The 144,179-nt window shown below is 39.5% G+C and overlaps 3 protein-coding genes, 1 long non-coding RNA gene and 4 other non-coding genes across 10 annotated transcripts; 1 reads left to right on the plus strand and 7 right to left on the minus strand.

Moving 5' to 3' along the window:
- Positions 1 to 12,585: 12,585 nt before the first annotated feature.
- On the minus strand, positions 12,586 to 89,635 carry myo1g (myosin IG). The gene is made up of 22 exons (XM_072674680.1): positions 89,464 to 89,635; positions 84,867 to 85,080; positions 82,949 to 83,037; positions 81,696 to 81,861; positions 79,396 to 79,449; positions 79,081 to 79,179; positions 78,339 to 78,455; positions 76,658 to 76,864; positions 75,314 to 75,459; positions 75,027 to 75,141; positions 74,074 to 74,244; positions 72,440 to 72,510; positions 62,037 to 62,111; positions 61,041 to 61,173; positions 56,190 to 56,356; positions 54,415 to 54,622; positions 50,910 to 51,133; positions 50,624 to 50,768; positions 46,008 to 46,112; positions 45,522 to 45,635; positions 37,441 to 37,598; positions 12,586 to 14,479 (listed from the first exon to the last, which is right to left on the minus strand). The coding sequence occupies exons 1-22, from the start codon at positions 89,556 to 89,558 to the stop codon at positions 14,317 to 14,319; spliced, it is 3,036 nt and encodes a 1,011-aa protein (XP_072530781.1). The 5' UTR covers positions 89,559 to 89,635; the 3' UTR covers positions 12,586 to 14,316.
- A 6,879-nt stretch (positions 89,636 to 96,514) lies between these two features.
- On the minus strand, positions 96,515 to 102,169 carry rbm43 (RNA binding motif protein 43). Its single transcript, XM_072675610.1, has 4 exons — positions 102,095 to 102,169; positions 100,165 to 100,355; positions 99,803 to 99,888; positions 96,515 to 98,318 (listed from the first exon to the last, which is right to left on the minus strand). The coding sequence occupies exons 2-4, from the start codon at positions 100,337 to 100,339 to the stop codon at positions 96,984 to 96,986; spliced, it is 1,596 nt and encodes a 531-aa protein (XP_072531711.1). The 5' UTR covers positions 100,340 to 100,355; positions 102,095 to 102,169; the 3' UTR covers positions 96,515 to 96,983.
- A 901-nt stretch (positions 102,170 to 103,070) lies between these two features.
- Positions 103,071 to 110,411, minus strand: LOC140551856 (uncharacterized). Its single transcript, XR_011979289.1, has 7 exons — positions 110,148 to 110,411; positions 109,481 to 109,523; positions 108,336 to 108,378; positions 106,463 to 106,548; positions 106,003 to 106,045; positions 103,363 to 103,487; positions 103,071 to 103,191 (listed from the first exon to the last, which is right to left on the minus strand). It is a non-coding gene; the product is annotated as an uncharacterized lncRNA (long non-coding RNA).
- LOC140552641 (small nucleolar RNA SNORA9) lies at positions 104,980 to 105,111 on the minus strand. Its single transcript, XR_011979558.1, has one exon. It is a non-coding gene; the product is annotated as a small nucleolar RNA SNORA9 (small nucleolar RNA).
- Positions 106,297 to 106,429, minus strand: LOC140552640 (small nucleolar RNA SNORA9). Its single transcript, XR_011979557.1, has one exon. It is a non-coding gene; the product is annotated as a small nucleolar RNA SNORA9 (small nucleolar RNA).
- LOC140552643 (small nucleolar RNA SNORA9) lies at positions 107,787 to 107,918 on the minus strand. The gene has a single exon (XR_011979560.1). It is a non-coding gene; the product is annotated as a small nucleolar RNA SNORA9 (small nucleolar RNA).
- Positions 108,806 to 108,937, minus strand: LOC140552642 (small nucleolar RNA SNORA9). The gene has a single exon (XR_011979559.1). It is a non-coding gene; the product is annotated as a small nucleolar RNA SNORA9 (small nucleolar RNA).
- A 951-nt stretch (positions 110,412 to 111,362) lies between the features above and the next one.
- LOC140551859 (class I histocompatibility antigen, F10 alpha chain-like) lies at positions 111,363 to 121,839 on the plus strand. Of its 3 annotated transcripts, XM_072675616.1 has the most exons (7): positions 111,363 to 112,418; positions 113,673 to 113,815; positions 116,328 to 116,582; positions 116,700 to 116,975; positions 118,271 to 118,546; positions 118,863 to 118,964; positions 119,574 to 121,839. In XM_072675616.1, the coding sequence occupies exons 2-7, from the start codon at positions 113,740 to 113,742 to the stop codon at positions 119,585 to 119,587; spliced, it is 999 nt and encodes a 332-aa protein (XP_072531717.1). In that variant the 5' UTR covers positions 111,363 to 112,418; positions 113,673 to 113,739; the 3' UTR covers positions 119,588 to 121,839. The 3 variants fall into 3 exon arrangements, with proteins under 3 accessions (XP_072531717.1, XP_072531718.1, XP_072531719.1); XM_072675617.1 differs by lacking the exon at positions 111,363 to 112,418 and having other exon boundaries at positions 113,014 to 113,815; XM_072675618.1 differs by lacking the exon at positions 111,363 to 112,418 and having other exon boundaries at positions 113,738 to 113,815; positions 116,434 to 116,582.
- Positions 121,840 to 144,179: the final 22,340 nt, after the last annotated feature.

Genomic DNA, 144,179 nt, shown 5'->3' on the forward strand with positions numbered 1-144,179 from the left:
CAGGCACGTTTACAACATACACACACTATATCCTCAGACAGCCTGGCATTTGATTAAAGCAGAAGACACTGTAAATAATGTCCTTAATGTACAGTAGCAAAACACCATGCTACACCAATACGAGTCCTTGGGCAGGCCTCCTAAATCTACATTCTCCTACCAGCATAACATGATTCAAATGCAAGTGGCTCTGAATAAGAGCCTCAGCCAAATGCCATAAGTGTAAATGAACACACCAACACTTCAGCGTTGTCACTCTTCCTCTTCTTGTGTGAGACAGAAAACCGCAGAGCACCGAAACCAGAAACACCAACCCGTCTCCATCTAAGTAGCACTGTACAGTTGTGAAAATAGCAGCAGGTGTATCATTATCACAGAGAAATAGGTCTATTACTGTTCTTCTCAGAATGTGTTTATGAATTCTTCAAAGTCTGGAGTAAGAATTGCCAATTTGTAATACACTTGTGCATGATCATTTATTTCATGCCTAATTGCATAATTAGTTACTTAACGAATCACATTCAGTTAATCTTCTGTTTGAAGTAGTGTATAGTTAAATATTTATAATTGTATGAGTGGATGAATGACTGAATGGTACATTTGAGTGACTGCTTGTACAATATTGTGTGGGCTGTTTTTCATTGAGCTACATTAGTACTGGACTGCTGTACTCCTCTCAAGTCCATCATTACCTCTGCACTGCTGACTTCATTTGAAGAAGTGATCTTTGTGATGAAGAACAGATATTACATTGTGGAAGAGTGGTAGATATTGAGTGCATTTAGGTAAACGGACGACTGATTTTGAGTTATTATTATCATTATATATTCCTGGTTGATGAAGATCATTACTAATGATTAGTAATCATAATGTAGTAATCTAGTAATCAGAACACATACACACGTTTCTGTCAGCCACCTACATATGACATGAGAAACTACAAACTACAAACACAAATACAAGCCCAAAACACCAGTGAACTACTCAAGTCTTCTGTTTTTTAAATATAATGCTGATAATGGTAAAACAAGGAGTATCTTTAGATACTCTTCAGAAAATATTTTGCTGCAAAACTCCCTGCATATATTCCTGAACCATGAACAGATTTTAGACATTGTTGCTGTTGTGGAAAATATGTCTAAATGTCTAAATGTCTTCAATGTCTTCAACTTTCAATGGTAAGTCAATGTAAAACATATATAATATAAATGCAATATAAAAGCATTTTAAATCAATTTGGAGCCTTTCTATAGGTTAATTCATCCTGAAATCCTGATGCAATGTGAAGAACAACTGCTAGATTTAAATTAGGCCCAAAATTATTATTTGAGTTTTTGTGACAGTGGTGATCTTTTTTTGGCCATTATTTTATATATATATATATATATATATATATATATATATATATATATATATATATATATATATATATCAGGTGGCATATTAATAGGAATTTGGTATAATAGCTTTTTATGTGGGAGATTTTAAAACATTCAAATTCTTTAGACATCTGGTTCCAATCACCACCACAGTGAACTATCTTGACAAGCTTCTCTGGAATGGAGCATTTCATGCCAAACCACTCTAAATGACTCAATGACTAACATTTTTAATTTTTTAATATATAGAAAAGCTGAAAAGTGGTATAATTTCACTCTAAAATTGGCATTTCAAAGCATTTAGGCTATGTGGAGATGCAGAAGGGGTTAGATTGCTTCTGAAAATGGACATTGTCCATCTGGTCAGATCAATAAGCAGAGGAGAACAGGAGATGGACATAAGGTTTTGAAACAGAACACAGTGACCAAGGTCAAAACCTCTGGCCATTGGTTTTGAATGGGTGAGGAGGTGAAGAGGAGGTGTGTGATAAAGAAGAGATTAAAGGGTTAAAAAGGAAAGTGCAGATGGTGGGGCAGTGCTCCTTAAATCAGTCCTGTCCTCCCTCCTCCATTCTCCGATGGACACAAATCACAGCCTGTGCCCCAGTGTCAGTGTCAGCCTCTGCGCTCTAATCTAAGAAGGGAGACTAGGGCATGATTGGGACTGCAGTGATTGGGACTGGAAACCCTAAACTCTTTATTGGCTTTATTGGCTATAGTCACATATATATATATATAAGATCAACTTTCTGAACAACAAACCATAGGATTAAGCAGTTAGCTTTCATCAGCATTTTACACACAACTCTGACACCTGTTTACCTCCCACTTCTTTATAATGCAGTTTAGACAGATCCTGCAACAAGATACAATTATTATTTTGAACTTATATCAAATGACTAGTTAAAAAACAATACAATATAAAAAATGAATTTTATCAAAATATGTCAGTGTGGATTGTTAAATCTACAAAACTATCTGACATCTAAATTTTTGAAGTACTTTAATTACTGAACCCAAATACACAGTCTAATCTTAACACTAAAGGTTAACATTAGATGCTAGTGGGTGGAATGGCATATCTTGAAAACAATAACTTGGTTACCTGTTGTTTGTATTAACAATAGGAAGTAAACAAGCAAATGATACTGTGTTTTTTTTATAATTAAAGGAAATAATAAAATAATTAAATTAAAGGTTATGATGATTTATGAGGTTATGATTGAATTGCACTAGGCCACACAAGATACTTACTGCAGTCCTGTGCAAAGGTTTTAATCAAATGAAAGATTTTGTTGATTTTGTAAGTGTAAATAAAGGAAACCAATCCTCCATAGGAAACAAACTTAAATGTGGCGTCTGTATATTTTAGGCCCAATTTCTAGATTATTTATGAATTTAACACACTGGGAAAAACTAAAATATAACATTTAATGTGCATAATTTTTATAGCTCACACAGCTTATTTGCATAATGTTAAATTGTACAAATAAACAGTAGTTGTACTTTGAACTTTTTATAAGCGTGTTTTCTTTACAATCAACAGCACACACATTGACCAGGCTGCATGCCTGTAAGTAATGGAAGCTTAAACCTCCACTAATTAGCTTGGAGATAACTGCATGTCAAAATCGCTAAACACTGTACTTTCACTCACTGGCCACTTTATTAAAAACACCTTGTGCTTTCAGTCACTGGCCTTTTTATTAGGACTCCCTGACTTTGTATTTCCACTCACTGGTCACTTTATTAGAAATACCTGCTATATACTTCCACTGACTGGCCACTTTAATAGAAACCTCTACTTTGTACTTCTACTTACTGGCTACATTATTAGAAACACCAATCTTGCACTTCCACTTACTGGCTACTTTATTAGAAACACCTACTGTGTACTTCCACTTACTGGCCACTTTATTAGAAACACCTACTGTGTACTTCCACTTACTGGCCACTTTAATAGAAACCTCAACTTTGTGCTTCCACTCTCTGGCTACTTTATTAGCAACACCTACATTTCTGCTACCATTCACTGGCCTTTTTATTTGAAAGACCCACCTTTTACGTCCACTCACTGGCCTCTTTATTAGGATGCCTTGACTTTTTATTTTGCCTTTAGAAACACCTACCCTATAGCTCCAGTACATAGATGCACAGTTACAGACTGTAGCCGATCTGTGGCCGCATGTTTGACCCGCAAAGGGCTAGAAGATGACTTTCATAAGATTCGCATCAAAAGATGAGCTACAGTCTCTAACTGTACACCAGCAAAGTAGGACTACAAGGGAGGGGGTTCTGTGTGTAGATGTAGATGTAGCACAGATAACAGTGTATGGTGGAACTCCCCACAATAAGAACAGATGGAGTTTACATTGTCATGCTTGACAGTCATTTATCCGGCAGCACTGGGGTCAGGGCCTGGTGGAGCTCAGGAGACAGCAGAGGAGTTGCATAAAACAACTTACATCAGGCTGCCTCAGCTATAGCTGGGTTATGTCATGATGCACAAGACATGATGGCGGTTGATTTGTGTGCTATGTGCAGCAGCGTGAATGTGTTTAGCTTAGTCACCTTCTAACTGGGTGGTCACTGTCCTAATGCCTGATGAGAACACAGCAAGCCAAGCACAAAGGCTCTACTGTTTGTTACAATGCAGATTTTCCTACGTTGTAAAAATAGTTAGTCAATTCAACCTAAAATATTCATCTTATGTGGCGACAATCAGTTTTACTGATTGAACGAATCAATGCCAGATAAATTATGGGTGCTGCCTTCCTAAAAACAAGGCCAAATTTCATTGATTTTACTTCTTGAATCATTCAAAGTTACCAAAATCTTTGCGTATCAATAAAATATATATTAAATCAATATCTAAAAATCAATGTTAGAAACTAAATTTTATTCTGCCAGAAATGTATATTCAACCAATCTACAATAACCAGCATTTAGCATTGCTGCCATGCAAAAATCTCATATTGTCACATGTGCAGAGGCTGGACGTAAGTGTAAGAGATGTTTATGGAAAAACAAACCCAACACAGAACCCAACACTAAAGAATCCAAATTAAACATAGGTAGAAAGACAGAACTAACAACAGGCACAAATCCAAAAAGTTAAAGTAACCATGAGCAGGGAAACCAAAGACATACAGACAAAGAAAGTGGGCAGGGCTACAAAATGAGGCACAGGTAGGAAGACTGAGAGGAGCTAGACCGGAGACAAGGCCTGATTCTCAGTCTGTGTTCTTGTCTGTACTTGTGGTCCTGTGGACTGTTCTATTTCAAAGTTCACGTCTAGTCAACTACAGCCCGAATGTGTTCTTGTTTCGCTCATGTTATCAGGGATGCATCAGGACGTGACTTGTGTGGACCTGGCACAGCCAAATATCTCGGAATGCATTACGCACCATGCTGCTGTTCCAACTGCAAATTTATTGTACAACCTCTTCTCCATCCTCGGGAGTCTGTGTTCGAGAGTCAAACTTGTCAAGTTAGTATTACCAAGTACAACAGTCCAAACTGGTGTACTTTGTATTGAGAATCCCCCAAGGACAAAACACAGAGCCATGTGCTGCAACCTCCATAAGCCCTTAAAATTACAGTTTGTCAGATGAAACTGGTCCCACCCACTGGACATTTGAGGCCTGCATCTCATGAAGTCATGAAGTCCTTAGTGTGTAATAAGCTTTTCTGCATTAAAGGGATAAAGAAAACACAATTAAATACCTATATTATAGCTGTCAAATAAAATCTTATTGCATTAGAGTTAATAAGGTTTCCTCATCCTTCTATAATCTGACTATACAGTGCTGTGAAAGATTACTTGCCCTTCTATTTTTGCAAAATTGACACAATTAAATGTTTCAGCTCATTCAACTAATTATACTATATGGTCAAGTAAACAACACAAATAGACATGAAATTCAGCTTTAACCCTTTAAACAGCCATGGGCCCATCAGTAGGCTGAAAGTGTTATTATAAACTTCTATTTCCAAACCTATTGCCCCACTAGTTTGTACAGAACTTGAACAGTGGTTACCAAGTAAAATACCCTAGTGTGTAATAAGCCTTTCTGCATTAAGGGCTTAATTAAAATTAACAATAATATAATAAATAATAAATAAAATTTGAAAAATATTATTTAATTCCCAGAAATCATTATTTGTTCACTATTTCTGATCAAGTGTCCAGTTAGTAGAACTATGAACAACGTGTTGCTAAAAACTATGTATGTGTGTCTGTGTGAGTACAGGCTGAATCAGCAAATCATGAAATATGTAAAAAAATTCTTCTCTAAGTTCTCTTTAAATCCATGTGTTTGTAAGCTGCTGAGTATTTCTTATTTCTTCACCACTTCCTGATTACCCAACAGCATCCATTCTGCCTGCATGTTGAGTCAAAGCAGCCACACTCAGTGCAATCTCACTCACATTGCAATAATCTGCTACATGTGACTTGTGGAGCTACACTGCTCTGAGCTACATAGCTCAGACACTATGACACATTCAGCACACTGGCTGTCCAACAAGGATTTGAGGGCTTGACGCAGAGCAGTGCACTGAAACAGGCGTTTCTTAGCCTGTATCTGGCCAAATATCATTTCATTTTAATTCTTATTGCATCACAGGTGACTAATCATACAGTGGAGTATCTGAGCAGTGCACTTGTTGTTGTTTTCTTGTTCTCTGTGCTTCAGGACATTATAATTAAACTGAAACAATAACTACAAATGCAGAATGGACTTGAATTTTTAAATAAAATGCTTATTGCAGTGTGTTAATACACCTAACATTCCCATGCGCTCTGTTTAATACAACCAATATTTAAGAATTAAATTGCAGGAACAGCTCAAGTAAATTCCCTGTTTTGTAATGTCACAAACAGCAATAAATTGAAATTATTCCAGAGTAAAAGAGAGGTTTAAAATAATAATTTAAGTAAATTTCATTAAAATAGCATCACATTTACTAATCTGTGTCTTTAGGCTGTGATACAATGAAGGGGGTGAATTTTATCATTATTAAGGCTTATTTTTTTTAGCATCTACAGTGAATAATCTTATATATTTTTCAATATCTACAAATATTTATGTATCTACTCTGAATTATTTAGTATCTACTATGAATGATTCAGTATCTACTATGTATTATTCTGTAGCTATTATGATTTATCCATTATCCACCATAAATTATTCAGTATCCACTCTGAAATATTCAATATCTACTATGAATTTATTTTATATAATAACCACTATGTTTTTTTGTTTTTTGGATTTTTTTTTGTATCCATCCCCTGACGAATACTCTTCTCAGAGTAGAGTGGCCTTTCCCTTCCCTTTTGTAGCCAGGAATGTTGATTATCTAGTGACTGGGCCTTACAGACAGGTGTCTTTAATACAGTCAGTTGAGACACATTCACTGCACTCCGGTGATCTGCATATTACTAACTCTAAGACTACTAGGACCAATTGTCTGGACCCCTTTTAAAATAGGCCATCCACAAGGGGGTAAATATTTAAGCATTAAGTTTTTACATCATATACTTTTTATTGATGTTACTTTGTAGAAATCTGTTTCCACTTTGATATTAAAGGGTTTTTTTTATTTCTAGCAAAAAATACAAATTCTGTTGACCATATTTCATTTTATAAAAGCAATGAAAGTGGAAACCTCCAAAGGAGTGGATAGTTTTAGGCATTATATGTACTATTACTTTTTCAGTATCCACTATGATGTATTGTTCAGTAACTAGTTATTCAGAACCGCTATATATTATTTGGTTTGCATTATAAATTATTTAGTATCTTATATAAGTTATTCAGTACCTATAATGAATTATTAAGTAACTACTATGAATTATTTTGTATTGACTATAAAACCAATGTGCTCTGCATGTCTGTAATTATAAGGAACAGAAATGAGGCCCCCATATGGGCCGTTTTTTAAGCATTTGGGGGGATAAAGGTTTAGTAAACTGATGTGGTCAATGAGGATCATAAAGAGTGCAGACTGAATGTTTTGCTGCACTTTGTGGCATAAAGTGTACATTTTTAGATAAAATAATGCATGACACACAGAAGAAGGGATCACTAGAAAAGGAGAATTCTAATTATTTCAGCACACTGATAGTGATCATTGCAGCTGTGTCTGGTGGTGTGGGGAGGGAAGTGGGGGCACTGTGAGTTCACTAAGAAAACAAGGAGCCTGTTATACAGCGGACTGTGTGATTGGACGTGTTGTCACAGAAAAGCTCATTCGATTGGTGGAGAGACCCCAGAAATCAATGGCTGATTGTTGAGACTTTGACAGAAAAGCATTATTGATTGGAGGAGCTGAAACTGGCCAAGTTCAGACAGCAGATGTGAGATATGAGGCTATCTGGATTTAAACAAGTTTCACTTAACTTTTACACAGATACAGTGAAGAAAAAAGTATTTAGTCAGTCACCAATTGTGCAAGTTTTCCCACTTAAAAAAATAAGAGGGCTGTAATTGACATCATAGGTAGACCTCAACTATGAGAGACAAAATGAGAAGAAATGAAAATCACATTGTCTGATTTTTAAATAATTTATTTGCAAATAATGGTGGAAACTAAGTATTTGGTCACCTATAAACAAGCAAGATTTCTGGCTGTCACAGACCTGTAACTTCTTCTTTAAGAGGCTGTCCTCCACTCATTACCTGTATTAATGGCACCTGTTTGAACTTGTTAACAGTATAAAAGACACCTGCCCACAACCTCAAACAGTCACACTCCAAACTCCACTATGGTGAAGACCAAAGAGCTGTCGAAGAACACCAGAAACAAAATTGTAGACCTGCATCAGGCTGGGAAGACTGAATCTGCAATAGGCAAGCAGCTTGGTGTGAAGAAATCTACTGTGGGAGCAATAATCAGAAAATGGGAGACCTACAAGACCACTGATAATCTCCCTCGATCAGGGGCTCCACGCAAGATCTCAGCAAGATCTGACCCCCCGTGGGGTCAAAATGATCACAAGAACGCTGAGCAAAAATCCCAGAACCACATGGGGGGACCTAGTGAATGACCTGCAGAAAGCTGGGACCAACGTTACAAAGGCTACCGTCAGTAACACAATACGCCGCCAGGGACTCAGATCTTGCAGTGCCAGACGTGTTCCCCTGCTTAAGCCAGTACATATCCGGGTGCGTCTGAAGTTTGCTAGAGAGCATTTCAAATCAAATTTTATTTGTCACATACATAGTCATACACAGTATAACATTTGGATGTTCCGGAAGAGTATTAGGAGAATGTCTTATGGTCAGATGAAACCAAAGTAGAACTGTTTGGTACAAACACAACTCGTTGTGTTTGGAGGAGAGTAAATGCTGAGTTGCATCCAAAGAACATCATACCAACTGTGAAGCATGGGGGTGGCAACATCATGCTTTGGGGCTGTTTCTCTGCAAAGGGACTAGGACGACTGGTCCGTGTACATGAAAGAATGAATGGGGCCATGTATTGTGAGATTTTGAGTGCAAACCTCCTTCCATCAGCAAGGGCATTAAAGATGAAACGTGGCTGGGTCTTTCAGCATGACAATGATCCCAAGCACACTGCCAGGGCAACAAAGGAGTGGCTTCTTAAGAAGCATTTCAAGGTCCTGGAGTGGCCTAGCAAGTCTCCAGATCTCAACCCCATAGAAAACCTTTGGAGGGAGTTAAAAGTCTGTGTTGCCTGCCGACAGCCCCAAAACATCACTGCTCTAGAGGAGATCTGCATGGAGGAATGGGCCAACATACCAGCAACGGTGTGTGCCTACCTTGTGAAGACTTACAGAAAATGTTTGACCTCTGTCATTGCCAACAAAGGATATATAACAAAGTATTGAGATGAACTTTTGTTATGTGATTTTTTGATTTTTTTTTTTCTCATTTTCTCATAGTTAAGGATGTTATGATGTCAGTTACAGGCCTCTCTCATCTTTTTAAGTGAGAGAACTTGCACAATTGGTGACTGACTAAATACTTGTTTCCCCCACTGTAGATATGGTTCTGGACCACATTTTAACTCAACTAACTCTAGTTAAAAGATCAGAAACTGTACTGTAATGAAAGTATATATACTGTATCCCAATCTAACTCAATAAAAGAGTAGAAACTGTACTATAGTGAAAGTATGGATACTGTACCACAATCTAACTCAATTAAAACAGCAGAAACTGTGCTATAGTGAAAGTATGGGCACTGTATCACAATCTAACTCAATTAAAAGAGCAGAAACTGTACTATAGTTAAAGTATGGGGACTGTACCACAATCTTACTCAATTAAAAGATCAGACATTATACTACAGTGAACGTATGGGTACTGTACAACAATCTAACTCAATTAAAACAGCAGAAACTGTGCTATAGTGAAAGTGTGGGTACTGTACAACAATCTAACTCAATTAAAACAGCAGAAACTGTGCTATAGTGAAAGTATGGGTACTGTACAACAATCTAACTCAGTTAAAACAGCAGAAACTGTGCTATAGTGAAAGTGTGGGTACTGTAAACACAATTTAACTCTATTGAAAGAGGAGAACCCATATTATAGTGAAAGTGTGGGTACTGTACCACAATCTAACTCAATTAAAAGAGCTGAAACTGTACTATGTGCCATGTATCAAAGTCTAACTCAATAACAGAGCAGATCACAATACTACAGTGAAAGTATTGGTACCCAGGATTTTACTACTGAGTAGATGAGAGTATAACATACTTTAGCAAAACTCCTATGTTAAGCTATTCTTATTAAATAGCTACACATAGTACACATCTCACAACTTGCCCTGATATACCAACACATATTACCTTTTAAATGTGCATGTCCTGTACAGGACTTTCATTATGTCCATATTGAAATGAGAGGCAATAAAATGAAAACAGGACCACATCCACATTCTGTCACACCTGTGTTCTGATGAGTTATCGTATATAAAGACACCCTGTGTCAGGGTGCCAGTGCAAGGTCTTAGTGGACCTCAGTAAGGCAGCTGTGATTGGAGGGGCTGATTCAGGGATGAGTGTCTCTCAGAAGACTTCAGATTAAGAGGTACAGCCACACTCACACAGACTAATTAGTACATTTGAAGACTAGTGGACATGTCTCATCATCCACTTTATTAAAAATCTCTTTCATGTAGCTCTTTCTTGCTGGTGTTAAAAGCTGCAGCCCAACTGTTGCACAGCTGGTGTTTGTCATCCTCTAGTCATTCACCACGTAGCTGTTCTTGGCTTGATATTTTTGGGTGGAAAAAACTGGTAGTGATACAAATAGGTGGAAAAACCCCAGCAACACATTATTATTATTATTATTATTAGTAGTAGTAGTAGTAGTAGTAGTAGTATTTGTATGTTGCTATTTAATTCTTTCTTTAGAATTGTGGAATTTAATATTTGTGTTGTTTAAATGCACAAATGATTGTATAGTTTATTTAGTAGAAGTACATAAACAGACAATAATATATAAATATACAGTATATATTAATAAATATAAATGTGGATGTGGCTTGGGATTGGGCTGTACAAACATGTTATCAGGGCTAACAGTACTAGTAAAGGGACAGTAATGAGTTTTGCGTATCGTATGAGTAATGAGTGTCTTTACTGCTACACTCCAAACAAGCTCCACACGTGCAGGCCTGAAGCCTCTGACCAGGTCACTTTCAAATGTGATTCATAATTTGGTTAGTTTTTGCAGGGAAACTCAATTTGTTGGTGCGCTGAGGGAGGGTGTTGTTGCCCTGAGGATTTTATTTCTGCACTTGTCTGCTCTAGACTCATGACTAATGAGATTGAAGGGGAAACGAACTTGGCCAGAGAGCGATAGCCTCCACAGCCTGAAGGAAAGGTCATGTGAGCCACAGAGTGAAGATAATAATGCAGTGCTTCTGTCTCCATATTCCCTGATGACCCTGCAGATAAAATCTAAAAGCTTCTGAAAGGAAGTAGTGTGAAAAAGGCAGGAGGAAATGGAAGCAACGAAAGATAAGAGGCCGGGTCATGGGAGAAGAGGGTTACACTAGAGCACACACTTCGAATACACAGCTAATGTAGAAAAAAACATGTACTGTAAACAAATAAACAGTTTGGTCAAACATCTGTTTTCCCTATTTCCCATCTTATCTCAATGTAGTAATGATCAACCAACACAGGTTTGGTGTCTGACGTTTGCTTATTTGGTTTTACACTGAAGCAATGAAGCTTATTTAGATAATAAGTAATGGAAGCTTATACCCCAGCAGTTAGCATCACAAATTGAATGGAGCTTTTCCTTCATCTATAAACATGAACACAGTATATAGAACAGTAGGTTTACGGTGGCACACACATTGTCTGTGTAGGTGTTGGAACAGATCTTGCATCAGGAAAGCAGTCAAGAGTGAAGACAGTTTGTCAGACTTCCACCAGCACTAACATACACACACATGTATTTATGTATATACATATATATGGCTAAGATGACACCACCGTAGCATGGGCTATATTAGGTGAAAGAAGGTGTTCGTTATATAGGTTAACTGCTCCATAGTGGCGTGTTGATTGCTCTGTACTGCTTGTTGGAGTCGCATTCCTTTCTGGCATTAATGGCCTGTGGGGCACCACTGTTATGCCATTGAGATGCACTCCCCTGAAGTGCTACGTGCTACCAGCCTTTGCATAGTACCAGTACCATATCATATCAATCATTCCCTTTTAGACATCAGTCATATGGTATCCTTTGCCCATGCTGATCACTTATACATGCAGCAAACCCTGTCACATGGCATCTGTGGTGTCCCGCGCCAAATTCATTCCAGACTAGGAGTGATCATAATGTTCAGATATGACTGTAGCAACTGGGCGGGTACCAAGGGTGGTAGCATTTCGGAAACCTTAGCTTCTTGAGATATTCTAGTTTCCATAATAAAAAGTGAACCAAGAATGGACTTCTTGATCATCGAGTGCCTCCCAACGGCATAACAGTGGTGGCATAACTCGGGTCACTGATGCCAGACTGGAACGACAACTCCAGCGAGTGCTACAGAGCAATCAACACTGCACTGTGGATCAGTTAATCTATATATTGAACACCTGCCATATATAATCATCTATGTAATAAGACCAACCATTCTTGTACTGAAAACACACACACACACACACACACACACACACACACACACTCAGACAAGGTTTAGTGAATAGTACCATACAGTAATTTCATTAGGTTTTTAATACTGGATAATCATTCATGTATAGTATTTTAAAGTGAACACTGTTCATTCTTTTGGCTAAAATATAAATATAAAACACTCATAGAAACCAAAAAGCAATTACTGCAGCAGTCCCACAGTAACTTCTTTATCGAGCTAATAGTGCAGGAAGTACACTGAAGTATGTTTGATAAAGAGGACAAAGGCCACCATAAGAAAATACTCTTGGTTATATCTCCACAAGCAAAATGTACATATAAGATAAAAATAGCAAAGAAATTTAAGCATGAGAAATATTAATATATATTCTTGCTTGATGTTTGATGTAGAAAGTGCAATAAGGTGAAATGATAAAATATGCAATACTTCTAATATTGTAAATAATGTAAATATGTACACTCCTGAAATAATTATAGGGATGAAAGATGTCCAACGCATGAAAGCATTTACCCATTAAACCCACCATGACTAAACATTTAAGAAAAATGATTAGTATATAAAAGTACATTCTGGGTATATGTTTCAAGGCAGGTTCACCCATCACCATCACTTATAATGACCAAAGATCATTGATCTATGCATGCCACAAATGCATTCTTTTAAAGCAAAAAATGCCCATTTGAACATAGTTTGTTAAAATATCAAAAAATACAAAAGAAGATCCATGCTTCCTTTATTGTTGGATGCACAATGAGTTTTTGTTCTGAATAAGTATGTGAGCTCAGAGCCCAGTTCTGATCACTAAGCATGTATTCTTCGTAACTTGATGAATATAATCAATGTTTTTTAGTTCATCTGTCAGTGGTGCTAATGTTATGGCTAAATGGTTTATGACTGGGGACAGTGCTGCAACAAAATCCCTTAAGGTAACCTTCAGCCATGCTACAGTAGATAGCGGCACAGGCTACCATGTAAACCTTCAGAACTGGTGTACAAGGTGAAGTTTACCATGGACCAGACAAAATGCCCAACAACTGGACAGGTCAAAATAGGTGGCCTCAGTCTGGATCAAACTGAATCATGGTTTGATTCGTTTTCAGTGTGAAAACACTTTATTGAATGGACCAATTATAGGAAGTTTGGGTAGGCTATCCATCCGGTCACTCTTTAAACAGTAGCGGAAGAAAAAGAAAGGTGGGCTAATGAATTCCAACTCCCCTTTCACATGCACAAGCCTCATGCAGCAGTATGAGTGTAACAGATTACGCCTGTGTTGCCCTGTGGTTTCTGTATATACATACCTAGTACTCTTAAATTTTGCTTCACAGCAAACAACAGAACATCACATCATATTAAAAACTGAAGATTGACAAATATAGCCCACATAGGTGATGATGACAGGACATAGGTCTATCATGTAAAGTTCTTTAGTGCACTCGCTAAATTGCAATGTGAAACTAAACCCAGCAAACGTATATAACTTGAAAACGGCCTTGGTCAGTTAACAATGTTAAAACAACTGAAGGAGCAATCATTCAGCTGCTTTGTGTCTAAAAATATGGATTCCACAACAAAACAGTGTCTTTTTCTATTAAACAGATTTAATTTCTAAACTAATCAATGCATTTTAATAAAAGCTGAGTTGTGTCCCACAGTTTCTGCTTAGGATGCAGGAGAGTTTCTAGCGTTCTGTAAAGCTTCTTCAACTTAGCAGGTAAGAAACAATGCATTTGTGGGCAGAGCACAGATAGATTGCACGTCATGATCTTCATCACGCTGGCTGTGTTGAGTTGTTTTTACTGAGATGGAAGCAGTAAGGTGAATCCTCCACGACTCTTCTTGAAGTCTGCTGTGTTCTGGCCAGGTTTTGTTTCCGTGGTGATGGTTTTAGGTTTACCGCTCATGTGAACAAGCAGGCTTGTGGAGCAAACCTTGACCGGCAAAGCTGTTTTCCTCACTCTGCAAAATAAACACATATACACTCACATCATTAACACATGCAAACAAGACTACAGTAAGGTTACAGTAAAACCACGGAATATCACTGAACTTCCAAGCTCAAACAGCAGGAAAAGGGGAAGGTATTCCCTTACAATAAACACTGTACTGAATGTATTGAATTAAAATACAGTACAGTGTACAGTATATCCACTTAAATAAAAAACATATAATGTATACACTAATTGACAAGAGTGAGTAAACTGAACAAACTACAGAGGTCCTTGTAGTTACTGAGTAATGCACCTTAGTGTGTAATAGGCCTTGGAGTATTAAGGTACATGTGGAGTGTTAAATACATGTATATTAAAAGTATCAATTTTTCCAGGGGAGGGTGTTTTAACTGTGTGTTAGAAAACAGCAGAATGCTGCTTAATATTATTACATACACACAGTTCTACTGAATGTAAGCAGTAAGGATTTGTATGTTATGTGTATTGTCTTAGAAGGAGCTGAAGACTGTCAAGCTAAACAAGACATTTACCACAATGCCAGGGAAGTACACATTCCACAACAAGCAAGACCAAGACCAAGTGTGAAAATGACTATAGCTATGTTGTTTGCTAAAGCACACATAATTACAAAAACTGTTCAGAAATGATTTAGCTGTGCCTTATTCCTGTTTTACTATTTCCTGTTTAAGGGTAATGCACCAGTTTACTAAACTAATGTGCGCTAAGGGATCTGTGCTTTTGTTATTAGTGGGTTTGGACCTAAAAATAGGTGGTATGTGGTGTTCTGTTGGGCAGGATTGTGTTTGTCAGCCTGATTGGTTGGTCAACATTCACTATTTAACATTTTTCAACTGTTCTAAAGTCCCTCTAACCTAAGATACATCATCAGAATGCATCTTAGGTAAGAACAGAAAAATATCACTCTAGAGCTTATAAAAGCTCTATCAAAGGTTCTACCAGGAGATGCAGCATCAATTACCTTCAATTACACGCTTTTTGCTGCTTTTAGCTTTTTGCTGCTTCCTCTCCACCTCCACCGCCCCTTTACCTCTAAGTTTGGTTCTTTATGGTACCAAAAAGTGTCTTACCATTGTTAAAGAACCCTTTTTCAGCACTATATAGATCCCTTTTTTCCTTGTGTTCAATAGTATTAGCAAAACCTGCAGTAGCAGCATTTTTAGTAAATACTGCCTTATATACAAAGACTTGTACCTACTAATTAGAAACATATTGTACAATAATTATACTTTTAATGGTTCATATTAAAAGTGTAAAATCATATTCTCTGGTTGAATTTAGAGTTAGGCTTATTGCTTAGTTAGAGGAGCAATATTTGATGACAATAGCCATTATTGTCCAGTAGCTAGTAGCCAGTAAAGGTAAGAGTGTATGTATATTATTATACAAGTGGTTCACATACTGTAAAGTTGGGCTGGAAACGTCCTATTTGAAGGAGGCAAAAATAATATGACATGTAGGTCAGAAAAGGCGATCTGGGACATTAAGTGTCATCCTCTGTCCCCATTCCCTAAAAGCACTAATCTATCTCCTCTTCAGCAGATACTGGGGGAATACACCACATCCCTTCACTCAGGCTGGATGGGTGAGAATGGGCAGACATTTAGGAAAAGGTCATTCTTCCAGATACTGTAACATACAGCGTAAGATTACTTCCTCTTCCTTCCTCTCATTCAATTGAATTAAATGGAATCTAATTTAATCGAGCATGTTTTACCGGCATGGCCATTAGTGCAATGACTGATCAAGAATGATGGTGATTATGGAAAAACGTACAAATAAAATGACACTTTAAAGCAGCATTATGTAAAAATGTGCATTTCTTGGAATTTGTGCTTTGAGCGACCACTCAAGAAAATGCTTTTCACATGCATTTTACAGGCGAAGAGATACAGAATCATCACTGAAAATGAAAGTTGCACGTGGACCTATGCAGTAAAGTAATATCACAGGATTTTGCATGAATATGAATAGGAGGTTCTGCAGCAATACACTATTATCATGAGCATTATCTTGTCCGCTCGACCAGAGTTACATGCTGCAGTGTCTGTTGTGCTAAGCCCAGAATAGCAATGATAGTGGAACTACCCTCCCTATAACATGTCAGTGGAGCATAAACACGATTTTGAAGCTGCTATTTTATGGTAAAAATACAACATCATGCTACTTTAACTCCTTAACACTCCAACACTTATTACATAACTACATACTATAACTACAGGGACTTCTATGCAAGCTGGTGGTGCTATTCTTTGATAATAGAAGTTTGTAATAACACTTTTGGCCCGCCGGTGGCCCACAGGTTTTTTAAAGGGTTAACACTCCAAGGCTTATTACACACTAAGACATATTAGTAGTTACAGGGACTATATTATTATTATATTATTATCCCTTGGTTAAGAAAAGAGTGTAAAAAAACATACGGCCTGTCAGCAGGCCACTGGGCATTTACGGAGTTAAAGCATTATAATGGTCATGTGATACTAGTCGTTTTGACATATGCAATATAGATTCAGTACAGCCTCTCCTTCAGAAAGAGGATGCCGGTGCCTGTCCAGTCTCTTGTCTTCACAAGACTTTACTGAAGCTCTCTCTTGGTTAGTCTTCCTATGTGAGCCATCAGGCATGTCACTGCTGAACTAAGTTCCTTGTACTAGCTTCCTGTAGCTGCTCACAACAGATTTAACCAGATCTGACTGACAGCAGTGGTCTAAACCTGATCCAAGTACATCTGCGCTTGACCTGCCATCCTTTAAGGCACATAAAAAACAGGCATCTAGACTCTTTCTTGCATACAGTTTTTTGCTATTAGCACTGACTCTTGTTTATGACAGTTTGTTAGCATAAGAATATATATAGCCTATTCACAACAAAGCAGTCTCTCTGGACAAGAACATCTGCTAAATGCCTTGGATATAAATGTAAGAAGTCACTTGTTGCACAGATGGAAGTTGGAATGATGATGTCAGTAAAGTGAGAAACACTAGAAGATAGAATATGAAAATAGATACAAGAGCAATTTGGAGCAATTTCAAATCCCTCTCTGCCTTTTACTCTCTCTCTTTCTCACCTCTTCTTTCTCTTTTTTTTTTACATCTATTACAATTCCAAAATAACAGAAAGGAAAAGCCCCCAAAGCTGCTTAATAATATATCCTTTGATAAGTATCACTTTTAAATGCTTTTTGTAGTCAGATAAAATCCTTCAATTCGTGTTTGAGGCATTTTCAACTCATTTTTCTATGAGATTCTTGGGTTGGGTTTATTTTCCTCCTGTAAAAGTTTTGTTTGTTTGTTTTTTTGCATGGCGTAACAAAATGAAAAAAGTTAAACCAAAATTTGTCCTCATGGATCACTAGACCAGTGTTCCTTAACCCTGGTGCTGGAGGTACCCTGCCCTGCAGAATAAATAGTAACACAACTCTCCCAATTTCCCACTTGGACAGTGCTTGTAACATCAATTAACTGCTCTTTATCAGAAGCTATGTGTTTTGTTTTGAGAAATGAGAAGAAACTAAATAATATTTGATGTATTTATCATCTCTTTATTACCCTCATTAGCCATGATATCAATTGGAACAAAGAAACCATGGCATGCTGTACATTTAAATGTACACACTGAGCTGAGCAAGGGCAATTTGTCTGATGTCCTGGGACCTCTTATTGACCCCATCTACCTGCTGGATTCATCACTAGTGTTCCTTGACCTCAACATTTACAAGTGCAACTCTGCACATGTGTCAGTTAGTGACAGTACAGTACGTGACAATGCAAACTTGCCCATTGTTTTGTTAAATTTATTACATTAGCTTATATATTTTAGTGCAAACACTTCAGTTTTAATTTTTGTTAAAGATATAGATGTGATATTTGCTTCCGGACTTTGCTTTACTTTTTGTTTAATAGAATCCATTCTTCACTGACAGCAACACAAGCTCTGAGTATGATCGATCCTTCCAAATGCTTAACAGTTGGAAAGGTGTTCTTGTTTACAATATGCATCAGGCTTTTTAGAGGTCACTTTGAAAACTTTTTGAGTTTTCTTTTAGAAACTTTTCCTTGAAGGTCATATTAGTAAATGCGTCACTGCACAGTAAAACATTGCACCACCCCCTAGAGTCTGTTAAATCTTTTGCATTTAAATAGGAGTCCTAAGAGGAGTTCTTTCTGAGCGTTTACCTGACCTCCATCGTTCCTGTTAATTTGTTCCTGGCTTAATTACTTTATGAACACTTAATTACTTTATTAACACAAAATGATTTGCTGTCTTCTAATGACCTTCTTCTGCTTTGTGGGCATCTGTTATTTTAATGTGAAGTTTTAGAGTCTTTATAAAGCTTTGAAATTTGCATCAACAGGTATTTTACTAAAGATGACTGTGGACAAGCCCTGAATGAATGTTTTTGTATGGTCTTCCTATCCTTTTTTGCCATCTTGAAAAATTGGACTAATCAAAATTAATGTACTGCTCTTGCTTAAAAAGTTGAATGAAGAATGTATATTCCTTAACTTTATGCCTTCTGTGGATCAGTTCATCTTCTACTCACTTAGCTATTTACAGTAACAAAACAATTGACCAGAGATGCCCAAACTTTTGCATGCCACTGTCAAGCACTCTGAATTGCCGTTGTGTATGAAACTGCCTTGTTTCTCTCTGCCTCTCTCTCTCTCTCTCTCACCCACCCTATCTGAAATTCTCTCTCTGTCTCTCTTGCTCTAACCCCCCAGAGACTTGATCAGCCCGCCCTTATAAATCCCTCTGACAGGTGGGCTTGCAGAATGCCATGCCAACCCAAAAGCCAAGCTGTGGAGTCACACTACCCCCAACCCCCCCAATCGCCCTTCTCAGCTACCCTACCCAGCTGCTTCTACTGCAGTGCCTAGGGCCACGCCCTGCACCCACAAACCCACTGACCTCCTTCCCAACACTTCTATTTACAACAGACATGAAGAGCCCCTGAACGATTCGCCTACTCTGCCTGAAGCAGGTCAGATTCACTCTGAGCTTCAAACCGGATCTCCTCTGGGGGAGTCTTCTCTTTAGTCTAAAGCCAAGATGTGCAAAGGGTTCGGGGTTAGTATCGCAGATGCTGATCTGAAGCCTAGCTAATTTTAGTTCATGTCAGAGCTTGCGGCAGAGATGCTGTGCTGAAGTCGGTTGCTTGTCATGGAGGCCCATGTGCTACAAGTGGTCCAGATTTTCTCAATGCGGCCCATCTGCAGGTCTTCTGACCCACTTTTCTTCAGTTGCAGGGGATGCTGGGTTATGCTGCTCTCCAGCCAATGAGGGGCCACTAAAGACATGCAGCATCGTTCTGCTGCAGAAGTCATATGGAGGTGGGACGCAGTGACCTAGAGCCATATTTCAGCAACACTTCAGATTTACTTCGCACATTTATCTCCCTACCGAATCCGCCAAGACATGTGGGGTGTCTAGAATTTGCTTCTTTAGTTCTGCAGTGAAGTTACAAGGCTAATGTAGATAATTAAATGGATGCATATGCTCCACCAGTTAGCTCGGTGATAACTGCATGGCTAAATCATTGCATGAGCAATGCAATGCATGCAAAGAGCATCATATTATTCGTGAACATTCAGGCATCAGAAGCTAAATGTTTTGTTTTGAGAAATGAGAAGGAACTAAATAAATATTTGATGTATTTATTATCTCTTTATTACCCTCATTAGCCATGAGATCCATTGGAACAGAAAAACCATGGCATGCTGTAAATTGAAATGTAAACTGTAATTTCACACTGAGCTGAGCACGAGCAACTTGTCTGATGTCCTGGGGCCTCTTATCGACCCCATCGACCTACTGGATCCATCACTACTCAGTGTTCCTTGACCTCAAAATTTACAAGTGCAACTCTGCACATGTGTCAGTTAGACATTATTTAGCAACTTTGTTTTGTTAGATTTATTACATTAGCTTCACATTGTAGCGCAAAACCAAAGAAGAGCACTACAGGCATCAATTATGTCTTGACTGATCAACTACATTTGTGGTAAGTGGAGTAACGCTTTTGCCTTTTCCTGCTACGTCTGTGTTTTTCCTCTGTCTGCTTGTCTCATTCGTCATGTGCACATGGCTCTGATTTTTTGGTATTCTTGTCTACTCCCTTGTCTCCGCTTTAACCTGTGTCTCCTTTGTAGCCCTGCCCTCACGTTATCTTCCCTAGGTGTACCTTGTCAGTCACTGTGCATAAATAATCCCTTTGTTACAGTGTTCCTTGTCTGGTATTGTGCATTGTCCATGTCAGTTCATGGCCTGGCATGGTCTAGCCTAGCCTAGCCTAGTCTGTTTCTTTGGTTTCCTCTTTATTTTGTCATTTCTAATTAAAGGATATTACTTGCATTTACATCTGTCTCCACCTCCAAGCTCCTCGCCTGTGACAATAATAAAGTTAATATGACACCAAATTAATGTGTGTAAATTGGCTACCATGTTCTTTTTGTTGTATAAAAATGGCACAAGGCTTTTGTTCTTGTTGGATGCGCCATGTTTTTTCAAGACTGCAGTCTGAATATGTAAGCACGTAAAGCATCTTTTTTTCATACATGAGTAATATGAGTTATGTTCCTATTCATGCCATTTCTTACTGAAAATATGGGTTTCTGATGTTAACATGTTGGGCTTTGTTACATTACCTTTTTTAGATATCAAGTAAATACAGCAACATCAGTGTGAAATTATGCAAAAATGAAAGGCACTCCAGCAAAATGAGCTTAAGATGCACGACTGCCTATGCATTCTTATCTCCCACTCTTTCATTTCACCCATTCCTCCGTGTCACCCTGGTTTGCTGTGGATAGCTGTAATCAGATGTGAGCATGTGCCTCTGGTGTGTATTGGTGTGAATTAGGGGCCATTTTCTGGGCGTCTAAGTCTGGCCAAATATCACTGCACCTCCAGCGTGATCATGCCATGCTCTGTTAGGCTTATAGGTGGCTCCACAAATGCAGCTGCCATGGCTCTGTCTGTCAGCATGAAAATACGCTCAGAGAGCCGCAGACGCCTCCCACCCCCAGGGCCCCTGCTGTCACTAAGTGTGTGTGCTGTTTACTGAAGCACCATCGCTGTGGCCCCTCGTGGGCGTCTGAGTGCATGTTTTTATTCTCCTCCTGACGGCTCGCTGGCTGGGTCACCTGTACAGTTAGGAAGTCTCTAACTCAGACTCCTCTTAAGGATTTGGTCGCCCTAATGGTTTACCCAAGAATAATAGCATGCCATGATTGAATACAGATGGATCATGTAAAGTAACACTGGTCAGGCACTCACTCACAAAAGTGAGTGAAACATAAACCACACAGATTTAAAGCTCACTTAGGTCTTGTAATGCACTCTTATTTAAAATTGTAAAGGTGCTCCAATGATTCTTTGAGTGATTTCATGGAAGAACCACTTTTGATTTCTTAAAGAACCATGTTTGTCAGAGTTTATTGTATCAGGTGAAGGTCTTTCACATATTACACATTACAAACATGGTTCTTAATGAAACCAAAAGTGGTTCTTCAATGGCCTTACTCCAATAACCCCTTGAAGCACCTTCATTGTCAAGAGTGTGGACTGTGTTGGGAAAATATGTGGTGAAAACTACTAGTAGGAGAAAGTAGGACAACAGATGGGAAAACAAGTGGGAAGCTGTTTTTATTAGAAAACATTATGAAAACATGCCAAAGTGGTGTGAGGCAGTTATTAGGTCCAGAGGAGGATCTACAGAATATTATAACTTAAGACTAATATTACTTAAATTAGTCTTGGTGTTTTTTTTTTACCCATTTGATTTCTTGGTGGGCCTCAGTGATCAATTCTTTATCAGAAACCATTTGTACAGATGGAAAATGTACTTGCTAATGCACAGTTGTGTCCTCTAGGCCATTTTTAATAGCCATTTTCTGACCACACTCTATAAACGTTAACATATGACAGCATAAACAACCTTCAGGCAGAGCAGCGCAGCAACCCCATGACTTTCCATCTCTAGCTTTTAGTGGAAGTGTTGTTTTCACAAATTGGAGAACAGAGACAAGAAAATTTCACAAATTGGAGAAAAGAAGACATGCGAACAGAACTGAACCAAAGAAAAGCAAAGAAAAGAAACAAAGAAGAGAGGCAGAATATGAGAAAAGAAGAAGAGATGAGAAAATAACAGAATAAGAAAAGTAGGATAGGAAAGCTGCTCCAATTCAAAACTACACTTGACATAAAGTTGGTCTTTGGGCAATGCCAGAAAAGAACCACCAACTTTGAGAAATGTGTGAGGGTGAAGAACCTTTTAAAGGTTGAAAAACCTTCATGATGTAAAGGTTTCTCACACTTCAGCATCTCTATTGGAAACGTGTTTCCATGGAATTAAAAGTGGTACTCCTATGGCATCAATCAAGGAACTCTTTGGCCCCGTTTACACCTGGTTACTGCATGTGACTAGTATCTGGACTGTGTCCTGAACAGTTTTTAGCCACATGTATTTACACTCAGTAGTCAAATGTGTCTCCAGTTAGTCAGACCAAAATCTGATTGCCTTTCCACGTGGTATAACGTGCTATAACGTGGCTCAAATGTGTCTTATTCCACCTCCTGAAGTGATGGTATTTATTTCTGGTTTAAATGAGTTTTGGGTGTGATTACACTTGCATTTTGATGATGTAAACGGGGTCTATACCACTTTGTGGTTCATTTGTTGGCTACCTAACACAGTCTGCATTCTGCCACTCGGGTAAGAATTTACTAAATATTTGCGAAAAATAGAAGAGAGAAAAAAAGAGCCCAGAATGAAGCTTCCAAGGCTGACACCACAATGACTGTCTGTCTTTATTAATAAAACGAAGCTGTGTGACTCGTTTAGACGTACTGAGACACGTCACTATACGCATTAACCCACCAACCTACCCTTCGCATGCACATACACGCAATGACACACACGCAATATACTCATAATAAATGGACACTTACTGAGCGAATACCTGCTGAGCTGAATGCCTGTACGTTCTCACACGCAATACCCCTTACATTTATGCTCATATGTAAGACGTTCTGCCAGCCTCTGCACATGGCAAACTACATGTCTTAGTCATTCATGAGTGCACTCAGTACTTAGCAGGGCTCTAATTCAGACCCATTACTCATTCTCATTGAGTGTTACTCATTGGCGGAAAGCCTGTCAGCGTGAAAGGCCAACTGACCTCAGCTACATTGCTGGCAGTCGGTCATTCATTTGGTTCACCTGGGCTGCAGCGACAAGTCGACATAATCTAGAAATGTTTTTTCTGCTACATGTACAAGTAGAGATTAAAAATAAATCATATTTTTTTATGACTAAATTGCACCTTAACTTGGAAATGTGATACCTAAAATTGGGAAAGTAACTTGTTGTAACAACTTGATGTTGTTGCTGATGTTGATGATGGTTATTTATTCAGTTAACCCTGTAGAGCCGGTACAGGGTTGTGAAGTACACTGAAACACTGTTACTTCTCCAGTGCAGTGATAGAAATAGATAAAAAAGAGCACTGCAAGGACAATAGACAACGAGTATCAGCAATAAATACAACACCACAAATACAAATATGTACATGGCAGAGGTGGAATTTTAAGGTGCACACTATGCTAGTACATAAACTGTAAGGGATAAGGCTGCACTTTGAACCTCATGGTTCAGTACAAATTCAGTACAACAGGTGAAAATGCAAGCCAAAAAAAACCCCAAAACACATCCAGCTAACACAGGTTTCTTTTCATTGATTCTGAACTGACAGTCGTGTAGTTACAGTTTGTTCCCCCTAGAGCTGCATAGTTCTCGCTGAAGTAGCTGCTGTAGCCTTTAGTGAATTAAACAGTAAAATTAATTATTCATTAATTAGAATAAAAAGTTCAGAATACTGAAAATATCGTTTTCTGTTGATAAAGAGTAAAAAAGAAAAGACTGAGTGCAGCAAGATTTTACAAGGAATAAGCCAACAAAATGCTCCAAAAAGTTAAGAAGGTTTTTGCCTTCCTCTGTAAAGTTGCCATTTTCGACATAAAAGGCTTTGTTTTTTTAAAAGTGAGCATTTGAATGTTTTCAGCTCCATGCTGAACAAAACCTTGTTTTTTGAAGGTCATGTGTATTCAACTCTTTCAGAAGCAGCTGAAATTGGAAGATTTTATTTGGGCCTTCAAAATGTTGCAACTGACGTAACAAAGCAGCTTGGCTCACTGGCTTCAAGGATACATTCTTAGGTAGATATTTGGATGTCATTGTAGACTCTGAATTAAATTTTTCAGGGCATTTAAGGAAACTGGCACAGGCATGTTGTCTTAAACTGAAAAGTACAGCTAAAGCTTTCCTTTCAGGACATAGAGAGAATTATTCATGCTTTGGTACCGTCATGCCTTGATTATTGTAATGCCTTATTTAAGTGCTTTTCTGATTGGTGGATTGCTGCAGTAATGGTTAGGCTTTTGGTCACCTTTCTTACCAAGGCCCTTCACCCCCAATCACTAGGTCTGGTGGGGTGGCCAGTTCTAGGAAGAGTCCTGGTTGGTTCAAACTTATTCGATTTAAGAATTTAGGGAGGCCACTGTCCTCTTGGGAATTTTCTGCAGATATTTGTATCGTCACACAATCTTGTCTCTAAGCTCAATAGGCAGTATTGCTCCTCATGGCTTCGCTTTTGCTCTTATATGCATTGTCAGCTGTCAGACCTTATGACAGCATATAGACAGGTGTGTATCTTTCCAAATCATGTCCAATCAACTGATTTTACCACAGGTGGACTCCAGTAAAACTGAAAAAAACAATAAAGATGACCATTGTCAGATCTGTGAATGATGGCTATGATGAATGATGAGGCAAAGAGAGAGGAATTGAAAAAAGCCAAACACAAAAATGCGCTGCAACTGAACTGATCTTCACTAAACGCTCGCCTTTTCTCTTCTTTAACGTGATCATCTTTCCACCTTCGCTTTCATGTCTCCTCTCTATATAGCTATCATCCCTCTCTCCAAAGTCCTTCATGCCCTAATGAAAGAATAATTGGGCCTCAAGAGATGACCTGTGAGAAAGAAAGAGATAGAGAGAGAGAACGGAAATAATCCTGCGACCTTCATCTGAGAAAGCAAAGGCAGAGTGAAAAAAGAGAGAGTGTAAGAATGATGGAGAAGAAGAGAAAATGGAGAGATAATGAAATTGTGAGGGAAAGAGAGAGAGAAATTAGCAAGGCACAGCAGGAGAGGTGGGGTAAGAGTGACGCTGTTCTGAGAAACAGATGTCACGCTGTGCAGTGCAAGTGAATAAGCCAGAGAGTGGAGGAGGAACAGAAAAAGGGGTGTAGAGAAAGACAGCAAACAGAAAAAAGAGAAATACTCTTTACTCAGTACTTAGTTGAACCACCTTTGGCAGCAATTACTGCCTCCAGTCGTCTTGGGCATGATGCCACAATGTTTGCACACCTAGATTTGATTAATTTGGTTCAAGTCAGGCTCTGGCTGGGCCACTTAAGGACATTCATAGTGCTGTCCCTAAGCCACTTGCGTTGTTTTGGCTCTGTGCTTAGGGTCATTGTCTTGTTGAAAGGTGAACCTTCAGCACAGTCTGTGTTCCTGAGTCCTCTGAATCAGGTTATCATTAGGAATATACCTGTACTTTGCTCCATTCAGATTGCCCTCAATGCTAACCAGTTTCCCTGTCCCAGTCACATCCCCACAGCATGCTGCCACCACCATGCTTCACTGTAAGGATGGTATTGGGCAGGTGATGAGCAGTGCCTGGTTTCCTTCCAGATATGATGCTTAGAACTGAGGCCAAAAAGTTCAGCCTTGCTTTCATCAGACCACAGAATTTTGTTTCTCACAGTCTGAGAGTCCTTTAGATGCCTTCTGCAGTGATGGTTGACCTTCTGGAAGTTTCTTCCATCTACACAAAGGATCTTTGGTGCTCAGCCAGAGCCACCATTGGGTTCTTGATCACCTCTCCTACAAAGGCTCTTCTCCGCTGATTACTTAGTTTCGGGTGGGCCGGTTATAGGAAGAGTCCTGGTTGTTCCTAACCTCCTCTTGTCCTCTGGGGAACTTTGTCCTCTTGGGAACTTTCAGTGCTGCAGAATGTTTCTTGTAGCCTTCTCCAGATCTGTGCCTTTACACAGTTCAGTTTCTGAGCTGTACAGGCGGTCTTTTTCCTCCCCATGGCTTGCTTTTGGCTCTGATATGCATTTTCAACTGTGAGACCCTATATAAACAGGTATGTGTCTTTCCAAATAATGTAAATAAAACCAGAGGCAAAGAGACAAGATATATATACATACATGGGTGAATGAAAGAGAGTAAAAACAGAAAGAAAGAGTGTGAGAAAGATTGAGAGAAAAACAGACCAAAAAGAAATAGAGAGAAATAGAGGGAGAGATAGTGAAGGGAAAAAATAGGGTATGAGAGAAAGATGTGCCACATTGAGTTATTCAGAACTCAGTACTGTACTTTTACAATTGTGTTCAGTAAAGCTTTCACTGACGTAGCAAAACTGATGATTAAAAATTGCTTATGAAATGGTTACAAACCCTCCCAAATAGCACATCTCTGATCTACCTCATATGTTACTGCAGTAAAACAGTTAAACAGCATTCTTACTGTACACCACAACACGCTCCTTTGGTGTGGCAGTGTTGGAAAGGTCAATACACATCACAGCATTCATATGACTCCAGAAGGACCCATTAAAAACTGTAGAAGTTTAATGTTAACCACACTCACGTACACACATATATGCACTCATACACACCTCACCCTTGGCCCAATCATCTCCCCTGCAATCCTAATTAGCACTTCCTTAGCTGCCTGGCAACTACTGTCAGGGCAACAGCAACATCTGCGGCCCACTCAGGGGACGGGGAAAAGGGCTATTTCAAACTGAGCACATGTGTTTGAGGGGAAGAAGAGATGAACTGCAAGGCCAGAATGACTGTTGACTTTATTTTGTCATATTCTAAATCAAATCATTAAAACACTTCTGCTGATGTGTATCAGCGAGGAAAGGAATTACCTTGTTCCTCAGCTCCATTTTAGCCATTAATTTGCAGTTAACTGTCATTCTGTTGCACTACATCAGCTCCTGGACTGATTAACTGCTGCTTACACCTCCCATGTTGGAGCTTTAGTGTTTTATTTTACACCAAAGGGATAAAAAAGAGGCTCTAACACACTTTTTTAACACACACACACATACTCTCTTTTTTTTTTGTTGGTAAAAACAACTGATTTAATTGTTTTAATGCTAATATATATATATGTTCTGTTGCATCTGTAACTCCGTCTCTATTTACAATTATGTAGAAGCAGGCGGAAACCTTCCCAATAGTCCCTGTTGCAATAAAGGAAGCACAAAAGCCTCTGATCGACTGCTTTCTACCCTGCCTGTGCCTCAGTTAGCCCCGCCTCCGCATGCTTGTTATGAATCCCGCAATATGCACATGCTGAGAGAGTAGATGTACACTTTTAAACTGTTTAGTCCTACTTTCTTCCCTGGCTACTTCAACTTCATCTTGTCTCCATCACACAAACATCCTTATTTGTGCCCTTTTTCACGTAATTTGAATCTGTTCTCTAGATTGTGTCATAGTGTCATGATGAATGGACCAATAGAAATGACTAAGAAAATATTTCTACATTGACTTCCACTAAACGTTAAGAAAGGTTTTCCTTTAGACTGATAACATAAGTACCTAATTCGTGCCTAATATTCAGTAGGTCCCCCTTGTGCCACCATAACACATTAGACCATTTGAGGCATGGACTCCACAAGACTTCTTGTGCGTCCTTAAGGTGTCCTGTGGTATCTGGCACCAAGATGTTAGCAGCAGATCCTTTAAGTCTTGTAGGTTGTGAGCTGGGGCCTCCATGGATCGCATTAATGAGCCTTAGGTGCCCATGACCCTGTCAGCAGTTCACCAGTTGTCCTATTATCCACTGCATACCTGAAAAAACCCACAAGATCAACCTACTGTTTTGGAGATGTTCTGACCCATCAGAATGTCAAAGTGGCTCAGATTCTTATGCTTGACCATTTTTCCTGCTTTTAACACACCACCTTCAGGAACTGACTGTTCACATGCTGTCTAAGTTATCCCACCCCTTCACAGACGCCACAGGAGATGAAGATAATCACTGTTTTTGGCTAATCAGTGTACATAACAAGACATTAAATACACTATATATCCTAATAGCACAAACACTGAAGTGCCAGTTTAGAAGAAACATCTACCTTGTACCTGCCATATACTCCAATGACCAGAAACATTACGTCGCCTGCAAATACAGCTCACACTACAAGACCTCAGAAGGTGGTATCTGTGGTGTCTGGCACAGATATTACAGTAGATCTTGCAGTCTTAAACGTTTAAGCATAGTTCCTCCTGGGATACCACTCCTTACCACTGCTGACCTGGAGCCCCCCCTCAAGCCTAGCTGTTTGAGAGATGCTTGTACCTAATCATCTATGCCACAACAATCTTGTCCTAGTCAAACTGTCTCAGCTCTTCATGGTATACATTTCTCCTGCATCTAACATGTGAAATATTACAACCCACAGTTCAGTTACCATCCAACAAACACCCCAGAACTTCACATGTGGCACTGCTGTGAGATAATCAACATTATTCAGTGCTCATAATGTTTTGGCTCATTGGTGCAGGTGCACTTTGTAGGCTTACGGTTTATTGGTACCCCTCTATGCCATTCATTTATAGAAAGTGACCACCAAAGAGAATTTGCATGATGATACTGGTAGATATTACTTAGCCCTGCCCACTGGTGCATGATGACATCATCAAAAATTCAGAAGATATTTTAAAGGTGGCAAAATCATTACATTTGGATGGACCACAAAAATGCAAATTGTGATATAAGGCAGATGTGATGAATCATGCTTTATATGAGCAATGACACAAACTCATGAGGTAAAAAAAAAACTCAGCTTTGCTCTTAGGCTAGTATTAAAGGTGAAGGTTAAGTATGAGACCTGCTTTTCAATTAGCACTGGAGGGAACATTGTACTGTTTTTACTCACAGTGAGGGATGAAAAATGAGCACCATGAGCTGTCAGTAGGAGGTTATGCAACAGAACCTTCTTTCTTGAAGAGGCACCACGTACACACACTGAGCTCCAAGGGATGATGTCACACATGGCAACAAAAGAGCTGATTATTCTGATCATCATGGCTGCACATGACACCAGCACAAACAACCCCAACATACACACATACACACATCCACAGAATTGACATCAGTGTGGTCTGTATCACATGTGGTCGAATTTTATTAACTTATTGACCTTTCTCCTGGTAAAAAGGACAAAAAGTAATCATGACATCATTAATATACTTCTTTAGGGACAGATACAGACAGTGGTCTGAAAAACACATTCATAAGTAATAGTGGAAGTAGTGGAGAGGCCTAGTAATAATATAGTATTCAGTTAAAAATGACAGGTTACAATATCGAAGATAGAGCCACAGAGCACTTCATTAGGAACACCTGTACACCTACGCTTTCATGCAAGTAAATAAAAACTAATCAGCCAATCGTGTGGCAGCAATGTAGCTTCAGGTAATGTTTCCATCAACCATCAGAATGGATTTGGCGCCAGACGGGCAGGTTTGAGTATTTCAATAACTGCTGATTTTTTGAGATTCTTGGCACAACAGTATCCAGTAAGAAGCTGTTTTGCAGACAGAAACACCTTGTTTGACAGAGGTCAAAATCATAAAATCTCTATAAGAGAGAACTAGACGAAGCCAGAGCGTCTATTACGCCCTCTGGGGGCTGACGGCAGTACAACCCACAATAAATGTGATGTGTGGACAGTTAGTGGCATATTGATTTTATTGTGGGGTAATCTTGTTTTCTTGCTGTGTGCACTACTGCTATAGGGCCATGCAGAGGGCTTGCCACTAAGAAATATGGTCAGTGTTCGGCAGTCACACGGTCTTGCCTGCCTTGCCTGGTCTTTACTGGGCATGCGCTGGCGTAAATTTTTCTCTACTGCGCAAGTGTAAACAAGATGGAAGCTTCCATTAAAAAAAAAAAAATGCAATGGGAGTGAACGGGGATGTACTGTCCAGTTCATGGTCAAAATAGAATGGTCAGAATGGTTGGAGCTGACAGAAAGGTACAGTAGCACATGTCTAACCCTGAGGCAGATGGACTACAACAGCAGGTCAGCCAAGAACAGAAAGCTGAGGCTGCAGTGTGCTCACCATAACTGCACATCTGATCAATGGAAAAACGTAACCTGATCTGCTGAGGCATACTGAGGAATATGGCCAGAATTTGGCTCCAATAGCTTGAATCCATGGGCCCAACCTGCCTTGTGTCAGCAGGTCAGGCTGGTTGAGGTGGTTTAATGGTGTGGGGGAAGTTGTTCTTGGCATATTGTGGGCCCCTTAATTCCATCACTCAAACACCACGGCATATTTGAGTATTGTTGCTGACCATGTGCATCCCTTCATGGCCACAATTTACCCTTCTATATTCTAAAGGCTACTTCCAGCATAATAATGCACCTTGCCACAAACCAATAGTCATCTCATTCTGGTTTCATGACCATGACAGTAGGTCAGTGTTGTTCAGTGGCCCTCCAAGTCACCAGATCTGAATTAAGTAACATACCATTCATTGTGGAATGAATGTATTGCCTCTCTATCCTAATAAAATGCTGTGTGATTATATAGTTATACATAGAAATCTTAAGTCATTTATTGACATCCAAATAAACTGCACTGTTAATACACTGTGTTCAGTGGGTAAAGACCTTTACAAGGGATACAAGTTAGAATATGTCTGCCTGCAGGCTTGGCTGAGCTCAGGCTTTACATAGATGCTGAAGTTTGTTGTTGGCTAAAGCAGGGTGTTGAGAATGTCTCTGTAACATTGGCTATGTAAGCGCATCTGTGTGTGGTGAGCATGCTCTGTTTTGACATTTCCATGTGAGTGCTGATGTACCCCATGTTTCACCCCAACCCCCTGCTGCTCTGCCTGTCTGTCCACTCTTTCTGTCTTCCTCTCCTCTAATGACCCCCCACCAGCCCTGCATTCTCACTCCTCTTATTCTCATCCCTCCTTCTGGTGCTGATACTCTCCCCTGCCACAGAAAACAGTCTCTTATAGCTTTACCTTGCTGGTGTACAGTTACAGACTGTAGCTCATCTGTTGATGCACAGTTTGTGTTAGCCATCTTCTAGCCCTTCATCAGTGGTCGTTTTCTGACCACAGAGCCAATCTTGGCATTTTGGGTGGTGGATCAATACTCAGGTAACTCCCAACAACAGCGATGTGCCTGATGATACGCTTGTACCAGCGCCACACACACAAACTAACATGAACACTACCATGTAAAATTCACTGCTGTGCTGAGAATGACCCACCACCCCAATTCTGGACAACAGATGTCCTGTGGTCAGAAACTGAATAGTGATAGGGTAGAGGGGAGCCAATAAACTGTGCAGCAACAGATGGACTACAGTCTATAATTGTACACCAATATAGTGGAGCTCATCAAGTGGCAAATGAGTGGAAGCACATGGTAGGTGTTTCTAATAAAGTGTCCATGGAGTGGAAGCACAAGGTAGGTGTTTCTAATAAAGTGGCCAGTGAGTGGAAGCACAAGGTAGGTATTTCTAATAAAGTGGCCAGTGAGTGGAAGCACAAGGCAGGTGTTTCTAATAAAGTGGCCAGTGAGAAAAAGTGTGAAGTAGGTGTTTCTAAGAAAATGGCCAATGAGTGGAAGTGTGAGGAATGTGTAATGGTTACAGCATTGTAAAGCCAGTGAGTGAAAGCACAAGAGGAGGTTTTCTATGGGTTTTCTAAGGATGGGTGAACACATAAAGAAGAAAAGGTTGGTGATGTCACACAAATCTAGTGGTTACTCATCTCTTTCAGGTCCTATAGATACATATACAAATGCCCACACATGAATACTACACATTTGTAAGAATCAAAGCTGCTGAAAAAGAACTGGCACCACATTCAGTGTGGATGAGAAATGAATAGTGAGTGGGGTATGGCTGCGTCACAAACCTGCTAATAGGCACACACTCTCACAGGCTTTCACACTAACAACAGCATGCTGACAAGTTCCTTTTTCTCAGAAGAGTTTCTGAGGTTATGACAGATCAGACAAGGACGACAATCTCTCTGATGAATAAACCAGACTCTCATTCACCTTCTTAGAATTAATTCAAAAAACATATACAGAACAGTAGCGTGTCAGCATGAGTGTGTTACTTAAGTGCTTTAGTACTCTGAATAGAAGAGAAGAGAAGAGAGGAGAGGACAGGAGTGGAGAGAAGAGGAAAGGAAAAGATAGGAGAAGAGGTTATTTTTGGAGGCTCTGATATTTAGGCCAACCTAAAAAGAGAGTCAAGATTAGAGCCCGGAAAAGAGGAGGCATCAGTGACCGCTGGTACACACTGACCTTCAGCTGCTGTTTTCCTCACAATTCCATAAACTCCATCTTTCTGCTCTTTCAGCAGTACAGTGTGTTTCAAGATGTCATAACCATCAGAAGATCTTTTGTTAAAATTGAAAGAACGTTGCTTTTGTTTTACCTTTGTCAAACAGTTGAAATACTACTGTCATAACCGACTACTGCTAACTGTGATATAATAATGATATTCTCACTGTCCTGTCAAACCCTGGAAGGCAATTGCTTATCATTTTTATGTTTTATACAAGCTAAAAAAACTGTTTCCTTTCCATTGTTTAAACAAATGGGCAAAACAGAATGGATCTAGACTTACTTTACATAAAATGAAGTCTTGGCAATTTTAAACCAATCAATCATTTAAACAAGAACAATTTAAATAGCTCAATACAACTAATATAACAAGTGATTTCTCCAAATTCAACACAACATGGCACTTTTAATGACACTTTATAGCCAAGACACTAGCTTCTGACAGTGTTCCTGAAGAATCGCAGCCCATTCCTCATGAATAGTGGCCTACAGATCAATAATATTCTTGGATTTGCTGCTGCAACTGCCTTCTTCAAATTCCACCAAAGAACTCCAAAACCTTCCAGACCTTCTTCTGAAAGCAAGCCTTGGAGGACTTTGAGGTATGCTTGGGGAACCTGCAGCGTGTGGAGGGCAAGATGGATTCTGTCAAGTATCAGGAATCAGGAAACCCTAGGGGAAAACGTTATGCCTTCTGTGAGGAAGCTGAAGCCTGGGCGTCGTTGGACCTTTCATCAGGACAATGCAGTCTGACACTGCAATCATCATGAAAATTGGCATTCTGTGTTGAATTTGGAGAAAACACTTAATAGTACACCTATTAGTTGTGTTGAGGTATTTCAATTATTTAATTTATTGCAAACAGCTGAAAGTGTATGACCACACAACTCTACAAACAAAGATGCTTCAAATAGCCCCTAGCGATACCATAGAACAACCACATTTAGGTTCCATTAAGAACTATGTCTGTAATAGAGATGTGTGAATATGAAGAACTTTTAAATTGGTAAGGAACTTTTACATCAACTGAAAGATCTTTAGACCCCTAAAGGCTGTTCCACACTCTTACAAACATGGTTCTCCATCAGGAGCAAATTAAATCACAAGGTAAACACCCAAATCTAATACAATAATCAATACAATGATAACTAGATATGCCTTTAAAAGGTCTATTCTTTAAACTGGCTCCATCAGGCTGAGGCGATGCTTAAACACAATTTAAAGTCACAGGACAGCTGGAGTTCAGGGCTGTTCAGTGGGGGGTGAAGGAGCCGCCTTAAAATCCTCCCTACAATCCTTCAGTCCAGAGCTCCAAAAACGCACAGAAACTCCACACTACACCCCCATCAGCAAACACGCCCAGCTGTCTCAGCAGATGGCCAGAGCAAGGCCTAAACACTCCCTGAAACACACACACGTGCACACACACCAATGCACACACATGCATCAATCAATACGCGGGTGTAGCTCAGGTGAGAGGGCACAGTCTACGAGAAAGGTTGAAGAGACTAAAATACGAAATGAAAATAAGGAGTGAAAAAGCAGGACTGCTGAGATCACAGTGCAAATACAGCGACATGCAAACGTTTGGGCACCCCTAAGCGAATAAACAATGATCTGATTTCCAAAAGGAATAAAGTTAAAGATGACATATTTCTTTAGTAATTTAGGGAAGATTACATTTTAATTTCCTTCATTTACAGTTTTAATATAATTAAGAAGGTAAAGGACCCGTAGCAAACATTCAGACATCTTGGAGACAACTTTTGTAGCCAGATGCGATGATGTCTTTCCTGGGCAATCTTGCATGTACTGCTCGTTTGTGGTCTTTCCACAGATTTTCAGCAAATGTTTATGTCGTGGGATTGTGAGAACCAGAGCAAAACTTTCAGCTTGGCCTCTAGAGGTAGTCCACTGTGGGGTTTTTGCGTGTGTTTTTGATCATTAGACTTTTTATGCGTTTTTGGGGCCGATACTGGGCCCTTCTGTGCAATTGATCGATTGCCAATACTGATTGAGGGACTGACTGGATGCCACATTAACACTTCCAGATGGACTTGGTAAAAAAAAATCACGGCGCAAGGCTTCAGTAATGTTCCTGCATCGTCTCCCTAAATTAAATGTACTTTACTTTTTAGAATCAGCCCATTTAGAATCAGACCAAGGAGCCTCGCACAGAGCTGCTATAATCCTTAGCTCATGAATATCTGACAGGCTCTCAGGATTGGCTAATTAGAGAAATCTCAACTAATATTTTGGCTGAAAATCAATTAATACAAATACATAGCAGATGGATTTTATCGTCACTACTGCTGTGAAAGCCATCTTCTTATCAGCTTTAGCTTTTTTACAGGCAGTGTGATGAGTGTGATGTTTTTTTTTTTATTATTTCAATTTGTTGGTATTTTATAATTTTTTTCACAAATCCACAAGGCCTGTTTTCAAAATGCATCAGTTTTGTTTCGATTAAAAACGGTCAATGCTGAATTTTATGACACAGGAAAGGTTTCTGATTTTTTATACCTTACTTTTTATACATTCTCCTGCTTTATGGGTTTAAATTATTATCATTTCTGAGCGGTAGGCAGAAGAGCCATGGGCTGCTAATTTAATTTTGTTTAAATCTTTAAAATGTGCATCACCTAGCCTTTAATAATCACTCAAAACCCAAACTTTTGCATGGTGCTCTTTTCCTTTTTTCACTCTAAAATGTTCCAAAACAAACATCCATTAACCTTGCTTAAAATGTTCAAAAGAATGCTTCATCTTAGCCTTGTAGCTCCTTAGCATCCACTCTGAGACTGAGGACTCCTGCATGACCACGCGTGTGTATTGTCATTTGACCTCCGGCCATCCGCCCACCCTCCCAGCACACACACGCGCGCAGGCTCGTGCACACGCACACTTTCACAGTCCCTTCCTGACGTCTCCTTTTGCTGATGCAGTACAGGGGTCTCGACCCCAGCCATTCACTCGCAGATGGCGGCACAATAGATCCGAGGAGGACGAAGAGGAACAGTGATTACACACACACACACACACACACACAACCACACTGCAGCTGCCGTCTGTCCTAGGAACTAATATCCTGTCACTGGGGTTTAACTGTGAGAGAATATTTAAAGCCTTGAAATACCATTACATGCATGAAATACATGGACATGGTCCATCTTACCTCAAACAGGCGCTGAATTTTGGTCATTAATATGCATTAGCTCATAAACATATCGATTTTGCCTGGATGTTACTGAGGTCACGTTTAACAAAGACTAACTATTCAAATATTAAAAGACTATGGGGTGGCCAAGTTTCATGAATCTAGCTCAACATAATGCATTTCTGGTGTGACCTTTGTCATTTAAGGGTTTAGGTGCAAAAAAAAATGTTTTAGTGAAGATGGATGCTCTAATGTTTTAGGTACACTGATCTTCAGCCCCATGTTTATCAAAGTGTCTCTTTTGGTATGAAGTAACTACAGCTACTTCTGTACAAACGGCTGGCCATAGGCTGTTATGGTGGTGAGTTATTGAAAGCCCAACAAAAAAAAAAAACATTCAAAAAAGTCAAATCATTTGTAATAATAACAAACATCCCCAAACCAGACTAGCAGTATGTGTGCAGAGATCTGGATTGTAAAAAACACACACAAGAACACATACGCACACAGACATTAAATATTACAAACACAGAATGTCAAATACACTCTATCCCTCTTTAAACTGAGATACTTTTGAATAAGGTCAAATGCAAATGTCTGCCTCCTAAAAGTCTGGCATTTCCCATCTTCTGAGGACAAACCAAGTCTGCTCGACTGGAGATTAAAGTCTAAATCAGACTTAACCTGCAGCTTTATCCCAATCTGTAACAAACTAATCATCCTAATACACACCTAATGCCCTTTCCCACCGGCTCATGGAGCTAAAGCTTATTTATCTGAGACTAATTAATTAAACTTAATTCTAGGCTGAGCTTCAGATATGCTTGTTTAAAACAAAATAAAATAGGTGATGTTCTATTATCTGCACTCTTAATGTTTTATTAATTGTCAGTATGGAAGTAAAAATGTCTGGGAAGAAGTAATAGTATGATAGTAGTAGTAGTCTTACAACAAATATGACAAATGACTGTATTATATATAAATATATGTATGTGTGTGTGTGATTATTGACGGCCTCAAACAGTCTTTATGAATCTTTTATATTACGCCAATCACATTTCAGATCCAAATCTGTCCTTCAGTATCCAACATTGTTAATATATACAGTATGTTTGAATACACTTTTTCAATTAGTTTGAATGATGGACCATCCGATTGGCTGTAAAGTTTGTACTGCTGCATCGAATGTAATTCATACACTCATAGATTTCTATTATATATAGTAATAAAGCTTCATTGCTTCCTTGAGTGTGTAACAGGTTAACAGCACTAAATAAATACAGCCAGCAAAGGTGTTTTATCAACTCACCGCGTGAAGTGGTCGCACAGCGTCCCCACCAGCTCCCCCACACGATCCTGATTTGGCCCCAGCTGACCCCTCTGTAGGTATACCAGCACATCATCCTGAGACGCAGTGTGTAGCGCCACCATCTGATCTGTTCCACTTGTTACACTCAAACTGATTACCTAAGGCAGGAAAGATACAGTTAAATCATTACAGGTTCAATAGTTTGTAGGCATTTGTTGGAACAATGCTAAAAGGATTTGATTACGTTCAGCTCAACAAGAGCATTAAGGATATCAGGTAGTGATGCAGGATTAGTAGTTTCACTCTTCTTGCCTACACTTGGCACTGGGCATGGTGACCTTATGCTTATGTGCAGCTCCAGGGTCTCTCATTCTAATGATCAGTGCTTTTCTATGAAGATTATACAACTAAACAGTTGGACAACAATGGATGCACCTTTATGCAGCCTAATTCATTTGTTGGTTACGTTTTACATACATATAGTGTGTTTCCAATATATTACATTCATAATTCAGATCCTACAGAACTGATCTAAAGTTTGGAACTGTTTTTAGCAGTATTATAAGAGGCTGCATTATCAGACTGGGTTTATAGGACATCTTAGCATAGAGATTATTCTGAAACATTGAGAGGGCATCACAGCGAAAGCTGTCTACACCAGTTTAAATGATCTCAACACTAAGATGCTTTTATGAAACTGGACCCACATCTGCAGATGATTCTAAAATGATGTGGAAGCTGTGGAACATTAAGAAGGTGTCAGACGACCAGTGCCAATGTCTCATGATAAACATGACTGTGAGTATGTTATACCAAAATGGAAGGGTCATACAGATCTCTGCTCTTCATCTAATGCATCAGTTTCTCCTTGTCCATTTTTGGCTTTCAAGCGTGTTTATTTGAAAGTCAGGTGGCTGGTGAGTCAAGCTTACTGTGTTTTTTAATTAAGATGGAACATCAGACGTTCAGTCATTCACAAACCTCTGCTTCTGCTGGAGGTGGGTGTAGAGAGCTTAGCTGTTTGCGGTGATTTTGGTTATTGTTCCATTGCATGGTTTGCTGTAATTAGTTGTTACTCTTTTAACAACTAGTGGCTGTTGCCAGTTTACGCACTCATTAAAAATGAAGGCTGCTCCAAATAGTTATTTGAGTGAGACCCTAGAAGAACCGCTTTGCTAGTTTGGACCATGGCATCAGCATAAAATAAAATGGGAGGAGACAGTAAGGAAGGGGGGGGGGGCTCAGAGAACTTTGGTGGGGAGGGGCTCAGAGAACTTTGGGTTGGAGGTTGGGTGGCTTCTGCTTTGTGGTAGAAGGCCAGACTATCTTCTGACAAGTGGAGCTAGGTGTTTTGAGCGATATGGCAGAGTTAAAGGTAGATGACAGGGTGGTAGTGGGTTGCGAAGACATTGTGGTGAACATGTAAAGAAGGTACAGATGTCATTTATAGGACTCTATTGGTATGAGGGGTTTCAGGCATTTCATAATTCCACTTTTGGTTCCATAAACAACCATGTTATTAATGGAGAAGCGTGAGTGTGAAGAAGGTGGCTTGATGTAAGGATTCTTTACCAATTTAAAGGTTCTTCACACTCAGACATGGCTATTAGTAATAGATAATATAGATGCTTGAGTGTGAAGAACTTTTAAATTGGTAAAGAATCCTTACATCAAGCCACCTTCTTTACACTCACACTTCTCCATTACTAACATGGTTCTTTTGGGACCCAGCAGTCTTCTATGGCATCTCTCAAATAATCATTTGAAGCACTTTAATTTTTAGGAGGGTGGGCAAAAAGGTAGATACAGAGATTTCAGCTCATTATCAGAAGATACTGTCACTCAGAGAACATAGAACGAGAATCTTTAGCCAATCCTGTTGCTCAGTTGGAACTAATTGTGATATAATTATCATTTAATAGCTTCTTGTTGTCACCAAAACACTTGAAATATTTAATAAAACTCTCATGATGCTTTGGGACAGTGGCGAGGTAAAGGGCATTGGTACAAGTTTGAGATTATGAAATATGCTCTAAGAAGATTTTGCTTGTGTGTGTGTGTAGGGGGGGGGGTGGGTGTAGAGCATGTGGGTGTAAGTGTGACTACGAATAGTATTAAAACCTGGGACACGTCAGTGCTGTCTGTGTGTACAGCATGAGTTCAGTTAGTTTTAAACCTCTCTACTGTGTGACGGACTGGACACACATACACACATTCGACCCCACTCTTGTGTGTCAAAGCTGCTGTGCTAATTTACACATGGCAAGAACATAAGGTACAGCGCAGGTACATTTTCGGTCTCCAAGGTACAGTGTAAATGTAAAGGTTCAACATGGTCCAGAAGGTCAAACTGTACGTATTTCCCAATGGAACAGTGCAAATCATGGCCTTTACAAAGTTCTGAATTCTGAATAATGAGATAAAATGTGTGTGGGATGGCTGATATAACCAAGCCAAGCAAAATATTAGCTTTTACTGTTCTCAGTTACTTAGCTGCAGTTTTTAGGGAACACATTTTTTTCACTGGAGATCATCATAAGGGCACACACACACACATACTGTAGACATCCCTATGGTTTAATCACTCTCTGTTCCCTAGCTTGGTCAGCATTACCACCATCACACATTGACGTTAGGTTACTTTTATGCAAAAACTACAAATTGACATCTTTACAAGAGAAGGGAAAAAACACTTTGAATGGTCAAAACACAAAAATCTGCAATATGGAGAGGTTTTGCCTGACAGTGATATTATGTACACATGCATTCACATTTTGCAGCACACATTTGCACACACAATCACTTAAACAGTTACCTGCACCCATTCACAAAAGGAGCCTCTGCAAAGACATACATGCAAGGTCTGACCATGTTATTTTCAGAGCTACAAAATACTGACAACACTAGTTGTATAACACTAGTACTTCACTCTATATGAACTATAGTCTGTGGACAGGGGCAAAATCGCCAACGAATACAGCAGTATACATTTTTGTATAAACTTTTATGCTTTTAAAAATAAATACTCTGATAAATAAACATTAAATAAATATAACATAATTTGAAAACTTGTCTAAATGTCAAAGTTACAGTAGTAATGGTCCAAATTTACTTAAAGCTAATTCTTGTTACATTAACATCCATTCATATTTTTTTTTTTTTTTTTACTGTAAAATGACCATTTTGGAGGCAGTCCTTTCTTGCCCCAACACGAATAAGATATGCATGTGAGTTGTTTTCAGCCTTGGACATACCAGGTTATGTAATGGCATCAGGCCATCATCGCAAACAGTCTGATTAAAGTGTGTCACGTTATCCTACCGGCCCCGAGCTGACACATCAAGTTCCCTCAACAATAAGCCTGTGTGCTAATCACTGCAGCAGTGCGTCAGGCCATGTTGCAAGCAGATTAATTCAGAACTGACCTGGCCATGCTGGATTAAAAAAAAATACAAACAAAACAAAACAACCAGTACTCCTGTCTATGACGGAGGAAGCCCAGCCGGCGTGGTCCACTTTCTCTCCGACAGACAGACGCATCGACTCAGACAGCATCACATGCCGCATTGCTTAACCTCTTTACTGCGTCCTGGGGTAAAGTAATGTAGTTCACAATAAGGGTGTAAGAATATAACGATATATCGACGCATCGCAATGTCAAGAGAGTCAAGAGTCAAGAGGCTTTATTGTCATTTCAACTATATACAGAGTAGACAGTGAGGACCATAGTGCAACACAACACAGTGCACACAGACGACAAGTGCATACAGACAACACAATGCAGACAGTGAAAACGAGACACACAGTGCAGACTAGAAAGTGTAAATAAATAAGACAGAGACTGAGACAGTAAGGAAAGTAGGGCTGTGCAATACAATGTGCATACTATGTTAAAAACAGAAGAGTGCAGCACAGGTTAGTGCAATACTCTTGCAGATATTTTTTTAAAATAAATAATAGTGTGCTGTGTCAATCCTGAATCCTTGGTTGCAGACATTGGTTCATGTGTGTTGTGTTCAACTTAGAGTTTAGATTCTCTGCCCGAGCCCGAGCCCAACCCGATGCCCAATTCGAACTTGGGGCGGGATCGGAGGCCTATGTTTTTTAATACTATTTATTAGCAAGATCACACTGTGATCATAATAAAGGTTGCACCCGTCCACTTGTCCACATTACATGTGACCTGCTGTGCACTGTTCATTATCATCATTCTGAACAGATTTCAGTCATTCAAACAACTCCGAATTGTAGTTAAAAAGGTCAGCTTTAACGGTCTACTTACTAAAAAATATAGGGTTTAAACCGGGCTCGGACATGTTTATGGGGCAGGCCGGGTCGTCCTCGAACAGAACGTGCAAGGGCTTGGATTTTTTGGCCTGATCTGAGCTCTAGTTGCTTACCGTATCATAATATATCACAATATACTGAATCATAAGCACTATTTCGCGATACGTATCATATCACTAGGTTCTTGTCAATGAACAGCCCTAGTTCACATTGCATTGTTCATTGTTGTTCATGCTATCTAGAAATGAGTCTGTACATTGTATCTAATACCGACTGACCCTTTAAGTCTTACTATTCAGTTAATAATTCTAAAAATATTAATGCATGGTTATAAGAGTGAAGAATTGAGCCTCTTAGGGTTTGCTTCTGCCAATAATTTACTGTGCATTAATCAGACTCTCATTTAAAGTGGGAATTCCACTGATTTAAAGTTCATCAACTGGATTTCTTTACAGTAGTGAGGATAGGAAGCAGGGGTAACACAAATATAATTTTATTTACTATGCAAAACCACCAGTGAACCTACACATGTCTTCTGAGTTGTGCATGTAACATTATTGGTGGTAAACAGTGGGAAAAGTTTCATTGGGTGCCATACTTTCAATGTACCTATCCATAATGAATGGTCCTTAAAGAATAGATCATTCTTTTTAGAGAATTATTATAAAGCAATGGCTCAGGTATCAGGCAGTGTATTCACAACCTTTTGGTGTAATAATGTAATGTAAGTGGCAAAGACTCTTCAAATGTCTGGCTCTATTTGGCCTCACTGTGAAGAAATCTGACCTAGTAAGATTTTCTAGTGTGTTTCACACCAAACTAACCATTTAATTACACATAATTATGCAAAAAAACCTTTTCAATTAATAAATTAAAATCAAATATACTTAACGTAACTCATACCCTAACTGTAGTCAATTAGCCTACAGCCTGTAGTCGATTTGTGCTGCGCAATGTTCAGAAAATAGGTATGTGTGTAGTTAGCATGATGTTAATTTGTGGACTTTAAGCTTTCATTACTTCCTTTTTTGTTATTGCTGTTACAGGACATGTCATTCAACAGTGTACAATTCCCCAACGTGACTTTTAATTAAAAAATAATATAGGTCCTCCTCCTGTAAAGTCCCCATTTAGGAGATACAAGGTTTTTGCTCCACAGCAATGACTTACATACTTACAAATTTAAGACCCAATGTTCTGACACTGTATAAAAACAAATGTTGTGTGTGTGTGTGTATGTGTGTGTGTATGTGAGGGGCTCAGACTGTCGCTGCTGCAGTGTGACCAAATCCCTCCTGCACAATGTAGCACCATTCCGCTCACGGGGCTGACAGAATGTAGGTCAGACACCTCACACACACACAACCCCGGTGGTACGGTTCACACAGACATAGGCGGATGGACATGCGGCACGTCCAAGCAGACTGACCCTATTAAACGATGCAGAAACGCTATGATGTTGTCTCGCTGTGCCACAATGTTTGTATTTGTCTGTGTCTGCGTGTGTGAGAGAGAGAGACAGAGGGAGTGTGTGTGTGTGTGTGTGTGTGATCAGGTGGGGTCAGGGTGATTGTAAATCTGCTCTTACCCAGCGAATGTGACCTACAGCTAAAACCGAAGGACGAGTTGTAGCGCAGTGAGGGATAATCACACTGTGGCTCTCTGTACAGAGTCCATCTCTATACATTTGCATATACATGTAATGTGTCCAAATGTTTGTAGACACCTTCTCATTCAGTGTTTCTACTGAAATCAAGGGTATTAATAGAGGGAGTGTCTCACTTTGCTGCTGTAACAGCCTCTTCTCTTCTGGGAAAGCTTAACACTAGACATTAGAGCATTGCTGTGAGGAGGATTTTATTGTATTCAGCCATGAGAGCAACAGTAAGGATAGGTACCTAAGGTTAGGTACTGTCGTTGCATGATTAGATCTGGCACTCCAAGTCATCTGGATGTGGCTCCATCACAGTTTGACAACACTAGGCTTTATACGCCTCTAACCCACTTGGCATTGGGCATGGTCACCTCCGGCTCATGTGCGACTGCCTTACTGTGTAGTAATCTATCAGTATCAAAGATCAGCTTTCAGACATAGAGGTTACATTTAGGGTACAATATGGTGTAGGTAACTGAGGTTAGTATGACTGTGTTAAGAGTTAGTAGGGTTAGTTTAGGGTCAATATGGTTGTGGTTATGGTGTGATCTCAGCCCGGGATGTGGATGACATGATTGGAGGACCATGCAAAGCTCAGAGACACAGACACTCACATGCAATGCAAGTCAACCCAAGCATGTTTTATGTAGACATAAGGGCACCAATCAAACCAAACCACTACTTCTCTAACCCTGAGTCTCGACTGGCTTTCACTGCATAGCGGGGGGGGGGGGGGGGTGCTGCCATCCTCTCTACAGGTTTACACTACTTAGCCAGGAGGCTAGTGTCTTCTCTCTTGTCCTCTCAAGAGATGTGCTTTTAAAATGCTGGGAGAGCCTTCGTAACAAGATGCAGCTGTCCATAATTACGAAACAGGATCACAGAAGGAAGGGAAGAGGTTAAGAGATAGTATGATTAGTGGTAGTAGGGTTAAGATTAGGGTTAGGTTTAGGTTAACAAAGTTAGTGGTAGTAGGTTTAAGATTAGGGTTAGTTTTAGGTTAACAAGGTTAGTGGTAGTAGGTTTAAGATTAGGGTTAGGTTTAGGTTAACATGGTTAGTGGTAGTAGGGTTAAGATTAGGGTAGGTTTAGGTTAGTATGGTCATGGTTAAGATTATCAGAATCAGAATCAGAATCTCTTTATTTCACCAAGTATGTTACACATACAAGGAATTTGTCTTGGTGAGAGCAACACGTATGACAAGTAACAAAAACACAGAACACAGATTATTCACAGTATTAAACTAAAGGAAAATTAAACTAAACAATAAATAGGGTAGGGGATAAATTAAAAAAGTAAAAAGTACTAAAGGTAATAAAGAGCTGAAGAAGCTGAGAAGCTTATGTTGGTTATGGCTAGGGAGAGGATGGTTAAGATTAGGGTCAGGTTTGGGTTAGTATGATTATGGTTAGAGCTAGTAGGGTTAAGATAGAGTTAAGTTTAAGGTTATTATAAAAAGGGTTAGGTTTAGAATTAAGTATTATGTAGGGTCATTATGGTTATAGGTAAAATCAGGATTGTATTTAATGTTAGTATAGTTAATAGTTATAGTTAAGCTTATGTTTAGATCAATATAGCTGTGGTTAGAGTTAGTAAGGTTAATGTTATATTTAGGTTTACAGAATTAAGATCAGGGTTAGGGTTATGGTTAGTATAGTTATGGTTAAGATTATGTTGGTTATGGCTAGGGTGAGGAGGGTTAAGATTAAGGTTAGGTTTACATTAGTATAAATATGTTAGAGCTAGTAGGGTTTAGTTTAGTTTAAAGTTAGTATGGATAGGGTCAAGGTTAAGATTAATGTTTATGGTTAGTATGGTTATTATGTTTAGTTTAATATAGTTTGGTTAGGGTAAAGGATTGGTATGGGTGTGGTTAGGATTATCATTAGGGTTAAGTTTGGGGTAGGGTAGTTATGGTTAGGGTGAGTAGGGTTATGATTACGGTTAAGTTGAGGAAAGTGTGGTTATGGTTAGGGTTAGTAGGGTGAAGATGGGTTAAGGGTTAGTATAGGTATGGTTAGAGTTACAGTTTATGGTAAGGTTTAGATGAAATTGCATCATTACTTGTCTACAATAATACATAAATCAATGGAAGTCCTCTGTAATATAGTAAAACAAGAATGTGTGCAGAGTACTCACAGTTTCTATGGGCATCCGTTTCTGCACTTTGAAGTGTTTCTTGGGCTCTAGCCTGTAGATGTGTTTATCTGTGATGAGCAGAGCTCTGTCCTTTGTATTATTGAACCAGTTCAGCTACAGAGACACAGAGAAACATTATTTGGTTTGAAAATTTAAAATGTAATTATTTTGTAATTAAAAACGAAGCCTCCAGTTTTACAGACAGAGAGGAAGACTAGTCCTAGACTACTTTTTCCAGCAAGTGGAGAATCTACATTCAGAATCCAGCATAGTCCAAGACTAGCCTAAATCCCTGCGCTGGAAATCAGCAACTAACGTTCTTTTTGTTATTTTAGGATATCATATGTAGTAACATCTACAAAGCTTATGAATTTTTTTGAATTGAGAAAGTGTGCATATGAAGAGAGAGAAAGCAAATGAGAGTAAAAGGAGAGAGTGAAAGGAAAGAGAAAAGACAGGGGAAAAAGGGCAAGAGAGAGGTCCTACCATCCTGACGAATCCAGAGAACAGGACCTGACTGTACTGGTCTTTATTCTTCAGCTCTTTAGTGATTCTCACAAAATTGGAGCTGGTTAAGGGACAGTCTCTGGCCTGCAAACATAAATCAGAAATCAGCACCAGGCGGGTTTGTCCATGGGTTCCAGGCATGATACAACAGGTTACCGGTTCAAGCGGATGGTCCTATCCCTCTGGGACTCCACATATAGAACCAAGTAATTTATAGTTGTCTGCATTCTGTTACATTTTACAGATAATAAACCAAGGGTTCAAATGATGAATGGATGTCTTTGCTCCAGCGACGTTGTAGCATGTCTGTGTCTGAGCTCTTACCCTGACCTTCTAAATGTATTGCACAAGTTAAATTGACAATAAAGGCACATTACTATTGCAGATGAACCCATGAGAAAGTAAACATCAAAGCAGTACTAGATGAAGACAAGGATGATGTGGGCGAGTGTGCATAAGGACCAGCCCCTGTCAAAGCAGACAGATGCAGGCAGGCATGACGTTGATGTAGTGCAGGAAGTTTTGTGGGTGCAGGCAGGCCTGACACTTTGTTGAAGGGGGTGGGTGTGGAAAATTCAGTCCGTTCATATCCAATACACTTTAAAAGCATGGATTTTACACTCTGGACAGGAATGTTTGTTTGTTTTGGTGTAAGAAACAATGCTAAACATTCTATAGAAAAGACATTCAATAACTATTAACTCTGATTTATAATAAAATATCTCTTCTACTTCTCTACACACTAATGTGGTGTAGATTAAAAGCTTACAATATGCATTTCAACACAAATTCTCCTTTAGTGAAACTACGACTGAGAAATAATTCAACATAACGTAAGAAGGGGTGATTCAAAGCATAAACACCATGAGGGAGGATTAAAGAGTGCGGCTTTGCTGCAGTATGAATATGCACGCTATATGAATATGCATCTGGCACACTAAGGGCACCTGACTGCTTCAAAGCGGCCCTGATTCATCTGTCATAAACAACGTAACCTGAGGCGACGTTTGAGCAGGCATGCTAAAACAGTGTACATGCACTGTAAAAGCCGACACTAAAAAAAGACAGTGTGCTGAATTTATTTGATCAAAATATGTTCTCAATACGTATGTTATGCAGTGTTCTTGTTTTGGGAATAGTGTAGCAACATTTGCAATATTTTGGTAATACTTACTAAAATTACATGTATATATGTTTTTATTATTATTATTTGCTTTTTAGGAGTAATTAAGTAATATGTTTGTTTTTCACTTTTCTTTGGCAATAATTACATTTATTCCAACTGTATTTACTTACTTTTAGAAATTATTGGATAGTGTATTTTTAATATATACTGGGGATATATTTGTAATCATTATTATTATTATTTTATATCTATATAATGAAACTGATACTAATGTTTTAGTCAATTGTTTTTGTTAATAATTGCATGATTGATTTTATTCTTTTCTTTTTAGTCTTTTTTATTCACTTATGTCGGGTAACGAGTTATATTTATTTACTTTTGGCATATAATTGTGTGATATATTCCAGTTGAATTCACTTATTTCTAGTAATAATTGAGTAATGTATTGTGTTTTTATTTTCTTATTACAAAACAATACTAATAAAACTTATTTTTTATTTTATTTCAGTTTTATTAGTTTTATTTTCTAATAATTGTGTAGTATTTTTGTAGTTTTATTAACTTACTGCAATTGTTGTAATTTATTTACTTACATTTGTCAATTATTATATAATTTCCATTATAACATTAATGATGCTTTTTTATTGCATCACCAGTGCAAAATGTGGTAACATAGTTACAATATAATGCAGCTCTAAACCCAACGATTGGCAAAAGTATGTGCGCTGAAAGACGAAGATAACAGTGTGGACAGTGTTAACAGTATTGATGTAATATATTTAATTCCTGTGGAAATGCTGTAAACATCAGGTTATTCAGTTCATCAATTCAATGCTTTAGTATTTCAGTATGAAGCAGAGCTGCATGGCATTGAGCTCAAAAAAAGAAGAGCTAAATGTATCTGGGTATTTGTATTTGCTAGCAGAAGGGGAATGTGGCCACTGTTTAGAACGCTAAACACAACCACATCTGAAACTATGGCTAAAGGTGTGAAGTGCATTCTCAAGGACACTTTCAAAAGCCTTCTGTTCACACTCCTGCAGAGAGAATTAGAGAGGGGAAGCTTTAGACTGAAATTTAATAAGACCCTGCTTTGGCTGCCTTGATCACTGCCAGCAGCGTCAGTGGCATAAGATGAAACAAAACAATCCAGCAGTTAAAAAGAATGATAAGACAAAAGCAGGTGCTAAACCACAGGCCCAGAGAAGTTTAAGTTTCTCTCATGAATCCCCCTGTAAATACTAAAGCAGTCAAAAGACCATCTGAATGAAAGTATGTTTTTCACCTAAATATTTAGAATTTTTCAACTAAAAGTGTTGCTTGTGTTATAACTTAAGTGAGCAGGCTGCATGTTCATTGTGGTCATGGTTAAATGGATCAGAATGTGGAACTGGAGCTTTCTGCAAGCTGCCTTGTTTCTACTACTGTATAACAGACTTTATGTGCTGTCTTTATTGTTGGATGCACTGCAGTGAACATCACACACATTCTGAACAAAAATGTATCACTGATTTTTTTCTTAATGGTATTTCCTGCCAAATGGACAACAGCAAATTCACTTAGATGGGTAGTAGAATGAGGCATGTGTAGTTTGCCCCACAGATGAAGGTTCCGTAATCACCCTTATATGAGCAGGAGCTAAACGTGTCCTTGCTTGAGCCCTCAGCATGCAAGAATATACAAGAGATTTTATAGAAAGAAGCTACAGAAGCTAATATAGAGCTTAAGACAGTGGACCAGGCACAGATCACTGAGGAGCTGTATGGCTCCGACTGCTGCTCCTAAAAGCTTAAAAAGAGTCAGCTGGCCTAAACAAGCCCTTTTATACACTCAGCTACACACTGTTATTGGATCAATCCCAGTAATGAGTCGGGGACAAGATCTATTAGCCCACTGACCCAGTCACCGTAAGTCACGGGGATAACAACACTGGTCATTTTCCGGACAAAGTAGGTTTAAGAGCACTGAAATTCTATTAGATGGGTAACGCTAACTATGTTTGTCCTAAAAAAAAGGGCTGTGTTGATTCAAATGCATGTAATAAATTCCAAATGATTAAAACACATTACAACACCACAGTTACTGCCAAAAGTAATATTCTGAAGGACAAAACCATGTAGATGCTTTTGAAATAGTGTCCTTAATGCATTTTACACCTTAAGAAGTAGCTTAAAAAGTGTTTGTGCATGGTTACACTTCAATAGTGTTATTGTACTGTATGTGCCTTTGTTGGTTAGAATTAAGATTCCCCTCACATTTGATCCCCACAGGCTCCTATTCTCTGCAACTAGCAATCATATGCAAGTTTCTAATAGAGTAGTTTCACAGAACTAACAGGGCTGGGAAAATAGGCCACGCTGTCCTGAAGGCAGCCAGATCAGCAGTGAGTCTGTGCAGAAGCGGACTGCATCTGCAGGGCTTTGACTGAGCGTGGAGAGAGAATTTAGTAGCCTCACAAGCCAGACTTGTAGTCATATTTAGGGAGGCTGGTGGGTTTTATCGCTCAGCGAGACCTATAACCATCTATTTTTGCAGGAAGAGGCCTTTTGCCTGACAGGCACATCAATCAACCACTGGCCATTGTTTGAATGTGATGTTTTAGCGTGATGTGCAACAAAGGAAACACATCATGTAGCGTAGATAAAGTCTTATGCTTAGGGAAGTAGGAAGTGACAGGGGGACGTTCAAAACAGCAAGTGTTAACCGGAAATGGTATGTCCATCAGCAAATATGTGAATATGTGTAATAATGTGAACTGGGGCCTTCTAGATTCTGCCTGATCTGGTAGCCATGTGGGTCCATATGCTAGTTAGTTCTGCTAGTAAATGTACTGAGACCATGATATACAGATCAGGCAATATTGAGGAAAGCAGAAAGGAAAGTTTCATGAATGTATTTGGATGCACACGAGTTTAGTGGAGAGGGAATTTGCAGATATGTTTTCTACTGTTTAAAAATCTATGCTGTAAAAAAATAATAGTGCACTAATGCCAAATAATAATAATAATAATAATAATAATAATAATAATAATATAGAAATGCACATAATAAATGAGCCTTCATTACACTCAGAGCAAACACACAGTTTTACCTTTTCTTTTTCTTACTTTGTTTGCTTTTTACAGAGAATGCAAGTATTGCATTGTCAATTACACATAATTATTGCTACATATTAATATGTATCTTTTTTACCCCATTACCCCAATCAGAACCCAAGCTCTAATTTGTGGTTCATTTCAGCACTCAAGTAAGCACTGAGCATTTATTTTTAATGCATATGAGTTAATGAACAATTTTGAAGCTTTTCCCAAGATCGCATGTAAAATTACTGTGAAGGTAATTAGAGAAAGTGCTAAATCAGAGAACTGTGTACTAAAGTACTGTGGAGTTACAGCCAAATGCAATTGATCAGCCTGGCCCACAGTGTATACACATGCAAATTCTTGGATATGGTGGTTAAAAGACTCACGTTGGCCAGGTAGTCTCTCTCCCAGGCTCTGTTGAAGCCCCAGTCCACTCTCTCTCCACTCAGAGCTCCCAGAGCAGCAACCTTTGCTCTAACCTCTGCCATGTCTGAGGGAGGAATGTTCTTAACGATCTGCCTTGCCCTCCACCTAGAGAAAGAGTAAGAGAGAAAATAGAAAAAGAAAAAAAAATGTCCTGGTGAATTTAGAGCTCAATTGTACAAATGTTAGTGCTCCACTCAATAAGTACTGGGAAAACTGGGCCTTGATAGTGTGACGCCGGCTCTGTACCTGCGATGGAGGTGTTGTGTGATTTTGTGGAACTGTATGAGAGCGGCAGGAGGCGTCGGCCACTCCACGCTTTTCCCGTAGTCTGACATGTTCCTCACGTTAGCAAACCGCCTCTCCACCTCCCAGAAATGAGCCTTCACTTTATAGCGCTTATAACAGCCCATGATGGTGTAAATGGCCCGCATCTGTCTACACCGCATCCGAGCCAAAGCACCTCGCCACACCTGCAGAGAGAGTGAATGACGTGATAAGGACACTCGGAGCAGAGTGAAAAATTACTGTTTCATGGCAAGCAAATCATCCTGGATTAAAATCACTCCATGATAATCACCATGAGACTGTACAAACTACACACACTGCAGATTCATACTGGATTAAAATCACTCCATAATAATCACCATGAGACTGTAAAATATACACACACTGCAGATTCATACTGTATAAAAACACTACATAATAATCACCATGAGACTGTAACACATACACACACTGCAGATTCATACTGGATTGAAATCACTTTATAATAATTACCATGAGACTGTGAAACATACACACACTGCAGATTCATACTGTATAAAAACTCTCCATAGAAATCACCATGAGACTGTAAAATATACACACACTGCAGATTCATACTGTATAAAAACACTACATAATAGTCACCATGAGACTGTAAAATATACACACACTGCAGATTCATACTGTATAAAAACACTACATAATAGTCACCATGAGACTGTAAAATATACACACACTGCAGATTCATACTGTATAAAAACACTACATAATAGTCTCCATGAGACTGTAAAATATACACACACTGCAGATTCATACTGGATTGAAATCACTCTATAATAATTACCATGAGACTGTAAAATACAGTATACACACACTGCAGATTCATTCTGTATAAAAACACTACATGATAATCACCATGAGACTGTACAAACTACACACACTGCAGATTCATACTGGATTAAAATCACTACATAATAATCACCATGAGACTGTAAAACATACACACACTGCAGATTCATACTGGATTGAAATCACTCCACCATTATTACCATCTGCTGTCACACGGTAAAACCTACACACACTGCAGATTCATACTGATTTATGACAACACGGCACAGTTATTACTGTGATGTTACCACGTGACCAAAGCAGGGATGGAGAAAATTAACCAGGCCTTTTTTTTAAAGAGCAGAAATGAAAGATGAAGGTGCAGAATAGGCACAAAAAGGGAGTGATAAAAATAAAGGTGCTGGAGGGAAGAATCTGGAGCAGGGAAAAGGACACAAGAGAGAAAGAGAGAGAAAGGGTTAGATAAAACCTATACCCCCTAAATAACCATAACATTTATTCGAACAGTAAAACTATAATCTACAATATTCAAACCATATGTATAGGATACAGTTTTTTGGCTCAAGATCAAGATTCCTAATTTGAAGGGTGAGAAAGTCCATTTAGGGAAAATCTCAAATTAGAAAACAACTGGGCCGGTAAAAGAGTCCGTCTGGCGTTTTCAGCCAGAAAGATCCAAAGCAGAGACTGATCCTGACTAAATGCTGCGGTATGAAATGATGAAGACCTAAAGGCTACTGATGAACAAAAGTTAAAGAACGGCAAATATCATCCATGCATCAGCACATCCCAGACCAGGACGGCTCTGCATGTTGTGCCTTGCTCTAACACGCCGGACCCAGAGCTTGTTAATAAGTTGATGGTTGGTTGGTGTGATTGCTGTAGCGCAGTGGGAAGCAACACTGCCCTTCCTTGTGGCAAACTAGGGTTTGAGCCCCTTACTGGACAAGCACACCTTGCTGCATCAATTCTACATCAATCCTTGGGCACGACTGTAACAATCTGTCAGAATGGACAGACAAACACTAGAGGATGTCTCTAAAGACTCCTAACTCTACATTTGTCTGTCTGTGTAGCATGATTAAAGTCACATCGTGTAAATCACTGTGGATAAGGGTGAATGCTAATGTTGCTGAGCTGAATCAGGTCAGCGTGATGAGGGAAAATACGCAGATGTGCAGAGTGTGGGGCCCTCAGGACTCCCCCAGGACTGTACACCAGCACATGGAGCTAGAAGATAGGGAATTTCTAATAATAGTGAGTGTAAACAGCTCTCACCGATATACTCACAATAGCACCACACACTAGCACTACCATGTTGATTATCTGGACAATGTGGCAGCAGCAGATGCACTAATGTCTTCACCTGGTCATGACGATAAAGCCCACTGAATTGGACTGATCTTAGAGAGAGAGAGAGAGCGAGAGAGAGAGAGAGAATCTATCAGACTGGACTGTGACAATCTGACATACAGCTGATGATCTTTCTAAAGTCAGTCCTTGTTCTGCAGTGGTGTGCGTGTGCGTGAGTATCTTTCTGAGTTTGGACCAAAGTCATGCTCCACTTTAGGCCCGGCTGTGTTAAATGGGTCAGAGCTGAAAGCAGGGCAGCTTGCACTGCGGATGAATAATTGAGTGTAATGTAATAATAATCATCCAATCACACTCATTGTCATAGTGCTATCATCATCCGCATTGTGTTCAGCCTCAGCACAGGAATCACACGATCAAATGGGACGACAGCAGCTACACAGGGAAACCTTAGCGTTTCTCAAGGAATTCCTCAGTGAAGATGCCGTTGCTTGTGTGTTGAACTGGAGGGAGGTGATTTGGTCATGTAGGCTATTAAGGTTACCCGAAGCTGGCCTAAACACTATGTGGAAACGGATGGGAACCTCTCGGGCAACCTCAAGGTTCCTAAACTATAAACCATATACAGCCATATAATTCTCAGTGTCGAACACTTAAGTACCCCCAGCCTCAGGTGAAACGCATGAACTAAACAAGACATGATAACCCTGAACCAAAACACCTGAACATGAACAAAACACTGAACCCGAAACATACATGAACGCAAATGAACAAGAACCGAGTCTTAGAATCATACATGAACGGAAACACAAAAGTCCTTCTGTGAGCTTGTGGGCAGCAGCTTGGCATCGCCCCGGGCGAGGGCGCGATACCGAGGGGCTGACAGGCACAGAGAAACTACCAGCTGTCAATTATGATCACTAACAGGAAGCTAAGAGGCCTTGTCCATAGACACTTTGGAATTTTCAGAATCACTAAATTAAGTAGTGGGTGTATGTAATTTTTTTAAAACCCTCTGTCTAATGATGTATAACCCTGTCATCACCTGTAATTGAATTCAGACTCTTAAAACAACAGTATCCAGTCTCCATCAGATGCAAAATTAATGGAACACACCAGGCTTGACTTGCAGAGGAAAACCCGGAGAGAACAAACTGGCTGAAATGGCAAGAAAATGGCAGAAGAGGTAAAACAAAAATGGACAGTGACAGCTCCTGAAAGAGAAACAGCGGAGAAAGGAAGAGACCGAACCCTCAGGGCACAAAAGCTGGAGAGGAGAATGAACAGAGGAAGAGACAGACAAAGGGAAAAAAAGAACGTCTGTCACCTTCTGCAGGAAGAGGACGAGGATGGGGATGAGTGCGGCTCTCTCCTGCTCCAGAGTAAAGAGAGAGCGAGGCGTTCGCACAAACAGCTTTGTGAGACCATACGCCACGTCCTCCTCGAAGCCGTGCTGGACAACAATGGCTTCCACAGCCTCTCGGTCACTGCTCATCAGGTGATTAGGCCAGGTGTACTCACACGTCATCTTATACCTGTACGGGGAAGACAGTAGAAGACATTATGACTAGCGCCAGACTAGCCTAAACCAGGTAAGACAAGCAAGGAATTCATACTGAATAAAGCTGTTTTTAAAAGGGATGCCACAGCCTTAGCAAAGTCTGTATAACACAATCACAATCACATTTTCCCCAGAGGCCTACAGTTTATATGATGCTAACTGATGGGAGTATAATCTTCTATCACCCGTTAGCTTAACCTTCTAGCTCCAGTGCTAATCTAAAGAAGCAAACTTCAGACAACTGATGTGTTTTGACTAATCAAATACATTTGTTATACAACTGTGTAAATCTGACATTAACACGTACCTACTGTATTACAGAGCCATGGGCTATTTTTAAGTCTTATATAAAAGCCTGTATTTCTCTTTTTCTTGGAAAACCAACGGTTTGTGTAAAATGGTTGAATTTTAATCTGATCCCATGCCTTCCTGTTGTAGTCTTCTTTTTTTCACTTGTAGGCATTACAAAATGGAAACACTGTCTGTGAGAAGTGGAATAAACCTCACTCGTCTGACTGTCAGGAACAGATCAACGACTGGTCAGTGATGTAGCAGCGTCTGAACATTTAGTAGATTATCAAGCTACTTTTGCTGAAGACTTCTTCTACACTATTATTTGGGGAGTCCGAGTGCAGATCTGTAGATGTAAACCTAAGAAATCCCTGATCATCTTACAGGTCTAATACAGACCACCTCAACATCCTCAACCAGCTGTTATAGACCTGCTGCTGACATCAGCCTAGAACTGGATCTTAACGGGCTGAGATTAATTGGCCAGGGTGAGGGTTAGAATTAGGTTTAAGGATTGGGTTTTAAAGTCAGTTTAAGGATTTGGATTGAGGTAAAGGTTAGGAATAATGCCAGGGTGGGGGTTAGGATTAGCTTTTGGGTTGATGTTAGGGTTAGGATTAGGGCCAGAATGAGGGTTAGGATTAGGGTTTGGGTTGAGGTTAAGGTTAGGATTAGGGCCAGAATGAGGGTTAGGATTAGGGTTTGGGTTGAGGTTAAGGTTAGGATTAGGGCCAGAATGAGGGTTAGGATTAGGGTTTGGGTTGAGGTTAAGGTTAGGATTAGGGCCAGAATGAGGGTTAGGATTAGGGTTTGGGTTGAGGTTAAGGTTAGGATTAGGGCCAGAATGAGGGTTAGGATTAGGGTTTGGGTTGAGGTAAAGGTTAGGAATAATACCAGGGTGGGGGTTAGGATTAGATTTTGGGTTGAGGTTAAGGTTAGGATTAGGGCCAGAATGAGGGTTAGGATTAGGATTTGGGTTGAGGTTGCAGTTAGGATTAGAACCAGGATTTGGGTAAAGCTATGTTAGGTTCTGCTTAATGGAAGTAACATATTAAGCCAGATCAACAGATCAACAGTAAATGTAGTAGCATCAGCGGCGTTTATTAATTAATATTGTACATCCAAAACGGACCACTCCAAATGTTGTTTGGAGTGGTCCAACATATGACAGAGGACACACTAAGGGTAAACCAGTCCATTGTGTTCACTGGTTAGGATGTGTGTGGGTGGGAGAGAGGGTGACCACTGACCTCTGCAGGAAGCGTTCGTAGGGCTGTCTGTAGGCAAAGCCAGCCCTGCGCACACGGACGTTCTCCAGTAGGCCCAGATACGCCACCTGGTGTCTACACCGCCCCTCATCGAACAGCATTGGGGACTTTACCTCATTTGGCTTTACACACCGCACATAGTATGGCTCCTGCAACACGCAAAACACTTTAAACTTAATAATAATAATAACAATAACAAAAACAATACAATTACTACTACTACACCACCACTAATAATAATAATAATAACAATAATAATAATACTTATAATAATAAGGAAACCTTTAAACAGCATATGGCCCCCAAAAGGTCGACACGTGTTGTACAAACCTCTATTGCCAAAGAATAGCCCCACCAGTTTGTACAGAAGCCCCTGTAGTTACTGAATAATACACCTTAGTGTGTAATAAGCCTTTCTGCCTTAAGGGGTTAATACATATAACATTCACACTGTTCTCATTTTCCATGACATATCTATCAGAGGTAGATTATATCTATTCAATATGATTTATTTTACTTCAGTCTTGGATACACAGTGTGCATTATTAGTATCATGACATGTCAGATTATTGACTTCTTGTAAAAAAAATTATATCAGAATATACAGAATATGCAATGTTGTTGTTGTTGTTTTCAATATTGTGCAGCCCTACTATTTGGGTATTCATGTTTCACCTCTGCTATTTTTTTATTATTTATGTTGTCGCTGTTGTGCAACGACCTTCTATATTCATTTTTGACATTATTATTGACATAATCTGAATCTGCATGGATCACTAGAAATGCTTTAACAGAACTTGTGATACAATCTTTTTACACTGACTTTCACTGCAGGTTGAGAAGGTTTTTGTCCTTCTCCTATAAAGTTATCAGGGGAATATAAAGGGAATATAAAAATGAAACTAACGATGGACCTGCCCCTCCCTACCTGATGGCACCGGTCAAAACCAGATCAATATCACTTTAAGCGCTTTTCGGCCTGGGATATTTTAAAGTGAAGAGCGAAGTACATCTGTAAGTTGCTCTGGAAGAGAGCACCCGCTGACTGCCATAAATGTTGTGCATAACTGCAATGTAAATGTAATGATGATTATTACTAATATCATTATTGTTTTACAGATATCTCTTTAATGCTGAGCAGCTTCTTGCTGCTGCTGTGTTTAATTTCATGGCTGTATTTTACATAATAAGTGCACAGCAAACAGAGCACACTGTCTAATACCACCATTGTCCTTTTCTTAAGGGTACATTTGAATTTCTGTCTCAGTCCACTTCTACCTGCTGCCATCTGTCCTTTTCTGTGGCTTTAGCTCTACACAAACACAGGAAGACCCGTCAGTCTATTATAGACCTTTTATTCATATTTCCATTTCAGTGATTTCACTGTAAATGCTTACAACTGTTTTTCACCAGCCAAAATAATCCTTCCCAAGCGAGAGTACTGTTTTATGTATTTAGTATTTTTTTCACTTTGACATTAGAGAGTGTTTCCTGTAAAACTTTGTAAAATATTATTGACCATACATATACATACATATATATTGACCATGATTCCACTTCTAAAGGCAATACAAGGAGAAAACGGGGGTGAATACTTTTTATAGACACTGTATGGTTACAGAAACACACCCAACATGCTTGTTTACAAAGATCCTGACATTCACCAATATTTTCTTATCTCTCAAACCATGGTGTGACCCAAAACACTACGTTTGTGCTCTGCTACACATAAAAGAATCACATAAAACCCAACATTGATATACCTTACAGCTGTTAACATATAACAATATGAAATCCGCCTTTGCTCATTTCTAGAGGCGCATGTCCTTACACCAACTTTTTAAGCGAGCAGTTGCGACTGGGATGAAAATGGACCTCCTATGAACCGTTTCACTGTGACAGCTACGAAGATGTCAGCCCGAAGGAAGGCACTCAGACGCCCCATGTGAAATAGCAAAGTGTTTATACAAATAAACCTGAAGTGAACTGAAGAGAGAGGGAACTCTGTACAGTTTGTCCCAGAACAGAGAGGGCTCATCTCGTAATGACAGTGTACTGTCCCCTTATTTCACTCATTGACCTCCCTCAACCTCCCTGCACATCTCTCTCTCTCTCCCTCCCTATGAGCACTTGGACCGGGTGTGTTTGGTTGTAATGCTGATGCTGTGTCCTTAAACTGCCGGCCCAGAATACACACTCTCTCAAAACACGAGAGACCATGAAATATGCATCAGCTAAAAAACAAAAGTACAACTAGTCTCAAACGAAAAGCTCAGGCATACTGAGAGACAAGCGTCCGCCATGGCTGAAATCTCCCCACAATGAGAGCATGGGGGCTCAGCGATTACATACTTCTATATGATTTTTGTTCAATTGGGGAAAAATAACAACTAAGGTACATACTGCAAGCCTTGTGCAATACACACAAACAAAGAGTCCAACTAAATTAATCCACAACCGGCCTATTTGTGTTCAAGACGTCTGGATGTACGTCTAATGTCTAATTTAGAAGCTGTTCATAGAATTTATGTTCCATTAATCTATTTCTGATAGTTATTAAAGATTATTAAGGGATGATGTGGCTTAACATCCTTCAATCTAAAATCAGATAATGAGATATGGTGATGTCACAGAGTTAATTGAATGAACAGAATCAACTGAAGTGAACTGAACTAAACTAAAGTAAGCTTAACTAGACTTAATTGAAGAAATATGAACTAAATTACACTAAAGTTAACTGAACCAAAGTGAAGTGAAGTAAACTGAATTTAGGTAAGCTGAACTGAGCTGAACTGAATTGAACTGAATTAAAGTGAATTGAGATGTTGTGACCTGAAGTGAACTGATCTTAATTTAAACTGATTGAACTGAACTGAATTGTGGTGAAGTGACATTAACTGAGCTGGACTGTGTTGAGAAAAATGTGTGTGCGAAAGCAAAAGACGAGAGAGAGAGAGAGGGAGACAGAGAGACAGAGAGAGAGAGGAGTATAAAAGTGGACAGTCCGGTCAGATTCAGGACAGGTGTCCCCACAGGACCTAAAAGAGAGCAGGCAGTCCTTAACTGTGACCTAAAAAACACAACATGGCATGGCTGCGTCCCCAATACACCACCCAAACACACACACACACGCACGTGTAGGCCTGCTGTAAAGCCATAGTGGATGTTCAGCTCATCCCGAAATAACATCAGAACATTTTTTAATCAGAGAGATACGAGGGAGGATCCAGCAGAATCCTACTATAACATATGCTCTCTCTGTCTCGCTCTCTCTCTCTCACTCTCTCCTACCTCTCTCTCTCTCACACGTTTCCTCTTTAGCGCTATCTTTTCTCACACATTTCTTGTCTCTCTATTGCTCTCCTAATGCCCTCTCTTCAATCCCCCTCCCTATCTCCTGTACACACACACACACACATAGCATCAACAAACTCTTCCAATCAGACGACAGCCATTACAGAGATTATATTCCAAACGGTAGAGATAATCTGACCAATCCTAGTTACAGGCATACGGCAGATGCATTTAAATTACTGTACACATAAAGAACGTGGAGAACCTGCTCAGTGTATGAGCTGGAAACACCAGCGAATTGGGATTACATGTTTACATATTTTACTCATGCTGCTTTTACAGTCATCCATATCCACTAACTGATCACTTTATTACACCTAGATTTAAAAACATCTAATCAGTTATGCAACTATCTAATTAGCCAACTTTTTGGCAAGTGAAATCATGCAGATACAAGTCAGTAGATTCAGATAATATTCTCATAGCCATATATTTATCTATTTATTTATTTATTTTAGATTACCAATTATTCAACCCACTCTTTAGTACTCTCCCCTATAACATGTAAGGATCCAGACACTGGAAAGGTGAGGACTGACACATGCCTCCTTCGACATATGCACATATGGGCAAGGGCAAGGGCACGGGCAGTGGTGGCTCAGTGGTTAGAGTGCTGGGCTATCGATAACAGGGTTGTGGGTTCGATTCCTGGGCTTGGCCAGCTGCCACTGTTGGGCCCTCGAGCAAGGCCTTTTACCCTCTCTGCTCCCTGGGCGTTGGCTGCCCACCGCTCTGGGTGTGTGTGTACTCACTGCCCCTAGTTCACTAGTGTGTGTGTCTTCAATACCACAGATGGGTGGAGGACACATTTCACTGTACTGTGACAAATACATGCACCTTTACTTTTTACAACCAGCCATCACCTCAATTCCAACTGTTGCAATGGCGATGCAGCGTCATTGGGCCACCAACGTACTTGAAGGAAAGCACCAGGTACCCAGCTCTGATGCATTAGCAAAACATCAGTCATAACAGGTATGACAAGAGTGTTAAATATGGAAGCTGGAGAGGCAACTGAGTGAGGAACGATATCAGTATTTCAATTCTGCAGATGTTGTGTGAGAGTTTGTAAAAAACAAAGTGTAAGAAATGTGGTTAGATCTAATTGATCGAGAACTTACTAAGTAGTTTGGAACATGTAGTATTGATAAAAGTGTCAAATTTAAGTATACTCAAACATTTACAATTAATGCCTACTTAGAACTGGTCATTTCTTTTATATGGTTTCCATGGACACTAATTTATCAACAACAAACGGTGAACAGAGACGCAAGTGCCGCTGGAGTTACACTTGCAATGACATATGTTGGCATTGCAACACTTCATCACTTGCTGTTTGGTAGTCCCATAAACAAGTGGCAAATGGCAAGGCCAAATGTGCTAAAGTGCCTGAGAGAGTTAAAAACACACTGCAGGTACTAAGTAAAACTTTACAGTGACACACTGAAATCAGGGAGCACCAATAACATTTGAACTTACCTTGCAGGCGAGCTTGTCGATGAGGGCGATGATGGAGTTTTTGAAGAGTGTGGCTGCAGTCAGTGGCCGCTTGGTCACCTCTGTAATACTCAATTTACCATCAGGCCACATTTCTGTAAGCACCGGGTCCGAACTGCCGAGAAAAACAGTGTCGATTATCGGGAGGACTTTGAAGTTAAATATCACAACTAAAGCTCAATTTAACAAGTCTAACAACGTTAAAAGACTTTTTTAACATTTAAAGTTTGTTGAAAAAAAAGACGAAATGTTCCCAAACTTTTACCAAATGCATAAGTTATAAATTAGAAGAAGAACCTAATAATTACTTAAAGGTGAAGGTGGTTACTCATTTGACAATTTTTATTTTAGAAAATGTCATATTAACAGAAAGCAACTAGCACTACTTACTACTGGTAGAGCTGATTAGTTGGTGATATGATGAGCTCTATTGCTATTGCTATTACTCTATTGAGGAGTAAAGTGGTGTGGCCACACTGGCATCACAAATGTGCATAAGACAATGTCAGACAGTCCTACAACCGCATATAAAAAGTGTAAATATCTGTTTGATATCTGTCTGATGAACTGATCAGACGTTAAAGTGAAAGATTCTGTTCCACATGTTAAGCAGAACTGTATTGTTTAGTGTATTTTCTGCTCATTCATCATTTCTTCTGAAATCAAGGGTATTAAAAAGACCTCATCCTGCTTTTGTTGGAGTAACTATCTCTACTGTCCAGAGAAGGCTCTCTACTAGATTTCAGAGCGTTGCTGTGAGGATTTTTACTGCATTCAGTGACAAGAGGTCAAGATGTTGGATGATCACCAATCCACCTCATCACCTCAAGAACAGTTGTATAAGTACTTGTTGGTTTGAGTTCTAGTTTAGACTCTAGTGTAGTGAGGTCACCGTCCAGTCCACCATACATGAAACCAATTAAGACAATTTCATAGACAAGAGGACAAGAAGGATCAAAGCAGCCTCTTCAGCTCTACCTGTTATACATCAGCCGTTTGAAATCCTGGAACAGCGGGTCCTTGTTCTTGTCAAGAAAGCCTTCTACTGAGTACCTGAGGAAGAGAGGGAAAATTGATTGGTCTAGCGGAGATCAGCAAAGTGAGTCAGAAGCAGGGAAAGAGCAAAGGCTCAGAAACGGGGCCTGAACCGTGAGTCACTTTGAGCAGGTTAGAGTGAGTCACGCCATACAGGTAAAACAGCACTTAGAGCAAACCCACCTTCCAGCCCCACTAATGCAGCATTTCAGTCCGATTAGAGCTTCAAGACTGTATTAATCAACCGCTCTCACCACTTCTGCGTATTAGCACGCGCTAATCAAATTAGCCAGGAACACAATTATGTAAGTGCACTCTGTCAATTTGTGTTGATGTGAAAACCAGCTTAGAACAAACAAGCAAAAGTGAAAAAACAAAAACTGGCGTCGGCCAGGGTGACTGCTGGTTACGTAAAGTGTTAAAGCTGTGTGTGTGGAAGGCCAGGTGGAGATTAACAAAGACAGATGTGTTCTAACACATCACACACACACACACACACACACACACACACACACACACACCCCACACACACTCCTGAACATTCATTCTCATTCTCATGCACATGAACATATACACACACATATACAGTACATACACTTCCTCATCTTGCTCGTTATCTCACTCACACACATATACATATACATGCATACATACGCTAGAGTTCGAAAGTTTGGAATCACTGTTTTTACTAAATGCAGCACAGAAGGTATAGAAGGCATCTAACTGCACAAGTAACTGGCAAATCAACCCCCCACCCCACCCCCCACCCACGTCCATTTGCTTTAGGAAGATTTAGCAGCTGCGATAGTTTCCAGAATGTGTGTTATTAAGTACTGACTATTCACAGATACAGATATTTGGATCAGAGGCACCCTATATTTTGCATCCCACTGTATACATACACATAGATATATTGACAAAATGACATGCACATTCATTGTTTTTTCCAAAATCAAGGGTATTTATCTTGCTGTTGTTAGAGCACTTGTCTCTTCTGTCCAGGGAAGAAGACTTTCTATTAGATTTGAGGATTTTGGGGCATTGCTTTGAGGATTTACATTCAGCTACAAGAGCATTAGTGAGGCCAAGATGTTGAACTCAGAGAACACAGTTCCACCCTGGCCAGAATGGAAACTACTACTACTCCACTACTACTACTGTTATTAAAAAAAAAACATACTGTACACTCACTGAAGGTACAGAAGGCAACTGTCACTGGAGTCGTGGTTTTCAATACATTTAGTTAAAGAGGGTTGGGTGGTATCTATTTTTTTTTTCATCATCATACCGTCTTAAAATAATACCACAGTAGTATCCTCGAGTGACTGCTGACTAATGATCGAGTGACTGGTGTCACAGAAAGTTGAATTTGAAAGTTAAAGTTTTTTCCTGTGGTTTTGGATCGGTAGCCCACTCGCTAGGCTAGCCTTTGCTGAGCTAGTTCGGCTAGTTTGAGTGTTAGACAGCCCAGATCAGCAGCTGTTGATTAACTGCTGAGCTAGTGACACAAGTGTAAATGATAAAAACTTGAGAGAGCGAAGTCAAGCGAGTGGTGATGGGCGTAATAAAAAGGAGAAATGAAAGCAGTTTTGCTGTGTTTGGACTCATACCTGACTTTCTAGGCTTAGATAAGTTGGTAAGCAGGCTAAATACCACAGCACAGACACTGTTCCAGCTCACTCAGGCTGAAATTATGTCAGTTTATGGGATAAAACCACTGTTTTCAGGCCGATTTAAATTTTTCACTTTCAGTGAAACTTAGTGAGCTTCCACAGCACACCACCCTGTGTCAACTTTGGATCCATTATAACAAACCCTAGTGTGATTGCTCTGTTAGTGCAGTTTATCAGAGTAAGTGTGAACGCTGCTTTTTGAACTCCAATGCACACCAAGCAAGCAGACCACCTGAGTAAATGGGTCTTGGTCCGTTTGTGAACGAACTCTGGTGCGGTGCGTTTGACATATGAACACAATATGAACTAAACGGATCTAAATTAACCAAACCCAGAGTTGTGGTACAGACACGGGGTCACTCCTGACAGCAAAATCTAGTATCATCCCTGACCACCTGTCGCTCCACCAAAGCCATGTTGTCTGCATCTACCCGCTTTATCACGGGTGAGTCTCTGTGCAGACCTGATCATGTTTCTGTGCTTTACCTTTTTCTGATGCTTTAGTTTAACCACACTATACACAGTGTTCCACAACTAGCCATCATTAGATCTACAATCGTTTATGTACAGAAACATCAATGGACTGCCCACCCCAGAGTCCAGACTTCAAACTCATTAAATGTGTTTGGGAGGACATGGATGCTTCTGAACTTTGGAGTTGTGGAAAAACTCTCTGATTGTGTTGCTCCCACACACATTCAAATAAGCTACATGTAGTATAGTGTATAGATACACAAACAGTTTTCTTGTTCACACATGCGAAAACACACACACAAACACACACAGAGTTCGGTTTCTATCTACTATCACATAAAGTATACACACACATTTCTTGGTCAAATTATGCTCACAGACACACCCCCACAATGATATACTGTGCACCTTCTTACTCATTCGCTTGCTCACTCACATCCATCCACCTACACATACAGCTAACTCTCTCACACACGTGAATGGGCACATGGCTGAGAGAGTGTGGCTGGGTGAAACAGGGCAAATGCAGTGTGGAAATGCAGTGCTGAGACTGTGTATGTGTGTGTGTGTGTTTCTGGAAATAAGGGGAGAGCAGTGAAGGTCAGGACGCAGAAGACAAGAGCAAACTCAGCAGAAAAACACACAATAAACATCAGAATGGAGAGTGCAGCAACCTTGATTTAAAGAAAATGAGGTGATAATTTAGTCACATCAGATCAAACTAGTCACTTTGTCAGTTCACAGGAAGAAACACACAGCTAACATCACATCACACACACATCCAGCATTTCCTGCGTCCACTCATTCCCATTCATTCCCACCCATACCCATTACTATCCAATCCCATACTCATCCATTCCCACCCATATCCATCCATTCCCACCCATACCCACTCATACCCATCCATATTCATCCATTCCCACTCATACCCATCAATTTCCACCCATACCCATCCATTCCCACCCATTACCACCCATACTGATCCATTCCCATCCATATCCAATTATTCCCACCCATAACCACTCATACCCATCCATACCTATCTATTTCCATCCATACCCATTACCAACCAATCCCACCCATACTCATATATTCCCACCCATAGTTATTAATTCCAACCAATATACATGCATCCCCATACATTCCCATCTATTCTCACCCATGCCCATCAATATCCACCCTGACCAATTCTTTCCTTCCCATACCTATCTTGACCCACCCATACTCATCCATACCAACCCATACCCATGCATTCAGAACTACACCCATACATAACCGTCCATACACATCTATACCCACCCATACCCATTATTCTCCGACCACATTCGTGTATACCAACCCATACCCATCTATCCCCACCCATACCAACCATCCACATCCATACTTATCACGTTTGCTAAATTTATGTATCTCATATCTAAATGTATCTCATAAATACAACCATGAACTGCCAGTGTAGACATTGAGACCACACTTGCAAAGTCAGTAAATTGTACAGGACACAAGCTGAGAGTAACAGAACCGTCACTGAAAGTGAAAGAAGCTTGTGGACTAACCAGCACTAACCAGCTCATCATCCACAGCAGCACTGCCCCACAGTCCAGTCTAAACACTAAACAGCTCATCATCCACAGCAGCACTGCCCCACAGTCCAGTATAAACACTAACCAGCTCATCATCCACAGCAGCACTGCCCCACAGTCCAGTCTAAACACTAACCAGCTCATCATCCACAGCAGCACTGCCCCACAGTCCAGTCTGAACACTAACCAGCTCATCATCCACAGTAGCACTGCCCCACAGTCCAGTCTAAACACTAACCAGCTAATCATCCACAGCAGCACTGCCCCACAGTCCAGTCTAAACACTAACCAGCTCATCACCCACAGCAGCACTGCCCCACAGCCCAGTCTAAACACTAACCAGCTCATCATCCACAGCAGCACTGCCCCACAGTCCAGTCTAAACACTAACCAGCTTATCACCCACAGCAGCACTGCCCCCCAGCCCAGTCTAAACACTAACCAGCTCATCATCCACAGCAGCACTGCCCCACAGTCCAGTCTAAACACTAACCAGCTTATCACCCACAGCAGCACTGCCCCCCAGCCCAGTCTAAACACTAACCAGCTCATCATCCACAGCAGCACTGCCCCACAGTCCAGTCTAAACACTAACCAGCTCATCATCCACAGCAGCACTGCCCCCCAGCCCAGTCTAAACACTAACCAGCTCATCATCCACAGCAGCACTGCCCCACAGTCCAGTCTAAACACTAACCAGCTAATCACCCACAGTAGCATATAAACTGGAACAGTATCTCCTGACTGTCAGAGATCCAAAGCAGAGACATTCTGGCTCAGTGACCACAGTCTGGCCTTAGAAAAGGGCAGACGTAAAACATCCTGGCTGCCCAGAGCAGACAGACTGTGCACTTTCTCCTTCACTGCGAAAAATACAAGCTGACACTAGACATTTTCACTGACAAATTAAAAACAGCTGATTCCAAATTATGAACATTGTTACTTTATTTACTACTGTTGTTGCCACCATTGTTGTTACAGTTATGTTCATTACTGTTGTTTTTTGACATTATTATTGCAGTTCTAATGCTTTGGCAATATTGTCTCATTACAGTCATGGTAATAAATTCACTGTATACCAGAATCTGAATAAGAGAGAGAATGAAAGACAGACAGACAGACAGGGAGGGAAAGGGAGAGAGAGAGAAAGGGAAGTAATGAAGTAGGTCAAAGTGTGGGGGGGTATTGAGGGTAAATTTAGCCCTACATGCACACACACACACACACAGTGATGTCCCTCAGGCTCTCCTGTGTGTGTTGGTGTGTGCAGGTTGGTGGGGGGTTGCGGGGGGTGATGACGACTCAGTTCCGACAGCACAGGTCCCTCAGGGACCCTACTGTGGCTCTGTGTGTGTGTGTGTGTGTGTGTGTGTATGTGTGCATGAGCAAGAGAAAAGTACAAACAAACAGTGGCAGAGACAAGCACCCATCAACTCTGTGTGGGTTTACGTGTGTGTGTGTGTGTGTGTGTGTGTGTGTAAGAGAGACAAGAAGGAAGAAGATAAAAGAGCAGAGATAGAGACAAGGGCTTCCTTCAGTTCAATTCTGTCAAAATAGCTCTACAACACACAGGTTATCAGGGTTTATCCGACCTAGCAACCTAGCAACTGCTGTTAAGTTGTAGACACGCTTTACAGAAGGGTGGTAAAAGACAATAATGTTTTTTTTAACAATACTGCTTCTTTTTTCTGTTGCCGATGTTGAAATCTTGAGTATCACCTGATACAGATCAGGTATATCTGATTTACAAGCTACTGCACTTTCAAATGAGCCGTTTTTAAACGGAAGTGCTTTACTTAAGATTAGCAGGTTATGCTCAAACATCTACGCTCAAATTTGCCATGTGTTAAATCAACACTTGGAGTGTTCAAATTGACACTGTTAAATGTGGGAGTGGGCTCCACACTGGCAAATCTGATGTGCAACCTATTCCTAATCCTACCCATCCATACTCATCCATACCTAAACTCATCCTTACCTATCTATATTCATCCAATCAATACCCACCCATAACCATTCATATCCATACCTATCCATACCCATACCATCCATAATCATTCATACTCATCCATACCCATCTACACTCACCCAATCAATGCCCACCCATAACCATTCATACCCATACCCATCCATACCCATACCGTCCATAACCATTCATACTCATCCATACCCATCTACACTCACCCAATCAATGCCCACCCATAACCATTCATATCCATACCTATCCATTTCCATACCCATCCATACTCATGCATATCCATGCTCATCCATATCCACACCCATCCATACTTATTCCCATCCATACTCACTCATATCCATACCCAACCACACCCATCCATATCCATACCCATCCGTATCCAGACCCATACATATTCTTCTATATATACCATACACATCCACATGCCATCCATGTCCTTGCCCATCTTTACCCTTACCCATTCATCAGCATCCATACTTATCGATATACATGTCCATCTATACCCCTACTCATACATACACATCCATACTCATCTATATTTGTACCCATCCATATTCATCCATATCCATGTCTATCTATACCTCCACCCAACCACATGCATTTATTCTTGTCAAACCTGGCAACAGTTTACAATTTACGTGACGAGCATGGATTAGGTGTGAGCTATATTTGGGGGGAAATTATTTCATATGAGTGTGTGTATGAATATTCTGTGATTTGGCCACAGAATCCCCCCATAAGAAATGCAGATTCTTTTGCACATTTAATTACACAATTACTAACAATTATGTGAGTGATTCCAGCTCCTGTGTGTGTTTATATCTAGAGCAGTTCCCACAGCAGGATTTACTGCTTCAGTTTAATGCTTCAGACCTGCTCATCCTGATCCAGCACTGCCATGCTCAACCAACCAGATGCCAAACGCACAGAGGCTGGGTATAAAACACCTTTTAGCACGGCCGGCTTCGGCCTAACCACCCGTCTCACCATAATCATAACAGTGCAGCGGAGAAAATGAGGTGAAAAATGTGTCGTCTATTTTTGTTCTCCCAGCTCTTCCTTCCTCAGCTAAGAAAAAAGGCCAACAGCTCCTAAATTAGGACAGCGCCCTTGAGTTACAGAGTTACAGAAAATTCCTGCACCAGCAGCAACTTTGCAGGCTTTGTATTGAGGCTCTGTCTCCTGTGACATCCTCATAAAACATGTTTTCATTGTGCTGAATTAATGATGCTTTTATATGTGTTGTTCATGACCTGTAAGAACCATAGTCTGCATTGATTTTACCGTGGTTGTGATGCCACAAGCACTGACACATGACCACCCCCCTGGGACATTTACATAACATTTGTATTGTATGTACAACATGTGTATATATCACAAAACAGCTTCAGCTTGTGTTTCTATAAATGTGTTCATGGATCTGATGTCACAGAAAAACAAACTGAATGTTTTATCCACAACAGTGGAAATTAGATATTAGATTAATTTTTATTATTTTAAGTAATTGTTTATTGTGATCCATACCTATACCCATTCCAATCCATCCATATTCTTAACCATCCATACCAATCCATATCCATAATCATCCATGTTCATCCATATGCTCAGTAATTCATACTCATTCATATCCAAATTCATCCATACTCATCCATATCCATACTCATTCATGTCCATACATATCTATATTCATCCATACTCATCCATATCCATATTCATTGATGTCCTATTAGATTTATTGATACATATCCCTACTCATCTATATCCCTACCATGCATGTTTATCCATATCCATACCCAACCATACTCATCCATATTCCTACCATCCATGTTTATCCATATCCATACTGATCTATATCCCTGCCCATTCACGTTCATCCATATCCATACCCATCCATACTCATCCATATCCTTGCCATCTATACTCTTTCATGCTCAACCATTTCCATCCATATTTATCCATATCATTAATGTCAGCCATATACATACCCATCCATACCCAAACCCATCCATCCACATCCATCCTCATCCATGTTTATCCATATCCATATCCATCCATATGCATCCATTTCCATTAGTCATCCATATACATATTCATCCATACCCAACCCAACCATCCTCATCCATCCTCATCCATATCCATCCATTTTCATCCATATCATTAATGTCATCCATGTACATGTCCATTCATACCCATCCATATCAATACCCATTCATATTCATCCATATCCATCCATATTCATTCATAATAATATGCCATCTGTGGTGCCAACCTGCCTAATTTTAAATAGCTACATAAAACAGTACTGCTAGATATAACAGCTTTTTAAACAGGAAGCTTGACATTATGGAACAATGCAAAACCATAGTGAATTCAAAATGTGCCGTTTTTAACTTCATTGGACTGTTGGACTGAGGTGTGAAACACAAACAGCACTACGCTGCACTTTCTATTTACTCCTATGTGTTAGGGGCCCTTTAATAATCGTTGGCTACAGCTTATTGCTGCAGTGTGTTGTCTCAGTAGGCAGAATGGGGGATTACCATTAACACTTATGTACCAACCAGTTCTCCTGAGTGTTTTTAGCACATGTGAAGTTTACGCTCAGGGAATACAGGGCCATTATCCCAGCCACAGCTGCTGAAGGGACAGGAACCTAAGCACTTAACCACATTTCAAGTGAGTCATACAGTAGAGTGGTGCCATTTGGGGGCATTTTAACATGGCCTTGTTTTCACTCTCTTGGAAAGCATACAACATGAGAAGTCTTGTTAAACCACACTGTAGCTAAGAAAATCTCAATGTTGGACGCTGTCTTAAGGCACAGTATGTCCTTTACAGCGATGAGAGGTCCAAAAAGAAAGGCAGAAATAATTCATACAATAAATGAAGGAATATTTGCATCCTTAACCTACAATGCTATTATTTACAGGTGTTTGTGTAACAAAAGTGACTGTGATCAACCGGGACTATTTGAGCTAGACCCTTAGTTTGGTTAATTTGGGTCACAAATGTCCTAAGAACCTCATAAAAACCTCAGACAGTAACAATGTTTGCTTTGGTAAAAATGTATGTATTAGGTTGGAACAAAAATCTGGACTATCTGGGGGTTCCTGAGGACCAGTTTTGAACCCATTGGTCTAGAACAATGATAATTTGTACTAGAACTCCTATTATTATATTAATAGTATTCTACTATATATCCTAGTATTATGTTAATTTTATTATATATATATATATATATATATATATATATATATATATATATATATATTATATATCTAATGGTGATTAATATGAATTTCTTTTCTATATGTGAGATTGCATGTAGCAGTTTTATAGCAACTCTGTCAGTAACGAGTCCAGGCTTCTAACAACTGACTGAAACCTGCTCACGCTACTACTTACATTCACAGTCACAGTATCTAGAACCACCAGAAGGCCTATAGTGACATTCTTTCACTCAATATTGGTCCCATCCACTGCAAATCAAAATGTAATCGGTTGATTCCTCTGACACTTTAATCTTGTGCTAATGGTTATCCTGACCATTGAGGTCTTCAGTCCAGCTCCTGAAGGACTGATCAATGGGAGAGCCTGCTTGGCTATATCTGCCTAGATACCACAAAATCCTAACTGGACAATATCCATTGGATGTTAGACTTTAACCCTTCTGTTCCCAGACAAAACCTAAATATGAAACAAGAGTAGCACTGGAATATATGAACAGTTTGTTAGGGCTGGGCAATATGGTAAAAATACTATACATTTTCATAATACACAATATTTATCACGATACATGTGATCACTGACTAAATACATCAGTAGCGACAGATTCTTAAAAAATACTATTCAGATACTCTCACATTTTTATACAGTGATTTTTTACAGTGATCTGCTGCACGTAAACCAGTAATTAAAACCAATTACACTGCTTGTAATGAAATATGCAGTTGACCAGTGTTCCCTAAGCCATAACAATATCCTCGATATGCTTAGAAAAACATATTGTGCATCACAATAACAAAATCTATCACAATACTATATAAATATCGTCATTTTGCCCAGCCCTACAAATTCATAAATAACAAGATAGATGGTTACATGGTGGTCTATTTCTCCATTGCTATGAAGTGTTCACTCACAAATCCATATATGGAGACTAAGCTTTGAAAAAGGTGATTTTAAAAGTGTAATGTGATGACAATTAATACATTTACATATTGCTGTATATTATTTCTACAGCAGTCTGGTCTCGCCAATTTACGCTTAACCCCCTAAAAAGCCTATGGCCCTATTACCAATAAATAGCCCTACCAGTTTATACAGAAGTCCCTGTAGTTACCTGCGTAGTTACCCAATAGAGTAATACGCCTTAGTGTGTAATAAGCCTTGGCGTGTTAAGGGGTTAAGTTATATGAAAAATATTAGTGTGGACTGCTTTTTGAGAGACACAGGGAAGGACCCAAGGAGCCAATCCAAAATAATAACCTATTTGCATATTTCAGTTTTAAAGGCATAGGTACGAAAACAGGCTGTTTGATTCAACAGAGAGATTAAAAAAGGTCATTTCTTAAATAATTATGGCTTTTGGTGATTGTAAATGACTGTAAATGATAAAGGAGAGAATTCTAAACTCACGTGACATCGCCAGCGTAGTGTCGGATGCGGAAGTGGCGGTTGAAGTCCATGGTCTTGTCAGTGGGACTCAGCTGAGAGAGAGAAAAGGTTAGACAAATGTGAACACAAGATCATGAATACACAACACATAGACAAACTGTAGCCCATCTGTTGCTGCACACTGCATCAGCCACCCCTCAATCTGATTCATAATTGGTCAGTTGCTGACCACAGGACCACTGTGGTCCAGATATTACTGGAGTACTGTTCCATTCTCAGCACAGCAGTGACACTGACATGGTAGGGGCCTGGATGAATAACGCTCACAGTGCATTAACATATGGACTACAGTCTCTAACTGTCCAACAGCTATGTCTACAAGAGAGGCGTTTCTAATAAAGTGGCTAGTGAATGCTTAATTTCAGCCATCAGACAGACAGCCACCAACCGTGTCCACTAAAGAGTGTTATGGATGTGCTTCAGTAAATCCTTGGCCTCAGAGCTGTGAGCTTATAGCCTCTGAGCTCCAGGATGGACTGTGCTCTGACTCATTACAGTAATATTGTGGAAATATTGCTCTCTGCTGACCGGGCTGCCAAACTGCAGCAGCATCCAATAAAAAGGAGCTGATAAATCAGCAGTACAACGTCTGCAAGCTTCTGGCAGAACTGTGCTTAGATATTTGACCGCCCGTCTTGGCAGAAATGAGTTCAAACAGATTTGTTTGTTTCTGACACTGACCACAGTCTACCTATTTTCGACAGGGTCGAGGTCAAGACTTTGAAAAGGCTATTTCGAAAGCTTACTGTTTACCTGCTTTACGCATTCCACAACCACCTTTGATGTGTGTTTGGGGTCTCTGTCCTGCTGGAACAGCCAAGTGTGTCCAAATTGCAACCTCCTGGCTTAATAATAATGCTGATGGTTTCAGTGGCAGCAATATAGGACCAGAGCATGATGCTACCACCACCATGCTTACAGTACAGTGTTTTTAGGGCTATGTGCCTCACCTTTATTCCTCCAAACATGCCTCTGCCCATTGTAACCAGAACTCCATCATGCTTTTTTCTGACCATAACCCCCCACCCCCTCAGAAGGCTTTTTCTATGTCTGAATAGGTATATGTATATTTCTTTAATTAACTGAAAGGCCAATATTGCCATGATGTTTTTATTTTCTGTCACTTCTTTATACTTCTTTAGAATTGAAGCTCTTTGATGCTGCATTTGAATAATTCACGATTGCTTTTTTTCAAATTGCTGCTGTCTCAACCTACAGTTCAGATTTTTCTGGATTTCGTTCAGGCAGTATAACCATTCTGGCACCCAAACCGGTATGAGCATAGGTCATTAATATGCATTAGTTTATTAATATGTGGATTCTGATTGTCTTTTAATGTGTAAAAATCCTGCAGCTGTAAATAGAGAGTGACACATTGATTATCGACAATGATGACTTTATGAGCAGGTCTTCAATAGGTACTGCTGAGGTTTATAAAACCAACCCTGTGGGTTCTTTTTTCTTTTCTAAATACAGGTAACTGTGCTTTTAAAAATCATAATCATTGAAACATACAGGTTTGAATGCATAATTGTTCTGTATGTATCTACTGTTGGGGTGTGTGTGTGTGTGTGTGTGTGTGTTTGCACCCATACCTTGCGGGACGTATAGTGAACATGTTGTCCGAGTTTGTGGTTCATGCTGTCCAGGCAGACGGTGTCTGTAACCTTTCCTGCAGTCAGACATGCGTCATCCAGGATGGAGATGATGCCTTTATGGGGCTGCTCCACCAGATCCACAATGATCTGGTTATTGAAGTAGTCGATCTGTTCAGGGGGTTCAGGCAAATGAGACATTTGAGCATGGAAATGCATTTGGAAATTACATTTAATGAGCAACTACACATGCGACTTTTTAATTTCCTTTTTATTTACAGTACTGTGTAAAAGTTTTAGGCGCCTGTGAAAATTAGAATGAAACAGCTCCTCACTTGGGCAGTATGTGCTTATTTGCTCAGTACAACACTAATATTAAAATAAATACAACTAACATTAATTAAAAAAGTAGTCATTTTTGTTCATTAAAACACATCCAAAGCTCTCCTCATGGCATTCACATAGTATTAGTTCTAGTTATCATCCGACACCTGGTTTAAACACATCCACACTGTGCTGGCTGGGACCAGTTCACAAAATCTTAACTACTTTCTTTAGAATTAGAAATCCTTGTTCCTTTTTACTGTATTTATATTTGCCTGCATCAGTTCTAATGTTATCGGGTTTTTTTAAAAAGCAAAAATCTTTTATTTCTGAGAGAAATGGTTTTAAATAATGTGCATAGGTGTGCTTATGACCTGATTATTATTATACAAAACTCATTTAATCCATTCCTAAAAAAAATACTATATGAGGGTACGCCTATTTTAAAGTTATGTCTATACATATATTCTTTGTTTTATTTAAAAACAAACCTTCTGTATATGTATTTTATCTTTTTTGAAAGGCATTATGGTTTAAATTAAGGTTAAAGGTCTATGTTATTTTTGTGACCCTGTTTACACACCCTGTTTTAGTGTATGTCTGTGTTTGTGTGTGTGTCTATTGCTCACATGCTGCCAGGTGATGCCCTCTCTGTGATACTCCTCTTGCTCCTGTTTCAGGATGAGCTCAATAAAGAGCTGCTGTAGTTTCTCATTGCAGTAGTTAATACAGAACTGCTCGAAACTGGAGGTGAAAAAAGAAAACACAGGAAATGGCTGCTGTAGAAACACTTAATGCTTTAATATCGTCTTTGTTATTATCTGTTAAACAAACAGACTTTTCATATCTCCATTGACAGTAACTATAAGAAACAATAAGCCCTTTTGTAACTTGAAATGCAAGTGCTGGTACTGACCTGTTATTGTCGAATATCTCGAAGCCGTAAATGTCCAGCACTCCTATGACCGTGTTTTTTCCATGCAGCGCTGGATTGTAGTCCTTCACTTCGATCACACTATTGATTCGGCCCACGATCCACGCAAACAATCGCTCATACAAGGCCTTCAGACACAGACACTGAGAGTTAGAGACACTTTAACTTCACACAACACCTACTGCCTAATTTCCCCAGCACACAAAAAGAACTCCAATGCAAACGGAAAGACACATGCTAGTCTGAGCTCATGTCGAAACATTTCCTGTTTCAAGAAAAAGACAGACAACACCATACCTATCAAACTTACCCTAGGGGGGGAACAATACACTGAGCCAGAGATCTGAACATTTTGAAGAAGAAATGCAGGCTATCCATGTTGTTTTAGAATCTACAAAAGAGACTAGAGCTGGGATACGGGAGTATTGTGGTGCTGGGGTGGGTTGTTGACTGATGATGGGTGCAGACATTGGTGTTCAAACATAATAATAAAAACCTTTTTATCACAATGTTTATGCATTGTGATATGATGCGATGCCCTGTTACAGCTACCCTGATGAAAATAGAGAGATGGCTGATGGAAAGCCTGTAGAGTTTGGTAATAACAGTGAACTACTGCTGCTACAAGAGCTTAGCAGATGTATTAGCCTGCTCATTTAAATGCCAGAATACCAGATCAGTCCTTACTTTTTCATTAAGAAGTCGGGCCTAAGTGTAACCATAGAAACGGATGTAGTGTAGCCACAAAAATGGGTTTAGCCCACTGACAAGGTAACTTCCCCCTTAAGACGGATGGATGATACATGAACACTGTTCTGATTGGCTGTCCTGTATTGTGCCTCATTCAAAAAGCACTCAGAGTTGAAGCACTGTTGAAAGCTGCAGTTTGAAAGGGCAGGGCTAAACTGTGGTAGGCTGAATAGAAGCGGATATGTAAATGAAACAGAGAAACAGTTCATTCAAAGTAGGCTGTTTTTACAGCTTAGGTTCTCTGTATGGACTGTGTGAAGAGATATATTTTAAAACCAATATTTCCATGCTATTTCAATAATTTCAATAAAATGAGGGAAAATCCGGTTTCTATGATAGGGCCCGTTAATGTAAACATTTTCAGACACTATGTGTCAAATCAAGATACTGTTGCATTGTGCCAAATTTCCTGAATTGTTAAAGCCCTATTCACCATGCGTTCGATGCTTGTTATTTATTAATAGTTCTTTAAAAAATCTATAATGCTGGGTGATATCAATATATACTGGTAAATGTACTGGTATAGCCGTCATGAGCCTCTCAGGTGATCTGTGATATGTGACAGTTACACAGTACCTTAGCGAAAGCGTCTCGTCCGTAGCTTGCTTCTTGCTCACTGTGACCCTTTTCAATGACCTCTCCACCCCCAGTGGCCACAGTGCGGAACAGCAGGGCCTTATTAACACTGTCTGGTTCAGTGGTGGTCAGCTCGGCAATGTGCTGGATTGCATCTCCTCCTGCTAGTTGGACACTCTCTCCGTCACTCTCAAACTGCAGATTCCCCTGAAATCAACAACGAAAGAGAGTATATGGAGAACAGAGTAAGCAATCCAGAGGGTTAAGGGTGTGTTTAAGGGTGTGTAGTTCGGCTCCCAAGCAAGAAAAAGATACGTCGTTACAGTTTCGTCCTTTTGCTTTTTTTGCTTTGCGTTCATAGTGGCATATTTGCAGTTGAAGCCAAATTAGTCAAAGCACAGCAGTCATAGCTGGCAAACATCAGGTTGTAGGTGTAAACTTCAACAGGTCGTTGGTTGAAGCAAGTGAGTAATATCTCTCACTGGAGAAGCAGAGCTCGGGCGGATAGATCACTGGCTGCTTGTGGAAAATAAACTTAAATCACATTGTCCTATCATCAGTATTAAATCACATTTTTGATAATGTACATATGCAATATTGTTTATTGCCATGGAACGACGTACGCTAGAGCTGTAAAATTTTTAAGCTGTACTTTACATTTACAGCATTTAGCTGACACTCTTATCCAGAGCAACTTACAAGGTAACTCGTATTACAGTGGTGGGCCAATGTAGTGTTAGGAGTCTTGCCCAAGGGCTCTTATTGGTGAAGCGCAGCATAGCCACCCAGACCAGAAATCAAACCCCAGTCTCCCACAGGTGTGGTAGCTCACTGGCAGGTAGTGGTGTTATCTGTTGCACCACAGCAACCAGTACTTTACTAAGAGAACTACACTAATGAATGCGGTTCTAATGGTAACTAGTTTGGAAAAACTGTAAAGTGTGTGTCATGGGACACAGCTTCGCTAAACGAAAGTGTCAGACAGACGTTGTCAAACCACAGAAAAGTGGGCAGGCCTGCATTAGGACCGCTGCCTTAACTCTAGCTGCAAGAACGCCCTGAGTTTGGTTTGTTTTGATGCCTTATTTTGTTCATACCTTAAAAGAACCGCATGCCAGAGTTCTAAAAGGCAGGGTTCAGGGTTTTAATCGAACCAAGGCTGACAAGTATAAACACATTCTAAGTTGACAGTGTATGGTGCCTGAGCCATTGGCATTAATGAAAGGAAAGGAAAAGGCATTCGTTTGGTTAATACAAAACCCCCTTTTAGTTGTGTTTTATTTCACCTATTAAAAAAAAACATTTGATGGGTCTCCAGACAAACACTACCTCTACATGTACGTCCTAGCATGAAAAATAACAAAAAAAAACCCTGGTACGCAGTGTTAGATTGAGACACTGTAAAGCTCACAGTTTGCAGTTTGCCCACTCCTCAAAGCTAAATCATTTCCATACCTTTATTCGTTTTTAATACCACTTGGATATTTGAGATTACATAAGTAAATACATACTCTATGCAGTCAGTACAGTGCAAACTGTGTAAAAACTGTGTGAATCACTGCTTCATCAGATTCAGGATTTTCCTGAGGAACAGCTGGATATCTGCATCAGTGAGCGCAGGTTGTTGTTGACGGTTTGTACAGTAAGAGCTGACTTTCATTCTAGGTCTGCTGTTACTGACCAGGTGGAGGATGGTGCTGAGGATTTTATAGATGGAGCTGATCTCCCCCTCAGTAAAGCCGATCACCTTCAGTGCGCTCATAACCGCTTTGTGACAGGAACGGTCATCTGAGGATGCCTGAGTGTGCAAGGTAGACAGAGAGAGAGAGAGTTTAAAACACTGAAATTAAGTGTTTCTATGATTAAATAATTTGATATTCTTAAGTAAATGTGCTGTGTTTTTTTATTTTGCTTCATGTTGCATTGTCTTTATTTTGTTTTTTCTTTTACTTTATATCTTGTAAACCTAATCATCCTGTAAAGCACTTGTTTTTGAAACCTGTTTTATTTGCCACATTTACAGTAGTACATACAGAGTACAACTAGTGGTAAATTGATTAAATGGTTGTCTGGTCACATAATAATAATAATAATAATAATAATAATAATAATAATAATGAATGAATTCTCAAAAATAAAATAAAAAATAAAAAAATATATATAATAAAATATACATACAAAATACAGAAAATAGAAATGGGAGGTATGCAAAAGTGCAGTGTACAAATAATATTCATAAATGACCACTTCTATTACTATTACTACTACTACTTATTATTAGTAGTAGTGGTAGTAGTAGTAGTAGTAGTAACAATATAACTATATTATTATATAATATAATAAGATTTAAAATTAGTAGTATTAGTATGGTTATTATTATACACAGTAGCTCTTGTTACTGTAAAGGTGAGTGAAAAGCTTACTGCAGTGACAGAGGCTCCCTGTCGGGTGTAGATGTAGTCTGTAGGATCTTTGGTCAAGTGCAGGGACTTCAGCAAGTCATCATTGCCTCCACGCAGTAACTGCACACACACACACAAACACTCACACACCTTAATCACTGACAGCATCTCGACTTCGTGAAGCATGTCTGATCCCCCACAGTGAACTCAGCCCAGCTTTTATTAACTCTCTCCACATTCCGCCACCGATTTACTGCATAAGGCACATAGAGCGTAAGCGATCGTCTGACCCTCATATCTCACTTTTTATTCTGAATGAAAATCAGTAAATCTCACCTGGTAAAAGGAGTGGAAGTTCCTCTCTCCCTCCTGCTGCTGCACAACTCTTGACTTGAGAGGAAAAGACAGAAGCAGTTGGAGAACAGAGCATTAACCGGCAGGCATCAGACATCAACTTGACATCAGAAAGAGAATCGGGTTAAAAAAGAGAATCGGGTTCACGTCCAAACCCACTGTAGTACAGAATTTGAGTTTTGGTCTGAATCCAAAGTCACATCTCTATCAAAAACCAACCCTGGGTTGACACCGAGCTTTAACATTAGACAGACGATGAGCTTTGGTTACTTACCAATAACATATCAACATCTAGCAAATGTGAAAATTTAATTTTATGTGGGTGTTAATGTTAAATGTTGAAATTTGACATCAATTTGACATCAAGATGGCAGAATGTCAATATGACAATATGATGATGAGGAAGACGCTGGATTTTGGTTAGTTAGCTTCACAGCTTCGAGCCTACAAACATCAACGTCAGCTGTTTCCACTATTCTACGTCAAGTTGGCGCTTGTGTTTGGTGGTGTCTCCACATCGAATTTTAGTCACCTGACGTCACAACCTGCATTCAACCATATAACCACATCTACTGATGTTGGTGGGCAGTTGGGTAGCTGTTTGTAGATTGGAAAAAAGTGCTGTACCGAATGCAGTTCATTTAAATGTGTCCATCGCTTCCACAGCAACAACATATACATTACATACATTATCTAAAGTGATAACAGCACATTTGCAATTACATATCCTCTGTATCTCACTGTCGGATTAGATTCTGCCCTATTGCCCCCAACTCCAAAAACAGCTATTCACATTGAGCAAAAATGGACAGGATCAGTGGCAGATGGCTTCCATATGAATCCAGTAGGATTTGGAAGTGGAATTTTGTATTTATGCTTTAAATAAATTCATTCGCACCTGCAAGTGTGAGACCGGGTGCAGTTCACACACGTGGTTATTTACTGCTCATCTCTCACTCGCTGCTTCAGCGCCGCTGCATTAAAGCTCACTCCCAAAATAGCTCACTTCCAGCTTAGTCGCAGAACAGAGGTCAGATATAGAGCAGATGCATCACATATGCTATGACTTTCTACATCCGAGGCTTTAACTCTGGTTAATTATAGATACACTGGCCACTTCATTACAAACTCACACAGACCCCCTTCTCAAGCTAGCAGCCATAACTGTAGTCATAAACTGTGCAGTGATGGATGGGGGAAAGGTGGGCGGATAAACTGCGCTGAAGCAGGTGGGCTAGAGTGTGTAACTGTGAAGCTATAAGGTCGTAAACCTAATTAATTGGCAAAGTGGCAGTACAAGGTAGGGGTTTCTAATAAAGTGGCCAGTGACTGGAAGCAGAAGCTAGGGGTTTCTAATAAAGTGGCCAGTGAGTAGAAGCACAAGGTAGGGGTTTCTAATAAAGTGGCCAGTCAGTAAAAACACAAGGTAGGAGTTTCTGATAAAGTGGCCAGTAAGTGGCAGTACAAGGTAGGAATTTCTAATAAAGTGGCCAGTGAGTGGCAGTACGAGGTAGGAGTTGTTAGATAAAGTGGCCAATGTGTGGAGGTGCAAGGTTGGAGTTTCTAATAAATTGGCCAGTAAGTGGCAGCATAAGGATGGTGTTTCTAATAAAGTGTCCAGTGAGTGGAATCACAAGGTAGGGGTTTCTAATAAAGTGGCTCGTGTGTGGAAGTGCAAGGTAGGGGTTTCTAATAAATTGGCCAGTGAGTGGCAGCACAGGGTATGGGGTTTCTAATAAAGTGACCAGTGAGTGGAATTGCAAGGTAGGGGTTTCTAATTAAGTGGCCAGTGAGTGGAATTGCAAGGTAGGGGTTTCTAATAAAGTGGCCAGTGAGTGGAATTGCAAGGTAGGGTTTTCTAAAACAGTGGCCAGTGAGTTGAAGCACAAGGTAGAGGTTTCTGATAAAGTGGCCAGTGAGAAGTACAATGTAAGGGTTTCTAATAAAGTGGCCAGTGAATGGAATCACATGGTAGGTGTTTCTAATAAAGTAGCCAGTGAGTTGAAGTACAAGGGAGGTGTTTCTAATAAAGTGGCCAGGGATCAAAAGCACAAAGCAGGTGTTTCCAATAAACTGGGAAGTAAGTAGGAGCACAAGGTAGTGAATGATTGATCAAAATACCCAGCCGGAAAATAAGGCCAATTTAGCTCCCTAGCACTATTAGATATGAAGATGATGATGCTTAGCCCCTGCTGAACCATTCAAATCAGGTGTTACATCGCTAAAATCTACCATATTCTTCATGTTTTGTCCAGCTCTTTTCCTGAGGCAAGAACTCTCACCTTCTCCAGCAGGTAGTTGTTGATGTGCCCTCCAGTAGGGTCTCCATTGAAGTTGAAGTTAATGTCCATGTACTTCCCGAAACGACTGGAGTTGTCATTGCGGTTTGTCTTGGCGTTTCCAAAAGCCTCCAACACACAATTGGATTTAAGGAGCACATTCTTTACACTGTGGAGCAGAAAGAATCCATCAGGCAATAAAGCTTGAGGTTAAGTTGGTCCTGTACTCTGAAGCTTCTTACCACAAGGCTGGAATTTCTCCCATTTATTTCCAATGTAAGCTTTTTACTATGCAGCTAAAGCTTTTCAATAATATAAACCCAAGTTTGTGGCAGATCAATATAAAGACTCTGAAAAGTTAGAGACATGCTAGATCTATCATGCTAGAATGATAAACAGAACAGTGTATGATCCTAAATTGACTGTAGACTCTGTAGAACCTCAAGAATGAAGGCATCCTAACATAAACACCCAGAATGCCTCATGTGCTCTCAAAGTGAAGATCGACTCTCGAGGCTGAAAATGATTTTGAAATAGTTTTACATGGATAATTCTGTTCAATTCTTTATCATTTCATAACTTCTTTTAGTTTCCACATTTATTATTATATATTTATTGTTTTGTTAAGATTAAAAATCACACTGCATAAGTTGTATATTACTGAATACAAAAGAACAAAAATGATTAATAGTGAACATTAATGTGTGAACATTTGAATAGTACTGAATACAGACTATTCAGTATTTTAAGCTGAGTAAGATATTGGCCATTGTTCAACAATAACACATCTTTCCAAAGTGAAACTGAAAAAGAAGACAGAAGTTGGATATGAGGAAAACAAGCACATACAGAAAAAGCTTAGAGTGGAATAAATTGGCCTTTAGTGAAAGTGCCACATAAATGAATACAGATTTGACCCAATTTTTGGGTTTTAGTGTAATAACATATAGAGGACACAAAAATAACTGACCCCCGTATGAAACATTCACACCTACTGTCCATTTTATCAGACACACACAAAAGATACAGGTTAGATGTAAAGTTAGAGACTGAAGCCCGTCTGTCATTGCACAATGCATCAGCCACCTCTTACCCCATCCATCAGCTGAAAGAGACCACTATTGGACCATCATTAATCTGCAGCTTGTGTATCTGATAAAATGGCTAGTGCTGGTGCTCCCCCCAGCCCCTCGGAGACACATAACATAAAGGCCTTAGAGCTCAATAAAGTTCTTTATTGCATTGGTTGCTCTCACCTCTCGACCTCTAATCTCTGGCTGGGGTTAGTGATGGCAGCAATGTACTGCATGATGTATTTACTGGCTTCTGTCTTTCCTGCTCCGCTCTCACCTGTAAAGCACACAGGTCACTGTAAAAGAGCCTCATTCACAACTGGTCACTAGTATAGAGCTGGTCACTAGTATAGTATTTTTAATTCTACATAGGAGAAGGGCATGTGTTTTGATGTTTAGAGATGCATAGAATAGGGTAAACAGAACAAAATGGACACTGGGGACACATGGGCGCCCATTGTAGTAAGGATGTTGTGGCCAGGAGGCGGCAAAAAGGCCACAAGTATGATAATATTTCATTTTTATCAAACCACAAAGAATTAGACTTAAGTCACACAAGACTCCAAATGCAGTTAAATGGAGTTCGGGAGGAGGAACATGCCTAAAGATCCTCCTCCGCTCAATCTAACGTTCTATAAATTCTTGCTTTTAGCTTTTGTGTCCCATGATGAATTTTCCACACCCTGCCACCACGTCGCCTCCTCCCTCTAACTCAGTCATATCTCTCAGTCCTAGCTCCATTTATCAAGGGGGATCTGGGAGTGGAAGTTGCCTGAACTCCCTCTTACAATCACTCTCCTTCCACACCATTAATCATATGCTGATGGCCTGGCCCAAACCAGCAAACCCAACCATTAGAAAATGTTAACTGGAATTAAGCAAAAAAAGACATGCAAACAAAAAATATTCAAATGCTTGTCTAAGGTACAGTGCATCATTTTAGACCAATCAGAACGAATTCACCTTTATTTATATCTAACTGCCCTGTTTGTCTGCTCTTCTGTCTGGCTGAGAAGTACTGACAGTACTGCTATTCAGAAGGGAGCTCTAAATAGATCTGCTTAAAAAAGGAAAGAAGAAGTTTGACAGCACAGTTGACAGGAACATACGCAATGAAGTAAACCAAAAGCCATGCAAAGATGAAGTAATGAGGAAGGACAAATGAAGCCTTCAGGTCCGAGACATACACAGAAGAAAAGTCTGAAGTCTATAGTGGGTGATGTGAGTATTTACACCGTCTGTCAGACGATTAGAGACGCCTCGTTTTCCTTGCCTGGGTTGGTTCAATCCCATATATGTACATATCATATATCTTTCAATATTTGTGGACACCCTAATGAATTTCTAATGAATACATTCAGCTAATTTAAATGTCACCCATTGCTGACATAGATGTGCAAATGCACACACACAGCATATCTACTCCCTTGAGAGAAGTGCTTCCTATAGAATAGGACTCTCTAAAGCAGATAATCATGAACCTATTGGCACTGTGCCAAATGCCAGGCTTGGGCTAGAGGGGTGTAAAGCCCCCGGCTGTGAAGCAGTGGAACTGTGTTCTCTAGTATGATGGTGCTCCATTCAATATTTTTGGAATGAGTAAGAGATGAGATGGGGTGGTGATCATCGAACATCCTGAAAATGAGCAGGTGTCTCAATACTTTTATATATATAAAAGCTTCTATCTGTGCTTTTAAGAATAGTTAATATATATATATATATATATATATATATATATATATATATATATATATATATATATAAAATATATATAATATTATATATATATATATATATATATATATATATATATATAGGCAGAATTTCCTCTGCATACAAAGAAGAACACTTTGATGAAGATGAAGCTGAGAGCTGAAGATCAATACATCCAAAGCATATTCCGCTGCTTTATTATTACTAAAGCCCTTATTACTAAAAGGGATTTGACATAGACATCTAAAAATAACAACAGCAAAGTGTCTAATTTCCATGTCTTTCATGGTGCATATTTTAATATAATCCAAACAATTCATAATGCATATTGTTCAAAACCAAAAGAAATACATTAATGGCCTTGATCAGGCTGTGTTTGCTGCTGGACCTCACCCGATATGACAATGCAGGTGTCTTTTGCCCGCCTCTTCATTGCCTTGTAGGCCGCATCGGCCACAGCGTACAGGTGAGGAGGGTTTTCATACAGCTCTCTTCCTCTATACGCATCGATTGTATTTTTACCATAAATATCCATCTGCCTGTAGGGGTTCATCGACACCACCACTTCTCCAATGTATGTGTAGATCCGTCCGTTCTCGAACCTGGAAGAACAGCAGTCAGTCATCGTGAGTGACGGCACTTATGCATGGTACGATCAGCAGCACATATCTCATCTAGACAGTGTCTATTTATGTCTGTGTCTGAAATGAGGGTACAAGGCTAGAAAGTAAGGGTGTGACAGTATACAAAAGTCACAGTTCTGTCCACACTGCGGCTTGGACTTGGACTTGGGTTCGGTACGAGTTCAGTACAACAGGAAAAACCAAGGCAAAAAAAGAGAGACAAGGGAGCAGGGCTTGCACTTGTGAAATTACCGTATTTACCCTAATACCCTAACCTTTGCACCCCTACTAGCAAGTAAAACTCATAGATTAGCAAACAATGCTAGTTAATTTGTAAAAAGAAACAGCAGCATAGCTAAATGTAAGGCCCAAGATGCCCGCAAATGCTGTTAGCTATGTGACGTAACTCATGGTTATTTAAACAAGAATGTGAGCTAATTGCTGATGTGCTGTAGGAGCTTCCAGTACCTGTTAAGAACACAGCAGACACTGCAGCTCTTTCGTGATTAAAAAGAAGAACTGGAGTCATCAATTTAAAACAGTGAACCTTTTCTTTTAGCAATTAGCAATTGTTCACCCCTTGTTCAGCCCATACAGTTCATATATGAAAACTAAGCTGAAAGGGTATCCCATTTATTACTCATTAATAATTAGAAAAACCCCATAATTTACATGTATCCACCTGTTCAGCCTAACAGCTTAGCTCTATGTATTCATATTGAAGTCATGAGAAGTGTTTCAGCCTTATTGTTGAATGAGACTCAATACAGGGCAGTCAATCAGAACAGAGCTCACTTACATACATAAAGAAATATATAAAAAGGAATTCCCACAAACAGCATTAGTGGACTGTAGGGTATAGGCCTAAATTACAGTCACTGCATGACCACAACTGGCTCTGATTAGCAGCATTATCGAAAGTCCACCTGCACCGTTTAACAGAGCGCTTGCCGGTTTTCAACCTCGCCCAAAAATCTTCACTGGGCTTCAGCACAGCCAACCAGAGGGCAGTGAATATGTCTGGAAGTCTCTCCACCACAAATGAAAGCCTAGTTTGTCATGCAAAGGTTCATAACATTTGTGTGACCCTGCAGGTCAGCCACAGCGTGCTGTTTACCGCTGCACAGAGGTGAACGTGCTCAGTGTGGAAAGCAGCCGTGTTCAGACGGTGGAGCGTATCGGTGGAGTCGGATCCGCTGGGAATCCGCCTGTGGTGAGCTTTACCACTAAAGACTAGGACCTCCTGAGCTTCATTCATCCTCACTCAGTCCATGTAAACATAAGCAACATTGGCGAGCGCCTGGAACAACACATCTAGTAGAAACATAGCATCGTATTTCTACAGTAGGAAAGGGCAGTAGCCTCAGCTATTGATTACAACACGACTAGACGCTGTTTAACGCTACTATTCACGCTTCTGTGATATGATGACATTTCATCATACATTTACATCAGCATTTTGATTTGGTTTATACAGAGAACACTAATGACACCCACAGTGACTTTATAAGCAGGAATCCTTTGCCACACATTTCACATGGCATACCGAGGTTTAATAATCTGGTCAGTTCATTTGAATAAGTCTTTTACATAATTCTGAGATGAATGGCAAAAAGGCGACGAGGAGAGTTCTAATAGATGTGTGCACTCTCAATCAACGTAGTCTCACACTCATTACTGTAAATATGTTTTAGAGCAGAATAAACAAAAGCCATAGTCTTTAGATATTTAAGCTGTAGAGTACCACGTAGCATTGCGCATATCTCACAGTGTCATAGCCTTCACCCACCCATATGCAACAGGAAGTGATACGAGGGTGGGAAGTGAGAACAGGAAGTGCAAAGAGCGGCTCAAGATGACTCGCTTTCTGTACTTCATAAATTTCAAATGACTGTGTGAGACTGGCCACTCCAAACACTCCAACACTGTGTTAACCTGTCTTTCTGATCATGTCCATTGATTTTTAGCTCCTGAAAGGGTCTAATTTGACCACTTACACTCTAAAGGTCTGTATCTCAGGCCTCACTTCAGTACACATGTTTTATAGTAGTTACTGAATAATACGCTGGAATAAGTTTGAAGTTGAAATTCCATCTAATGTTTTCAACATTTCTTTGAATTTAAAGGCTGAGATGTAAAGAATTCACTCAGAGTGGTTAAAAGTGAAACAGTGGATTATACAGAATTATGTCCTAAATAAAACCACCAGTGAACTTACCAGTGAAAGTTTTTTTTTTTATTATTCAGGTACTGTTGATGATGGTGAAATTGCGGTAAATCTGAAAGTATTGCCTGTTTTGCACACTGGTTTGTCATACAACGCCCTGCAAAAGCTTCTCAAAGCTATGGTAAACAATGTCTAAAGCATCAGGCAGGATTTTCGTAACCTTTTAGAGTGATCACAACTTTCGGTGAGAGAGCTTTTAGGAGACCGGAGCAAAAACGGGGCTATTTCTGCAATTCAGTCCTTGGTTCTCTATCTCTATTTCGAACCGGGAAACAGCACATAAACAGGAATACAATGCTCACATCAGTCATGTTTTAGCATTTTAACTCAGGTTTGTGTGGATTTAATATCTAAGTGGATCTTCACGCTGGTCCAAATCAGACCAGAGAACCTTGAACCAGTCTGCATCAGCGACCTCTAAGTGATCATGGGTCAGTGCTTTGAAAGTGGAGGTACCGCGCGGGCTCGCCTGGAACGGAGATCACTGCAGTACAGTGCATTACTTGCGGCACAGGACGAAACCAGTGTCCCCACTGCCATGAGATCTTCTCAGATTTATTTTTGGTACATAAAAAAATAAGCTAAATAAAATGAAAAACTCTTCTCTTCTATTTTATTTAAAGTAGAGAAAAGCTACTTTTCTATTATATGATCCCCTTAAACACTTTTCGGTAACATATATTTACAGTGTTTCGCTCAACTGTTCCCCCGGTTTGAGAACAAATGAAAGTACATTTTAACTGTGACATAAAATAAACTGGGCAACAGCTTGTGGTATTCGCAGTGTTTGGAGCCATAACATCTGGAATGACCATGTCCAGAGTCTCTGTATAACACTATTGTCATATATTGGGGTGTTATATGTAGATAAAGCAGAAGGTCCTTGTTGTGGTGTGATCACATGAGGCTTTGTCACAATTCTGGCCGAGAAAATCTATACATGACAAAAGCCTGTTTGATTTTAGAGCAAGGTTCCGTTTCTGAACATGCCTTGCAAGTGCAAAAATATCAGACAAAAAACAAGGTGTGAAACAACGTATGTGTTTCTGACACCACGCTCATAAACAGACAGAAGAAGAAGTCACCTGATCCGCCCATGACGTCACCAAGAGATCATCAAACGGCAGTGGAGGGAAAAGAAGAACTAATTATCATTCGATTGCGTCACTGTCTCTTAAGCAGAAACAGAAATCCACGCTGAAAATATCACAGCTGATGTTTCTTATCTTGTACTTTTACAGCATCAAATAATTGCAGAGAACAAAGAAAGGGAGAGAAGCTCAACACTCGGCTGCAGCTGTAAGTCACTGAAATTCATAAGACGGCCACAAAGCGGAAAGTCAGAGACGAAATGACTCACATATCTTTCACCCCATCCAAACCAAACTGGGAGTGGTCAAGGCCAGAAATTACCACCTTAAGTGTTACTTGAATGTAAAATTAACTGGCAGAGCTCATCTTTCACAATCACATCATCATTAAGTTCAGCAACAAAGCTGTTAACCAACACCCTTGGCCTAAACATCGCAGTAACTAAAGCCAAGAAAAGCCTATATGAAGTCATCCCTTCGTTTCAGCCAATCAGAAAGCGTTGTGAGGTGCTATAAGGGCTAGGTCAGCTTTAGCATAAGCCTAATAACTAATATCCATTCCTAGCACTTGTACAAGTGGACTATTACTTTCTCCACTGACACAGTTACATGTACTATAGCACGTGTGCTGCATTTACACTTCTTCACATTAAAAGATTAAAGGTTACGTCTACTTGAACATTTTTCCACTCAGTTCAACTTGAGCCATTAAGTTCTTATTTTTCATTTTTACTTTTTTCATTTTTAGGAGATTAATTCCTTTCCGATGTGTTGGTTTAGCATCTGATCCACCTAATGATCCCAAAATGAGATGTATAGAGTCTGACACCCTATGCCGATAGATGCTGGATGGACTAGGAACCTCCTCTGCAGTTCTACCAAGACCTCAGGTTGTTTTTCTTGTCAGTATTGAGTCAGTTTGAGTCATTATTTCAATGAAGCATCAACACTCGAGCTGGATTATGGGGTTTACCCCACTCTACCCACCTCTGTACAGCTCAACAGCAGTGCCGGCATGCTTTGCTCTTTCTCTTTCAGTCTTACCTAAACTTCAGGTTGTCCAGGAACTGCTCCATGGTCACTTCGTCCAGGAGCACAAAGTCAGACTTGCCACACTCGAAGCCCTGCAGCTCCGCCATCCTTGCTTACGGCCTGCCTGAGGGACCACGGATGGAGAGGGGAGCGGAAGAGAACAGGAAAGAGAAACAGAGAGAGAGAGACAGAGAAGTGAAGCGTAGTGTCAGAGCCGGTAGAGAAGGCAGAAGAAGACTGAAAGTGGGTGTGGTCTAAAAGCCTTAGTATGGTTCATCTGGGGCTGTACTTAGGGCTGTGAGGGCTGTGGTCTACAGGCTCTGGCACGTCATCCTGTTCATGAGTGTGTGTGTGTGTGTGTGTGTGTGTGTATATATATATATATATATATATATATATATATATATATATATATAGAGAGAGAGAGAGAGAGAGAGAGAGAGAGCATGTGCTTTGAGCACTCCTCTTATTGTTCTGCATTTTCCTTTACAATGTTCAGACCAAACTATCTTAAAAATAAAAAGGTAATTTGGTCCAAAGCCACAGAAGAACCATTTTTGGTACCTTAAAGGACCTTTAATTGCATGAGTATTAGGAGAACTGCGTAAGATGTGCGAGTTTGAAGAACCTTTTAAAGAATCTCCCCCTCATGTAAAGGAACCTTCATGTAATGTAAAGCTCACTTGCAGTGTAATTTATGGTATAGCAGTCACTTTGGTTCACTGGCTTGAGCAACCTCCCATGTCTGAGGCGCCTGAGCTGGTTAGCTAGCATTTTTTTCTAAAATGTGGTGCTGCCCACTTTGGCTTTAGCTGCTGAGAAGTTGAGTGTACTCACTGTCTGACAGTTCTTTGTAACCATGAGTTTAACAGTCCCTATTGTAACTAATGGGTTAAGGCAAGCTGCATGTGTAGAGGGCCTTTATCAGGGCTGAAGCAATATTCGTTGACAGGACAGGCAGAGGACAGTAAACAGGCAGGCAGGTAGAACACAGGCAAATCCATAACCCAGGTAAAAGAACTCAGCACCTTTGTGCAGGAGATGAGCCTCAGGTGAAGGGCGAAGCATAGCCCTTGCAAACTGGAGCTTGTGACTTAAGTTTCCCATTGGGGCCAAAAGAGGGGGACAATCTGTGTTAGCTACCTACTTAGCTGCAGTTGACCATATGCATATATCTCACTGAAGGGGGGTTCACCCCAAGTTTTACTCTACCTCTCCAAGTGATAAATATTTGCCTACTCCATTTGTTATATAAAGGCACTCAAACAGTTCAGTGCATTATAGCCATAGATTTACAGCATTTACATACCTGTGGCATCACTAATTCTGCATCCTGCGTCATCCCCTTCATGTGTAATAACGTCTCCCTTTTGAAAAAGACATTCTCATTGTTAGCTCTGGTTTTGCCTCATTTGTTGTTGTGGAGGTTTTGGGCAGCACAGTGTGCTTTTTAATTTTTTTTGTCTACAGCGACGCAGGGAGCTTACCGGCTTCTTCCATGTTGGTTTAGCTGAACAGACAGAGATGGGGCTGAAGTAATGGGTCATTGAGGGGATGGGGGTGAAGTAATGGAGCACTGAAGAGTGTCTCATACACAGTTTTTTCAAACAGGTTTTCTTAAGCACCTAATACACATGTGCTAATGCCATTGCTCAAATAATAATCCATTTTATGTTCCACATATTTCATAGTAATAAATTAGTAAGGAAAGAAAGAAGAAATCGAACCAATTGTCCTTTAATTGCATTCAGGTCAGGCACTGATGGATAGGTACTGTTGTTGGATGCTTAGCTCTGGATGGAGCTCCATCATTCCTGAGAACACAGTTCCACTGCTCCACATCCCAATGATGGGGCACTGGACCTGGCGACCGGAGGCTCACTTGCAATTCTACTCCTGTGTCAACAACGAGGGTTTAAATACTTTTGGACCTATTGTTGAATGTTTTTGAAGGAACTTTCCGGTATTTTTGATGAAGAACTACCAACATGACTTCATTCTGCCATCGAGGACATGTTCTTGCAAATAAACCAGTGAACTCCCAATTATGTCATTCTGCTCAGGTCTGAGAAACTTAGTGAGCGAAAGCTAGCATGTTAGCTAATCTGCCTGTCACCCCAGGCAAGGACCCAAACCACTTATCCAGATGTCACAATCAGAGAGAACCGTTGAGAACTTGTGGGCCTCTATGGGAGGTGTGTGAACAGCAGCGAGGAGCATCTGGGGAGCTGTTAAGGCAGTTAGAATGGTGTAGCATAGTGGGTAACATCATGTCCCTCCTTGTGGCAGACTAGGGTTTGATTTCCCAGCTGGGCAATCACACCACGCTACACCAATAAGAGTTTTTGGACAAGGCACTTAACACTACATTCACCCAGCAGTGTAACATATGATATGAGCTTCAGCCTAATGCCATAATGGTTTAGATCTTTGTAACAGTTTAGATCTTCTTAAGAAAATGTCATGAAAATAATACAAAGTGGTGAGAGGTTCACACAACACTGATAAAGGCTTTCAGCCTTATTTGAACTGGATTTGTTTATCAGGGGGGCGTCTGAAAAAAGAATTTACCTCATTAATTAATGATAAACCTCTTGTAACTGGACGACAATTAAATCACCATAAGACTAGCAAGTCTTGGAACCTGAATATTTGCATCATGTGGTCATATGAATAAGTTCACACAGTCCATATAATGTAAACTAAGCTGCAAAAAAACAGTCCAGTTAGAGTCAAAAATCAACACATTTACATTTCCCCCCAGCTCAGCTTATAGCAGTTTAGCCCCGCACATTCACCTTCACATAGCCCCGCACATTTTTGCGGCATCAAAAAACAATTAATTCTAACTGGGCTGTTTTTGCAGCATATATGGATTTTGTGAACTATAGAGGGAATTGTGTGTCTTGAAATAATGAAATAACTTAATTTAGTATGATATATAAAAGAAATGTTGTAGCCCAGACTGTTGATTACAAATCAGCAGGATTATATCAGTTTTAAAGGCATAGTAACTGCCTGTTTTATATAAGGATGGAATAGAGGTAAGAAAACTGGGCTTGTTCTGGTACATATACCCATAACGTTGTCCTGAATTGGCCTCAAGAAATTTGTTACAAATGGGTCTACTCATCATATATTATCCACTTTGAAGACCTCCTTACTTGCCAATACAGCATTATTGAAGTGTTCATTTCTGTTGCTGTGTGTGTGCTTGTGTTAGAGGAGATGTGAAGTTACACTGGAATGTTATCTTTTGGGAAGAAACATGGCATTTCCTGCTATTCGCCCTCAACACCCTCAGATCAGGCACCCAGACATGGGCAGGCCATGGGAAACCTCACCACAGAAACGTGGAACTTCCCAGTCTGACCTTTAGTGTTTTGATGCTCAAGCCAAGCTGGTGCCAGGTTTCGTTTATCCATATCTAATCTTCAACATTACAGCAGGAACTGCAATAACGGCCTCAACCTCAGTCAAACACAGTTTCGGTCAACACTATCAACACATAGAGTAGACAGGAAATGGGCCAGTGTGCCGTGTGTGGAAGAACAAGCGGATGTGGAGGGAGCTGTTCTGATACCGATCAGCAGTAGCTCAGCTGATGGACAAAATTGGTCTGGGAAAAGTCAGAAGTGTGGCGCAAATGATTCAGCCATGGGTTTAAAAGGGTTAATGGGGTCCCAATCAGATAGACTAATAAAGTACACTGAAAAGGTCTATTGTAGAAAAAACACCAATAATAATGACCAATTTTTTAAAGCATGTTTTATGAAATAGAAATGTAATAATAGTAAAAGAAAATAAGGCTTTAAGTAATAAATATATTTTTTAGTCATTACATGACTAAACATGACATGACATGTATTTGTACCAAACTGAATGCAGTTATGTTAAGGTCAGAGGAACCAACATGCACTCATTGGGACAGTAGTGGCTCAGCGGTTAGAGTGCCGGGCTGTTGATGACAGGGTTGTGGGTTTAATACCCAGGCTTGGCAAGCTGCCACTGTTGGGCCCTTGAGCAAGACCCTTCACCTTCTCTGCTCCCTGGGCACTGCAGCAATGGTTGTGGGCACAAATGGTAAAATATGGTTGTCTTGTCTTGTCTATGATGAGTCTCCTTGTAGATCACTTTGTTAAAGGGCCCATATTGTGAAAAAAACATTTTTTTTTTTAAGTGTAATACATACTGTTAAAGTTTAAAAACACACTATTGCCTCCACAGTTCACATAATCCATATATGTAAACAAACCAATGTCCATTGTCCCCTGCACATTCACCGTCAGCTTATAAGGAATGTTTAAACCCAGACTGTTTTGGTTAAAGGTTGATTAAAAATACATGACAGCCAATCAGTTGCACACATCAGTGTTAAAGTCGTAAAGTAGTCTTTAAGTAACAGCCCGTTTAATTCTAATGGAAAGAGCAGAGGTAAGAAAACCTGGCTTGTTCTGGTATATAAACCCATAACATTGTCATAAATTGGCCTAAAACTAATTTTATATTTGTACCAAATTGAATGCAGTTAAGGTCAGAGAGACCAAATCTTAAATGAAGCTCTGGAGCACCACAGGTTTCACATTAAAGTCAAATCTGTTAATTGATATCGTTTGACATCTATACATTCAATCGATCAATCAACCAACCTATAAATAGACAAACTAAAACCAAATCTTTGTTTTCTGCTGGTCCCTGGTGGATGTGATATCGCATTCAGCCTAATGAGGGCAGTGCTGTGCTGGTCCTCAGTCTTAATGGAAAGACTCAAAAACTCAACCCAAATTCTTGCTTGGTTTCTAATCACCTTGCTCTTGTGGGCAGACAATATACGTGTAAAGTATGTGCAAAGTATTCCTCTTGAATAACCAGTAAATAACCAATAACCAGTAAATGGTTTGTATATTGCATTTTATCACAATCCCCCCTTTTCAGCATAAACTGGGGGGCCTGGGTCTTAGATGAAGCTTGCATTAGCTTTACCCTCAGCAATCACAAGGCTAAGGTAGTTTACACTCCCAATTATGTCATTCTGCTCAGGTCTGAGAACCGTACTGAGCATATCTCAACACAGCAGCATAACCAAGAGTTAGCATGTTAGCTAATGTGCCTGTCACCTCATCCTTTCTTTTGTCCAACCGAGTGCTGCGAATCTCCCATTCTACAACCTCTTATTGGATTCAGACGTAGGCACTGGGAAGGCCACTGAAGAACACTGACTTCATGAAACCAGTTTGACTTTGGCTTTGTGACATGGTGCATCATCATGCTGGAAGTAAACTGCTGGAAGATGGTCTAACTGTGGGCATGAAGGAATGAACATGGTCAACAACAATACACAAAGAGACTGCAATATTCAAGCAGTTATTGGTATTAACAGGCCCAAAGTATGCCAACAAAACCTTCCCCACACCATTTAATCACCTCCACCTCCACCTGGACCGCTGGCAGGTTGGATCCAAGCATTCCTTCTTTTAACCCCAAATTCTGACCCAACCATCTATGTGCCTCAGCAAAAAAATCGAAATTCATCAGACCAGCCTGCGTTTCTCCGGCCTTCAGCTGACGTGGTCTTCTGCTGTAGCCCATCTGTGTCATGGTTAGACGTGTCAACACAGTTGTACAGTGTGGTTATCTGCTTTACTGTGGCCTTTCTGTCAGACCTCTTTCTGACCTCTCTCATCAACAAGGCATTTCCATTCACAGAACTGCCGCTCAGTGAATGTGTTTTCTTTATTGAACCATTCTTAGTGAACTCTGACTGTTGTGCTGATCTAGACATACTCAAACCAGCCTGTCTGGCACCAGCAAGAGTACTTGGGCGAAGTGTAGTGCTGAGAATTGTGGTCTCCACACTCATTTTTGTATTTAGTAGTATCTTAGCTTAGAGGTATCTTTCAGATTCTAGTCAATCTTTCGGATTCTATACAAACTAGCTATTGAATTGGGTTCATTTATATCTGTGTTCATTTATTATAGTTTGTCTTACTAAATGACAGCAGTTTAAAATTTCTACCGCAGTCCAGTTTCGAAACACTGGAGAGAGTTGTCTGTCCCAACCCCTCCTCCCTATACCTACAGCTCGAGCGGGTTGCCAGTTCAATCATTTTTACAATGGCAAGCGATGACCAGTCATATTCTGTAAGATGATCAGCAAATGTATACGCTTGAAATGTAAAATTATGTAGATTTTATATAACTCTGTCACCTGTTAGCTAGCTAGATGCCCACTGCTCCTAAAATACACTCTGGACTTACTACTTTACAGATCCCGACAGCGTACTGCTCAGTTTAACAGATAACATACACAATTTATTTAGAGTAATACCGTGCTTTTTTCCTTGTTTTTTAGTTTCCACCTGATGTAGACCTCAGTAATGTGCATTGCACTAACCTTCTGGACGCAGGTATATCATCAGGGCTTCAAGTCTTCAGTATTAATTTGTTAGAAAACTCATACCCAGATCCTCCATTTGATGTAGTTATTGTTACTCATGAAGCTTTTTAGACAAATGCCGAGGCTTTTTAGGTTTTTAGGCTGCAGCGCAGCTATTGCTATTGAGTTCTGTATCTTGCAGCCCGGGGTGTGGGAATAGGACTGGGGAATGGGCAGTGGGTGGGATAGGATGCTAGAACACAACCAGATTCCCGTGCCATACCAGACAATTCAAAGACGTATCAGGAATATATATTAGACAATTTCCTGTCAGGAAATCAGTGCTTAAACTTGTATGTTTCTTTAATATCTGATGACAGAAAATAAAATCCTTTTGGACCTTTAAGTCTTTCCCACATGGTGAGGTATATGATTTATTCATTCAACAATAGTACCGTTATCGGCCGCTACGCAAAGTATCGTTATCTGTATCGCAACAGAGAAAGATGGATCGGTGCATCCCTAATATTTATAAGAATGAGTAAATAGTGCCACATGCTGGTGAATGCAGAATGTCTAGTTAGATATAAAATGCAGTCACGGGTGTAAAAGTCTTAAATTTTAAAATGATGTTTAATATAACACAATAAAAAACAAATTCAGAAAAACACAAATTCAGATTGGAACAATGGTTGGTCTACAGTATACGCTTTTAAATTTAACAACATGATATGTAGCCACACAGATTACGGCTAAATTGCCAGAAAAACACTAAATGTGCACTTTAATTATCATACTGTTATGTATTTTCCTTATTCCTCCATAAATATCTGTATAAAATATCACACAATAATATAGACATTTTTAATTGCAAAATGTGCAGTTATACAGAATTATATACAGAATACAGAAATAGCTTATAATTATGCCAAATTATTTCATTAAATGTAATAAATAGATTTTAAAATTACAAAAAAATGAGCATAAATACTGTGAAGTGTAAACAAATCATGAATACAAAAAAAGATTAAAAAAAAGATTATTTAAAAAAAATTACTGATTATCTCAACATTGCCACAAATGCAGTATGGTTGGCAATCATCTCTTAACAAGCAGATATGGTTTGCTTACAGCAGCATAATCCCTGTTAATATTTTCATAATTTATTACTTGTTTTTTTAGGCTTTTTTAATATTGACATATCTATTCCTAATGATTTCTTAATAGAAGGTAAAATCTTGCCTTTGGACTTCTTTTCTCCATCACTAGTTGGCAACTGCACCTCATCAGGTAGTTTTGGCTTTGCCCTGGTTTCTCTCTGTCTGTCTCTAGACTCTGAGTTGCTGCGTCTCCTGGATTGCTGTTCATTTGAAAGACCCCGAGCTCTTCTGGACTGAGGTTCCTCTTGATAGTCTGAAGGAGAGTATTCTTTTGCTACTCCGGCTCCATATTTTGGCTCAGGAAGGCGTCCTTGGTCAGTTTCACAAACCCTATTGAGCTTATACTGTCTCGGTAGTGAAGAACTTCTTTGTCTTGAGTTTCTCTCTAGCTGTCTGCCCCTTTGACTAGACGTGGAAGGGTCTTCACTCTCTCCTAGAAGCTGCTGCTTCACTACAAAGCTTTTTGTAGATGCTCCCACCACCTTGACAGTTTCGCCATCCTGCTTGATTGTTACACCTAACTTTATGTCTGTATAGTACTGGACTCTCTTCCGAATATCCACTTGTTGGTTAAGATCGTAATCATTCAAGTGTATTTCTTGAATGCGCAAACTAGGTGCAATGTTCTCAATGAAGGACTGGAGTTTTCGTTTGGCTTTCTCACAGTCTTTTCCCAAAAATGTGACTGTCGTTACATCTTCATGATCTTTTAGACTCATCTCACAACCCCAGACCACTTCAATCTCCTTGAAAAAGTTCTCCTCGTAGATGAGTGCATAGTCTAGGACATGTTTGTCCACCAACAAGCTTGCTTCTCTTGGCTTGGAGGAAGGCCTATTATGAAAAGTATAATCACTGTAGTTGGGAGAACTGCTGGGGGACCCAGCTGAGCCTGGATCGCCATATACAGGAGACACCGGCTGTCGCAGCTTGAGACTGGCAGAAGAGACACCTAACAATGGTGAAGCAGCATTGACCATGGGCCTCCGGCTACCCGCATGCACTCCATTGCTCATTACACGACCATGGTTTGATGAAGGTCTGAAGGCAGTTATGGGCACCAAATGATTAGGCTCCATTTGGGAGACAGAAGCAGAAGGGTATCCGTTGGAAAGGGCTGAAGGAGATGTGTTTTGGGATAGGACGTCTTGGACCAGGAGCTCAGTTAGTTTTTTACGTAAAAGCTTCAGGCTGAGAAAGGATCCCTTTAACTGGAGGATGCCTGGCCTGATTTCTGTTGCCTCAAAGCCATTTGACCGCAGGAGCAACCAAACATCTTGTGGCTTTGGGAACATGCTCATATTTAGTTTGGTTTTAACTGGCATGTCCACCTGAAACAGCACACACGCACACACACACACATTCAACCACAATTTAAACAGAAGCATGGCTCTGAGTTTACTTAATAAATGGCGATAGCCGTAAGTTGTACTGCATGTTTTGCATACTCAGATCAATTAGTGTCTAATAAGTCTGTTCCATAATTATTAGCACCTATGGTAAAGATAATTATTGGCACTGATGATAAAAAAAGATATGGAATCTGTACACTGTGTACGTCCTCCATTTCTGCATATATGTCTTGCATACATGTAGCACTATATTGCTTCTAAAATATAATTAAATTTATTAAATAAAAAATGTTACATCTACACTGCCTATAGAAAGTTTATACCACCTTTGATATTTACTTTTGTAAATGGACTCAAGGTCAATATAATTTCGCTTTTTGTTTTTATTTATTTATACGATTTTATAAGCGAGATATGTTATAAGAGTTTATAAGTGAGATGTTATAAGTGAGAAAGTGATTTCTACAAAGTAAAGCAAATTAAATAAAAATATTTAATATGTAAAAAAATAGACTGCACAAATATTGACTCCCTTCAAATTGACTTCCCTAGTTTAACAGAGGTCCAGGCAAAAAAAAAACAGAGATCACCAAATGTGTCTCAAGTGACTATAGTATAAAGACACCTGTCTGAAAGCTCCAGTCACTGGTTAATCAGTATTCCTGGCTACAAATACACCATGAAGACTAGTGAGGGAGGCCACCAAGAACCTATGACTACTGCGCACCTCATTCGCCTCAGCTGGGGTATCTATGGGAGAGCTGATAGTCAACCTAGAGGAAAATAAAAGCTCGTTTCACATTCACCAACAAACACCTTGGTAATTAGTTGAAGACAGGGTCCCATTATATCTCACTAATTCTGTATTTCAATAAAAGAACATCATACTAACAGTCAAACATATGTGGTAGTGTGATGGTGAAGGAGTACAGTCACTGCACTCAGGTGATCTCAATTTCAATAATTGGGAGACTACTAGCAGCAGTTGCCTGTTGTATTAGGTCTGTCACTTTAAGGGGGTCAATATGTATGCAATAATTTATCAATTTGTTAATTGTTAATAATTAATAAATGAATTGATGACATGATTACATTTAGAAAAGCAATTAAATGAACACTTTTGATAGGCATTGTAGGTGTACGTTTTTGAAATATATAAAAGTTTTAATTAAGCATTAATTAAGTGTCTTCAGTGTGTTTACGTCTGTGTGTTGGTGCTTTATACGTTTATGTACTTTAGAACCATGTTGTTTTACTGCTGTCATGTGACTTCTCCTGTCCTGGGGGGAAAGTACTGACAGCAAATAAACATGAGTCATTTGGCTGAGCCTTGCTTAGTGTGTAATTGTTCAAACACAGTACAATAAAGTCATTTTGTTCATATGTATAAATTCAGCGTCTGCTGATCACATTATGGGACATTTTGGGTCTGAAGTCATGTGTATGTGTGTGTTGTGTATTACCTCAGACTGGTGAGCTCTCTGGACATGAACAGGATAGAATTTGCTGTCCACTTCCAACACATGATTCCGTTGCAAGACTCCAGGAACTAACACAGAGTATTATTGGAAAGAGGAAAACAAGGAAGTAATCAATAGTTTTAAAGCTGACTCTCTCAGATTGGACTGTACTTGACCCGAAGCTATGAGCAAGAAAGGTTAAGGCTAAACCACAGCACGTGATTAGTGTTATTTTATGCCACTATATCAATTCTATTTTATTCATAACATCTAGCTCTTTATAGTTCATGTAGGTCAGTTTATGGCTTTTAAAATCAATGTAAACCAGGGTTAATGTACTACTACACCCTTTAGGTTAATCTTACCGTTATCTGATTCAAAGACAACATAGGCCTGGTCTGGGGTAGATGTCGGAAGTACTGTTAGAACATCTGCCCCACTGTTACTGCGCCTCTGGAAGTGTATCTTCAGCTGGTCCAGCATTCGGTCATCAAGGTCGATAGCTGGAATTCCAGACACTTTAATAACCGCTGGATTCATTCTGACATCAGTATTACTACGGGAAAGGGAATGATAGGGGTTATTAATAATATATGTATGAACTGCTGATTAGCAGAAATATTGTAGTAGTTTCATGAGTTACTAAATTTATAGATTTTTTGTTTTGTATGTTTTCTCATTCATGTATTTGCAAGGAAATAGTTCTACTTTTAATTCTTATTCAATCCTGTTTTGGGTTCATTTTGTTTCTGTATTTGTGTTTCTTACTTTAAAGATTTAAGGTTTATTTTACATGATCTAAAAAGATATAGAAGGTAAAGATAAAAATGATATAGAGTATAGGTTACGTTCATATATTTAAACTGAAGTGACCCTTTTGTCTAGGCCACATTCAAAAGAGCCTTAGGCTGCATCCAGAAACCCCAAAAGTTACTGCCTTTTCTTACTGACCCTCCTCCTCTTCTGACGCTTGTCCAAATACAGGAGGAGACAAAGGAGAAGCCGCTTAAATTTTCCCTTGAAGCGGCTTCCAGAGGAGGATACATGAGAGTACCCTACCCATGAAGTCTTTTAAAGATAGATAACAACTAACATGCTCCCCTGCTTTTTGCCACCTGGCTTATCGTATTGGAACTGAGCCTAAATGTTCCTTATGCAGTTAACACAACCACAAGTATGTTCAGTAAAACTGTATCAATGGCCCTATTTCTAACAAGTTGTTCTTATTAGATTTTATATATATTTAATTTCTATATATGTAATTTACAATTAACCCAGTTAAGCGGACCGAATTGTCGTATATGTGCTGCTCTATGCAACAGCTGTGATTGGCTGGGCAGTACTAGGGGTGCCAGAAAGTGGGTGTTGTAATTGGCTCAGTAGTCAACATCATATAAGTGTCGGCTCAGTGGTTAGAGCTCCGGGCTGTTGATGATAGGGTTGTGGGTTCGATACCTGGGCTCAGCAAGCTGCCACTGTTGGGGCCTTGAGCAAGGCCCTCCACCCTCTCTGCTCCCCGTTGGCCCCCCAACACCCTGGGTGTGTGTGTGTGCTCACTGCCCCTAGTTCACTACCACAGATGGGTAAAATGCACAGGACATTTCGCTGTACAGTGACAAATACGTGCACCTTAAATCTAAAAGGGATCAGCTGTGCCATTTCCCCAATTACTACTCCTTCTTTCAGGATAGGAGAGGAGGAGTAGTAAAAATGTCTGCAATCAGCCCTAGATTTGGGACAGCCTAGTCGCGCCTACTGTGACGCAATCGGCCTTTGAATACAGCCTCCGAAGGATGCAGCCCCTGAATTGGGACACGCGAGGAGTGTCACTAGAGTCACTTCAGCCTGGTTATATGAACGTAGCCTTTTGCTGTTTTTTTTTTTTTTTGTTTTGTTTTTTACTAAAGTTAATTTAGTCTTAACTTAACTACTGCTTAACTATTTAAACACCATTATTACATGTATTATTATTTTATTAATGATAGTGTTTTAATATTATCACTCTAGCTCCTCCCCTCACTTGCTCAGGACTACTCTAATAAAACGCTGCTAATTCGTAGCACAGTGGTCAACTGTGCAAAAACCGGCCTCGGCTAAATTCAGTCAAGTCTACATTCTGGTTCACTTCCATTCACCCGTCGAGCCTCATCTGATAAAAGTTCAGGTGGTGTGCAGGAGTTTTGCGTTGGGCTAAGCTTGAGGTGAAGGTAGGTAGCTAGTTATAACTCGGTCGGCAGAACTGGAGCCGCTACGGCGCAGCTAGGGGGTTAGAAACGCTGATGTTCAGAGTCTTACCTTCATGTGTCCGAAATCCAGAAACACCGAAACCGTCGAGGAGAGAAAGCTACATTTGAGTTGCGCTTCGTAAACTGAAAGCAAAAGTATGGAGAGACTCCCTCGGCCTCCCTCCTCCTCCTCCTCCTCCTCCTCCTTCACCGAACTTCAGCGCCTTTAGCTCCGCCATCAGGACACTGTGTGTTTGTGTGTAGTGCAGCGGCTCTGCATGACCCGCTGTGGTATCGTACATGTGTTTTACTCGTGTTTATTACACTGGCTGTACATTTAAAAGTGCATATTATTTACTTAATGACATTTACAACCTTTTTACTGTTTTTACTGTTTCTATTCATTCAGCTGTGTATTTACTACGGGTTCCTGTAAAGTCAGCTTGTTCCACCGGCCGCACTTTCGTTGCTTTGCCTCAGTATTGGCTGGGCATACTCTTTCAAGGCAAGTTATTTCACACTAACTTTAGTTAGTTTATCAATTTTATTAAATAAAAGATTATTAGAAGATTTATTTTTAAGAGTGTACTCATTTGTACAATCATTTATTATAACCTCCTCAAAAATCAAATATGAGCTCTGAGCTCCTTTTGCTCATAAACAGTAATGTTATAAACACGGCTCTTTAAACTCGGTCTTAAACCCCTTCCAGTAAAACTGGAAAAAGTATTGTACACTGACAGCACTAGAGCTCGGGGCTATTGATGACAGGGTTGTGGGTTCGATGCCCGGGCCCTTGAGCAAGGCCCTTCACCCCCTCTGCTCCCCGGGCTCCGCAGCAATGGCTGCCCACTGCTTCAGGCACATGCACTCACCCTCACTGTGTGTGTGTTTACTGCACTGATGGGTTAAAGGCTGGTTACCGGTGAAGCCAATTTCCATCTGGGTCTAACATAAATGGTGAGAGTAGTTGGTCAGTGTGAAGACCAGGGGTATTTCTACATACACACCTTCAGACGAATGTAAACGTACAAACACAGCTGCGATTGAGACCAGTGTTTAAATGCTTTAATAAGAATAAAAGCAGGAGTCAAGTGTACACCCCACCCCCCTTTCACATTTTAAGGCTTAAATGTCTTCTTGGAAATCCAACTGGACGCTGGCCTCCTGCAAAGCAAAGCAGAAATGCATTTCAATGAAAATGTCATTGTTCTTTAGGGAGCTGCACATTATAAGCCCCAGCCCTGCTGAACAGTCTGTTTTTTTTTTTTGTTTGGTTTTCCCACCTACTAACATTTACTTCAAATCAACTTGCAAGCAAATGCATAATTTGCTTACTGGTCCAAAATGGCTGTAGGGGCAGCTGAGGCACTCACATCCGGACCCCCACACAGTTTTCAGTTACACCACAGCTGCACTAAACATGATGGCATTCAGTATATCCTGAGAACCTGAAATGGAATCTGAAAAAAACGAAGAAAAGGTTCAGTTAATTCTTTGTCCAAAGCAGAGGTCACGAATAGGCAGACCGCATTCCAAGTCCAGACCTGGGCGCAGTCAAATCCGGACCTGGACTGATGACCGATACAATATTAAGACCCTTTTCTTTTTGACAGTGTTGACTCAGTGGTGGCTCAGCGGTTAGAGCGCCGGGATAACGATAACAGGGTTCGATTCCCGGGCTCGGCAAGCTGCCACTGTTGGGCCCTTGAGCAAGGCCCTTTACCCTCTCTGCTCTCCGGGCGCTGGAGTTGGCTGCTCACCGCTCTGGGGGTGTGTACTCACTGCCCCTAGAGCACTAGTGTGTGTGTTCACTACCACAGATGGGTTAAATGCGGAGGACACATTTCGCTGTACACTGTACAGTGACAAATACGTGCACCTTACCTTATTTTACCCAGCATAACTTTTCTAGCCTTTACAGTACATGCTTATCAGCCCAAGCATCTACTGTTCTCTTCTTAGAGCAGGCCACTTAAATTGACTGCTCAAGTTACAGCGTTCTGAGAGTGTCTCTCAGAACGCTGTAACTTGAGCAGTCAATTTAAGTGGCCTGCTCTAAGAAGAGAACAGTAGAGATTTAGCTACATGTTTATTCGTCACAGAGGCGCATCTAAACCAGTATGTCTCGTGCGCCCCAAGACCAAAACGATTAAAAGCAGTAATGTAAAGCGCCACTGAAGTTATTAAGCAGTTTAACATGCATATTTTTTCCAAAGTATTCAGTTTTCTCTCAATTTATATTTTTCTGTATTTATCATTTGTCCAGTTCAGTGTAAAATGTCCATAGGACACTAGGTTACTTCTAAATACAGGATATGGCAGTTAATCAAAATGCAAGTTAAGACAGATGTTCTGAACCTTGACTTCAGTTAGTTACTCCAATTGGACTTTATTGAACTTTAACGAGATACCCCTGGTCTAAAGCCATTCATAACTTTGCTGTGGAGAGAACACCATAAAGACCTATTGGCTATCTCTCACATTTGGGCTTAAGGGGAATGCCACTTCTGCATAAGGATGGGGCACTAAATGGCTAAAGACTAAATACTTGTTTTCAGCTACATATAAAAAAAAAATTAAAAAAAAAAAAAAAAAAAAAAAAAAAAAACTTATCTACATTGAACCATTTTTTACACCAAACTCCAATCTGAATGACTTTACATTGTAGCTGAATTTGTCAACTTTTCTGTATGTTAATTCTGCATGTTGCATAATGGCCATGCATTCATTGCACTCCCCCTATGTTAATCTTGTTTTTCATTTTCTTCTGTATTCATTAAACAGTGCATTTATTTTATTTACAGTTCCTGATTATTCACCCCATCCCCCTCCCTCATATTGATGCTCGTTCATTGCATTTATTCATTTGGCAGAATAATACAGAACTTTAAGTTTTCTAGTTTCACCAAAAAAATGATTTTAAAGAAACAACTAGAAAAACAATTTCAGTGTATTTGTATGAGGTTTCTATAACCTTTTGTGGACAGAACACACACAGGCCTCAAACCACCTCAACATCTCTGTAGCAGACATGCAGGAAAGGGCAGAGTCACAGCAGACCCAGCCTTGCTGATCAGCCTGCAAACACATTCACCTCACAAGGGTCGCGATATATGACTGCAGTATACCACAGTGTGACGTTACGTCCACAGCAGCATGAACAAACCATGACAAGCTCTTCTGTGTCTCTTTCAGTAGTTTTCTTAAACAGCTGTGTTCACTGATTATTCTGTACTAGATCAGAAAGGGGAAAGAAAATGAAGGCATTCTCATGCTGGTAGAAGATGATGCTAGTCTACACCGCTTTTTGTCCTCTAGAGTTGGGGAACTCTCATCTGCACACCTCAGTTTTGTGTTCTTTTGCTCAGGTATACCTCATTCAACTCACCTGTTAACTGCCAGGTTTAGTAGGAGTGTTAGAGCAGGGAACCCAGCAAACTGTGCTGGACTGTGTTGGACCTTAGACCACTAGCTCTACTCTAGATGGACAAAAGCTACACAGACAGAGCTGGGCAATATGACAATATTTTATCTTAGTGTGATAAATTTTATTGTATGCTTTTCTAAGCATATGGAGGATACTGTTAGTGCTTAATAAACACTGATCAGCTGCAGGTTTCATTAATAACAGTAATTAGACTGGTTTATTTAGATGAAGAGCAGATGTTGAATACAAATCACTGAATTCAGTCTCTGAACAGCAGTTTCTAAGAATCTGTCGCTACTGATATTTTTAGTCTGTGATCACATGTAGTGATAAATAGTGAAAAAAGTATTAAAATATTGATATTGAATTTTACCATATCACCCAGCCCTATGCAGGCATGTACATGATCAATGCTGCTCAGCTGCTGTGTACATTACAAAACTGTAATGTCAACTGTCCTCTTACTCTTAATTGAATATGTAGATTACTGCCTCTACTGCAGCTCAACAGGGAACCCAAATGGTTCAGTGGACAAATGGGACACTTACCTCTGTCAAAACCCTTGCAGAGTTTGGACAGCCATGACCCAATCTGAAGGGGAAAAAAGAGAAAAAAAAAATGAACAATGTGCTTTGCTGTGAAAACTGCTTAAAGCTGAAGAATCTCAATGCTTGTACTAATCAAGTAAGAAGTCAGACAGACCCAAACACAGAACCTGGAGCACAAAAAAAAAACCTGAAGTGAATTACAGCATCAATGTAGTAAACATTTCCTAAGCTCCACTTATACTATAGTATTTTTGTACTAAAAGTGTTCATTATTCAATTGCAAATACTGATATTAATTGTATGAGGTTTTCATAACCTTTGTATGGACAGAACACACACAGGCCTCAAACCACCTCAACATCTCTGTAGCAGACATACAGGAAAGGGCAGAGTCACAGCAGACCCAGCCTTGCTGAACAGCCTGCAAACACATTAACCTCACAAGGGTTGTGATAAATACCTCTAGATCAGCCGATGCACTCCACCCAGTTTTCAGTTACACCACAGCTGCACTAAACATGATGGCATTCAGTATATCCTGAGAACCTGAATTGGAATCAGAAAAACAGAAAACGTTCAGTTATTTCCCAAAGTTGAATTAGCCCAAAGCGGAGGTCACCAAATAGGCAGACCACATCCCGGGTCCAGACCCAGATGCTGGCCTATCCGGACCTGGACCTATAACTGATGAACTATTAAACGCCATTTCATTTTGACAGTGTTTATTTTTGCCCAGCATAACTTTTCTAGCCTTTACGGTACAGTTAGCAGCTCAGGAGACTCACAGAATAATCTATTATAAAGATCACACTGGGTGCTATTCCGCCAATCAAATCTGTGCATTATCATGAGAGCTGCAACTCGAGCGAGTGAGAGGAAAGTTAATTCTGTGATGAAAATTAATGCTGTAAAAAGAATTGTTCTGGGCAATATGACAATATGATATTTTATCATATCGTGAAAAATGTTATCGTGACACACGACATGCCTTTCTAAGCATACTGAGGATATTGTTAGTGCTTAATAAACACTGATCAACTGCAAGTTTCTTTACAAATTGTATTTAGACTAGGTTAAAATAAACCTCAAATTCAGTGAGAACATTTAGTGCATTTTACAGAACAGTGTAAACTGACAGTATTGTTTAAATATACTGAACTATGCATTGACTAACATTATGGAGGTTCCGGACCTTGACTTCAGAACATTTTCTATAATTGGACCTTATTAAATTTTAATGAAATACCATAGGCCTAAAGTGACCTACAAATGTAGGTCAACACCAGAGAGAACACCATAAAGACTACACAGACATACTAACATGGCTAACAGTGGACAAAATGCAGTGGGCTTCCAAAAGTGGGACTTAATTATTAATAATATATATATATATATATATATATAAAAAATTCTCTACAATGAACCATTTTACACCAAACTCCACTCTAAATGAATTTACATTATAGCCGAATTTGTGCATTTGTCTATGTTAATTCTGCATGTTGCATATTCATTACTTTCTCTGTATATTTTTTATTGACCATGCACTTATTGCATTTTTCTCTATATAAATAACAGTACTTTATATCTGTATTTTTCTTCATCTGTATTCATTAAAATAGTGCATTTACTACATAATCCTGATCCATTTTTTTGGCCCTTTTCTGCATACACTAGCTGCTGGTTCAATGCCTTAATTCATTTAGCAGAATCATACAGAACATAAAACTGAGTTATCTAGCTCTACTTAAGTCCTCAAATGACTAGGAAATCAATTTCAATGTATTTGTATGAGGTTTCTATAACCTTGTGTGGACAGAATACACACAGGCCTCAAACCACCTCAACATCTCTGTAGCAGACATGCAGGAAAGGGTAGAGTCACAGCAGACCCAGCCTTGCTGATCAGCCTGCAAACACATTCACCTCACAAGGGTTACGATATATGGCGGCAGTATACCATAGCGTGACATTACGTGCGCAGCAGCATGAACAAACCATGACAAGCTCTTCTGTGTGTCTCTTTCAGTCGTTTTCATTAACAGCTGTGTTCATCGCTTATTTTGCTTTTGATCCTCTAGGTCAGGCCTGGGGAACTCCCGTCTGCAGATTCCTGCATAGTTCATTTTTTGTTTTTTGCTGCTCAGGCCTACTGTGCTGGACTTTGGCACTTGGAACAGAGTCACATTGTAAGACGCACCCTTGCAGAACAGCCGGCACATGGCTTTGATTTTATCTCACAATGAATTCAACAAGCTGTAGTTTAATCCGGTGCTGCTGGGTGACGCTCAACAGTGAACCCAAATGGTTCAGTGGACAAATGGGACACTTACCTCAGTCAAAACCCATGCAGAGGTTGGACAGCCAGGACCCAATCTAGGGGGGAAAGGGGGAAAAAAAAAAAAAAAAAAAAAAACCCTGAGCAATCTAAACGCTTGTACTAATCAGTAAGAAATCAGACAGACCCAAACATATATTAATGGGTGGCACTAAACTGTAGCCAATTTCTGAATGTTTTTGCAGCTTGGTGTCCATTTGGACTACATGCACCTTGACTGTGCTTTAACCACTTCAAACTCCTTCATTTTAAGACATTCTGCCATCCATCAGCTAGGTCACATTTATTTATTATAATAAAAAAAGGATCAGCAAAAAGAATGAGCTTGAACACAAATATAAACAAGCTTATTGCATTAATTAATTTAGCAGAATTATACAGAATGTAGAACTTTAAGTTCTCTAGTTTCATCAAAAATGCTTTAAGAAAATAGTTCTCAAATGACTAGAAAAACAATTTCAGTGTATTTGTATGAGGTTTCTATAACCTTTTGTGGACAGAACACACACAGGCCTCAAACCACCTCAACATCTCTGTAGCAGACATGCAGGAAAGGGCAGAGTCACAGCAGACCCAGCCTTGCTGATCAGCCTGCAAACACATTCACCTCATATGGCAGCAGTACACCACAGCGTGACGTTACGTGCGCAGCAGCATGAACAAACCCTGACAAGCTCTTCTGTGTGTGTCTTTCAGTAGTTTTCTTAAACAGCTGTGTTCACTGATAATTCTCTACTAGATCAGAAAGGGGAAAGAAAAGGAAGGCACTCATATGCTGGTAGGGGATGATGCTAGTCTACAACGCCTTTGATCCTCTAGAGCTGGGGAACTCCCATCTACATCTTTTGCTTAGGTATACCTCATTCAACTCACTCGTTAATTGCCAGGTTTAGTAGGGTGTTCGAGCAGGGAACCCAGAAAACTGTGCTGGACTTTGGCCCTTGGACCCCTAGCCCTAGTCTAGACAGACAAAAGCTATGCAGATGGGTACATGGTCAATGCTGCTCAGCTGCTGTGTAATAGTTCTAAGGCAAGTCTGTAGGATCATAGACTTGATAAAACAATGTCAACTGTCCTCTTACTCTTAGTTGAATATGTAGATAACTGCATCACAGTGAACCCCAAATAGGAATCACTTACCTCAGTCAAAACCCATGCAGAGTCTGGACAGGCAGGACCCAATCTGAGAGGGGAAAAAAAGGGAGGGGGGGAGCAAAATGAAAATGGCCTAAAGCTGAACCATGCTGGTACTCAATACAGACCCAGACAAAGAACTCAGATCAGTCAGCACAAGCCCAACTTCCTGTTCTTGCTCATTAGACTAGACTTTTACTTAATTTATGACAGAAATAAGGTTCCATGCCAAAAGTATATATTCAAAAAGTAGCATTTAAAAATGACTTTGGTTTAGGCTTAATTATGGCAAATTGGATGCAAATTAAAAGAATGAATTAGAATGGTTGGTATTCTACCATTTTATTTTGACCACTTTTTGTGTTGGTGTATTTTTGCACTAATTATGTTCATTATTCTAACAGCTTGGTTTCCAAATATGGACTACATGCACGTTAACTGTGCTTTAATCACACCAATCTCCTTCATTTCAAGAAAGTGCCATTTCCATCAGGCAGGTTTCTTTTAAAGACAGCGACCAGCTAACAGGATGAGCATGGGCACTAACATAAACACGGATCTCCATCGCTTACAACAAAAACTGAAAAATAGTATTACTTTATAACCTATAAAGCAAAGGCAGCAAACTGCTCCAATCTTATGAAATCCACGTGTAACATTGTGCCTTACTCACCTTCCTCACCAAGCACGTCTTCCACCACATTTCAGTCTGACGGGTGCAAATGATTCATTAATCAGAAGAATAAAGGGCTTTAATGCAGTCTAACCCGCATTTCATCAAGCGGCTTATATACATAAACTCCCAAACTACCCATAGCACGTGGTTTTACATTAATTCATTCAGATTAAAGTTTTTCATCGCTGTCCTCCTGCTACCGCTCTGGTCTGCACGGCACTCTCCACGTGTTCTCCCCATGTCCGCACTGCCCATGCGCAATAGCCACTTCCTCTTCTGACGGAAAAGCGTCTTGGGGTAAAAACCTTGGTATCGCCCCCAACTGGAGGCTGAGTGAGTTCTTTATTATTATATTATTCTTAATATTATCTTAGTTATATATCACACTACTTATGTATTTCCCAGGCCTTCGTTTAGTTTTTAGTTTTTAGATTTTATATATTTTATATATTTTTAGAATTTATATATATTTATTTTTTTTATTTATTATTTATTTTAAGGCACAAAAAGCACACTACCCTCTCTGCCCTGTAGATGGCACCAATTCACTATTTTCACTGAGCTGGGCTATTCTTATGAAGATTTACCTCTCTATAGCACGTTATTTTGTACTTTTCGATCTCAGATATACATATATTGTTTCAGTGCTGGTCAACAGACATTTAAAAAAAATTGACACGTGTTTTAAAAACGGAACAGACAAAAAATTTAATAAAAAATCTATTTTTTTTTTACCCTTTACAGAAATGACCCGTCGGGGACTCTGTACCTTTAAGTAGATGGGGCTGCTAAGTACATGTGAAGTGATCTGCTCATGTCCAGCAGAAGGTAGAAATACTACCTTACTAAATCGCGCCTCTTTCATGTGAGGCTGCGTCGTGAACGCGCACCTGTTGATCCACTCTTCATTCACAGCGTCTCATCTGCACTTAGTGGAAATGAAGAAGCTTTACTGTTTATTCTCCTTCTTGCACCTTCTCCAGCCGTGTGCTGCTGGTGAGTGATTTTTAATTATTTATTTCATTTTTTAAAAATATTTTGTAATAAAAAACAAAAAAGTTTTTACTTCCTTTACGATTTCGCTTACAGTCTCCAACACGACGCCGCTGTCGTTCCCTTAAGACCCAGCAGTTCACCCCTTAAAATGACGTCATTGTTATTAAAGTGTTGCTCATGTAAAATAAATGCCTTTATACATTTATTTTAGTGATTTTAGTTTAAAATGTTCTATTTTTTAAGAACATGCAAAAAAAAATATGTATCTCCATTTTTTACCATTTTAGTGAATAATTCTGGATGAAAGGACCAATAGAAATGCTTCAAAATGACTATTATTTTTACATTGACTTCAATTGAAAGTAAAGAAGGTTTTTTTCCTTCTCCTGTAAAGTTGCTATTTTTGGAGCTACGTGTTTTCATTGGAAAGCGATGATCTGCAGGGTTGAGCTGGTTGAGCTGGTTCAGGGTGTTGAAATACATTCCTTTCCGTTTTTAAAAGGAATGGTGCCACTTTTCAACTCTTACACACTGACATACAGAAAATGCTCTCAATAAAGTTGGCTGCTGTACATCCTGGGAACTGCTGGACTTCACAATGATCTTCCCATCCTCTTTTGAGAACTCACTGGTCTCTCCATCTACAGAAGCTCGAAGCCTTGGTGTAGTCATGGATGATCAGTTATCGTTCTCAGGTCATGTTGCAAACGTAACTCGGTCCTGCAGATTTCTTCTGTACAACATCTGGAGAATTCGACCCTTCCTCTCTAGAGAGGCCGCCCAGGTGCTCGTTCAGTCTCTCGTCACTTCCAGACTTGACTACTGCACCTCTCTTCTGGCTGGTCTCCCTCTGCGCACCATCAGGCCCCTGCAACTCATCCAGAATGCAGCGGCACGGGTCGTCTTCAACCTTTCTAAGTTCAGCCATGTCTCTCCACTGCTGCGTTCTCTTCACTGGCTTCCTGTAGCTGCTTCCCACATCCATGACGCTGGCCTACAAAGCCAAGAATGAACCAGCCCCTCAATACTTGACTGCAATGGTCCAAAGCCAATCTGCACCAAGAGCCCTTCGAGCTTCAAGTGTGGCTCGCCTTGACCTGGATATTGACAGAAAGACGTACATAGCATCTGTTCCGCAAGCAGTCATGTACAAAAGGCAAAGAGAGGCAAATACAGCCTTGCATGAAAATGTGCTGTCCTTCTACAGAACAATCTGTTTTGAGCGCTTGAAGATGTTCCTACAGCACGCTCCCGCACTTAAAATCAAAAAAGGTAGGATATGTGTCAAAGTGTACCGATTTGTCTTTGCTGTCTGTTCCAGTGCTGTAACAAAAGGGGACTGTACTGTCTGTGAATGTATGTGTGTAGTTTTATCAGCGAAGTCAGCCAGTCTTCCGAACAACGACATAGGATCTTCAGCTATAACAAGCATTTTAGAGCATTTAGAGCTGGCAGAGGCTTCCGTCTTTGGGAGTAGAGCTGCAGGAGATGAGGCTCCTCTAGATCTTGTGGACATCAGAAGACTGAGTCAGTCATATGCTACTACTAAAAGACTCCTCAAATAATGTGACTGAATTCTTGTCTGTTGTTCTTCAGTTCCAGAAGTCAGACTTATATATTAGTATATTATTATTATAGTATATATATATATATATATTCGCTATATATATATATATATATATATATATATATATGTATATATTTTATTAGTATATTATATATATATATATATATATATATATATATATATATATATATATATATATATATATTATTTACAGGTTATTGCAAATGACTCTTAATTGCACCTCTGTTCCCTGAACATGTGAGCATGTGTGTGTAGTTAAGTGTGTGTGTATGTGGTCCGCTTGGAGCAGTGCTGGTTGTGGAGTCTGACGGCAGCAGGAAGGAAGGACCTGCGATACCCCTCCGTCACACACTTGGGAGGAAGCAGCCTGTTACTAAAGGAGCTGCCCAGTGCTGCCAGAGTCTCATGCATGGGGTGGGAGGTGACTAGGCAGGGTGTATTTGCACTTTATTTAGTAGAAAATACTAAATTCAGTGTGAACTTTGGGAAACTACTTACAATGATGCAAACGTATCATTATCAGTTCATTACTCTAAGCGTTTTAAACCGGTGCACATTAGTGACACCTGGTGGATAAAACCATGAACAGCAGCCATAAATCTGTTGTGCTCTGGAGGAGAGCTCCAAAGTTGTTTTTCTTTTTTTTTTTTTTTTTCATCCATTTGTTTTAAAATCCATATATATAATCAGTGATCAGACGCTGGAGTGTATAATGCAACAAAATCACAAATTCGTTTGAACAGGTTTACAAAGCAGCCACGTGGGTCTGAGGGGCGCTTCGTGGATCACGTGATTTTTTTATTTGGAAAATCAAGCGTGTTTTTTTTTTGTTTTTGTTTTTTTTGTTTTTTTTTTTGCACACATTTTTTAGTGATTCAGTGTCCAGGTTTAAGTTAAATCACTTCTTTTTCAATTCGCCAACGATTTGAGTGACCAAGAAGGGACAACACGTTACAGAGATTTCACTTTCGCTTTCGGGGGACACGGTGAAGGAGTGGAGTAAACATGGGGGACACGAACAAGCCTTCCATCTTCTTCTACTACTTCTTCTTCTTCCATCTTCTCCAAATGTCTGCTGGTGGTGAGTGTCAGTTTTCCGAGTATTTTGATCCTTAGTGCAGAAAAAGGCTTGAAGCAGTTCTCAGTCTTTTGTTCCACCTTAAATGCTGCATTAGTCTGTCTGTAGCTCACAGGCGTCAGAAAGGAACCGCTGAACAGTTTAAGGTGGAACTGAAAATTGAATAAGAAGCTGAATTGAGCTTCATTAACAGATAAAGCAAAACAGATTAGTATATGAATAGTAAACCATTCTGACAAAAAAAAAAGTTCATATGCAGACATAAATTAGGCTATGGGTAGTACTAGCAGACCAGTGGTCATTCTGTATGTCTATATGTCTCATCATAGGTCTAAACACAGTTTCTGACAATGTATAAAGACAGAAATCTGATTAAATAGGCTGCTCTTATTGAATGATACAACAGTAGATACAAATTGCAGACCCAGTATGTAGTGCAAAGTATAAAATGTAGGGGACCCCCCCCCCCCAACCCAACACCACCAGCAGCATGACGGTCATATAAATATGGATGATCCCTTTATTGTGTCAGACTGGATAGTAGCTGCATGACCACAGTAGGGAAGAAGTGGGGACGAGTGGAAGGCAGGGTAACAACTTCCGCTTTCAGTAAGAGGTTAAGAGTTTATGTAAAGGCCACAGTCTTTAAGCTTGTGACAGATCATGCAGACAGCAGCTCTAGAGGGACGCAGTGGCACAGTGTTTATTTAAGACTAGGGGTGTAACCATGCTCTCAGCCCACAATTCGGTTGGATTAACAGCACTGGGTTCACAATTCTACACTCTCACAGTGTTTTATTACTACAAATAATACAAAGGACATTGACAGTGTCTACAGAGTGTACATCAGTAGGGCTGTGCATTGGCAAGAACCTGGTGATACGATATGGGTCACAATACAGGGCTTATGATTTCTCGTACAGACTGTTATAGTTAAAAAAAACAAAAAAAACATCATATACAAAAAATCTGAGTAAAAAAATTACTTTTTATCCAGTTAGGACAGTGAGAACATTGCTATCTAGCAGTCTGGGTTTTAATGCTTATTAAAGTTTGAGTTTTTATTTTGTCATAGCTTGTGGGCAAGTGCTGAGTTTTCCAAACCAGGAGAAAAGATTATCAAAGGATTATCAAAACCTCAACAGGATATAGCAGGATGTAGAGGTTGGGTCAGAAGTTTACATACGCTAATCATGGACATGAATGTCATGGCAATACCATAAACTGTCCTTTTTCTGGGGCTGAATGAGTGAACAATATACAAACCACTCAATCTTGTGTCTCAACATCTCATCTGACCATAACCATTCCTCCAGAAAGCTTTTTCTTTGTCCTCATGCCATGGTCAGCTGCAAACATTTAGGCAGGCCTGTGCCTTGGGAGTTCTTGGGTTGTTCCCGACCTATAGAACCAATGTCCTTTCAGCTGAAGGGAATAGTTTGATTGTGCCTCCACTTTGGCTACCCCTTCCAATAACTTCCATGTATGTACCATTGTTTAAATGATCTCTTGATGATCCTGGAGCCTGCAGTTGTTTTGGAATCTGTATTGAGCTTTTTGAACTACACTATATTGCCAAACGCATTCTCTTGCCTGGGCTTTCCACAAGGTTTAGGAGTGTGTTTCTGGAAAGTTTATGACCATTATTCCAGAAGCACATTTGTGAGGTCAGACACTGATGTTGGCTCGCAGTCTCTGCTCTAATTCATCCCAAAGGTGATCTATCGGGTTAAGGTCAGGCCAGTCAAGCTCTTCTACACCTAACTCGCTCATCCATGTCTTTATGGACCTTGCTTTGTGCACTGGTGCACAGTCATGTTGGGGCCATCCCCAGACTGTTCCCGCAAAGTAAAAACATTTTTACTGGAACTAAGGGTCCGAACCCAACCCCTGAAAAACAACCCCACACCTTAATCCCCCCTCCACCAAACTTTACACTTGGCACAATGCAGTCAGACAAGTACTATTGCCAGACGTAAAAGCATCTGGCAGTCCAATGGCGGCGTGATTTACACAACTGCATCTGATGCTTTGCATTGCGCTTGGTGATGTAAGCTCCTGAGAGCGACCCATTCTTTCACAAATGTTTGTAGAAGCAGTCTGCATGCCTAGGTGCTTGGTTTTATACACCTGAAATCAATGATTTGGATGGGTAAGTGAATACTTTTAGCCATATAGTGTATCTGGAATTGTGTTGTGAAACACTATGAGCATAGAGAAGTCATCACCTGTAGTCAATCATGATCGCTTGCAAGAAGTTAAGCGTTTTTGGCAAGTTAGAAGATTGTTAGTGGGTGTTAGTGTTAGTGTTTTATTCCAAAGCATTAAACAAGGGAAAACGGTAGCAAAACTATGGTCCGGAACCAAGTTTGACAAGTTCTGACAGTTCTGCCCATGATCTTTCAGATCTGTTCCTTTATCCAAAGACTCACACTAATTAAAGGTCTGACAGCACAAACTAGCTTCCACAACACATTGATGAACTGAATAACTGTCTTTCCTTGTTATTTTGCAGATGTTAATTCTTTTACTGCCTACTTCATTGGCTCTCAAGGCCTTAACCTGCCAGACTACATGGAAAGAGTTACTGTGAATGATGTGACAGTGTTCTATTCTGACAGCAACATGAATGAAGAGGTGCCCTGTCCTGAATGGATCAATACCACGGCAGGCAAGCAACACTGGAAGGATATTAATCTCATATCACTCCATAACAAGCACAGCATGGCTACAGCCTTAGAATCAGCCATACTTCAGTTCAACCAGACAGGTAATGTGCTGTGTTATGCAAAAAACAGTGTTTGTTTGCTGCAGGTATAGACTTGGTGCCCAGAACTGACACTGAGGAGATCTGTGTTGTCTGCTTTTCTGATTCGTACTTCTTCAGATATTAACGTATATCAAGGCTACAGTCGTTGTGACCTCTACCCTAATGGAACCCTCAAGGCACTGTCAACGCATGCATTCAACGGGAAGGACTTCTTAACGTTGGATATTGACAGGAAGTCCTACATAGCTTCTGTTCCTCAAGCCGTTGTGTACAAAAGGCAGAGAGAGGCAAATCCAGTCTGGCTTGAAATCGTGGTGTCTTTCTACAAAAAGACCTGTTTTGATCGCTTAAAGATGTTCTTACAGCACACTCCAGCTGTTACTATGAAGAAAGGTAAGTCTGAAGTTCTTTAGTTTTGCACTGGGGTGATGAGGCTAACAAAGTAATAACCCTTGACTTGCTTATGTGGTTTCTGGCACAGTATGATCTATAAACATGGAATAAAATACTTAGTTATGTCTATATGTGTTCTGCTGAAAGACCCAGCCACGTTTCATCTTCAGTGCTCTCAGTGATGGAAGGAGGTTTTGGCTTAAAATCTCATGATACATGGCCCCGTTCATTCTTCCCTTAACACAGATCAGTTGTCCTGCCCCCTTTGCAGAAAAACAGCCCCAAAGCATGATGTTTCCACCCCCATGCTTCACAGTAGGTATGGTGTTCTTGGGATGCAACTCAGCATTTTTCTTCCTCCAAACACAACGAGTTGAGTTTTTACCAAAAAGACCACATGATTTTCTCCCAATCCTCTTCTGGATCATCCATATTCTCACCAACCTGCTTGCCTATTGTAGATTCACTCTTCCCAGCCTGGTGCAGGTCTACAGTTTTCTTCCTGGTGTTCTTCGATAGCTCTTTGGTCTTGGCCATGGTTAAGTTTGGAGTCTGACTGTTTGAGGCTGTGGACAGGTGTATTTTATACAGATAACAAGGTCAAACAGGCGCCATTTATACAGGTAAAAGGTGGAGGACAGAAGAGAAGTTGCAGTTATAGAAGAGAAGTTACATTATAAATTATTTAAAAGTTTCCTGGAATTTCTTTTGTCATTTTGTCAAGTAGAAGAACTTGTACAATCAATGGCTGACTAAATACTTTTTTGCCCCTCTGTGTATATATATATATATATATATATATATATATATATATGTCTGTGTGTATGTATGTATGTGTGTATATATATATATATATATATATTTACACATACATTAAAGCCAATATTGTCCCTGTCACACATTTACAACTCTACTAAAAAATGGTCCATTCATCATCATCAAAAAAAAAAAAAGGAAATACATGTTTTTTGCATAACAGCAATGATTTATATTGTCACTGTCACACTGTCCATTTTTGCTGAATTACTTTTATATATACTTTTTGACAAAATGTAAAATTGGTAGTTGTTCTTTACAATGATTGTATTCAGATGATCCAAAATAACCTGGAATGAAAACTTTTTACATCGACTTTAGTTGGAAATTTCTTGGACATTTTAAAGATGACCAGCAATATGGTCTCACTGCTATGTACTTTTTTTGAAACAGTTACTGCAGCCATATTTTATTACATAGTCAATAACTTATTGATTCTACTTACCCAAAAAAATTAAATGTTTTCTGCTGTTCTTCAGTTCCAGAAGTCAGTCTTTTCCAGAGGAGGATTAAATCCGGCTCCTCTGTCCTCACGTGTCATGTGACTGGGTTCTACCCCAGGGAAGTGCAGGTGGAGTGGATTGGAGCAGGTCTACAGCCTGTGGATGGAGAGGTCATAGACGTGCTTCCTAATGGGGACGGCACCTATCAGACCAGAAGGAGTGTGATTAGACCTGAGGAGAACCTGGAGAAACACACCTACAGCTGTATAGTGCAGCACAGCAGCGTACCAGGAAATATCACCAGCAATTGGGGTATGAAATTACATAGTGTATATATATTATGTTACATAGTAGTTACATAGTGTATAGAGTAAATATTAAATGGTAACATATACATATATTGTGTGTGTGTGTGTGTGTGCAATCTGTTATATGGGTATATACATTATATATGACTATATATGACATAGATAATTGGTATTCCATGCATTGTGATAAATACATTATCTAGTCAGCATCAGGGGAAAGCAATATGTTTGGTAGTGTAACTTGTATTTCTGTGTCTGTAATGATTTTTATTAATTATAATGCATACAATTTATTAATTCCATTAATTCTATGTGTGCAGTTGCAGTTGAAAACTCTTGGTTGGCTGTTTGGATTTCTCTTGTCTGCATTGCGGTCATCTTTGGAACTGGGCTGGTTCTCAGACAGTTCTGTAAATGTAAAGGTGGGCAAACAAGTGAATTTCCTGCTTTGGTTCTTCTCTAGACTGAATGTACAGAACCTGCTTAGCCCTAACTAAAACAAAACTGCTTCTGTTCCTCATGTACACTTAAAAATAAAGATGCATCAAATGGTTATTTGAGCTATACCATAGAAGAACCAATTTTAGGTTCCATAAAGAGCCCTGCTTGTAAAAGAGATGTGTGATTTTAAAGAACCTTCATTTGATCATCTGTTTAATGGTTATTCACACTCACACATATCTGTTCCAAACTAATCAGAACATTGGGCCATTCTTTTAGGTCTAGATATAGATATTATATAATTATTGTGGGCTGTACAGTTTAATGATAATTTTTTGCATGTATTGATCCACTGGTTCTCCACTGATGTTTTTAAATGGTTCAGCGATTACTGGACTAATCTATGCTGTCTGCAGAAGTGCTAATGCTTCTCTACTCATCACTGTAGGAGGTCTAACGTGCAGTATTTCAGCATCTCCTACAAGTGTTACAAATTTGCTTGTAGATGCTCTTCAGCTTTTGTTGCAGTTCAGGTCATGTTGAGCAGTAATGAACCTCTCCCTGTCTGTTGTTCTTCTGGTACCCTACAGACACTGGGATTTGAAATCATCACTCACCTAACGATGAAGACGAAGCACTTCTCTCTCCAGTCCTAAGTTTCAGTTATTTGTTTCTTCTTGGATATTTGAGAATACCACATCTTGGTTTGCGGCGTTTGGAGAAGAGTATTTCTCAGGAAGGACTTGGCAAAGGTTTGGCAAATTGTCCGAAAGGCTAACAGTTTACATTTCAGTTTACATCCTAAAAACACCTCAGGCTCAGTCTAAGCTACTAGCAGTGTTAATTAGCAGTTTTAATTTACTACAGAATATGCTGTGGGTGATCATTTCTTAGTCCACAGTATGCAGTTAAGCCTCAAACCAATCACTCAGCTATTCTTCCACTGTTCGGATGAATATAGGCATTTGTATGATCCAGCGAATGGAAACAATTTTGGTCACATGGTAATAATGCAATAATTCATGCCATGTAATCACATCAATATGTTGCAAGGCATGCTGTATGATATAATATGGCATTTTGCTTATATTAGCCCTAGTCCATATGTGCTTAATCTATAGATTCTACTGAAAACTGATGACTGAAAATATTTCCAGTAGCCAAACTCCAACTCTGAAGACATGAAAGGCACATATGGTGTGTCTAATTAGTGCTACAGTTTTGTAGATCATTTTCTAATATTCAGGTTGTCTTCAGATCTGGTGTTATATGCATCATGGTATGCATAAATGTACTAATTTTTGTTTAATATGTAGCACAGCACTCGCCCCTAAACACTCTGTATTATGCATTATACACACAATGGCACATGAGAATGTATTCAGGTATTTTTTATGATTAGCAGTTTGCACAATATATTTTGCACAGTTTTAATAATTAAAACTGTGATATTGTAATTAGATTATTTTTGTACAAATAGCAGACAGAAGTATGGGCTACCTCAGTGGTTTGTTGATTGGTTTGGAAAATACATTCCACAACTCCTTTAGTGTTTTATGTCCATATGTTTTCTTGCTGTGTTTACATCACTGTTCGCATATATAAACAATCACATAAACTTATCTTAAACTTATTTATCACAACAGCAAGTGTGATTTTGCTGTAAAAACATTAGATAAACTAGGTACTACATGGTAACTGAAAATACTGAGCTTCTTCCAAAAGACTGCTGGAAATCATAAACGCTTTTCTTAAATGTATACGTTTAGACATATGTGATTTTTGCTTTTTTCAAAATAAATTCACACCCTCTACAGAGTCATATTTCTGCACATTCTACAGCATAATTATAGTTTATTTGCTTAATTTAAGAAATTAAAAAATAGGACATTTTAATAATTTAGGATTGATTTTTTTTGTCTAATTTGTTAAATTCAGCTGTGCTCTAAAATAAAATGTAACAAAATGAATGTTAAATATGGCATACATTTACATATCTGTACAATTTAGAGCACAATTCCTATTTTCTTAATTTAATAAAATCAGTGTCTATGTATGAATCGTGACTTGCTTTTACTTAGAAACACATCAAGTTGCCAAGGGTGCCCACACTTTTGCCCAATGCTGTATATGTAAGATCAGTAACATTTAACAATATTTTGTCTGTATTTCCTTTACTTTTTTACCACTATTGTTTCTTTTATTAAGCTTAATTAATTTAGTATACTTTAATTAATTTGTTAATTTATTTAATATATTTAAAACACACTACTTTTACACTTCTCATTTTCTGCATGATTTCTGCTCTATAGCTTATGTTTCTGTCTTTGTAGACTTTGTATACTCTGTATTAAAGATTAAACAAAGAGCTTTAGAAGTGATTATGCTAACTGGCATTATTTGACTTTCAGGTCCAAGAATTTAATATGAATTCATTGTAATTTGAATATGTTTATTATTACCAGATGCTTTTATTATCAGATTTGGATTCTGTGAAAAACATTCCCTAATGAAGTGATTAAAACAATTTTTTTAGCAACATAATTTGATATTGGAAAAATATCTTTAAGTTTTGACTAACATGTGGACTAATAATATTATTATGTTAGGGGTTGGTGTGAAATGGCTCATTGTCAAGAAACTTCCCAATGTCTTGACAGTGATGGAAAAAAAAGTTTGCTTTGTGGCCTTTTTGCCTTATGACACACTGCATCCATCTACCATGAATGTTATGGGTGAATTATGAGAAATGAATGAATTAAATATATGATTACAAAATTTTAAAAGCCTTTCTTTTAAAACAGTGTTTTAGGCAGCAGGCAGTGTATTCATAACCATGTGGTGCAAGAACATTAGGTAAGGGAGCTTTTAGAGGCTCATCAGAGTTTTTTTTTTTTTTTTGGTTTGTTTGTGTGTTTGTTTTTAACATTTTTCATCAAACCATGCTGAATGACATCAAATCTTAACCATATCATTACAGACATTAAAAACCCTTTTAATTTAAATACCGGGTCATACTGCTTGCCATCAGCAGCCGGAGTCAGAAAGAGCACAATTGGCCTGGCTCAGGTAGGTTCATGGCATGTCCTCCCCACATTACTCCTAGCATGATGTTGGCGGTCTTCACATGTGTCGGAGAAGACACACACCAGTTTTTACCCTCCTAGTGTTGGGGGCATTGCTAGTGGTAGGGAAAGTTCTCATGAGCAGGGATTGGGTAATTAGCCTCCCAAATTTGGTAGAAAATAGAAATAAATTATATAAAAAAAGAAACCACATTTAAACTGCAAGGCTGAACTGCACACATAGAGTCTTTTGATGTTTCATCACTAGGGGGCAGTAAGACATCAGTTAAAGTTCATGCACTATGTAAAATGGTTAAATGCACAGCTGTCTCCAAATGTGTTGTATAAAACACCTGTGGTTGATCATATTTGCCACTTTTTTCAGAGCTAATGAGATGTTTAATAAATGTGTCGGATAGTGTGCTGTCCGTTCTTTGCGGTTTGTTAGTGGGTGTCAGATTGGGAGCTTTCGCTTCACACCCTTGCAGAGAGTGACTCAGAATACATCATCAGTGTGACAATAGAGCCCACAGAAAGAGAGCGAGAGCTGTTGGTTTAACATTCATCCACATCAACACTGGCATTGTCATCCTACATGCAGCCATGATGGATGTCTGTGTGTTGGCGGGAACAGTTTGCTTCTGTTGATGCTTGCATGTCTGTCCAGCTAAAAGGGCTGTGCTTCTCAGTGTAATTTGCCTTAAGGCTGGAGTTATGTGAGCAAATACACAAAAGTGGATCTATCAGACTGAAATGAATACATTTGTTTTCAATCATATTTTGAAAGTTCGGTATTCGGATCAAACTTACCCTAAAACATCTGAAATACAAGCTGCCTCAAGGAGTTTTGAATTGTAGAGCACTTTGACAAGACGTTAAGCTGGAAAGCTATCTCTTCTCATATAAAACGACTTATTCAAAGACGATGTGATATAAAAGCATGCAATCGTAGAGATTCTTCAACAGTTTGACCGGCCAGGTTGATCAGAATCCAGAACAGTTTCCAGTCAGTCAGCCCAGCACATGTTTAAAGTTGTTGATAGCCTACATGTTTACCCTAGTTTGTTAGCATTGTGCTAACTGCATGTTTAAATCATCAAACACTCGCCTTAAACCATGTAAATTTGTTCAGTAATCTCTAATAGACTTGCTTGCATGGCTTCTCAAACTGTATGACTTGCTGTTCTCTATCAACATGAACTAAAGGATGAAGATCAGTCAAGATATCAAGTAACATGCACTCATTTGGTCTTGATTAGAAGTTTGCAAGGTTGGTCTCGCAAGAGGTTTGCGCGATATCTTTAGTTTTGTGTACTTTAGGTCTATAGGAACCAGTCATGGAAGCTTCTTAGCGCGGGGGTTAACTACCCGGTTTTATAGAAACATACTGAAATTGTGTAAACTGATTTTTTGGGGCTGAACCGTTACATACAGCTCATTTTGTGTTTGTGTTCAGTATGCAATGAAGTTAATGTTATCACTGTGACTCTTTTTGCAAATCAGATTGAATGTTCTTGTTTACTTTTAAGCAGTTTCGAAATTAGGCTTCATGAAAGGCCCAAAGCTGGCTCTAGCGTCCTCATGTCATGAGACATATCAGACCACAAGAAAAGTGATTAGACCTTAGTGGGTTCCATGTCCATCCTGCAAAAGGGGCTTCTTAAAAAAGCACAGGTCAACACATTCTACACTACCTTGAGTTCTGTAATACTGACAGGGGTGATTGTAGGCGAGGGAGGTTTGGGGTGCTGAGCACCCAAATGAGAACAGCTCATAAAACTGCACTTTGTATGGATAATTCTACAATTACAGACAGTAGTTCATCTGTTACTCTGTATACTTTATTATCCTCCTTTCTTCTCCGTTCTTCAATGATCAGGACCCTCACAGGACCACCACAGAGCAGCTATTATTTTGGTGGTGGATTATTCTCAGTGACACTGCAGTAACACTGATGTGGTGGTGGTGTGTTAGTGTGTGTTGTGCTGGTTCAAGTAGATCAGACACAGAAGAGCTGTTAGAGGTTTTAAACACTATATTACCTCACTGTCCGTCTATAAGATCTACGTTGGAACACTGTTGGCTGGATAGTTTTGGTTGAGTCTGAGGTTGAGGTGTTTAAAAACATCAGCAGCTTTGCTGTGTCTGATGTATTCATACCGATGCAACAGACACAAACACACCACCACCTTATCAGTGTATCAGCAGTTCTGCTGTGTCTGATCTATTCATACCGATGCAACACACACTAACACACCACCACCACATTAGTGTATCAGCAGCTCTGCTGTGTCTGATGTATTCATACCGATGCAACAGACACAAACACACCACCACCACATTAGTGTATCAGCAGCTCTGCTGTGTCTGATCTATTCATACCGATGCAACACACACTAACACACCACCACCACATTAGTGTATCAGCAGCTCTACTGTGTCTGATCTATTCATACCGATGCAACAGACACTAACACACCACCACCACATTAGTGTATCAGCAGTTCTGCTGTGTCTGATCTATTCATACCGATGCAACACACACTAACACACCCCCACTACATCAGTGTATCAGCAGCTCTGCTGTGTCTGATCTATTCATACCGATGCAACACACACTAACACACCACCACCACATCAGTGTATCAGCAGTTCTGCTGTGTCTGATCTATTCATACCGATGCAACACACACAAACACACCACCACCTTATCAGTGTATCAGCAGTTCTGCTGTGTCTGATCTATTCATAGCAATGCAACACACACTAACACACCCCCACTACATCAGTGTATCAGCAGCTCTGCTGTGTCTGATCTATTTATACCGATGCAACACACACTAACACACCACCACCACATCAGTGTATCATAAAATGTTGGTGAGAATCCACATTTGAAAACAGGAGATCAAATCAGTGTGGACTCTGCTGCAGTCAGTGCAGTAGAAAACAAACGCTGCCTTTGCATTATAACTATGTGTTCCTGAATAACGTTAACGGTCAGCTTACTCACTTCTTGCTCTCTAACCAATTATCTGCAAAAAAACATCTAGGGTGACCAGATGAGAATAAGAGAAATTCAGTTTTAATTCAATTTGAATAATCAGTTATCAACATTTTTACAATTATCAATGGATTCTGAGCATATGATTAAGATCATGTTGGCCTTACTCTCTCACAAAAGAATCGAATATCCATAGCTGACTGGCTGACCACCTTTTTAAACAGTAAACAGATCACCTGCATCATTAGCCTACAAAATAAAAATAATAAATAATTAAAAAACGTCACATTGTCACTCCTAGCTAACAATAACAGAATAAAGAATGCATCAGAAATATTGACTGCTGATAATGACTGCAATGTGTTGGTTCTGAGTGATAAAGTACTTAAAAAACTTACTAGACACACGACACCAGTCAAATACCAGGCACACACAGATTTGTACCTGGGCATCCTACATTGGTCATCCTGGACTGTAATGTACTGAGAGTGTCAGTGTTGTGTTCTGTTGGGAAATGAAGCCCAAAAATATTGGAAGATTGTGGAAAAAAGGACAGGAACTGCTGTAATTCTTACCTAACTGGACTGATGCTTATATTAAGACAATGCACCAAATCTAAAAGAATAAATTATGCAAATGATAAACCAGTGAAAATTTCTGTTAGCAAATATGGGTTGCAAAGACTCAAAATCAAGGAGTCTGAGAAAAGCCATTTATCTTTGCCATGGCAAACAGACGGTATCAGTGTGTAAACGTGTGTAATGTCTTAGGGCTGTAGAATGGTTGTAATTTTGGACGCTGCCTTCCATGTGTTCTACACCAATGAATGAGTAAAAAAAAATGCCTCATCAGGAGAGATTTGGTGACAAGTTTCAAGCCAAAAGTGTCTAGCTAATACGTCAAGTTGGCAGAAAAGCTATGAGAACTCCTGGAATAGACGCATAAGCCCAGTGCCTCTAAACAGGCCTGGAACAGGCCAGTTCAAGTAATTATTCTTGTATAAGGCTGACTAATGATGGAAGGACCAATGACGGAAGCACAAGGCTACCAGTGATTAAGAGCAGTAATCCAACTAGCAAAGCTGAACTGTGCTGTAACAATCCTTAACACGGTAAAGGCCTACAGGGTCAGTGCTGCTGCTCAGAGACTCCACTAAGGTTTTCTCGATTTCCAGGAGCTCGATTTATTTACAAATAAATGATAAATGTGTAATTCTATGCATGAACTAACCAGTTTGATAATTACATATAAATGTCCAATTCTGTATTCTCTTACTGGGCAATCCAACCAAGCGTTACACATTTTATTGTCACATTTCTGCTATTCTACAAATATGTAATTATTAGGTGTAGAACATCGTTCATCAGGTGTAGATAATTTTTTTTGTATGTCAACTTTCAATGCCTGTTAATAGAAGGGTTTAGTAGAAAATGGCACAGAAGCCTCAACAACTTAACCTAAATTAAATGTTTAAATGCTTAGTGTATCCACCCTTTACCTTTTTTTAGTATTTTCTTCGGGAAACTTTCAGCTTTTATGCAGAAATATGAGCCAGATCTTTAATCTCCAGTTCAGTGCTAGAAGTCTGAGCATTTTCTACTTCTCACCATCCAAGTCATTCCAAACACATTCATTAATATAATGTTCTGAGTGTTCAGTCCATTTTTCCATATCCTGAAACATCTCATGAAAAATGGCTTTGTCTCTGGCCTTCTGGCCTTCGAAATTACTGTGTATTGTAAATGGGCTATTAATAAGCAACATAATAAGAACTTTTCTAAGCTTCATATTAGTAATTATGAGCTAAGCTAATCTTAACTGAACATGGCAACACCCTGCCACCCAGTATCCCAAACAGGGTAACAGCGTGAATCAGTAATCATGTGACTTATGTTAGCATGCGTGTGTATATTTCCTCCCTCTGCTGCACGCCGGACGGTTCGTGCCTGCCCCGTGCTCGGCCGGTGACGAGTGTGTGTTGGTCTCACACAAAGGCATCATTCATTTCTGCATTTGGCCCAGCTTATGTAACCCCACAATCAAGCTGCTACATTTGTGATGGGGGAAAATTACAACTTCCTTTGCGCATTAACCTTCAGTGCTCTTTAGCCAGTCAACAGGTCACGCTAGTGTATCATGGGTTCTACATCTTGCTCATTCCTCCTACTGTTGAGAATTCTTTTCAGTGAGTCAAGACAACTGGTTTATCCATGCACTGTCCCCAAAGGGTTTTCTATCATAGCTACAGTTGCAAGACTGGATAAGCTATACAGCACTTCTTTTTTTTTAGTTAATATCACAATACCCACATGTATACCACACAATACACACATTAATATTAATATATGGCTTGAATTTTTTTGTTATAATCTATTTTCATTGTATATGAAGAATAATTTGCCTAATTTAGGGTGTTGTGAAACACATACCGTACATGAGCTACACTGACCTCAGTGTGAATCCACTGATGAATGCCCATAGTGTCTAGTGGAACAGCACTGCTACCTGCGTCACAACAAAACAAACATGGTTATGAAATACATGAGCCAGAGGTGTAATTAGACATTATTGCAGTAATAATCTGCAGTAATCAAGGCCTGATGCAGACTAGCAGCTTGTTTCGAGCCCTGACTAATCCCCTTCACACAGAAAGTACCCTGAAAGACAATGGCTCTCAGTTCCAAGCCTGGGAGACCACTTTAGAATCCACATGATTCACCTAATCACTACAAATGATGTCAGGCGCAAGTCTTCATGGGTTTAGCCAGAGAAACACAGCCTCATAATCACTTTTTTAAGAAACCCATCCCTTTTATGTCCACCTTGCTGGTATACAGTGTGTGTGTCCACTCACCTTACATTGAAATGTGTTTGGTGTATCTGGATGAACGTAGGCCTGAACGTAAGCTATGTTTACATTACAAACCTCTTTAATCAATTCAGATTTTTTGCTTAGATCGGATTTGGCCATCTTGCCATCTAATCTATAGCTTTCTGATCCTTCCACTTGATTGTTGTCACAGCTATTTCTGTCCTCCAGACAGATTTTGTTTTTTGTGCCATAAATATTGGTAACAGCACTATGTGCATGTTTACAGACAAAAAGATGCATGAAATCTAATCTGACATGCCCATGAATCTGAAACATATTCAAGTTGCCAGTAATGTATAAGTGAAACTAATTGCACTTGGCTACACCTTAAATATCTTTTTTTTATTATTATTAATAATGTGTCACCTGACTGACATGTCATATTTACTTGATCTGTAATATATATGATATAACAAAGCCCTACATGTATATATTTTTATTTAGTTAGTTTCAGAACCACGTGGCAAGAAATATAAGGTACTGTCATTGTAATGTTACTTTGATTAATAATAAATAAGCCCACCCAGGATACAATACAGCACATCCAACAAAAAGCCTCATACAGCTTTATAGCAATACAGAGATGTTCATAGTAAACTTGACCACACTGTAACTCCTCTGGAGGAAAACTGACCCCAATAAAACAATATTCAACCAGTTTATTTCAGTCTGTCCTTCATCAATGTTTAGTCTGAGACCATGAGAAGCTCCTGACTGGATGTTTTTGGGTGGTGGGTCACTCTCAACCTAGCAAAATCAAATAATAAAGCAATAAGTGGCCAATGAATGAGAATACTATGCAGATGTGTCTAATTAAAGGAGCATTATGGAAAATTATGTAACCTTACACAAGAGTGTAACCTTATAAACATGTGTTCCACTGACACAAAGTACAACTTTGGGGACAAGCTAGCCAATATAACTAAACAGTAACCAATGCAAGTGTCCTCATGACCAGTACTGTTGTTCGAGCAAGCTATCTAAGCAAGTTTGCCTTATCACCTCAACATATCTAGCTAGTGGCTAAACCTCTGTTGAAACGGGCTGACTTAGCTCATAAAAAGAAAATGAGCAAGTTGACAACCTTGCTAACACAGCAGAACATCAAGCAGGCACAACATAAGACAAGATGGCAGCTCGGCAGCTTTTTTGCATCCCTTAATAGCTCTCACTCACAAGAAAAAGACAGATCATATGGTTTCTCTTAAAACATCTTCTTTGGTCTCTTTGCTACTTCTGCCATGATCTCCATTCCAGAAATACCAAGCTTGCTAGCTAAGGAGCTATAGTTGTTGGTGTTTAACGTAAGGTGTAGTCAGTGTACCTTCAAGAAGATTTAGAATTATTTTATTATTAGTAGTAGTAGTAGTCTGTTAAATTTGCTACATATAGTCTAAAAGTAGACCACAACATGAACTTCAGCATGCACTTTCATTTTGCTCACCCTCTATTGCCTGTGGCTCTGCACTGACACAGCTGTTCAACTCCTAATTTGATTGCTGGCCTTGTTGTTTGTAATCTGACCATCCTCTGACCATTGCAGGATTTTTTTTTCACCCCCCTCTTTCTCCAGCCAGTTCCCATGACCTTGGATGATACACAAACGCAGAGGGTGAGTGACCTAGTAAGAATATCACTGCGGTTTTTGCTTAAACACAAAGGAGGAGATTTAAAATTTCCCAATCAGTGGAACATGAGCCACGGCTTAGAGAAACAAAGCTTTGCACAGCGTGCATTTGACTAGTGTTGACAGTTAAAATCATTTAAAAATGATTGAGAATATAATAGGTACATTTTTTAAGAGTAGCATATCAGTGTTGCTGATAAAGCAGAACGTGTACGGATTTCACAATCAGTGAAATATAGGTATTAAAGAGAAATGCACTTAACCAGTGAATTAGTTGGGGTTTTTTTACACTTTTTTCACTCTTGAGTTGTACACTCTATCATAAGAGCCCTTGAGAGAAGTGATCCTCATCTTGCTACCAGTGCCTAATAATAGATAATTTCTTAGAATCTATGTAGAATGCATCTCAAAGGTGGGTAGTTAGAGATCTCACTAGCATAAAATTACATTTAAATCAAGGAGAAACAAATCGTCTCATGCACTTGGTGTGCAGACCAGTGTCCAGTGTATTTGCTAGTAAAACTGCTTATAAAACAATCATTTCTTGCCTTGTGCACCCTCACCTGTTTACTGAAATCCAGGTAGCCACACTTAATAGGGTTTTTTCATGTGTCCACAATACCCTCACTGTTTATAACCCAAAGATGGTTAGTCAAGACTTGGACAAACAAAATTATACCTACTGTGAACTCACTGTAAAAAGTAAAACATACTAATAGTATTCCAGCTAGTATGTTATCCTCTTTCCTATAGATACTGTATAAACTGTGTGTAGCGGTTCAGTTATGTTCATCAGACTGAAGGTTGTCCATGTAATTTGAAGTTATAGTAAAGTGTAGTTGGGGTTTACGTTTACAATGCAACACCTAAACCATCATTACTAATCATTACTCGATCATGACCAATGCTTGTACTAATAATACCAATACTAACATGGAGAAATGACCAGCTTGATGTTTCATAGCATCATACATATTTAGGATTATGCAATAAAAAAAAACATAATGTTTAATAAAATAATGTGTGTAAAACACAGAAGATAATGTTTAGATATTTCACAATCAGTAAAATATGAGTAAAAGAAAACCATGCCATGCACTTGCCATGTGCATTTCCAAATTCTAGAATGCCTCAAAGCAATGCCTTCTTTTCTACTATGTACTCCAATATAAGACATCTTATTAAAATCTTTTTATATGTGTTAACTTTCAATGTGTACTTAATATCTATAAAGGTTTGAGTTATTTCACACTCAGCAAAGATGCAAAAGGTTATATCATGCACTTTACATTGCTCAGTAGAAATCATAAATTCCTTGCACCCAAATATTCAAATCTTTGCAATCACAATTTAAAAGCTTGGAATGATTGTTTAAAAGTTAGGAATCATTTCCTCAATGTTTGAATGACTTTAAAAGGAATCACTGGTTTACTGTTTGGAATGACTGTTTCAAAGTTAAAAATCACTGTTTAAAAGTTTGGAATCATTGTTTCAAATGTAGGAACCACTGTTTAAAAGTCAGGAATCATTTTTTCAAAGTTAGGAATCACTATTTAAAAGTTAGGAATCCCTGTTTAAAAGTTAGGAATCCCTGTTTAAAAGTTAAAAATCACTGTTGCAAAGTTTGGATTCACAATTCAAAAGTTAGGAATCACTGTTTACAAGTTAAGAAGGATTGTTTCAAAGTTTGGAACAACTTTAAGAGTTAGGAATCATTCTTTCAAAGTTTAGAATAAATGTTTTGAAGTTAGGAATCACTGTTTCAAAGTTTGGAATGGATAACAGTTAGGAATCACTCTTAAAGTAAGGAATCTGTTTAACTGTTTAAAAGTTAGGAATGACTGTTCATTTGGGATCACTGTTCAGATTTTATAATCACTGATTCTAATAATATGAACGAAATATGATAAAAGTGTAATGTATTATTAGGCAGCTGTCAAAAAATAAGAAATCAAACATTTGAAAAGAAGTGTATTATTGATTGTCCACTGCACACTTTACATATGATAAAGGAGAATATTTATTGGTTTTGTAATTATTCAGTTAGAGATTAAAAAAGAAACAAATTTAGTGAGTATTTGATCAATAAATAACAAGCAAAATGACCAGTATTGATGAATTTGCTGCATAAACTTCTCATGGATTTCTCATTCATGCAGTTTGACATATGACAGTCAGTGAAGTCCTGGCACCTCCATCTAATAATGGATAATTTTTCCATGTGTACATAACACTCCTAATGTGTGCAGTACAACAGTGTGGGATCAGCGGAACTTTGCGTCATGGAGGCTGTTTGTATTTGCAGTGTCATCTCCAAGCAGGTTTAGTCACTCTGTATAGTACATCGCTGTACATTGCTGTCCACTGCTTTCGCTGCTGGCCTGATGATGATGACTCAGGCTGGATGTTCTGCGGCCGGCTTTCAGGTGCGGGGGGACCGTGCATGTGACTCCCTTAATCCTTCCTTACTTCCAATCCTTTCATACCTGCACCTTTCCACTCCCCTCCCTTTCCTTCCTGTTAAACTCATTCATCCCTCTCTTGAGCCTGCATTCCTCCTCCTCCTGTGCTCGCTGCGTAAATCCAGGTTATTCCTGGGGGTCACATCCCTGTCTAATAGCCTTAGCACACTGCAACACTGCACGCTATACCGTGACACAGCATGGCCTGTCATGTCCAAAATAGATGAACTGACTATTACAAGTGGGAGGTGATCAACTTTCTAAAGAGTTCGAGCCCCTGCCCTTGACCTGAAATCAGACTGGAGCTTTTTTTTTTATTATGTTAGTTTATGTTCTAGCCATATTAAGGAACAATCACCATCTATTATTTAAAGAATAAAATAAAATATAAAGACTTATTTCTATCTTAAAGGGTGTCACCCTGAACAAGTGGGTGGGTTAAACAAATATTAAACCCCTAAACAACCTTACCTTACCCACCAGAAGGCCGAAGTTTTAATTACTTACATTTATTACTGAAGAATAGTTTGTACAAAAGTCCCTATAGTTACTGAATAATACACCTTAGTGTGTAACAAACCATACTGCATTACTGGGTTAACCAGTTGTAGCATGTTTTACAGTCCCTATTCCCATCACCCTTACCTATCATTAAACATCAATGCTAAGCTAGCCCTGATACCATGTTTCACTCACAAATAGGCCTTTCTTATGGTACTGAATGGATTATGATTGTGGCTTTCATGCTGACTTTCACCCCCCCCCCACACACACACACACCAAAACTCTTAATATTTATGTAGTTTTGTGTTCTTGAATAAGATAAATGTCCTTTGCTAACTGTTATCAAGACATGTACATAATTATTAGCGTGGGTTCACTTTTACAGGCATGGTTTGTTGGACTGTCCTATGATACGTACTTAGTCATTGGCTTGTTAGTTAGTTATTGTGGAGCTGTTTTGTATTTTAGGGCTGTTATGTAAGACAGATAATGCTACCATGTTATATGTGATCTGTGCATCTGTTAGCGAAGGGAATGTGTTATTTGCTGTTCATTTTACAGCTGTAGTTTCTCTCACACATGCCCTCTTCACCACAACCTGAACTGATGTTTAACCTGCCTCCCTGTGCTCTGACCAGCACTCCAGAGTGATTTACAGTTATACAAAATAATACAAAAGCATCTTAAACATTTCAGTTTTATTCATGTATAGATAATGTAACTATGTCTGTTGTACATCTAGAATGTTTTTTACACCATTTGATACCTTCAGCTTGTGCCCCTTGAGGTGGTTTATTGTGGATTTTGAGGTGTGTTTGGGATCCTGCTGTAGAAGCCATCCTCTTTTCATCTTCCACAACTTGCTGGTATTTAAACAAATCCATTTCTCCTTTAACCAGTAAAATGTTCCCTGGGCCACTGGTTGCAACACATGCCCAAAGCATTGTCAATCCACTCCCATGATTGGAACAGTTGGAAAGGTGTTTTTTTATGCAATTCTGCACCATTTTCTCTCCATGCATTGCTTTTGTCATTGCGGCAAAAAGTTATTTTTTAACTTATGGACTTTCAAAAAGTTATCAGGCTTGTTTTGGTGGCCATGTGCACCACCACTCCTCCTAAAACTTCCTGAAGATCTTTCACAGTCAAACAGGACTTACCATGCTAGCTATTCCAACGAGAGGTTCTCTTGAAAGTTTTTTTTTTTGGTTATCTTCCTTACTTCCCTGTGAACTCCAGTCACTGTATGAATGTGTTCAGTTGCACCAGCAGCTCACCTTTAATGAAGAACTGATCAGATAAACTGAGTGTTGGATGGGAACTGTTAATACTGGCCTCCCACCAGGAGAGCATCGGAAATGTCGGAATAGCTAACACACTTACAGGTACTACAATCACACTGAACTATTTATTTATTTATTCTCACATTGTTTGAACATATAAACTATTGTTCCCCAGATAAACAGATTTTATTCTCAGATGACCTCAACTTCCATGCTTGACCCCAAGCGTTTGCACTATTACGCGATACATTACCTCCACCATTTCTGTAACTGACATTTCTTAATTACAATGAGTAAAGAGTTACCTGGAAGTGCCTGGCTATCTTCTTATAGCCTTCTCTTTGTGGGCACTAGTTAATGTAATTTCCTGAGTGCCAGGCAGCTGCATAGAAGAGCCCATGCCTGCTTTCTGTTGGGGCAAGGTTTAAGAAGCCAGAGTGTTTCTAAACCTTTGGAATTTGCATCACCTGGTCTGTTCCTAACAATGACAGTGAAAAGGTCAGAGCCCTAACAAGATAATTAAGGTCTGAGACCTTGGTAAAAGTTACCTGAGAGCTTGAATCTCTTTGGAGTGCCCAAACCTTTTCATGAAAAGCTGAAAACCTTTTTAACTTCAGTTCATCGTCTATTTTAAGCTTATTTTCAACAAAAGGTTTAACCAGGGATTCCCAAACCTGTTCATGCTACTGTAGGTTAATGTTGGCTGTTGGTTCATGGACATTAACGTCATTTAGCTAATCATCAAAGTTTTGTATGATGCAAAAAAAAAAAAAGCTGGTGGGTTTCATCATCTGAGGTCGAGAATGTTCTGTACTCTGGACGGTTAGAGACCTGGTGGAAACTTGCAATGATTTCGAAATGTTCTTTTTCCACATTTCCTTAAATGACAGGATGTTTTCATGTTGAGCTCTAATGAAAGAAGGGCACACTCCCACAGTCACTGAGTAACTGTTAACAGTGAGTGAAGGTAATGGGGCTAAACAAAATTGTAGATACGTTGAGTTCTCCTCAGCTGGAACATTCACTGCCTTTGTTTACTACAGCCACGTAAGCTACGCAATCTAAGCACACTATGCGGGCCTGAAAAAATGTCTGGAATTCAGGGGATTTGTGTTCTTTCTTCTTCTGCTAGGATATCTAGTGCAGTTCACATCATTACCTGCTTTTGCGTCTACAGAACATTTCCAAGAAACCTGATCTACTGGAATTTTAATATGATTATCTGCAAATGAACTTTACTATACTGTAAAAGGCAACAGAGTAGGCACAGAAAAAGGCACAGGAAAAAGTGTTACTACCAACGATAAAGCACTTTTGGTTCCCAAGAGAACCTTTCAATGGCTAAAGATACACATAGGTAATAGATGATTCATTTAAATTATATATTTAAGACTTCTAGTAGATATTCTCATCCAGAGACATCTTCAAAAGTGCTTTGCTGTCCACACAACATAATATATCCTTTAGTAAACTGTACAGACACCCTAAACCTGATCTTGAAAAAAGTCTGACATAAATCAGCACTGGTAATTAGATACACAGATGCAGACATGACACAATGCATTACATAAGTCTCATCTTATTTAAGGGACCCTTCAGTCCCTTATAGATTATATTTAATATACTATCTGGTGAAACGTCTAGTGGTGTTGAGTCTCAAAGGGTAAGGGATCGGCTTAAAATGAGATATAGGGTTAGGGAAAATTATGGTGAGTCTATAATTTATTTAAATGTAATTACAATGTAATTAAACTATCTACAAAGCTCCTTCACAGAAGTGTATAAAGGCAGGACGGAGAAGAATTTAAATGCCCCGCTTCGATGAGTCTTAAAGGACAGCAGCAATACCACTGAATATAGGTTTGGAACAAACTTTCACCAGTGTGACCAGGTTGAGGACATTACAGAATAGTTTATGGTAGATAATGAAAAAAATCATACTAGTAAGGCGAGAACAGGGTTAAAGACAAATAGACCATTAACCAATGTGGTTGTTATTCAAAGTAGAGCCAGTCTTTGATATTTGTCACCACTGCTCCTGTTTTTCTAAAGCAGCTTTATGAAAGCTCCAGTCCAGCTTTGTCCAGCGAAGTGTTTAGCATGGCTGGTTTAAATGCCACCGCCAGTGACCTGACCTGAGTTCAGTCAGCGGCTCAATGTGTGTGTGTGAAAAATGACGCCATCGACCTTCAGTAAGGTAGATCTAAAGGTCACTTAAAAGTTTGAATACTGGTAAAGGAGGTGTCATTGGGTGGTTTGAATTTTTTCATAGCTGACTTGCTCAAATACTACCCAACCTCCAAACACATTGCACATAGCGAGAATAGGCAGCGTTAGAAATGTGTATTTTCAAATAGGACTAATTCAGAACGTCCTCCTAGAAAACTTCAAAAGACCCCGAATTGAACCATGAGCCTCAGAATTACTAATCAATGGTATGTCATGCTGGTTTATAGTAAAACATCTTTCTCTCACATAGAAATCCCCACTGAGAGCTCTGTGGGCTTCTGACTGTAATTCAGACTCTCTGATGAGTCTGAGACGGAGGAGCTGTGGTATTATGGGAAGGGGACATTGCAAGCATTGTGCCAGGAAGCGACTCAGCAAGGGCCAATGGGAAAAAAGGCAAATCTCCTGCTGGAGCCTCACGTGAACCCGGCCAGGTTTTAGTGCGTGTGGAGGCACAGCAGAGGGGGATCATGCTCCGACTGCCCTAGCGGCCGTTAATGCTTTGTCAGACACGCGGTAATTATGATACAGATATGAGGAGACAGGTTTTAGCAAGGCTGGTCTGAGCTGCTGTACAGACTGTACTGGCCAGATATGACCAGACGACCTGGGAGACTTATACTGAGTCTGCTGATGAAGCTGGACTTGAGAATCACACAATGAAAAATCACTTGAAATTCAGGACGTCTCATTAAGTGGGTATTTTTTTTCTTGTTTTGTTTAGCTGGTTGGTCCATAATGTACATCATGTAAAAGATTAAGGAAGGTCCATTAAACTGAAATGAAAACTTTACATTACATGAAGTGATCAAATGTGATTCTGCTGCCATCACTAAAATAACTCTTACAAAGAGTGTAGAAACCTTTACTTTTACAGCTGCTATTGCTGAATTATTCAGATTACTACCATATGATGCCATCATACAAATCTAATAATAATAGTAGAAATAATTTACCATACATTCTGCATATCCATAGAAGTTACTGAAGGCCCTATAATGTCAAACTGTATTGACCTTGTCAAAGCTGAAAAATGAGAGTTCAGTACACGGACCTTTTATACTGGACCTTTTATACTGTGAATACTGCAGCAGAACCAAAACAGGACTGGAAAACAGGCCAAATCCCAAAACTGTTACAACACAGTCTTAACTCATTACATTTACGCCCCCAAAATGCATACATACATACACTCAGTCCACTAGTAAAAGCCTCTCAACGACTAAAGCTGTGACGTGGTCAAATGTGATGGCCACTTCAGGAGGATATGGTGTTGTAGAGTAACACCTCCACAATCTGCTAGTTATGGGAATACAGGTTGCTTTGTGCACCAACCCTCTTGATCATGGCTTTATTTAGCATCAGTGTCCGCAGAAGGGGATTTCAAACTTAGCAGATGATGAGGCAAAAAGCTGGGAAGCAAACTGGGATCTGCGCTATGCTAACATTAGCCAAATGGCTATTACATTCTCTTTATAAACAGACTGGACAACTGACCAAACAGAATGGAAAGTACTAGCTTTTTTAACTCCAGAAAGCCAAACCCAGAGAAGGCTAATAGCTAACACAGCTACAATTTCTTTAGCTTGCTAACCGCATGCCAAAAAGGGCACTGACAGGATACAGAGAGGACAGCAACACTACCCAGAAAGACTAGAATTTTATTGCAAAAAATAATTAATGTTTCATTCTGAGGCAAAATAACGGTAAAGAAGGGTTGTAAATAGCTTTGTAGACCCACATCTGAGCTTTATTACACCCAACCAACCAAACTCACATAACTACTGTTAATACATTAAGGAGCAACTTAGATTTGTTTGTCTGTAATTCATATTAGGTATTGAATAATAAACACACTTTACTGAATGAATGGTTACTGAGTAATTGATAGTAGTTACTGAATAATTCATATTGGTTTATAACACATCTTTATATCAATAATAAATAAGAAGTCAGGAGGGTTAAGTGGCACAAACAGAACATTATCCAGTTTTTCTATGTTATTAAGAAGTAAAACCAGCCATCAATATTTGTTACCATTGCTCCCGTTTTTCTAAAGCAGCTTTATGAAAGCTTCAGTGCAGCTTTGTCCAGCAAAGTGGTTAAGACGGCTGGTTTTATATGCCACAAGCCAGTGGCCTGACCCGAAGGCAGATTCAAGATTTCACAAACAAAAAGTTTCGTCAGTGTTCAATTACAATGGCACAATGTGTGGGTGAAAAAGACACCGCTGACCTTTAGGGAGGTTGAAGGGAAGGTGGAATTTCCTGATAAACAATTAGATCAAATCTAAGAGCCGAATCTAAGAGCTTTACTGGTAAAGGAAGTTTCTGAAGGTGAACTGATTGTCATCTTTGTTGAACTTCATTTTCTTGTATAAATATCCCTGAATTGTCTTAAATCACCAGACCGGAAGCAGCCCTACCATTTTTGAGAAAAGGAAGAGTGTTTCAGTCAGTTTCTTTCCTTATATCATCACATAGACTTGAAAAGGTGGTATTTACTGCTGTGAGCCAGGCTGTTTGCCCAGCACACATGCTCTACAATACCAGTGAGTTCCATACAAAGTGGAAAGATTATATTTAGAAAGCTTTTGTTTTCCAGAAGCTTTGTCCAGTAACCACTATTGTCAGTAACCACTTTTCAACTGTGGAGGATGCACAGGATGTAATTGGGTAATATTTGTTTGTCTTACCCGCACATTTAAAACCACAATCAACTGAAAATAACATACTAAGCTCCAGTCTGAAGGCATTATCCTTCAGGCTTTTGTCTTCAGGATAAGCCATATAATAAAAGTGAATTTGTTGCAGCTGACTCTGATTACATGTAAATTTGTGAGTTTGTGATCTTGAGATTTAGTTTGAGTTTGAGATTTAAGTCAGTGATTTCTAAGTAAAAGTCATATCCTGACTGTTCTTTGCTTTATATAATTACTGTTGTTCATGCTTTACTGGTACAGTACATCATGGCCCAGTGTTTCTGTTTTCTATCACCAGTGAAGATTCAAAGGCAGATTGACTCTGTAGGGTTTGCCACTAATGTGCCTGATTATAGCGTACCAGTGCTCAGTCTGATGTGACCTGATTGCCCTCTATCACCATGTATCCAGAAGTATACAGTTATTTAATCATGCAACATACTATATCTTTATTCATTGGCTGCTGACTAATCTACTCATCTTCACACCAGATGTTGGAACATCTAGTGAGGGACATGCTATAAGAACGTATTCAGCAATAAGATCACAAGGTTAGGTTACTGTCAGAAAGCTGTTCAATAGAAATTCTTCACATCAACTCATCCCAAATTTCTTCAATGGTGCTTTATTACTGTAACTCAACCCAAAGAAGCTAAGGTAAGCATCATAACTCTAACGCATCCCAAAGATGTTTAGTGGAGGCAATCCCAAAAGGCTTCGAAAAAAGCTTCATCACTCTGACTCATCCCCAAGGACTACAGTTGAGCGTCATCATTCCAGATTGCACATGTTCAGTGGAGCTTCACTCCTGCAACTCGTCCCAAAGAAGCTCAGTGGAGCGCCATAACCCTAATTCACCCCAAAGGTGTTTAATGGACCTCCATCACTCCAACCCATCTCCAATGAGTTCAGTGGAGCTTCCAAATCATTCCAAATTGCACAGTGAAATTAAACTTCTCACTGTAATCGTAATAGTGGGCTACAATGTGCAAAAAAAAAATATGTAAGGCAGAATAAAGAAAATCCCTAAAATTTGCACAATAAAAACATTTTTACACTCGAGAGTGGATAAAGGAGGTGGATTACAGAGGTGGATAAAGGAGAAATGCGAAAACATGAATGCAAACAGATTAAAATAGTAATAAGAATAATCTTTTCAATGAAGCACTGAAACATATTTACGGCATTAAACACACTTATCCTCCCCACAATGATACCAGTGATAGTCCCTCTCGGTATGGGCAGTCATGAATGATTTGGCTATTATGTAACATCACCTTGAGCTGTGACTTTTCCAAAAGTTGTCAATGAGCGCATTGAGCCTCTAGCCAAATAACCCTAAAGCACAGCTTTGCCCTGGGGACACACTTGACTTTCAGCCGGCCACTGCGCTCTAGATGGATTCAGGTTAAGTGGGGATCGTTCTGTTGCTGCTAAGTCTGTTAGCTTGATCTGGCTGTAGAGAATAACAGGTAGGCCAAAAGTAACTATGGTTACCGGTTGCTGGGGACCTTTCATTTGCCCGCACTCCAGTCCACACACACATGGGCACACACACACACACCAGGTCTCTGGGTGCTGTCTAGACTGGAGAGATTATTATTGTGTGCCAACCTGCTGCCCTGAAAGAGACATAGGACAATGCCAATACCAGCACTGAACAAATACAAGAGCTTTAATACAGGACGAATAAGCACCTATCTATCTATCTATCTATCTATCTATCTATCTATCTATATATATATATATCTGCCTATCTATCTATCTATCTATCTATCTATCTATCTATCTAATTTGCAACGCTTTTACCGTGGTGGCTTCACACCTTTTTCAGCGAAAGCATTATTGCCTTCAGCCTGAGCCCTACAGCAGAAGGCTTGGAGTTACATTGGGCCACCTCTGCTGGAGCAAACCGGCGGAAGACAGACGTGTCAAAAACAAACCAAGAAACAGTAAACATACACCAAAGATCGTTCACAACACCAGCTGTCTAAAGTCCCCTCCACAGGAGCACAGCTATTTTTAGTGCCTAATGCTGAAAGAATTTGTAAAAACTGTAGGCGGTGAAAGTGTGCCTGCACTCCATCAGGGTTCCTCCAAGCAGATGCACCTGTAACTTCACCTTCAGCAGCATAAACGGATGCCACAGTTATCATAACACCAAATCATGTGTTATATTAGATAACGGACACATTTTGCTACTTGTTGATCAGGACTGTAGTGAAGTGTACTCCCTGACCATTTTATTTAAACAAGACTTAAATGCATTATTATTATTATTATTATTATTATTATTATTATTAGTCACTGTCATAACTAGAATATTGTAATAACTGAATCATTTTGTCATATTTACTGCATACGTCATAGTAAACACAGAAATTTAAATGTTCATAGTAAATACAGATATTCAAAGAAGACAGTGAATAATTCATAGGAGTTACTGAATGATTGAAATACTGAGTACATCGTCATGGGTACCGAATAATTAATAGTACATACTGAATAGGTCTTAGTTTTACTAAAAAAAAAATATAGTGGACAATGAATAGTTCATAGTATTACTAAATAATCCATAGTAGATACTGACTAATTCATAGTAGGCACTGAATAATTGATGGTAGACACTGTATAATTCATAGTAGACACTGAATTATTTAAAGGATTACTGAATAATCCATAATAAATACTAAATATTCATAGGAATACAGAATAATTCATAGTACATACTGAATAATTAAAAAGATATACTAGTTTTATCCTCCTGAAACCTGGACTTTTGCATGGTGTGCATTTTTAATTTCTCCTATTTGCGATAAGTAGGACCTAACAAGTATAAAACTAAACTTTGTACAGAAAGTTTTTTTTTGCAAAAAAAAAAAAAACTATGTCCTCATATGAGGCTAAAGGGTCAATGTTTTTTTGTGTAAAAAAGTACCATGGTGCAGAGAAGCAGAAGCATATGAGGACGCAGGGTCTCAAGAGGTTATACTTTGCAACATTTTTAATTAAAAAATATATTTCAATTGAGTAAGTAAAAGTAATTTATATACTCTTTTTTTGCTTAATCACCACTGGAGCCTTGTGAAAGCAAACAAATGAGAAAATGAATTAATTAAACTTTTTTTGACCCAGGTCTGGCCCTAATACACACTGAAACATTCATTCAAAGAGCAATATTGTGTGAAATGCTGTGTATAATTACTTTTTATCCTGTTAATTCCTCCTGATTTCACTAATCCTTCCTAAAATGTTGATGTGCTTTGATGTACAGTGCTCGAGTCAATCATAAAAATCCCAAAACAGCTTGTCCAGATGTTCCTGAGTGAACAGCACTGTGGCATCTGGGACGATATAAATGTTTTAGCCGTGTCCCAGATGACGCTCTGACGTATTTTTCCACACTCAGGAATAAAATCTGTCAGGTCAGCGGCCACTCATCCTCCATTCATTCATTTTGTCCGTTCATTCGCAGATGTGTGTACTCTCCCTATTAAGCTTCATCCCTTACACTACATCACTCACCCAGCTACACCACTCCCACAGAGCCTTAAAACATAAAAGTATCCCAGTCTAATCCCACGGTTTGTAAGGGTTTTAAATGTTGTTGGGTTTTTTGTTTTTTTTTTGTATTTTTTATGAATGATGGGTTTGTACTGAGATTAAGATACTGGGGTCTTACGTAGCACTATAATCTTCATTAATCTCGTTTACATAGCGTTTTTAATCCAAGAACAGTTCCACCCCACCCACAGAGCCTCAGCAGGCCTAAGTGAAAGCCTTGTTGGACCCTTGAGCAGGGCCTTTAACCCTCTCTGCTAACCTTGTACTCTGATCCCAGCTTTTTAAGTGTACACCTCAAACTGTTCGCCTACCTCCTCTCTGTCTCCTCCCTCTTCTTTGGACCACCACTCTAATAGGTGTCCAGGCTTCACACACAGACCACGGAAAGCCCACCAGGATTCCTGGCCAAAAACACTTCTGAGTCCGCCCTCCTGTTTCACCTCAGAGTGAGGCCCACACTAGCAAATTATGGCTTATACCCTATCAATTAGCATGGTGCTGATTACATGCCTGAATCATCACATACTCATCTTAAAGCCTGTGAAGGTGAAAGCTGACACTGTTACCTTTAAACATGGACTAAAGTTCCAAGTTGTGATTGCGTAGATTGATATTTTTCATCTGAAGAGTTCTGGAGAAGAGAGACTGTCCAGGATAAGTGCTGATGGGAATAGAGTGTTTGTATGTGTGTGTGTGTGAGAGTGCTCTTGGATCCAGTGGAAAATCTCCTGCTGCTGCAGAGGAATGCAGCTGCTGCTCGCTGTCAACAGAGAGTCTCACACATAGGCCTACAAGTGCATACATGCTGCGCACTGTAAAAAAGCATAAAATGACATAATATGATAAATTAACTCATCACCTTTTTACATTAAATCAACATGGTTTATCCTCCTAATTCACTTTGTTAGTTCTGCATCATGTTTAGTCAACAATATGTTTTAAGATGAGCCTCAAAAGCATTAAGAAATAATCTGCAGCTGAAATTTAAGGTTTCCTTTACCTGACTGTGAAGTGCTGCGCTGTTAGAAGGATTTGACCTCATGACATTATATACATTTCTCTGTCCAAGAACGAACAAAAAGATAAACTTATACACTATACATACTATATACACTCTATACATACACTATACATGCTCTATACATATTCTAAACATACTCTATATATATTCTAAAAATACTCTATACATACACTATACATCCTCTGTACATACAACTATACATACACTTTGCATACTCTATACATAATCTATACAGACACTATGTATATACTCTATACACACACTATACATACTATATACACACACTATACACACACACTATACTTACATTACTGTTTACATATACATGAATAAGATTTTAATTTTAGTGCAGTGTGAGTGGGGAAACGTCATTGGTGGGTGCACTGAGGTCACAGTTTCAGGAAGTAAGTTTAGGGTGCAGCGTGTCTTTGTGTATGGGGTAAAGGTGTGTTAATCTGTTGTTATTATTATTATTATTATTATTATTATTATTCCATTTCCATACCTCATTTTACACAATGTAGACAGTATAAATGTACACAGCACAAAACAAATGCAAAACATACAACCAGAACAGAAACATACTGTAATTGACACACAGTAGAACGCACACACACAAGTTTCTACTTGTGTACTTTTGTTCTTAGATAGTCTATTATGAATTACTGAAAAACTTCACATTGTTTAAGGTGAGCAAACGCTCTGGCAGACTGGCCACACTGCTGCTGCAGCAGTGGAAAATGCTCAACTTTCCATGCTCTTGAAGCGGGGGTCACATTAACACAACAAACACAACAAGCAGAGTCCACTTTACTGCCCTGAGCACTTTGAGCCTTGTCTGCCTTGCAGGTGTTCATTGTACTA

Source organism: Salminus brasiliensis, chromosome 3 (genome assembly GCF_030463535.1).
Source record: "Salminus brasiliensis chromosome 3, fSalBra1.hap2, whole genome shotgun sequence".
NCBI lineage: Eukaryota > Metazoa > Chordata > Actinopteri > Characiformes > Bryconidae > Salminus > Salminus brasiliensis.

What these genes read in the sequence shown, in the direction of transcription:
- LOC140551859 (XM_072675616.1), top strand. Translation starts at nt 113,740, where the DNA reads ATGGGGGACACGAACAAGCCTTCCATCTTCTTCTACTACTTCTTCTTC. An exon ending in AGCTGTTACTATGAAGAAAG is followed by an intron (nt 116,976 to 118,270) that starts GTAAGTCTGAAG and finishes GCTGTTCTTCAG; the next exon opens with TTCCAGAAGTCAGTCTTTTC. An exon ending in AAATATCACCAGCAATTGGG is followed by an intron (nt 118,547 to 118,862) that starts GTATGAAATTAC and finishes CTATGTGTGCAG; the next exon opens with TTGCAGTTGAAAACTCTTGG.
- myo1g (XM_072674680.1), bottom strand. Translation starts at nt 89,558, where the DNA reads ATGGCGGAGCTGCAGGGCTTCGAGTGTGGCAAGTCTGACTTTGTGCTC. An exon ending in AGGGAGCCTCTGTCACTGCA is followed by an intron (nt 78,456 to 79,080) that starts GTAAGCTTTTCA and finishes TTGCACACTCAG; the next exon opens with GCATCCTCAGATGACCGTTC. An exon ending in TCGTCCTCTTCCTGCAGAAG is followed by an intron (nt 51,134 to 54,414) that starts GTGACAGACGTT and finishes CTCTCTCTGCAG; the next exon opens with GTGTGGCGAGGTGCTTTGGC.
- rbm43 (XM_072675610.1), bottom strand. Translation starts at nt 100,339, where the DNA reads ATGAATCCAGCGGTTATTAAAGTGTCTGGAATTCCAGCTATCGACCTT. An exon ending in TGTCTTTGAATCAGATAACG is followed by an intron (nt 99,889 to 100,164) that starts GTAAGATTAACC and finishes ACTCTGTGTTAG; the next exon opens with TTCCTGGAGTCTTGCAACGG. An exon ending in AGAGAGCTCACCAGTCTGAG is followed by an intron (nt 98,319 to 99,802) that starts GTAATACACAAC and finishes GTGCTGTTTCAG; the next exon opens with GTGGACATGCCAGTTAAAAC.